We start from the raw sequence: 144,179 nt of genomic DNA, 5'->3' as shown, positions 1-144,179 counted from the left end.
CTCCTCTTTCTACACTCAACTCTAAATATTGAGGGGCTCTATTGGCTTGGTTTGGAACTCTCCTTCTCTCCCTCTAGGCAACTATAGTCTCATTTTTAAATCCCATCTTTATATTAGTGGATTTCTAATTTATCATGCCAAAGGAACTCTTTTCTAAACTCTCATTCTATAAAATCAGTTGACTTCATGGTCTCCTCATTTTATCATCTCACAAGATCTCAAATTTCCCAAGCTTGAGATAACTTTGATTATGTTCTCTCCAGAGTTAAAGTAGAAGGTGAAGGAGATGGAGGTGGTGGAGGAGAAGGGGGAGGAGGAGAGAGAATAGAGAAGAGAGGCAAGAGATGTGAGAAGAGAGAAGAGACCAGGTTTAGTCACTGACCCATGGATTTAGCCCTGCCTGGAGCCACCTTCACCCAGTGAACTCCACAGCTGGCTGAGGTGATAAATGGCCTCTTCTGGTAAAGTCTGTTTGTGTTTGGTTTCTCTTACCACGAATGAAGACAACCTCCCAAGCTTTAATTATCACCTCTGAGCACATTATTCCATAATCAGATATTTGCAACTTGGCCTCTCTCTTGCACCCCAGATTCACATGTCCAGAGTCTCCTGGATGTTTCCAACCAGCTGCCCTGCCAGCACCTAAATTCCAACAAGCCTCAAAACAAATTAATCATCCTGCCCCCAATTCCAACTCCTCCTGCCAACTTCTCTCTTCTTTTGATGGCTTCATCATTTTTACAGCCTAGGTCGAATCCTTTGAACTGATTTTGGCCAGCCTATCTTCCATACTGTCCTCATTGCCTCTTTTTCCAGACAACATTTTCCTTACAAAAGTTGTGTTCTGGGTCCAGCCCCATGGCCAATTGGTTAAGTTAGTGCTCTGCTTTGACCAGGGGTTCGAGGGTTCAGATCCTGGGCATGGACCTATGCGCCACTCATCAAGTCACGCTGTGGCAGCATCCCACATAGAAGAACTAGAATGACTTGCAACTAGGATATGCAACTATGTACTGGGGCTTTGGGGAGAAAAAAAAGAAGTTGTGTCCTATTGTTCCCTTGGATTTTAGCATTTTCCTGGCATTGAATATGTTCTCAGTAATTTTCTCAAAGGAAAAATGAAATCCCTTTATTTTTTTCTCATGCAATGAACCTCATAATCATCATATATTTTTATCTTTAGTGTTATACTATTTTAACAACACCCTAACTAATGTTTTTACCTTTCCCTCCTCAGTTTAATCTAAATGAAAATTTCCAAATAACAAGCAAATCCCATTCCTGATGTTTTCTTCTTCTTCTTTCTTGCCTGTCTCCTCCTCCGCTTCCCCCTCTCTTGTTGGTTCCTCACTTCTCTCTCCTTCTCCTTCCTTCTGCTCCTCTTTTCTCCTCTTATTACTCTCCTCCTCCTTCTGGTCCTCCAACTCCTTCTACATTACCTCTTCCTCTTCCTCCCACTTTCTTTCTTCCCCTTTCCTTCCCTGTGTCCTCCTCTCCTTTCTCATCTTCTACATCCTCCTTCTTCCCCACCTGGTGGGGCCTCTCCATCTCCTTCTCCTCTTCCTCCTCCTCTGGAGCTTTATTTTTCTTTCCTTTAACCATCTCCTCCTCTTTCTCATCTTCTTCCTCCTCTTGCTCCATCACTGCTCTCATTTTGAAGACACATCTGTGCTTGGCTCTGTGTGTGATGCTTCCTCTATTTTCTCTGATCTTCTCAAAGACCCTCCAACATGGACGTCATTATTCTTACTTTGTCAACAAGGACACAGTGGACTCTAGAGGTAAAATAACTCGCTGAAGCTCACACAGTTGTCAAGTGGCTGAACATTTTCAGCCCCAAAGTAGTGACCCCAAACATTCAGCTACATTCTTGATTATTCCCACCAGAAGATATACAAACAATATCTCTCACTTTAAAATAGTTTTAAAATAATTTTAGATCATATTCACCACCTTTCCCTGCAACCCATCTCAGAAAAATTCCTCCATAAGTTGTTGAAAAATTCCTCCATATTCACTATCTTGTTTCCTTTCCTTCATTCTCTGTCAAGTCCATTCCTACCAGACTATAGTCCTCATGACTCCACTGAGCATTTTTGATGATTTCTCCAATGATCTCCTTGTGGCCAAACCCATCTGTCATCTCTCAGTCTTCCTTGCTCTCCTTATCAGCAGTGATGGACCCCATTCTCCTCCAGTCTCCCTAGAAGCCCCGACAACCTCATCTGCTCTTATTATCTAAACTAAAAAACGCTTATTCCCTCTTTGCACTGCTTCCACCCACCAGAACAAGTGTCCTTTCTCTTGCCAATGAACATGTATAGAAGCTTGTATATAATGGATGCTCTACATCAAGCTTATTGTTTATTGGCTGTTTTATCTTTTCCACAGAATTTCTATTCTCTTGGGGGACCAAAGCATAAGAATTTTTCGATTTCTCATGACATATTGAAGACTCTTCATAAATATTTGTTAAGTGAATAAAAGAGGGAATGAGTTTTATCATTTCTTACCACATAAATTGAACTTCTCTATTTAGCTGAATAAAATTCACAATAGAATGGGTTGTCATTTTCACAGTTAGTTTTTATCTTCGAGATAACAGTAGATGCATAATTCAGATTCTGCTGAACAGTCATCATTTTTTTATCGTTTCTCATGTTATTTAAGTTTCTCTAATGAGTTTGAAAATTCCATTTCGGGTTGCAAATGAAAAATTTAATCATCGCTCTCCAGTTTGGAGTATCTCAGCAGATGTCCCCAATTCACTCTATATAAATGCATTCTTCTGATTCTCTGATGCGGGGAGTTAGCACGTCCTCTTCACTCTGCTTAGGGAACTCAGGCTCCCTAAGTGAGATGTATTGTAATTGTGTCTGCCACCTTTGCAGAAACATGTACTTGTTGCTTATGTTGCCTACAGAGTAAAACTCCAAATGTTTAAACCTGCTCCTTGAGGCCTTTCATTTCTGGACAAAATCTCCTCTCAATTATTTTTAACTACATCTAAACAGGATTCACACCGTCTGCTCAAACTCAATCTTCAGATTATACAATTTTCACTCACATACCGCTATGTCAAGAAGCCTAGAGTTTGGGAGTCCTGTGTTTACGGCCTTTAATTTACTAGAAATGGCCCCCGCATGTCTATGTACTGAAATCCAACTTGCTCTTCAAGGCCAACTCAAACACCCACATTTCTGGTAAAGTCATATTCCCACTGAAATCGATCACTTTGGCCCATTGATTGCTACTTCCATGCATCTGAGGACACCCATTCCCACTGCCCAAGAAAACTTGGAGGGTTCATGCTATGCTACATTTGTGTGTAGAAGGGCATGAATGTTTTCCTTTGGTATTTTTGTTTGTTTTTGAGTGCCTGGGCTAATTATTCATAATTTTGGTTTCAATCTCATTAACACACATTCCCTTTGCCTTTAAAAGACTTCAGCGTTATCCCATTGGGTTGCCGTATTTATGAAAAAATTTGAGATGTGGAGTCAGGATCCAGGCACATGGTCAGGGCTCCAGCAATCTGTAACTCCTAAGTATACTTTGCCCCCACCCAAGCCCGCTCCAAAGTGTTAGTTGTCCTTTCTTTGATTTCCAGATAGCTCTTCACAAACACAAGCATCTCAACGCTAACAGTTACCATCAACAGAGCTCTTGCTGAACGTAATTTAATCTCAGGGGTTTTTTTTGTACATTATATGTTTAATTTGTCTGTAGCTCCATGATATCTGTGTTTTTATTTTCATTTTTCAGATGAAGGACTAGAAGTGAATTGAAGGAAGAACTGGCTTTCCCAAAGTTTCACAGCCATTTAGAAATGAAACCAAGATTCAATACCAGATCTGGCTCCCAGCCTGATTAAAATGTACGAAACTGACACAAACTGAAGTTACTGTGATATTTCTATAATTGTGATGCAAAATGAAAATACTGGATTTACACAATATGGGAAATCAAACATTTCTATAAAATAGTTTGTTTACTTTTTTAAATGTCCTTCAAAATATTCTTCATCATGAAAACAAAACGAAATTGCATTACAGCCATTTAGGCAAATGTGAATGAATGAATCTGCTTTTTACACAGCTATATTTCAGGAGCCTTTTTCCGTGCCAGGCACATAGTAGAAGACACATAATCACATTTGTTACTGTTACATGCAAAGGGACCAGTATGTGCATATACATGTGTGGGTATATACACATAATATATATGTATGTGTCACAATTACTTAAATTACATCATAATTTAACTTAGTTAACTTAAAATGTTTGCTATTGTTACATGCAAAGACCTAATTGTGTATATATACAATACATATATATATCATAATTGTTTAAATTACATCATAATTTGTTAGTTAATTTAAATATGTTTGTTGTTACATGCAAGGTTATAATTATAAGATACAATATTTATACTTTTGCATTTAGCAATAAAAAATGTATTTATGTATATTATATGTATGTATTTATGTATACACACATATGTGTGCTTCATATTTTTAGAACCATGTTACAATTGCAAATTGCTGAGGCTATGATCATATCATAATTTAAGATAAATAAATTATATCTATAAATTACAAATATATATGAATATATATAATGCACATATAGTATTTTATTTCCTATCTCCTCAAATCCTTTAATATTAGTTAACACAAACATAAACAATACAGAACAGGACGAGTTTAACCATATTAAAGAAATACCACTTGAAATACAACCAAGTCTATGTGTAAATTTTTCCAGCCATTAAATCCATGCTCTCTTTAGGATTGTGCTTTATACCTACCCGCAGGCGAAAGCACCCTCGCCTCCTTGTCTTGTTCTGTAATCCTTCCCCTTAGTCTGTTGTGTCTTAAGATGGTGAGGTTTGATTGTTTGGGAGTCAGGTAGGCACTGCTCTGAGAATCCATTGACAGCTAGGGAGCAACCCTCCAGGCAAAATAACTTGCTCATAGGCACCTGATAGCTTGGTGACAATTTCTATGGGATCACGGGTCTCTAGGATTTCATGAATCATGGTATAAAAATTCTTATGCTAAGGCAGTGTGGTTTGTAGGTAAGAGGGTACTTGGCTGAATTTTGTCTAATTGATCTAGGTACGTCCAAGTCTTGACCACAAGGCAACTGTGCTGTGAATGCCGACACCCAAGAGGGACACAGGTTAATGGGGTGAAGGTGGAACGACACGTCAAGCTCACAGCAAGCTGCCGGACCTACTCAACAAGCAAGTCCGTGGACAGACTGAAGCTAATAAAAAAGCAACAGGACTCCCTCCGTGGTGGGGGACGCTGCTGAGGGCAGGAGGAAAAGAAGGTGTGAGAGGGAGGGTAAGAGGTACCGAAAAAAGAGTAGCCTAAGCAGCAGCATACGTAGTACCCATATGCGCGGTTTCGCTATCCGCGGTTTCAGTTACCTGAGGTCCAAAGGCAGATGACTCTCATTCCCACTTACGTCACAAGGTCAGTTGTAGCCTAAGGCTACCTCAGGATCCCTACGTCATTCACCTCACCTCCTCTCATCAGGTGGGCACTGTATCATCTCACATCATCGCAAGAAGGGTGAGTACAGTACAAGAAGATATTTTGAGAGAGAGACCACGTTCTCATAACTTTTATTACAGCATATTGCTAAAATTGTTCTATTTTATTATTATTGTTATTAATCTTTTACTGTGCTTAATTTATAAAATAACTTTATCATAGGTGTATTGTGTATAGGAAAAAAACATAGTATATGTAGGGTTCAGTACTACCCGCGGTTTTAGGCATCCACTGGGGGTCTTGGAACGCATCCTCCGTGGCTATGGGGGCACTACTGTACATTGTCTAACGTCAAACCCGATACCAAAATGTTTGCCTCTTGGACATGCAAATAGAGGCCTGTTTAGGGAAATATTCCCTTCATCTCCTTCCAGCTCCTAACAAAATCCCTGGCATATATGAACATCATTTTTATGAACTTAATAAATTAATTAATAACCAATTCTTCTCAGAATTAGATCAATGTAGGCTTGATTTAACCTGTGTGGCCTCTTTGTTTTTTTAAATAAATAAATGGAACAGACCCAAATATGCATTAGTCTGGATGAAATTGCCAACATTCAACCATTATTGCTCTACAAAATGACAGTTTCCTGGCTGGCCAAGATAGGTTAGTTTATGACAGAGGGAAATGAGGACCTGGTTTGAAGTGAAATTAGTGAGTTAAGAAAAAAGGCAAAGATCTGGTTTCCTTATTTCTCTCTTGCTCATAGGAGCCTGAGTGCTGTATTAATCACACTGACATCAGACATCAAAAAGTCATAACTAAAAATGCACTTAGAGACCACTATTCAGAAAATGAGAAGCTAAATACATACGTGCATTGATCTAATAATGATTCTCTCAGCATTTAGCATAGGAAAGCCTCGCTTTCATATCTCACCTGGTAAAAGTACTGGATCTGGGCCTCACACTCTCCCCTTCCTCATGCACATTCTCGTCCTGTCTGCCAGATTACAAATGCATGGGTTAACTGCAGATGGGAGAAACCCTCCAGCAATTTAACCACATGCCCACGTTCCTCTATGGTTCTGCAGGAAGACAACTTTTTAAGAGCTCAGTAAAGTGTAGCTAAGGTGAACCAGATGGGTTACAAGCTACGAAATAACGGTTTCAATATCAACAAAAGTTGGAGTTGCTTTAAAGTTCTATTTAATTTTCCTTCCAGAAAAATAGAAGATACAGATAGAGTGTGTGCGTGTGTGTGTCTGTCCTTGAGTGTTTGGATTTTTGTTGTCTTTAGGATGTTTAGGTAAGTCGGTGTTCCTGGAACTGTATCTGTAGAAATTCTCCGAGCGTTGCATTTGCAGTGCGTTCCTCTAGGGAAAATGTCTGTTTCCACAGGGCCCCAGGAGGCACAACCAATTTAGAACTATTTTTAAACTATGGTTTCAACTGGATTTTTATGCAAACAAATGGATTGAATTCCAGTTGCAAAGACACATGGGTAAAGGATTCTGTTGAAAGTATACAGGGGAGACTGTTTTTCCTGTTTCATTCATTCATTCATGTGACTTCATCCACAGCCAGTGCTCAGATTGTCAAATATTCTCAACAACTTACTCTATGAACCAGATTTCTGGTTCATTTCCTGCAAATGCCACTTGTGGGGATCCTAGTCTTTGGGGGCTTGTTCTTGAACTCCCAACCTTCTTGGACCACAGAACATTTTCCATCTCCTTCTCCCATCCCCATATACAAACCAGCATTTATATGGCTGGGGTTGGCAGATGTAGGTGCACACGGAGTAAATTTCCACTTCAGAACTCCATAATTTCTCTGGAGTTTTCCTTCTTTTCATTACTCATCTCTGAGGAACACTGTTTCCACCTGCTCCGTGATATTTTATTTCCTTCTTTTAAAAACGTCGCTGCAGTGTGTTGACTTTGAGGGTTTATATAAACATCCTTTCTGCCGTGTTTAAGTCTCATATTCTCTTTGTATTCTCGCTATTTTGTCTGGCTTTTGGATTGCTTTCTTAGTATTCAGCGCTATTAAGAATTTAATCCTTTTTATAGAAAGCATATTTTCTGTCAATTAACCATTTGGAAAGGGCAGGAAAGGAAGTAAATGTTTATGCTGAGTCCTCCAGCATGATTTCTTTCATTTTACCTGCTGCAATGTGCTATCCTCGCATCTCACATGAAGGACGAAAATACGACTTGGGATGTTATGTTAGCTGTTGCAGCTTAAACTTGCCTCAAGTACGAGTTCTGCTGCTGCACCAGAAAAGATGCTTCCTGAATGCTGTTTCTACATCTTGTGGGTACAATTCTGTACTACTAACATTCTTATGAGTGATCCCACTTTAATTCGTTAACCTTGGTCATTCCAGGATTACTAACCAACACTGGGACAATGTACGTTTCCCCCTGGGGGCCACAGATGCATAGCTGAGGAAGGGACTTCATAAAGATCCTTATGATCACATATCTCTATTTGTACCTCATCCCTCTCCTTACCTCTGGGCTGCCCTCTGTAATTTTCATGTATCATCTTTTTTTAACATGTATTTTAAGACCTTTATTGAGATATAATTCACATACCCATTTAAAGTGTACAGTTCAATGGTTTTTAGCATATTCACAGCTTTGTACAACTATCACCATAATCCATTTCAGAATATTTTCATGTGGGTTTCAAAAAGAAAACCACAGTCCTTAGCAATCACCTCCCAATCGCCTATCACCGCCAAGCCCTAGGCAACCACTAAGTTACTTTCTGTCTTTATATATCTGCCTGTTCTGCACCTTTCATATAGAAGGAATTCTGTATTATGTGATCTTTTGTAGTAGCTTATTGTACTTTGCATCAATCAGGTTCATCTGTGTTGTGGCTTTTTTTTTAATTGTTGAACAGTATTTAACCATATTGATAGACCACATTTTATTTATGCATTTATCTGTTGATGAACATTTGGGTTGTTTCCACTTTTTAGCCATTATGAGTTAAGCTGCTATGAACATTTGGTACAAGTTTTTGTGCAAGCATATATTTTCATTTCTCTCGGGTAGACACCTAGGAGTGGAATTGTTGATGTGGTCACTCTGTGTTTAACTGTTGGAGGACCTGCCAGGTTGTTTGCAAAGCAGCGACAGCAGGTCACATTCCCATCAGCAGGTGCAAACAGTCCACTTTCTCCTCATCCTCACCAACATTTGTTGTTTTCTGGTTTTGTTTTGTAGTCATCCTGGTGAGTGTGAAGTGACTTCTCATTGTAGTTTGATTTGTGTGTCCCTGATTGCTCACATCTATCGTCTCGATGGGGCATATTCCAGATATTTTAAAATCTTGTTTTTATCAAGCTGCCTGCAGTGCTTCCACTAATTTATTTACTTTTTTATTTTTTATTTTTATAGTCTTGATAGAAGTTTCTGGACGATAAAGTCCATCTCATCATTCCCTTCTCTCAATTTTAAGTGGATATAAAATTTTTGGTCAAATTTTAGTAAGGACAGTCTTTAAATAAAAATTATATTATCAATATATGGGAGAAAATCCCCACATTGATGAGAAATAAAAAAGAATATCTACTCTCATAAAAATATAATAAGTTGATGATGATGATGATTAAGATGAAGACGATGATGATTTCTTCTGCTTCCACAGGTATCAAATATATCTGTTGCCCATCGTATCTTCTTTAAGGTGACTTGAGGTTATTTTTCCTTTTTTATCAAAGTTTACAGTAGTAATTTAGATTGGAGAACGTTGGGTTTTCCGACCAGTGGCTGTTCTTGCGTCTCCCTGTAATTTTCAGACTTTCGAATGTGCACAACCATTTGGGAGCTCTGGTCATCCAAGCAGAGAGAAGGAACTGCCAATCACACTCGCAACGAATGCTGGGGAATGCAAAGAGAAAGCTCAAAGGCAAATGATCGATTTTATTGCAATTTATACTTTCATTCTAGAAAATAACAAATTGTAATATATCTTCTATCTCAATCAACAGACACAGTATTATTCTAAAATGTATTTTAAAATAGAAAGGAAAGTATTAAACTTTGCCAAAATTGATATACCATCAGCCACTGGGCATTAAAAAAAAAACTAATTCCTGAACACCCTTTATTTGATTCTCCTAGGCTGGGCATAAGCAATTTCTCTATGGATGAGATAAGGCCATCGATCTACTGAATTCGGTTAAAGTGTTTTATTCTAATGCCTGTGAAATTCGAGATATATCCTATTCTTTTTCCATGGAGTGAAGCCCTATCTCTTATTTTTTAATAACATCAAATTACCTTGGCCACAAGATCAACACTCATGAAACTATAAGCAGGTTGCCAAAATATTATTATTTTTCCTGATTTTTGAGTGCAGAGGAGATTTAGAATATTCATAGGCTAATTGAGAACTACATTCAAATAAGCTTCAATGAAGGCTAGCCACCTAAGAAGTCCTCTAAAGGCAGTTTTCCTAAGCCTTCAGATTGTCTGACTACAGGAGTATCTTCGCCTCTCATAAAAACTCTCCCAAAGGCAATGGAAGAGGATTAACCCACAATGGTGACATGTGTCCTCATCTTTTATGGTCAGGACATACGGAATTGCAGATTTTTACAAATAAAGGTGCACTCTTTTTCCTTATTATAAACAAAATTGCGTCTCTTATTGTCCGTTTCTGAAAGGGAGGCATACAGATGAAAGGACAATATTCGGTGAGTTTACTGGAGACTGAAAAATTAACATGACACTTCAGATTGCATTTCTTCCCTCCTTTTTTGTCATTTACACTTGACACGCGGCAAAGAAAATGACATTGAATATTATTTATCTTCAGGGCCAGTCTTCCTCAGCAAAAAGAGGAGGATTGGCAGTAGTTAGCTCAGGGCTAGTCTTCCTCAAAAAAAAAAAAAAAATTTAGTTACAAATGCACACGTAAATTTAGCTTTTGAAATCCATCTCACCATGAACCCTGAGGATTTCCTGAGAGACACTCAATAGTTACATGTCCAGAGGGAATCAGGGACTTTCAAAAGGGCATGGATTTTTCCAGTTAGGCATTTAAGTTGTTGGTACAATTTTAGAAGCTCCAAATCTCAGAATTTATAGTATTCATTTATGATAATATCTTTGCAGTTAACCAGCACCTTCATTTCTAGAGAATGGTGCAAGTTTTCACAGAATGACCCAACTTCTTTGGAGAAGTGTCCCAAGGAGTCAGATAATTTAACTTGACGGCACGATAACTGAAATTGAAACTCTCTCTCAAATTCTTGGGAAATGTAGTAAAGAGCGCTATGTGTCTTAGCAGAGACACGACGAGGAAAGAAGGAGGTATTTGGGATATGCTGAGTCATTGAGTTCCTTGAGACACACACAATGCTCCTGTTCCTATTCTAGATTGATTAGAAAACCCCTAATGAAATATTGATAAGGAAAATCCTTAAATCAAGATGATCATTTCAATACATGGAGGAAATCTCCACAATGATATGAAAGGAAGAGATCTTTTCTTGTTAGAAAAAGACGGTTGTTATTAATTATTATGATTTATTTCTTTATTTTTTTGCCTAAAATTTCCATCGTTAACAAAGATATTTCTAGTGCTCACATTCTTGGGCATGTGTTCTTTTGCCAGATGCATTTCCTGGAGTGTCACAATACCTGGAAGGGTTCTTTAAATATGATGGTAAAAAGATGTGTCAAGAATCAGAGAAGTTACACCCTATATAAGAGTTCTATACATTTTGTATATGTTTAGAATCCAAAAGTATAAAGACAGACTATTTTCTGAAATCAATTTCCATTTCTAATTAATGGTGTATCTGTTGACTAGACGCATGCATAGTTTAGGTTAACTATTATGGCTCAGATATTCTGTGGTGCTCTCTGATCTTGATTCTTAACCTCATCCATTCTGAAACTTCCCTTTTGTGTGTTTCTGATTCTCGAGTTCCATGGCCTTTTAACACATGGTCTGATTTTTCTTTATTACTAGTCACAAAATGTTATTAGTGTTTATATGGCTCAATGGAGCCAACAAGAGTGGATTGACCAAGATAGAGCTTCCATTTCTGACACAGAGACGTACAAGCTGATGGAAGTTTGAGGAGAATGGAAGCTCTGTTCTCTGATTATCCAGAATTGTCCAGGATGATCCTGTCCTCTTGCTCCACCATCTCCTTGAAAGGAATTGTTTTCCAGAATGACACGGTTTGCCACCATGACATCCATATTCTAGCACATAGAAGGGGATTAATTAAGTGGAGGAAGGGGCTTTTTGAAAGATGAGTGAGGTAGAATTGCACCCATGCTTTCCCTCTATATTCCACAAGCTAAAACACTTCCATAATGAAGAGTCGACTGTGAAGTGGGCTGGCGCTGGCTCAGGTCCGCAGGTGCTGTAAGGAGAAGAGAGGCGGAGTTCCCTGATTCCAGCAAGACTCTTTGTTGAGCATTAGGATATTCCAGAATTGTATGAATATTAAAATATGGATGAGGATATTAGATTCAATATTTTGAAAGCGGGCATCAATTTTCCTTTGTGTTTCATTTTCCAGTTCTCCCAATAAAACTGGATGTGGCGAAGAGGGGCAGGCATATTAGAAGGTAGGTTGGAATCGAGGAACCATCTAAGATAAAGGCTGCCCCTCAGAATGCTCAAAAATCTAATAGAAATAAAATGGAAATTAAAAGTTTGCTGAATTACCTCAAAGGGAAATAGAAAAATGTCTTTGTGTCAGGCTGTTTAAAATATTCTTCTCTCTGGAATGCAAGCCTTGGAAGATGGAAAGAAAGTTTTCTAATATTTCCATTTTCTATGAGCTATCATTTAATGTTATTAATATTCCCTTATAATCTCTGTGTATATGACCACATTTGGTCTTTTGAGATAATTCTACTTTATTCTGTTTTGTCAATTTCTGAAATCAGGAAAGTTGTCAGTATATTGCTAACAATTACCGCCTGCTTTCTATGTGTCTCGGTGTCTTGAGGCTGCTATAACAAAATCCCACAGACTCGGGGGCTTAGAAACAGCAGTCATTTATTTCTCACAGTTCTGGAAGCCGGACGTCCAAGATCAAGGCGCTGGCAGATTCAGAGTCTGGCGAGTGTCCTCTTCCTGGTTCATACATGGCCATCTTCTCCCCGTGTCCTCATGGTGTAAGGGGCGAGGGAACTCTCTGGGGTTCTTTTATAAGGGCACTAATCCCATTCATAATATGAAGGATCTACTCTCGTGACCTGATCACCTCCCAAAGGCCCCACCGCCTCATACCATCACATTGGGGGTTAGGATTCCTAGATATGAATTTTGGGAGGGGCAAAAACATCTTATATATTTATATCCATATATATATATACTCTTAACCTAATCTGTTCTGAAACTATGCTTTTGTGAGTTTCTGATTCATGGAGCCCCATGTCCTCTTAACGCATCATCTGGGTTTTTTTTGTCTCATATATATATAATAACTATATTATTTTATCTTAATTATTTATTATAAATGTAATTAATTTATTATTATATGTTATATACTATTTATATATAAGTATATAATTTGTTATATATATGGATAATAATAAATATGTGTGTATTTTTTCTTTAATCCAACCAACATCCATTTATTGTGTACCCACTACTTACCAGGGGTTACACAGTTGAACAGGTCTCTGCAGTCATTGAGTTTATATTCAAGGTCAGAGTCTGACAATAAATAAGAAGAAAAACACACAAATGAGACCATTTGAGATCCCCATGAACACCATGAAGTTAATAAGCATTGTGAGAAGACATAGGAACTGGGAGGAGAAGGTATTATATGTGGGGGTCAGTGGTAATGGTTGATCTTTACCACATGAACCCACTTTCACCCCCCCAGCCATAGATAAAGGTGCGTACACCGAGCAAGGGCAAGGTTAATTTGCATCTCTTTCCTACTATGAGCATTTGAGCCAAGAATGCAAATGTCACAAATCACTATAAAAGAAACTCAATTAAATCACATGAACTTGTCAGTGTTTTTCCATAGATATCGCCAGGCAAATTAATATTTATTCCCTCACCCTATGGGTATCCATGAGAGAAACCACCAGACACAGCCCAGCTGTTAAAAATATTCCATCATGGCTTGCAGAGAAAAATCATATTCAGGGGAAATATTTCAAGGCAGATCCAAATAAGCCAATCTTTCTAAAGCATTCAGGAGACGAATGTGCTCACACGTCGTTGTGGCTGCAGGGGTAGACATTTGAGCCACAACAAAGTACAGTGCTCTTTATGAGCCAGTGCTAAGGACACAGTCAGTCAGAAATCAATCTGTACCTACAGTCCCAGCTCTGAACCCGAAAATGACGATTATCACCCTCATTTCCAGAGCCCGTACATCACTGGGGTTTGGGCTGTTTGGATAATGCCTATGTGAATGGTGGACCTGAGCTTCACGCAGGGAAAAGGTTGTGGGGTCTAGACCACAGCGTGCAAGGAATGACATTGAAGAATGGTGTGTGTTGCCATATTAGGAAATGGGCCTACAACTTGCTCACTGCAGATTGCAAAAGGGGCATGTTTTCGTCAGTGAAGAAATCCATTATTCTCTCTGGGAGAAAAGAGCTCAGTGAACAAGTGATTGATTCAAAGTTTATTAAATGGCACTACTTATATAATTTCTTGGGAAAAAAAGAGAAAGAATGATGTAGACAATCTCCTTGGATTTCTTTCTTTTTTTTTTACTTTTATGATTTTTATTTTAAAAGTCATTTTGAAGACATCCCCGTAAGTAAAATAGGATGTTCTTTATTTTATTACAAGCAAAAGAATCAACTTTAATTCACTTCTCTAGAGGTTTTCCAACTTCCATAAAGATGATAATATAGACAATAAAATTTAACTGACTTCTAGAAAATCTTCAGTTAGGAATTTCACTTGAGATTGTCTTGAACTTTTAAATGGATTTTTTTTAAGTTTAGTCAGATGCTCCTCCTTCCTTAGAAGTCTGTAATTTACACTTGTGTCCTCAAGATGATGTGACAAATGTTCCAGAATGTTTTTTAATTGGGTGCTTCAGGCTTTGATCATGAAAACTAAAACATGACTTGAAACAGAGGATTTTATTTTGATTTTGTTGACGCTAAAATTTTTAAATAACAATGATTTGATTGTAAATTTTAACATGGCTATTAAGACAATACGATACCTATTATTGATCAACAGGAAAATTGAGGTCAAAATTTAGAGCTTCCAAATCTTTATAAGGATTCTTCAGAACTACTTTATGGGATTATTGCAACAGGACAATAGTAGATTACCAATGGAATTTTCCAGGGTGTGGCCCGAGAAAGTTTATTTATAGTAAGTGTGCTAAAGCATAAACTACTCAATTAACTAGGAATGAAAGGCAATTTTGGGGAAAAAAATGTCAGGATGACTAGCATTGGGCATATAAATTTATTCCAATGTCTAAAATCAATGCCCTTAATATTTTTGTAAAGCATTTAATTTTATTGTACTTTTAAAAAGATTTTATTTTTTTAGAGCAGTTTTAGTTTCATAGCAAAATTTAGGGGAAGGTACAGAGATTTCCTATATATTCCTGCTGCCACATATGCACAGCCTCGCCCATCATCAACATCCCGCACCAGAGGGGTATATTTGCTACAATTGACGAGCCTACATTGACACACCTTCATCATCTAAAGACTCACATTAAAGTTCACTCTTGGTGCTGTACATTCTGAGTTTGGACAAGTGTATAATGACACGTATCCACCATTATGATATCATACAGAATAGTTTCACTGCCCTAAAAATTCTCTGTGCTCTGCCTACTCATCCCTTCTTCCTCCCCAATCCCACAGTAAGTATATTGGTTCTGTTTCTCTGAAGAACCCTGACTAATATAACGGTTTATTCTTTTCTCCTAATTATCGAGGATCACTGTTAGATAAATCTATGAATTCAGTTTGACTAAGATCAGAGATTTCAGCCATAGAGAAAAGAAAAGGAAGAAAGAAAAAGGCTTCCCCTCTCCTGGGATCAGTAAGAGGAACAAATATGGCTAATTTGCTGTGCAAATGCCCAGTATCCATCACCATTTGAGCAAAAGTATCTGGCTGATTTGTTAGGGACTCAGCAGGAGCTGATAGCTGAAAAGTTTCTTGTAAAGAGGTGGGACTTTTGGCACCACATGCCATCCTCTATCTGTGGGTAGACCAGTTGTACAATGGAGTTCCATGGAGTATTTCAGTCTCCCAATGAGCTGGAAGCAGAAAAAACCAAGAAGAAGCCAAGAATAGGATAATAAGGTGGATCATCTGTGTCTCCCTGGGTCAGTGGTTACCTGGAGATCACATCCGGCATTCAGATGAGCAAGCCCGTGGCCTTATGATGAGCTCTAGACTCCATAAGCTGGGATGCTAGAGCTGCTCCTTATCAGAAATCTCCCTTCAACCAGGCAAGTCAAATCCACCGTTTTGTAAAAATCAGTGACTCCTTTTAGGGGCACATAGAAAGAAGAGATTTAATCAGATGACATCTGGCCACTCTTTTCAGGGGATAAACAATATGAAGATGTTCTGAGGCTCAGTAGGCTGAATAATGGTAGATTGGTTTCAGCAAGATCATTTATATGACTTAGGAAAAGTGAAAAACTTAAGCTACTTCTTTTATGCTTTGCAACTTGTTTGACACTGCTCCATAAATATCTCCTCTCTTCCTTCCCCCTTCCCTCCTCCTGCCCTATCTCCCCCTTCCATCTCTTCCGTCTTTCCTTCATGTATTCAGTGTGTATTAAGTTCATTCTTCCTATAAGGCTTTCTGTTGAAAATGGAATTAGAGAAATGAGCAGTAAAGGATCTTGCCCTTGAGGAGTTCATAGTCTATTGCAAAAGGCTGACAGGAAAAGTGGAATTACGATGGGGTTCCTTGATTGCTCTTCTCCAGCAGCAGTGGGAACACAGGAAAGAGAGCACTTATTCCATAATATACTCACGTTCTTAAGTAAAAGCTACTACCACCATATAGTTTGTAATGTTTAACATGAAGTGACCCTAATCAGAGTGTGAATATTAAACACATTTCAAAACTAGAGCTGGCATTGAAAAGTATTCCTTGCGTGACCCTGTTGGATTTGTTTAACTCATTAGAAATGTGGCTGCATATGGTAATCAGCAAGAGCGAGATCTCAAATAGAATTTCTAAACGTTAGATCAAAGGAGGGTGAATTAAGAAACAAAAAAAGATCCAGTGACTTGATTTGTAAGACATCTGCAGAATGTCGTGATGCTCCACCCTAGCTGGATGTGGGATGTAGCAAGAAGGAGACATCAAATCTCAGAGATCCTTTCCCCAGCAGAAGCTCAGTGCCTCGGTCTCTCCACCAGCCATTGGGCAATGCACACCGCATACCCATAGCAATGCACAAACTATTGTGGGGGGAAGCACAACCGCAGAGATCCAGTTACTCTTCGCGGAATAGATAATTGAACTAGCAAGACCAGATAGCAAGCACTCATGACTGAAACCAGAATGCTTATAAAGAAGCATGATAAACGTCAAATTAGTATTGTATTGGGAGTAGCTATATACAAAAGAGCTGATGTTGGTTTTAAAGCTCTTTGGAGATTTTAGGGTAAAATTTAGAAAATTGTATGACTAATGCCCATCTTTATTCCAGAATTGGAGTGAATGTATTTCAATGGGCATATATTCCTAAAATACAAGAGCACTTTCAGTTGCAGAAATGAGTCACTTTATACATCTGTAGATGGTTTGTAAGGCAGGATGCTTTACTGATGTCCTAATCTTTGTGTTGTTTCCCATCCTACCCTCCCTCCACCCAAGCTTTTCATGGCTGTGCTTTCCAGGAGCCAGACCCTTTGTCCTCAGCTTTATTAGGGGAAGCTTTGTTTTGTTTTTGTTTTTTGGGTAGCAATGCTCACTCAGGTGTTCCAAGTTGAGATTTGCCTTTCCTGCCTAAAACTTCCTTAAAATCCTAAATTTCAAACAGTATTTCAGTTCCTCAAAAAGTTAAGCACTGGGGACGGCCGGGTGGTGCAGTGGTTAAGTGCACACATTCAGCTTTGGCGGCCGGGGTCCACCGGTTCGGATCCCGGGTGCGGACATGGCACCGCTTGGAAAGCCATGGTGTGGTAGGCGTCCCACATATAAAGTGGAGGGAGATAGGCACGAATGTTAGCTCAGGGCCACTCTTCCTCAGTGAAAAGAGGATTGGCGGCACATGTTAGCTCAGAGCTAATGTTAAGCATTGAATTTCCATGAGACCAAGCAATTCTTCTTTGGTATATACCCAAAAGAATTGAAAGCTGGGACTCTAAGAGACATTTATACACTAAAGTTCATAGCAGCCTTATTCACAGCAGCCAAAAGGTAGAAGGAACCCAATGAATGGATGAACGGATAAACAGATTGTGGTGTATCCATGCAATGTGGTATATACCTACAATTCAGCCTTAAAAAGGCAGGGAATCCTGACATGCTACAACATGGATCAACCTTGAGGACATTATGCAAAGTGAATTTGGCCAATCACAATAAGACGGAAAGACAAATACTGTATGATTCCGCATATACGGAACTGAGGGTAGTCAAATTCATAGAGACAGAAAATAGAATGGTGTCATGTCGCAAAAAGTGTGCGTGTGTGGAGAGAGAATTGGAAGACTTTCACATTTTCCTTTATTGTCTGTATATTTAGATTTTTCAACAAATATGTTAAACTTGTATTTTTACAGGAAGACCCTTGATGTTTTTGTCTGGATTCATGTTTAAAATGGAAGACATTATGTCCCTCATATTGATCTGTCTATTCTCTGACTCTAGCCCATGCTATGCTCTCAATAAGTATTTCTGACAGCATGAATGAATGAAGTGTCAACATCATACACACTACTTCCTATTTTATAAAATCACTTGTATCTTCCTGAACATTTGTGTTTTCTCAATATTTTGATGCACTATGAATATAAGCTTATTATATTTGGGAATGAGTAAACTGATGCTTGTTAAAAAATAGAGTTTATAAAGATAATGTATGCAAGACCTGGTTCATAAAGCCAATTGTGCAAGTGCAAATAGTAAGAGTAAATGGATTAAGTAGTGTCAGAGGAAAAGCTTAGAATGAAGGAATTTGGGTCCATGCTGAGAAAGGTAACTAAGTGAATTGTTCCAGCTCTAAGAAAGGGTGGCATGGGATAATAATTTTATATGCAGCACTAAGATTTTTTCATTCTGTTTAAGTTATTTTTCTCTTTTGCAAAGCTGACGTGGATAGCTATAAAAGCTAAATGCCATATAGCATGCAAACACCATGAAGATGAGCAATAAACCTTAGAGAAAATAAATTGTAAGATGGTAATTCATAATGCAAATTAACAAACATACAGAAACAAGGCTGTGTCAGAGTCTAGTTTTAGCACGAGAAGCAGGAACATTTTCAAAATGAACACAGTGTCTTTGTCTGAAGTGTTTTCCACAAAGAAACAATAAATTCAGTATGAAGTAGTCTGTTAACAAAATACGAGTCATCTTCAGGTCACAATATAATTTATGGAATGTTTTCTATACACCTTAGTTTCTTGATCAAAACTCTTTTTGAATGAAGGAGGGCCGTGGGCACTATCTCTATCCTGCAGAAGCCTAATGGAGACTCATAAATACTGAACTTGTCAAATTCATACACAGACACAGAAGATAGAAACCACGAACATGTCCTAGAATTGTTTGACTTCTGTTGAAGTACGCGGTTGTGCTTTTGCAGCCTCTAAATTTGATAATGTGCATTCAGGCATGTTTCAGTTTTAGGGGTTAGTCTTTCACTTAACACTTTTTCTTACAATTGTGTTTCAAGATGCATATTTCTAACAGCAGACGTGTGGTTACACATGCTGCTATATGGAGGACATGACATTTTTATGGAAAAGTGGCACTGATTGCATTGCAAGACTGATTTTGTTACTCACTCAGTCATTTTATTGCCCATCTCCACCTCCAAACTGAGTTGAGCTATGACCTAGAGCTTGCACAACTGAGTGGCCTGGCATCTTAAAGCAAAAGACAGGGTGTGCCATTCATCTAGTTCAAAGGTTTATCTAAAACAAATGAGTTCTGATTGGAAGAAAATAATCCAACAAAATGACTCCTGGTTGGCATGGGTGTCTCTCGGTGCTTTGTGAACATCAACGTGAAGGTGCACACCACCCCCTTGCGATCTTGCTAAAATGAAGATACTTACTGAGCGCCTGAAAGCGTGCAATGAAATTCATTCCCAGGAAATGCTGATGTTACTGACTCAAGAGCCATACTCTGAGGGGCAAGGACCTAGGTTGCTGGCTTTTGAAGGTTTTGCAGTCACAGCCAGGCACTACTGTCGCTTTCCACAAGTCAAGATGGAGCCTTTTGAACACAGTGACATCATAGGGAAGGCACTAGATAAAAAGCTTATCATGTTTTTATCAGCTTTATTGGCATGTAACTCACATCATAAAATGCACTCTTTAAAGTGGACAATTCAGTGTTTTTTATAGGATACTCAGAGTTGTAGAACCCCCACCAGTATCTATTCCAGAACATTTTCATCACCTTGAAAAGACATCTTTTACCCATTCTTAGTCCCTCCTCATTTCTACCTCTCCCAGCTTGCAACCATTCATCTACTTTCTGTCTCTATAGATTTGCATATTCAGGGCATTTCATGTAAATGGAATCATACACTGTGTCTTTTGTGACTGGCTTCTTTCACCTAGTGTAATGCTTTCTCTATCATGTTTTAAATGTGTGTGATTATGAACAATTCCAGTGAGATACTAGAAAAAAATCACTGCTAAAACAGAATATAGATATAATTTCCGGACAGAGAGTGTGTGTGTAATGGAAACAGGTATTCCTCACATTGAGCTGATACAGTTAGAATTGTGCTCACTCAAACCTAAGAGTTGATAGATGTTCGTGTACATTGTAGTAGACCTATGCAGTTTCAAACACAACCTCGAAGAATGCTATGTTTTAGCTTGTATGTAAGAATGAATCACCAGATCTCAGACAAAAATACGTTCCAAAGTTTGCAATCTAATTGCAGATGTCTATTTTCAGCCTTTCCCATATTTCCAAATTTTCTCTGTATTTTTCTATTAAGTGTAACTTCTACCACAAGAGCATTCTGTGCTTATTTCCCCAGAATTGCTTAATAATCCAATAACAACGAGGAATATTATGAATTAGTTTGGTCGGTACAGTCTGGCCTGTCCTCCCAATTTGTGGTTGGAAAGAGCAAGATCATTTTAACAATTGCAACCAATTATTTTAATCAGACCTATTGAAATATTCTATAACAAGGTATCAATTGGGTAATGGGTTTTTCTGAGTCATACTATCACCTTTTTAACAACGTGGAATTTTCTTTCAACATTATACCAATCATGAACTACTATTTTGTCTAAAAATGACTTGATAAAAGAAAAAAGTCCTGACTTCATTAACACTGAGTGCAGGGAATTGGGCGAAGTAATTCTCTCTATAACTAAGCTTGACAGCCCAGTGCAAAATGCAAAACCAACAATTTTCCTTTAAAGATCAATACTTTATCAAGGTTTATTACAGTGAGGAAATACTCTGTCTTCGATGCCTTTCAATCCTCTTTCCATCAATAACACCATTCTCCGTTTCTGGTAATAGCTTGCAATGGATCATTAGATAAATGCGTTTTTAATAAAGAGAATCCAGGTGTACTGGTAAAATACTATGATTGAGTATCTTTAATCTCTCAGCTTCATTAGGCAGGGACAGGCTATTCATGCGCCTCTCTTACTTATTCTGGTTGAGCTGCCAACCCTTTCCTGTGGCTATTAATGATGACAGCTCATTCATTACTTTATGAGAATACAGAAACATTTCCATCTCCATCTTACATATTTCTCCCTCCCCAAAGATTGGCAATTTAGAAAGCCACTTCCACGCGACAGGAGCTAACTGACTCCATTTCCTTCCCTAGCACGCATTTCCAGAATTGCCACACAAACCCAGAATTAATAATCGTGGGTTCAGTTGGTTCTGATGTTTTTTTTTTCCCCTTCTTTACCAGTTTACTTAGGAGGCATGCACAGAATCAGGACATCGAGTATGATTTGTAAAGCATTAGACGATAATAATAACACCTAACATTTCCATTTTCAAAAACGCATGATAAAGATAATTTTCATGCTTAAAGGGAGATTCCAATATGCTGAGCAGCAGGCCCTCGATAGTAACTGAGAAATTGCTCAGGTCCAGAATCACAGTTGACTCACATATAATAAAACACTCATTTTTAGGATGACTGAAAACAACCTCTTTTTAAACCTAATTTAGCTAGAGCTGAGGCAGAGAGAAGAGTCTCATAGTTTTATTCATTTCTAAGAGAGAGAAAGGTCCCTCCTCTCCTTTAGCCACATGGAGAAGGAGGCGCGGTTTGGGAATGTTATTTTTAGCTATTATTGGGAAGATTGTAATTATTCTACTCTGATTCTACAACTCAGATTTATACGTTTCTAATGAGAAAGGAAAAGACAGGATAATTATGAGCTTGGAATTTTTCTAGGATGCCAGATAAGGAAGGAAGGAGTAAGAATGCGGACAGAAGCTGCAGGGGGGTTATCTAGTAAAAGTTTTACCTACCTTAAGATGGAATTTACAACCATGATGCCCTTCAACAGGTGAATGATAAGCACACTGTGGTCCATCCAGACAATGGAATATTATTCAGTGATACAAAGAAAAGAGCTATCAAGCCATGGACATGGAGGAACCTGGACTGCACATTGCTAAGTGAAAAGCCAGTCCAAAAAGCTACGCACTCTGTGATTCCAACTCTATGACATTCTGGAAAATGCAAAACTGTGGAGACAGTAAAAAGGTCAATGATTGCCAGGGCTTATGGGGAGGAGAGATGAATAAATGGGGTACAGAGGATTTTTAGGGTAGTGAAATTATTTTGTATGATACTGTAATGGCAGATACATGTCATTATGCATTTGTCCAAACCCATAAAAAGCACAAAGCAAAGAGGAAACCTTAGTTAATAATACAGCATCAATATTTGTTTATCAATTATAACAAATGTACCACACAAGATGTTATTAATAGGGGAGATTATGTAGGGAGAGGGGGTATGTGGGAACTCCAGTTTTTTCTCAGTATTTCTGACACTAAAATTGCTCTAAAAAATAAAGTCTATGAATTTTTAATGGAATTAGTTGTCCTGAGCATTGTGGGGTTTACCAGTATATCAGAATGGGCTGTTGCCTCAGGATGTAGGTTAGATAAAATCAGTTTGTTCATTTCCCACGTGAAAATTAGCATGGTGATGTGTGACACTTTGTTTGTCTTCCCATAGGATCTGGACCACCATCTAAAGAACATCTACAAAGTAAGTTAAACATAGATTTTATTCAGGATGGAGAGAAAAAAACGTGTGGGCTTTGGAATGAAGAAAATAATATATGATATGCTTCACAAATAAACACAGAATGGTATTGTTCACACAACATTGAATACAATCCAGATGAACACACACACCCGTACCTACAAGAAAGATGGCACATCTCAGAACGGGTCGGGACCTGTGCTGGTTTTGCCACTGTAGGCGTTTTCTTGGGGTTCTGAATATTATTTGAATCACAATGGAGTTAAGGAACTATCAGTCCTTGACTCCTCTCTAATGTCCATCTTACAGAAAGTGAGAGACTCAAACTACTGATTACTAGAAATCTTCCATGGAATGCCTTCTCTGCTGTTAAGAGACATATATACTATTCTGCTTGCTTATCCAAAATTTTCTTATGATTATGAAGAATCAATATCCCCAAGAGTTGTTGCAACACTGGTGGAATGATACGATTTTGTCTGTGTGGGTAAATATGACAAAAGTTTACTCAATGCCGTGAAGTCCAGAAATAAATGATATATTAAAGTACAGTGGAAAAAGAAGAAGAAATAGAAAACATGTAGCTATCATGTGCAGATAATATATATGCTTTTTCAATAGATTTCCTTGGAAAATATAAAAATATATCATTTTAGAAAGTGATTGTTAAAATATAGAAGACGAATGTATCTTTTCTATGGTCCAATAAAAAGAAGTGATAAGAAAACTGTGGAGAGCTAAGCAATTTTCCAGCTTTGCCAAAGGCTTTCTGACCCATAAAATTGGGATGGTATAATTCTTCTACCTAGGCCAGTGTGTGCAGAAGATGATTCTGTAAGATGTTCTATGTGAAAGAATTTTAAAACTTTAGAACATTGGATTTATTGTAAATTTTTATGTATTTAAGCTATTATATATTATAATATTTATATATACACATATCACATACCTACTAGTATAATATATATTAAATATATATTATCACGTTATAACAATTAATTAATTTAATTGTATGTAATACATATTTATTATTTATTATATATAAGCATAATGTATTATTATATTATATTAATATAATTATATATTGTATTATACATATAATATTTTTATCATATGTATGTAATAGATATATACATACTACAATTGTACATGGATTTATATATATGTGTGTAATATGTATATACACACATGCTATATATTATATACACATATTTTATATATATGTTAGTAAATAAGTTAATTGAAATATATATATATATCTTCATTCAAACTCATAAATTGCAGTTTCCTTGAAATTTTATCCTTGAGAAAGATAATGGAAAATGCAGAGCCTTTTTCTGCATCCTAATAAACTTGGAAGCTTCCTGGAAAATACTATTTATTCATCCAGCCACTCTTCATGGGAGCGTTTCTATGATAAGCAGTGATGTATTCTAACTATGTTATCACACTGATTTCAGCTTCCACACGTTCCACCGAGATATGGGAACTTTCAAAGCTTTGTTAGCCAGATACACTGTGCTTATGGAATTCCTTTGATTTTCCTCTCTACTAATCTTATAAAGAAATAGCATCAGCATATGAAAAAGGCTTTCTCTTTTTTTTGTAAAAGCAACCACAGAGCTGCATAATCATCGGACTATCAGTTGTTGACTTGGTGATTATTTAAATGAGAGAGTGAGCAGTTACAGGAGACTTAGAGAAATGTTGGCACCATTCAGAGGGACAATAGGAAGAGAACATACTATGAGGGGGATGTGAAAGTGATTTCAGGGTTTCTCATCTTTTGGGTGAGGGATATAAGCAAATTTAACCAACAAACAAGCTCAAGGTAGGGGAAACATATGGATATGGGGGTCATCGTGATGCTTGAGGTGGGCCAATCCCAGGGGCTTTGATTGGGATTGTTGCAGAGAAGCTTCTAGAATAAATGAAGAGGTGAGTCAAACCTAGAACCTTAGGAAATACTGACATTTGAAAAGTGCTAAGGGATAAATGTCGAGCACCATGATGGACTATTTACCTAATGTTGTGTAAGTATGTGTAAGAGTCACTGTGGTAGAAGAAGCAGGAAATATTAATGTTTAAGGGGCAAGCAACTTCAGTTTCTGGAAAGAATGAAGGGATGGTTGATGTGGGTGGGCACAGTCATCTCTCACTCATCTCTTCTCTGAAAACAAACCCAAGAATGTGCGTGGGCCACAGTAGTAGAAATCTTGGCCTCGGTAGAACTAGTAAGCAATTCCTCTAGCAACTCACCATATTTCCAGAAAGTGCAGTGGAAATCACATGAACGGGAAAGCTTACGTTCCGGGATTTGGCTTCACATAATGAGGGTGCAGGGAAATATGAAGTTCTAAAACGATTTTAAAGAGATTAAAAATAACTATGCGCAGTGATTGCCAGGAAGGAATCAAGTTGTCAGAGAGTGATCCCCAACACTCCCAAAGCTCTGTGGGTTTGAGGTTGACTTCTGCTGGGCCTTAAAAAGACTGACGATCTCAATGCTATTTTAACTCATTCTAGGATACAGAGAGTGGAGAAAAGTTTGTCACTTTTTATAAAATTCCAGATACAAAGATTTGTGAAAGTTTTATAAAGAAAGCTGTACAGACATCTTTCTTACAAATAGCACTGTCTAAGTAAAACATTAAAAAAGTATAATCTAGCAATATGTTAAAAGAACTATACCAAATTAGGTGTGGTTCATACTGGGAATAAAGAATAATTATCAAATAGGCATTTACAAATTCAATTTTCTCTATTAGTAATTCATAGAGAAAAAATTATGAATATCATCATAGTTCTGAAAAAACATTTATAAATTTCATCATTATTTTATAATCAAATAAAACTGGGAAAATATATATTTTCTTAATGTTATATATACATATACATGAAGGCAGAAATGAATGTCATGTTTAATGGTAAATCTCTTAGGCATTCTCATAAAATCATGACTTACTGAAAAATGTTCCTCACCACACTATGAAGATTGCTATGGGGATAGCAACCAAAGCAATTTTACATGAGACGCATAAGAGATATGAAATTGGAAAGTGGGAGGCAAGTTTACTATTATGTATATATTTGTGTAAATGAAAAATTTCATAACTATCAGAAAAAACTTTTATCAATAGTAAAAGAATTCAGTAAAGTTTCTAACTACAAATTAATACATTATTCTGCATTAATATATTCTACCTTTCTATATGATCTTAAATACAAATGGCAACCAGGCAGAATTTAATAATAAAAGGATCCGATTATAATGCTAACAAAAAAGATAAAAATACCAATTATTTAACATGTTACTAAGGAAAATAACTAGAGGTATCATGCTACTCATGATATAACCATTTCAGTTTCAAAGTACATAATGGGTTATAAATTTAAATGAAGTTTTCTTGATTTTTCTAAAGGGCAAAAGTGTTTGGATTGAGAACTCTTGCCCTTGGCAGTGAGATAAAGAACACCCAACCCCATAATGACTTTTCGTACCTTAGGCGCTGTCTTAGTCAGCTCAGGCTGCCATAACAAAATACCAGAGACTGGGTGACTTAAGCAACAGACATAGATTTCTCACAGTTCTGGAGGCTACAAGTCCAAGATTAAGGTGAGGTCCTTTGGTTCCCAGTGTGAGCTTTTTTCTTGGCTTGCAGACACCGACCGTCTTCTCGCTATGTCCTCACACGGTAGAGAGAGCCTTAGTGTCTCTTCTTATAAGGGCGCTAAACCCACCGTGAGGGCTCCACGTTCATGACCTCGTCTAACCACAATCACCTCCAAATACCATCCCATTGGGGGTTAGAGCTTCAAAATACAAATTTTGGAGGGACACAAACGTTCCGTGCTTAAAAAACTCTTCTTCACTGTCATCTCAATGATCATCTCACGCCTGTATCTGAGGATGTAGAGTGGGGAAGAAACCTGGAGCGGCATCACCACGGACCCCAGAGGACTGGATTACAGTCCCTGCCGGTATAAACTTCCAATTCCACACCTTTTGAACAATGTCCAAGCGATCCTCACGTTTCATTTTTCTTCTCTAGACAAGCAGGTCGTGTCTCTTTTCACAGCCAACACCATCGTCTGAGATTCTTGTTTCATTGCCACAGATATTTTAAGGTCCTTAAGACATTTTACTGCTAAATTGGAGACACTGTCTTTATTAAAAATGTTTCCTCTTTTGTTCACCTCTGTCTCCTTCTCTTTCACTTATCATAAACATTAGCTTCTGAATGCAAATAAGGATTTACTGATATGCATTTATATCTCAAAGAAATACCAATATTTAGGCTACCATGAGTGCCAGGCTACATAGGGGGAGAGAGAAATTCAGCAGAGAGATTTAACAGAATGGTGAGAACTGGGCTCGGGGTTGGGATCATTGCCAATGAGTCTTGCACCTAAAATCAAGGCACCCTTTGAGGAATGTGGCAAATCACCCCCTTTCCCATTTCACTGTGATAGAATGATGAAAATAAAAGATGGCAAACCATTGTGTTGTGTTAGGTGTGGGCAACACAAAGTATACTTGTGACAGAGGATCTCTGCTTGTCTTACAATGGCCCATGTCTCCTATTTCTTCTCACCCACTGGAATTCCAACTCCAGCTTCTTGCCTCTACAGGAAGCCACGGGATTAGTTCTCATCAGTGGGATTTGTGCAAGAGCAATGAGTGCCACTTGCATGTTATGTATACTGGCCTGGTCCATCCTCTTCCCTCTGTGTCATCCTGTCTAATGGAAAAATGCCAGTGCCCAAGGTGACCTCTACCTGCTTGGAACAGGCCAAGCCTTTTTCAGTCTTTGAAGGAGCAGCCAGAAGGGATACCCATGTCTTCCCAGTGTAGGTAACAACCCATGGTTGCCTGTGATGTTAGCAAGAAAAGAACTCTCGTTGGGTGAAGCCGCTGGGATTTGGGGCTTGTTCCTATAATCGGTAGCATCTCCTGGCAAATACAATGGCCAGACACAGGTTTATAACTCAAGATTTTAGGAAAGTCACCATCACACGGAATCTCAGTTTACCCATTGTTTCAAAAGGAGTGAAGGACATCTAGCCTCTCGTGGATAGAGTGGAAAGCAATGGAGGCAGTCTATGAAAGGGATATGATGACCATTGTTTTAAGAATCCTTACTTTGCTAAGAAAGAATTGGTTGTGGTGTAGACGCAACATGGTTTCCTCCATAATGCTCCTGGTCAATCCATGTCAACATCAGACTCTATCTGCTGATTGTGTTATGTTAAAATTTAAAACCCCTTCTTTTTTCCTCTGCATTTGGTATTTCCACTTGCATGCCTAGAAAGCAGGAAAGCCATAAAAAGTTTAAATGAGCATTAAGGTGACCACTTTATATAATAGAATAACTTGATTTACTGAAAATAACCTCAACTGAGTTTTTTTTTCTTTTGGCTGCATAGATTAGTACTCAATAAAAACTCAATTTGATTTTTTTTGTCTAGATTACTTTTTTCCTGTGTCTCCAAACACTTGGTGCTTGGTTAAATGAAAGTAAAAGACAAGCTCACCACTCAATGGTTTTGCTCATCTCTACATATAAAGTTAAACATTCCAGATGGTCCATTTCTCAAAGAAGGTTTACATCTTCAAAATCATGCCACCGTTGCTGTCGTCCAGTGAAAATCTTCTTTGCTCTGTGTGTTTGTATACTAAACACCACTGGTGTGGTTTGTTCCTTTTTTTTCAAACCTGGCAAGTCCTAACAGAACCCAAGAGACACCTGCATGACTCAGGTCACCGAGAAACAGAAGGTTACTGGTATGACAACATGCAATACAGCTTTCCTCCAAATAAATTACCTTCTTTAAAGAATACATCTTTTCTCAGTCCTTACAATTCAAAGTAAACCAAAGGAAGCAGACGTCAATTCAGGAGAGTTATAGTTCTACAGAAAAAAAATAACACAAGTATCTACTAAGGTGAGAATCAAAAAGTAAAGGAAGGAAGAACTGGTTGTGTCAATTCTCCTACCCTGAGACTTTGACATCCAATAATTTTCAAACATGGGAGGCAATGGTATGGTATAGATCATTCAGACTGATGAAAATACAAATGGAGAGCTGAGTTATGACATCTGATCAATTACTGAGCATACAGACAATTTTCATTAACCACATGTTGTTTCTCTATTTCTGTCTACAGCTGTTGAAACCTCTCATCCATCCTCTTCACTTTGGAATGCAGTTACAGGCACAATGGCTTGCCTTCCTTGATCTTTCACAGAACTATCATGTTAAAACAAACACACCATTCTGTTTATATGAAATGTCCAGAATATACACATCCGTAGAGAGAGAAAGCAGATTAGTGGTTGCGAGGGGCCAAGGGAGGGAGAATGGGGTGTGACTGTTAATGAATATGGATGAGGTTTCCTTTGGGGTTGATGAAAATATTCTGGCGCTACATTATGGTGGCGGTTTCACACCATTGTGAATCTACTAAATGTCACTGAATTGCACACTTTCAAAGGTTAATTTTCTGTCATGTGAATTTTACTTCAAATTAAAAAAAAATGTGCTGATGTATCATAGGTTCTGAGGCAGCCAGTTCTGTGAAGGCCAGACTCAAAGCTCTAACACCAGGATGAAGATGGCAAGACCTGCACGTGTTGCAGCTCTCAGTTTACTGCATCTGTCCCAGCACAGATCTGAAGTTTGGATAGACCCATGATTGCTGCAAGAGAAAAGGGATACTTCTTTGGTCCATTGGGAGTTGGGGAAAGTAGGAGCTGCTCTTAGTGACGCCAAGAAATGCCAGTCTCAGCATTGCATGGAGACCTGTGTCACAGAGCAATGCAGTTATAAGGTCCATAATGAAAGTGACACAGCAAGCTATGGGATCATGATTTGGGGTAGGCATTTAACCACCTGAAGGCGAGAACATTGTACAAAAGGCTTCCCTGGGAGGGTCATAAATTTAGTGAGCCTTGAAGGATGAGCTATCAGGGGAGAGAAATGGAGGAAAGTGGACATTTCAAAGACTCTGGTCAATATGAGAGGGCAACAAACCCCATGTGCAGGAATAGACAGTGCAGGCGGAGCAGTGGTGTAAAATGCTACCTCTTGCAGTGACAAGGTGATCAATAGTGCAAGACTAACGCGCAAAGACGTGAGTCCATTTTCATCCTCTCAGTAGGCACAGCCCTTTGAGTTGTGTGTGCATTTATCACCTGAATGAGCAGAAAGGAAAGTCTGCTAAGTTTTATGTTGCTGTACTGGTTGGGGGTTCTTCCTATTTTCAGAGCTCAGCATTTCAGACCCACACTCCCACCAAGCTCTGGCCAGTCTTGAAAAAGACAAATGCAGACAGGGCAGCGTGCAACTCATCACAGACACTGTGTGCAAGCACTGCTGTTGCTCCCTTTCCAAATGCAATTTGAAGTGTGACTTTGATTGACAGAGCCCTTTGGTTTAGTGGTCCTGGGTGTCCAGTGGCTCCTTCTTTGACATCCATTGCATTTGGTCGAGGCGCCTGAGCCATTTCCACTGAGATTTTGACATTTAATCTTGGAAGTGCTGCTGCAATCCAGGGCATCTCTTGCATAATGTTGTTCACTGGGGAAAGCCCTGGTCAGACAGACCTCTGCTATTTTAAGGTTCAGTGGAGGTCCCTCTGTTTCATCAAGCCTCTCTCTAGAGAGATGATCAATGTGACTAAGAGCTAAGTTCCAAAAGCAATCTTAAGGCAATGACCACAGGCTGCCGTTGGCTGCCAATTCAGATACAGTGTCTTCCTGCTTTGATAAAGGTGCCTCAGATTATTGCAGCAAATATATTTTTTGAACATAAAACAAGAAAAATTCTTCAGGGCCATCTGTTTAAAATGATTGAATGGATTTTATTTATAATGTTGGACACTTGGGTGTCTAATTGAACATTCTCTTTTATTAGTTGGGTCTAGGCGAAAGTATAAATTGTCACGTGGAAGAGTGATGCACCTATTAAATTCGAAGACTCCTAATTGATTCCTAGGATTGGGTTGGATATGAAAACGTATTTTGCAATCAGAAGCCCTTGCTAATTTTGTCATAACGTGGGTTGAAATCCCAAATGACTTTTTGACACCAAGGCAACAGTCAAGGCTACTACATTGTTTTGAAAGAGACAATAATGTCTATGAATCCCATGATCAAATGTTAAATTGATGCTCATCCTGGAGGAGAGTAACCATCGAGTCATTCACTTTAGGTTTCTCATGAACCAAACTAAACTCTGCATTTATGCATAAACCTCTATGAAGGGACTAATTAAAAATTATAATGTCCATGATGACCAGGAGGAATGAATCCAACAAATTAGAAACTCAAGTTGGAAAGCCAATGGCAAAAGGGTATATCCTAATGTATTTGAATGACCTGTTCTTGAATATTTCATTTTTCCCATCATAAAGAACAAGCTTCTATTTAAAGCAGAGGTCACATAGATTCTCTATGATAGTGCATACTTCTTTATAAATGTGTGGAACATTGAAATATTTTACAATTGACATACCATTTAGCCATATAGTATTTTATCGTTTATATATTAGACAACTAAAATATGCCAGACACTGTGCTAGACACTGTGGATATGAAAACTTTTTTTAAATGCCTGTCTTCTGGCATTTACTGATCCTGTCTCTGATCACCTCCAGTTTTTCGTCCTTTTCTCTCTTTTTAAAATTAAGAATATGGGGAGACAAATTCCCTGTATGGATTTAGTGAAAGACGGGATAAGAAATGACGGCAACTCAATAAATAAACTGGCTATGATACGTCAAAGATACAATATGATATGATATGTCCTGCACATAGATGTCTATAGGAATTTTATTCAGAATTGCCAAAATTTGGAAGCAGCCAACATGTCCATCAGTAGGTGAATAGATAAAGGAACCATTGTCCATACAGACAATGGAATATTATTCAGCACTAAAAAGAAATGAGCTATCAAGCCATGAAAATACATGGAGGATCCTTAAATGCATATAACTAAGTTCAAGAAGCCAATCTGAGAAGGCTACATAGTATATAATTCCAAATCTATTACATTCTGGAAAAGGTAAAAACTATGGAGACAGTGAAAAGATCATTGGCCCCCGGGGGCAGGGGGATGAATTGGTGGAGCGAAGAGGATTTCTAGCGCAGAGAAAATACTTTGTATGATATTGTAATGATGAAACATGTCGTTATACATTTGTCCAAACCCATAGAACATACAACATCAAGAGTGAACCCTAACATAAACTCCAGACTTTGGGTAATTATGATGGCTCGATTTAGGTTCATCAATTATAATAAATGTACCGTCTGGTGGGGGATGTTGATAATAGAGGAGGCTGTGCGTGTGTGGGGACAGGGAGTACATGGAAAGTGTCTGTACCTTCCTTTCAATTTTGCTGTAAACCTAAAACTGCTCTAAAAAACTATAGTCAAAAAAACACACACACAAACAAGGAGGAAAGCTTTAATTTTAAAAAAATTTGGAATCTTACTTGGACAATAACAAAGAAAGAAGCCAGTGTAAGAACACAGGGCAGCGACCACTGTCAGATTTTTGCTGCTGCATCCCATATACACATAACAGAAGCAGTTCTTCAACCCATATTTGCTGATTGAAAAAGAACTCAGACCACCAACACCAGGGATTCCCACCCTCTCAAAGGGTGGATGATATGAGGGCCTTTGGCTAGACGTGTATATACTGATGGGCGATAAAAGTAAAGGAGGCTCTTTATTGCTTTTAAGGTTTTTTTTTTTAAGTTCACATATTGTAAAGTAGAGGGTTTATCTTGGTTTTTCTTGGTGTTGTCATCATTTCCAGGTGAAATGGTCTGGACATCTAGAGTATGAAAAGATAAAAGCTGAGGTTCCACACGCCTGGGCATTCTGGAGGGAAACCTCTTTGGCCCTTATCTCAGGGACCCCAAAGACAATTCTGGGTGTTTCTGGAACACCATTTGGATGACGGCTCATGGATCAGACTTCCAGGACCGCACTGTCTGAGAGCCCGGAGCCCAGGTCCTGCTCATCTCCATCTGCGGTAAGTGTCCCTGCTCTAAGGGCTCATCTCAGTAACAGAAGGCAGTGCAAAACTGGATAGGAAATAACTCAGGAGGACATCACAGATGTTTACAAAGAAAGGTGACAGCCATGCATATGACTGCATCTTTTTATAGGTTTTCCCGTATTAGGATTATATACGAGAAAAAAAAGAAAAGAAATTATATACGTATAGGAACAGGTCGATGATGCGCACTGCATTTGGAACTGTATCGACAACTGATTTCACAGCCTGGTATGATCTGGTGATCATTCTCCCAAAGAATTAAATTGCATTTTTAACCTGAAAGTGTTTAAATATTTTAAAACACAACTGAATTTGCAACCATATTAAAGAAGCACTTCTCTTGTGTTGTTAGATATAAATATCTATGTGTGTATATACATATATATAAAGTTAATGTGGAGCTATGTATATATATATATATCTCCAGATTAACCTCATGGAAAACCTCCTAAATCACCTGTGAAAATACTGAATTCACAGTGTCACAAACTCTGAAAGATCAATAGTACATTTATGCAACAGAAAAAAAATTTTGTATAGTTATTTAATGAGACAAAACAGAAGAATAAATAGCTTAAGTAAGAAGCGATTCATAAAATCCCTAGACTCTACTAACAATTTTGTTGCTATTTCTAATCAGTTTGATATATTTGGGACCGGGATTGTCCTTTTATTTTCTCTATAAAATTAGTATCCACAACATTACATTTTTGGGCAGCTTCCCAGTATAAAAAGCACTTTCACATACATTATGTAACCCAATCCAGACTATAATTTTGTAGCAATATTAAGTAGCTAATATTGCCTTCACCTCATGTGGGAAGAAATTGAGAAAAGTTGCAATAGATTGAAGATTCTGATAGCAACATGGAAATATCTTAAAATCGTATGTGTCTGGGGTTGGGGGGAAACAGGTCATAGATATAGAAAGTAAAAGGGTGGTTACCAGGGGCTGAGGGAAAGGACCAACAGTGAGTTGTTCAATCTGTATAGAATTTCAGTTCTGCAAGACGAAAAGGTTCTGGAGACCTGTTTCACAACAATGCAAATATACTTAACACTACTGAACCGTACATTTAAAAATTATTGGGGCCGTCCCAGTGACGCAGTGGTTAAGTTCGTATGCTCCGCTCCCACGGCCTGGGGCTCGAGGGTTCAAATCCTGGGTGCAGACTTACTCACCCCTCATAAAGCCATGCTGTGGCAACATCCCATATATGAAGCAGAGGAAAATTGGGACAGTTGTTAGCTCAGGGAGAATCTTCCTCAAGCAAACAGGAAGATTGGCAACAGATGTGAGCTCAGAGCCAATCACAAAAAAAAAAAAAAAATGATTAAGATGGCAAATTTTATCATTTTTTTGCAATTTATATCAATTAAAAATAAACATAAAATATTGGGGTATATTTTGGGGCAAAAGTTTTTAAAAATCCAATTTAAAAGGTAAGTTGAGCATGTTGAGGCTGGGTGAATAACAGTAATAAAGTCTGCATTTGCTATTTTTCTGTTCCCACTGCTAATCTACTATTCAGGTCAATTTTAATATTGCCAAAGAATAATTTATACCCTTTACACAATTAACACCCTTTTCAAAGTCAACAACATTAATAATAAAATCAATAATAATACAAGTCCAATTGTACACCATGATGCTTACTTAGCATTTGCCCATCCACAGAGAGACAGTCGAGAGCCATGTTTGTGGTCAGCATTACCCACAGAATGCCTCCTTCTTTATTTTTATGGAAGCCTTCTCTTTGTACAGGAGTACACAGCAGCCAATGATCTAACAGCAATGAGGTCTGGTTTTCCTGGAATATTTTCTGAATATTCTAATGGGACCTCCCCACTGTAGGCTCAGTTGAGTTACATCGGGTAAAGGCACCAACAGAGTAAGTGTCTGACGCACAGGTCCACTCTATGTCCAAATTGTCTGTAGTCCTCAGTGATTGGCTGAGTGCCCCCCAAATACAAGTGAAAACAGCCACAATTTTTGGTAATTTCAGATACAGGCCAAATTCATGACAAAATGCAGGATTTGCATGCATGGTGGCTCTCTCTCATTAAACACATTTGAAGTTTCAATCAATTTATGAGACTAACATCACAAATTAGTTATTCTAACACCAGAAGGAGATTCGTAACCTTTGTAGAGGCAACTCAAATTCACAAGCTGAACTCAGCCTCGGAATAGAAACCCTCTGGCCTCAGGCAGAGGATCTTTTACTTGTGCTGTGAGTTTACAAAGTAGCAAAGAGGTTACCATGCTTTCCCCAATATGCTCACTGTTGACATCAGTGAAAGATGACTGTGTTCCGGGTGAGTTCAAATGATGTGCGTGCCATCTTCATGAGGTGATCTCTCTGGGGTCTTCAGGTTCCCCTTTTTGGGGACATCTTCTCTCATGACAGTGGGAGTCTCAGATATGCTAAGACCATCAGCACAGAGGGAAAAAGAGAGGGAAAGCAAAGCAAGAAGGTAGCCTCACAGTGGTATGGATCACAGACGGGTAAACCAGTTGTCATCCTAAGCTAGTCCAACCAGGTGGCCCATACTTACTCCAGGCAAGGGAAGCTTCACTGCCTAGAAGCTTGAACAATGGGCTGGGCTCAGTAGCAAGGGATTCCAGAAGGGAGCGATATGAGGGAAGAATTTGGGTTATGCCACAATCCCAGAATGTGCAGCCAATGGCTAGATTGGAAGTCAAAAGAGCAGAACCCAACACTTGGAAAAGAGCAAGGCATGAGTCCAGCTGACAATGATTCCAGAAGCAAGCAGACTTACAAAGCAGACCAACTGATGTGACACAGAGTAGCTTCAAGGCTGGATACTGTCCTTGGAATGAGCTGACACAGATGCAGAGAATGTTGTCATTCTTGGTCTATCCAGGTACATGATTTGCCTGTAGCTTCCTCCTGGGTCTGAGGCCACAGGTGCAACCAGAATATGGAGCCTTGCAGGAGAAACGAAGCAGGTGCTGATATTGTCTTTGGGGGTGCTGCTCATTAGGTCATGGCTGGCTTGCCTCCAGCCTTTGGTAGAACCATTTCCAAACTTACGAGGTAATCTGGGATCACTATCTATTCATCTCATTTTTTTCTAAGCCAAGTTCAACCTACAGAACTCATAGTCTTATGAACTGCCAGCAATGTGAGGTGCATTTGGCAGCAGAAAAAGTACTGGCAAATTCATCAGTGTCAAAAGAGACCAATTGCTTCTGCTTGGTGCCAGATATCAAGAGGATGTATTCCTGGAATTAGGGCTGAATCAGAAGCTTCCTCCAGCCTCACCACCCAGTGGCAGCCAAACTTGAACTTCAACTTCAGTCTTGGTGAGCAATGAGTTTACAAATGTTTCTCACAAGGAATCTTTACTAATCTTGACCATCTAACTCCTCAATGAATTCAGAAAAGCAATCAATAATAATAACATATTATAGTAGCTATTAAAGTGTCTAAAGCACATTCCTATAATTTATCTGCTTTTTACAGCCAAGAAAGCTGAAATTTGGTGATATGAAACGGCTTGCCATAAGGCAGAGAATGCAGGGATTCAGAGTCAGTTCCTACACTGGGTCTTCCTTGTAAACTGAGCTTATGTCTGTGTTGGGGCCCAGGGCAGGCCACACCAAAATATCGCACAATAGCATATTGATTATTTTGAATTAAAGTTACATAAGAAGCAGAAAGGAAATTCTGACCAGAGACCAGAGGGTCTCTGTTCCCCTGAGAGCAGGAAATCGATCTCCCCTGTGAAAGGCGCTCTCCCGGCATCCTCATCACCAGAGCTGGGGATTCCGGGCTGAGAAACCTGAATAAATGAACCTTGTAATTTACTACCTCAAGACTAGACTCTGGTTAAACTCCTCACTATTACATATCCCAAACCTAAGTTTCTCTGTCCTGTCAGCTCTTCACAAATTTCTCCTTCTTAGTGTAAGGCTATATATCCTGCCTGCTTTGTTCACTCTCCGAGCATCATTTCTCCATGATCTCCAATATGTACATATTAAACTGGATTTTTCTCCTGTTAATCTAGTCTCGTGTCAATTTTATTATTACTCCAGCCATAAGAACACTGGAAGGGAAGAAAGGGGATTTCCCCCACCCTGACAGCTGTTTCTGCAGATGGTAATTTTTATTTTCCTCAGGGAAATGTATGTAAGTTCAAAGAATATTGCCTCTTAAAACTCTGAAAGCTATGTCCTTTAGATATGAAACTGCTCCTTTATTCTTACTCAAAGCTTGAATGCCGCATATGTTTCTCAACATATTTCAAACCTTAATTAAAATATTCACTTTAATTGGTAAGTTGGGTATTTTTAAGAAAACAGAGGGAAGGGATTGCTATATGAAGTTAGAGAAATCTTTTTCCTACAGCAAATTATTCCCCTCGCCTCTCCCAGGGAAAGCAGTTATCCATTTACACATATGTTAATGGATACCTTTAAGAAAGGAACCACCGAATTGAATTTCACTTTGTACCGTAGAGACGAACACACCAGCCTTTCAGGGCATCAGTGGACTAATGGTTGTATTCTGATAACCTGCCAACGAAGACGGAATGCTCACAGGTGAACACCAACTCCTTTTAGATTGAAATAAACCGATTACCATTTATATTTGACGAGTTTGGAATAATTTGGGAACCATTAAAAAAAATCCTTGCCCTCAATTCACAAACGAAAATTTAAATTTGTTGAAAGATCAGTCTTGATTCAGATTGGAGCCGGAGAGCTACATGGCAGAAAACCCAAACACACTCGTGCAAATGAGGACAGGATTACAAAAGCTGCTAAAATATCATCACATCCCCACCACAGCCGCATCCCACCCCAGGACGCTGCCTGAAAAACTCCCATTTATAGTTTCATTTTCCAATCTCCTGGCTGAGATGGAAATGATTTCCCACTGCAAATTGCCTGCTGGAGCAAAAATGAATGTTTTTTCAGGCAAACTCGCTAACATCCCCACCTGAAGACTTGCTTTTAAAAGGTTATATTTTTCCTCTTCGCTTTAAAGATTAAAATATCCAGTTGAGCACAGAGTGGGTTTGAATTATGCAGTGGTGGGGAATGTGGAAATAAGTTCAGTGTAAACAATCTCTTAGATTTCAGACATTTTGCTGCCTTTTGGGGGATAAGGCTGACTTTTTTCTTCACATTACAGATCAAGGAAGCATTCCTTTCTGCGTTCTGATTAGATTAAGACTTGTGCACAGATTACAGTTTAATTCTAATGAATGCTGACAGAAATGGAGAACTACTTAGGAATGTGACTCCCAAGTCTTAATTATCAGTTCATTAGCATGTTTTCCTTTTTTTTTTTTTAGATTTCATTGGCTTTTGGCACATTCCAAAAGTTCTACAATTTAAAGAACACACAATAATTTTCTCCTAAAATTCACCTAAGCCCTAATGACATTTTTGTCCAAAATGTGTCTTTATGTCTAAAATTCCCTGTTTTATAAGTCATATTGGATTAGAGTCAACCCTAATGACATCAGCTTAACTTGATTATATCTGTAAATACTTTATTTCCAAATAAAGTTGCATTCATAAGTACTGGGGGCTTAGGACATCAACATATCTTTTTAGGGAGGACACAATTCAACCTACAACACCACCCCAATATTAGCATCTCTTGTAACACTCTTCCCATTTAAAAAATATATATTCATCCATTTGGGATTGGACAAACTTAGATATAATAATTTTATACATAAAATCTTAAAAATATCCATCAGCATGGTTACATGTTGAAAAAAACACCTGTTTAAACAAATGCTTATATAGTAGTTGGTACAGCGTACAAATGCAAATAACATTTTAAAATTAAAATGATAAAATCAGGAACAGGAACAGTGAACCCCACCCTCACCAGAGTGGTTGCCTTCAGGTACAAAGTGGATCAAAGATAGGGGCTGAGGGCAAAGGAATATGCAACAGTGTTTACAAAGTCTTAAAATTAACAGCAACAACAAAACAACACAAAAAATGTAAAGAGCCTAAACCTACTAACACTTGTTCATTCTGGATTGTAGGCTCATATGTGTTTGTTTTATGGGTTTGCATTTTGGGTAACTTTGAGATTCACCTAATGAAAGCAATAAACATGGTGAAATTGAGTGACAAAATGATGAATAAGATCATAATAGGAAATGCTAAATGAACTGACAATTTATCCAATTTGTGTTTCGGATTCCTTGCCAGAACTTAGGAATGCTTCCTAATTAAATTCTAATGGAATCACATGGACTTGTGTAACCTTAAATGTAATGTGTATTCGAAACCCATCCTGCCTGTTTTCATTGCTGCCATCTCCTCTCATCCCTTGCCTTCCATTTCTGGTAATAGCCATGGTTTTGGAGAAGTCTGATTTATATCTTGTATATCTTTCAAACTTTAGATGTAGCTATAACTCACGTGTATGAAAGAGTGGGGCCGTGGTTTATGTTCTTAGAGACAGTATAAATCTTTAGCATGGCCTCCTCTCCTGCTATTTAAGACTTTATATTTTAAGCATCCGTTTAAACTAAAACCAGAAGGAGAAATTGTAACTTTAAGAAAGTAAGCCTCTGTTGGTAGAAGAACCTTGCTAAATTTAGTAGTGTTTTTAAACTTCAGCCACTTTATAGAATTAGAATTTGATGGAGTGCCTGTTCACCAAACTCAATTCAAATTATTTCTCCCTCTCTTCTCTTCCCCCTCATGATAGCAAAGGCACAAAGTTCTAAGATCTTTTGAGAGAGTCGTCTCCATGCTCCCATGGAGCATCTCTTTAGGAAGTTGGCAAGCATCTCCTTTAAATGCATTTAATATAATACCTTTTCCAGAGAGAGTTAAGACAGCAGTGCCTTTGATGGCTTGTGTGGCAAAACTGACTCTACCCAGCCGTGGACTGGAGCCAAGAGAACCTCGGAGACAAATGACTCCTTTAGAGCCCAGTTTTACACAGGCTGTCTTGGCTGAAAAGCAATGTGCTATAAAATTGGAAGGCTAGGGATCCCCACTTCCCAACAGGGCATGGTAATCGTCTCTCTCTCTTGAGTGTTCAGAGCAACTTGGATCATTAAATAGAAAAGTCAGAAAAGAATCACCTGCAGCTTGAAAGTTGTGACCTACACAAACAATATTATTTCTAATACATTTCCTTGACCATTCAGGTTTTCATTACTTCTCCTCTTTATGGTGTTCATGCCTTTGCACTGCTGGATGCTGATTCCGGAAGTGCACCAGTCTCCTCTCCTTCCACAAGAGACAGCATGGCAGTCGAAGTGTGCATCATGGACCTAGATACTTAATGTTGGATAAGGAAACTATTCTGCACCCACCTCACCTCTGAGTGATTCTATCTCAGCTTCTTCCTACAAAACATCATGAAATGATATGCACAAACACTTGGAGCAAGGATTCAATGGGGTATCAACAAAAACGCACAGATCGTCAATATTTCTATTCAAACCAACTATTGATTTAAAAATAATTAATACCATCAAATGGTATTAAATTCCAAAGTTCAAAGTAATATTCAGTACTCCTCCCAAAATTTCTAGCATCATGTATTTCCATCTCAGAACATTGTGGAAATGTATAAGCAAGACTACGTTGTACTTTCCACATACATCTTATTTTTACACCCATGTTAATAGACTCTACACATCATCATGCATGTTGCTTTTGCCACACACCAAAGCACCTTGGAGATGTTTCCATACCAGCACATAAAGCAGCGTCGCATTGTCTTCCTGTGGCTGGATAGTGCAATAACCACTTGATGGAAGAGATAAGACTGTTATTTTGACTGGATTGCAAAGTGCTCTTGAGTTCTCCTAAGTCCAAGTCTCTGTTGCAAATTTTTCTTAAATAATCCTCAGACGCTATTAACCCAATGGGTTCAACACATAAGGCTCTGCTGACATTCTCCATTTCACTTAAGATCAAGGTCATCTAGATTCCAATGTAGAGACTTTGGCACCATTTGTGATTTCCCAAAATTGGCTCGGTTTTCATGCCACATTTACCAAGACGTGTGGCTTGTGCCCTTCCCCTTTGTTATGCTCTGAATTGTGCCTCCCTCCAAAAACATACATTGAAGTCCTGACCCTCAGTACTTCAGAATGTGACCTTATTTGTGCATAGGGTCTTTGCAGATGTAATTAGTTAAAATGAAGTCCTACTGGAGTAGGGTGGGCCCCTAATCCAAGATGGCAGGTGTCCTTATAGGAAGAGGAGGTTGGGCCATAGACACACAGGGAAGGAGGCTAAATGAAGACAGAGGCAGAGATTGGAGTGATGATGCCACAAGCCAAGGCACATCTAGGGCTACCAGAGCTGGAAGAGGAAAGAAAGAGTCATTTGCCTACAGTTTCAGAGGGAACATGGCCCTGCGGATGCCTTGATTTCAGACTCTGGTCTCTAGAACTGTAAGAGAATACACTTCTGTTATTTGAAGCCACGTGGTTTATGGTACTTTGTTAAGGCAGCGGTAGGAAGTTAATACCCCATTAAAGCGCCCTTTAATCTGCCCCTTCCTCTCCATCTTGCAAGCAGGGCCGAATTCAGAGCTTTACGACTTCTCTCCAAGGCTACTGCACAATTTCCTTCCAGGCACCAGTTCATGCCACCAAAATTATGCTCCTAAAATATACATACTTTTTTTTTTCTGCTTGAATCATTCATGTAACTCTATGCTTACTTGTAGGATTAGATTCTAGTGTCTTATCTATTCATGCATTGATTGACTGATTGATTGATTCAGAAAGCATTCACTGAGTACTTGCTGGGTGCCAGGAATTGCATCTGAGAACCTGCCCCTCAAGTTACGTTCCTCTCCCATCTCAGGATATTTCCCTCAATCTCACTTAAGAATAGAAAGTCTGACTTTCCCCACAAATCCACTACTTTGTTGATGCTGCTTCCTTTGTCTGAAACCCTTGATATTCTCAATCTCCAAAATGCGGGTTAAGTTGTGTCTCCTCTGTGAAGACTTCTTTTATTCCTCAGGAACCAAGAAAATGCACTGCTGTTTGTTCCTTCACTCCTCAAAGCTCCTGGGAGGGAGTTGTATGGCATTTTAGAAATTGTTTTTTTAAAAATGAGTGATGAAGAAACTTAGACACAATTACAGAGTCAGAGAACAGTGACACAAGAGTATTTTTACCTGTGGTTTATACTTCTAAATCTCTTTATGCAATACAGTCCACACACCTGGACGGGAGAGGTTCCTAAGCTGGGGCCCATGCCTTCGAGGGTCTCCTGAATCACAAACACAAGTCAGCAAATAAATCTATGGGGTTAATACGGGACACATGGGCACGTCTGTCCCATGGGATCTAGGGCTCCCATCTAGCTGAGTGTAACTGAAGCCCTAAATGTCTGTTCTCATGACTGACACCTTTCTCATCCCCGAAAACCTCCCCAAGTATTGACGTATATATTCCTGAAGACAAAGGTGGCTTGTCCCAGTGCCCGGAAGGCCTATGTGTTATAGCCTTGCTGTTTATGAGATGGACGCTGCTTGAGCTGTGGAAGAGTTTGAGCTGCAGAAGAGCTGAGGTGAGAGAAAAATGTATTAACTTCTCAAACCCTTACTCTCAGAGGGAATGCAGAATAAGAGTCTGCGAGCTATGGCGAAGAATGGCTTTTACACGTATAGGGGGTTATGCTGTAAATGCTTGTATAAGTACCTACATAATGTCCTGGCTTTTACCTCCTAGACCGTGAAGCCTGTAATATTTACTCTTAGGCTCTTTACAGAAAAACCTTGCCAACCCTTGATGCAGAAGATTGTGGAATAAAAAAATATCATTTCCCAGCACTGCCAAGCATGCATTTACTCTCTTCTTTTCATTTTCCAAATTGTGGCTCCAGATGTCATTGCAAATTAGCATGGTGTTCACAAAAGCTTCACATAGCCGCTGAGAAACATGTTACAGTATTAAACAAGATTTTTAAAAGTCACATAATATAAATAGTTGTATACGTGCATATATATATGTATATGATTTTAAAATATTGCTTAATATACTACATATAGTATATATTTAATATATATTATATATCCCTAAATAGTGTGTTATATATTATATATTATAATCTATGTGTAGTGTACATAAATACATAATGTACATATTTAATATACTATATATATATGTAGTTCTATATATTACATTGGAATTTTGATTATCATTCCTATTTTAGCCACCAGGTGAATGTGAAATGGTAGATTAAACTGTATTTTTAAAACATAAATTAAAAGTTCCAAATTTACTTAAATAATTTAATAAGATTTAATATCTATCAACTAGAATTTGTTATATCTTTTACTTTTCATAGATTTTTATGTATTTTGAAAAAACGAACTTTGAAAATATTAAGCATTTCTTAGTAATGTGATATTTGCTAGGTATTTTAATATTATGAACTTTCATACAATTACATTTATTTTTTTAAACCTTTAGAAGAGGGCCAAATCCAGCCCATGGCCTGTTTTTGTTTTTTTTTTTTAAATAAAATGTAATTGGAGTATAGCCATACTCATTCTTTCCACACTGTCTATGGCTGTTTTCACAAGACAATACCAATTGCTTATTGTTCTTAATAGTAAAAAATTCACAAGACTTTTTGGAGACATCGATATGAACATTTACAATGGGCAGAGAACAGCATTAAGTTGATTTTTTTAATTCATATAATGTGTCGGTGACTTACAAAATACCCCACCCGAAAGCATCACCGCCCTGTCAGTCATCTCAAGTATCAATCAAGAGTCAAGTGACCTGACTCCTGATCAGATCCTGTTCATCTGCATTGAGTCATGGATGACTCATAGGAGTGGGTCCTCGACCCTGCTCCTGAATTAGGAGCTGGGAGAAACCAACTTTGGAACTGGCCACCTGTCCAGATGTGTGAAGCAAAAGAGAAATTTCACCAACTAAAAAGCTAATGAAAACACTATCTGATTATTACTTAAATACAATTTTGAGGGTTTTTTTCTTTTACTGTTTTTTTTTGAGGAAGATTAGCCCTGAGCTAACTACTGCCAATCCTCCTCTTTTTGCTGAGGAAGACTGGCCCTGAGCTAACGTCCATGCCCATCTTCCTCTACTTTATACATGGCCGCCTATCACAGCATGGCTTTTGCCAAGTGTGCCAAGTCCGCACCTGGGATCCGAACCGGTGAACCCCGGGGCCGCCAAAGCAGAACATGCAAACTTAACTGCTGGGCCACCGGGCTGACCCCAATTTTGCATTCTAAAAAACTAAAGTTTTTCTTTTTGTTAAAAATATAAATTTCTCTGGAACTAGATAGTGGTGACAGTTGCACAGCATTGTGAATGTACTTAATGCCACTAAATTGTACACTCTCAAATGAGTATTTTACCACATTAATAAATAAAGTAAATAATACTTTAATTATTAAATTAATTATATATAAAAAGCACTAACATTTTATAAGATCTAGAATATTTTATAAAATATGCAATATTTTAATTAATAGAATTGCTATAAAATTAATAAAACTAAATACTATTAAGATTAAATTAAATATTAAGATTAAATGATTGATATCATTAAATAGTTAAATAATTGATATTAAATAAAATTTACATTGATTGGAATATTACTGACTGTGTTAATTAATTGATTTATGTGTTTCTGCCTTCTTTCTGCCTTTTGGATTTCTGACTTGGTCACCCAGTACCATCCAAACAGAAACCATGAATGTAGTCAAGCTAAGAAAAAGCAGAGTTCCTAACTCTCTACAGAGCTCTAAAGGACCAAGTAAATATTTCTCAACTAATAAAAACGTCCCCTCAAGTGACAATTTGGTATGTTTTTGTAGAAAATAAACAGGACTTAATGGAGAGCCCTCAGCCTGGCTTTGCAGGCTTAATTCCACACTCATTGTGTTTAGAGCACCATGCCTGTCTCTGTCTGGGGTCCCTGCACAGAGCTGGTTATGATTTCTAGGAAACACACTCCGCAACACGTGTTTGCTGGCCCTCCTCCTGAATCTACCTCCAAAACCACCAGAGAGATTTTAACAGGAGAAAACATGCATCAGGGCTTGGATCTAAAAAGCTACCCACTGCATGGCAGATATTTGGGGCAATTTCCTAATCTATGAAGAAGCCAGATGGAAACAACTCAAGGATGTCCATGGTGCCTCCTCCTTGGAAAGTGGCTTTCTGTTGTAAGAGGAACAGAGAGAAGATTCTGAAACTTATTTAAAAAAACAGTAACCAGTGGTGTTTCTGGGCATGTGCATTATGTGCCTTATCTCATTTAATTCTCTCCAAGGTCCTGCCATTAGTGTCTCCATTGTTACGGGGAGAATCTGAGAACTATTGGAGAATGTGATTGCTCAAAGTTGCTCAGCTGTTGAGGGACAGAGCTGAAGTGGGGAATCCTAGCCTGTCTTATGCCTTTCTGAGAACTTATTTGTGAAGCCAGACTGCTGGTGAGGGAGGGGTGGAGAATTGGTGGTAGAAATATATACTAGAAATATCTCTTACCAATTTGCAGAGAAGGCATATGGAGGAAGCTTATCTAAAGATCCCAGGTGAACTCACACCTCCAGTGGATGCAGAAGTGGGACACCTGAGCCCACATGGTAAGGATCTTCCCCCTTAGTACAGATGACCATTCTTAAAATAGCGTCCAGATGACCACTCTTAAAATAGTGGCATGATGTCACAAAAGGCTGTTGAACATGTGATGTACAAATAGGATCTCTCAGTGTAGTTTGCCTTTTCACATTCATAACAGGTTATTTTGAAAGTAAAATTTAAAAAATTGTAATGAAGTCCTATGTATCATTTTTTTTCTTTTATAGGTCATGCTTTGGTGTCATATCTAAGAAATCTTTGCCTAAATGAAGGTCACAAAGGTTTTCTGTTTGCTTACAGAAGTGGTGTAATTTGGGACTTTACAGGTAGACCTTGTGATCCATTTTAAGTTAGTTCTCCTATATGGTCATAGTTCATTTTTGGTTTTTTGCATGTAGATGTCTAACTGTTCCAGCGTCATTTGTCATGAAGAGTGAGGGAGAGAAAGGAGTCAAGAATGAGCCCTTGAGTTTTGACTTGTGAAACTAGAGAGCAAGTGGCATCTGTCAATAAAGCATGAAATTATGAAGAATCCCAGGTTAAGGACTTGATGTAGCCAGATAGCCTTGAGAAATCTAAATGGAAATGGGCTAGATTGTCAGCCACTGGTGACTGGACTTTAGAGGAGAAGTTGGAGTTGTATTTATAAATATTGAGTCATTGGTGTGAATGAAAGAAGAGAAGATATCCTAGAATAGATGAGCCGCAAGGATTTATGATATGAAGTAGGCAGTAGAGTGGGAGAAATCTGCAAAGAAAGTGGCTAGAACGCTTGGAGGAAGTGAGGAGATGGCTTTTTGTAGGAGATCCGAGAGAAATATTCATTCCAAGAACAAAATAGTCATCCACAGATTTGGTGCTGCTGAAAGACCAAGTAAGAAGCTGCTTGACAAACAACCACGCGTTTTCACAATTTTGAGGTCATTTTTGACTTCATTAGTTGTAAGCTTAGTAAGTTGGTCATGTGCCAAAGCCACCTCTGTTTCTAGGAAGCTTGTTAAAAATGCATAAAAATATAATATATTATAAGGACGATTTATGCAAAAAAACAAAATCCAAACTAAATTCCAAGTAGCAAGAAGCCCAAGGAAAATGCATCCAGCCCTTTCAAAAAGATAATGTGTTTGTGTTTTAGGTTAAATTAAAATGATTATGATATGTTTATCAATTTTTAATGATTTCCTGTCCTTTAACTTAACTACCTTTCTCAACTAGCTGATTGATTTCAGAGTCTAGAGCATCTCCCTATAACATCACTTACCACCACCCAGATAAACAACATGCCCCACACGTGCCTCGCCGTTTCCTAGTGCTTTTCTCTCAATACCACCCTGTGCTTCTTTCCCTTCTGGAGGTGAAGCTGTGGCTCTTTCTGGAGGACACTACAGCCTCTTCACATGACCCCTTGTTCTACAGGGACTACATGGACGGGATGGGATATGTGCCCTTCTCATCACTCCTGCTCCCTCCCTACCCCATTGAATCATATGAGCCCCCCATTTCTACAGTCAGCTACCCACTCTCTGGAGGTTCTACTTCACTCCTTCATGCTGTCAGCACTGGATTTATTGCCATTTTCTCTAGCGCAGTGCATGTTCTCATTCCTACAGAAAGGCGGGGCAGGGCTTCAATATCCATGTAAATGATTTTCAAAAACTCTGGCCCCAGGACTCCCTGATTCTTCTCCAAATTAAATTGTGACCCCATTACTTGACCAAGACTTCTTTTGTTCCTTCACCAATGACTTCTACATTGCCAAGTACGTTCTCCCTTATGAATCCTTAATTGTCCCAATCATAGCTAAATATGGTGTTCGGTTTGTGCCCAATTTGACTTAAAGGCTTCCTTTATATGTTGCTATGTCTGCCTGAAATTACATTGACTCTAGGATGGGAATGTTGAGCCAGTTTGGAATCTAAAGTCCTGCCGTGTAGCTCTCAGATTCCTGGGAGAGGAAGCATTGCCTGAGTCTCAATGATTTCTCTCTCAGGTAGCAATTGATCAGCATGTTGATTATCATTCCTCTAAAATGATTCTTGGATCAAATGCGATGGAAACTACTGGAAGAATGGTGGAGAAAAAAGAACATTCCTCCTCATTCTGTGGATTTAATTCAAATCCTCTGACCTTCTCTACAGAGGGCAGGAAAATGAAAGGCTTGAGCAAATTTTACAATCTAAATATGCAGACATCCTCTTTTAAAATATTGTAAGTTTGTTACAGAGGACACATGCCTTTCTGCAGAACTTAATTATAAATGAAAACTTGAGATGCTTAAAGGTATCGTTATATATTCTACATTTGCAAAGATAAAGGAATCTCATGTCATTAATAATTTTATATCACCATATAAGATAGACCACCAGTCAAAAGTTTCCAATATAACAACTATCTAATGATACTGAAACACCTCACTTCTGTATCAGGGGAAGATAATCTTTTCCCTGTAGCATAATAATCAGCTGTCCTCTGAGGCTCTGTAAGTCTTGGCTCTGCTGCAAGCACACTGCTGCACTATTAAGCAAAACTCTTAATAGTAACTGGTCACAAATGTTGCTTTATTTCATATAAAATAAATAAGAAGAATATTATTTTATATAAGCACATGTTTACATTAATTCACAAATATATAAATGTGGCCAATACCTTTTATTATAATGGCCTATTTATTTAACTAAATATTTAATATTTATTTACTTATTTATTTACGGAATGCCTTGCATTTTTCTTTGGTTCCCATTCTCATCTTCTTTATTCTCTGTAACCTCCCTCATCAGTTAAACTGTGTTTAATCCTGATGTGTAGCATTCCATGTTTTCAGATGCTTACATATATATTCAAATATATGTTCACACACATATATATACCTACATATATATGTATATATTCACAAATGTACATATATGGGACTATCTATATCTATATGTTTGTGTATATATACACTCATATATTCAAATAAGCATATACTTATATACACACAGAGATGCACACATGTATTTACACACATTTGCATTATACATATGTAACCTTATAACAATATACATATATGGGAATTGTCATTCCTTTATAAAATCAGGATCAGATATGCAATGTTTTCTTTTTCTTTTTTGGCTGTTGCTTGCTCCATACCTTAACACATATGGAAATCCTTCCAAGTCACCTGACAAAGCTCTAATACACTCTGGTTAATGTTGCATCATATTCCATTGAGTAGCTAGACCGCCATTCATTCAACCCTTCCTTTACTAATTATGATCACTCATTCTCAGTATTTGCCACACACCACACCACAACATCACTGATTTTCTTCACACATATTTTCTTGCCATTTGGGTTTGAATTCCTATGAATTTCTTATTTAGGCTTCTTATCATTTCACTTTGTCATTCCATTTCGTGTACTCGGTAAGAGCTCTGTGTATGTCAGAGATGCTCAGTCTGTTCCCCCCAAAGCTACCATTATGCTCACGTGCTCTTTTGCTGCACGTTGTTATAGTGAGCACATCCATCTCTTGTTTCGGAACTACTTCTTTAAAAAATAATAATAAAAATTCAATTTTGGATGTCCCTGTCCCTAAATTAGCTATGATTTTTTTCTTTAACGTCTTTAATGTTTTAAATCTGTCTTAATTCTTACCTGCAAGTTAAGTATGCATATGGCGCAAAATGAAGGTACAATTCAATTTTCTTGCAAAGTCAGTTGTGCAGCCCCGTGTGCTAAATAACGCAGTTTCACCTCACCGCACTGACCTGCACACGGCGTCGTAGGTTCCATTCTGACGTGTTTTAGAATCTAGTTTTTAACTTCCTTTTTTCACTTTTATTGATCTCTTTGTCCGTCCCTACATGAATACCGTATTGGCGTTAGCACAGTGACTGCATAGTACACATTGATATGGGATAAGGAAAGTTTATCCAAGTCCAATCAAAGAAGAAAAACAAAGGAGTGAAAGGCCCGAGTAGATAAGTTGGAATAGGCAACAACAATGAAGTAGACAGCACATAAGTTTCCAATTTTCCAGAATTCCTTTGCCAGGGAACAAAGTTGACCGCATGTCTTTGGGGACGGAGGAGCATCAGACCATCTGTAAGATGTAGTGAAAAAGTAGACGTTGCACTTCTTCAGTTTACTTACAATTGAAAGAAAAAATGATCTCTAATCCTACTTCCTACACGCATGGACAGTAATAAATGTACGCAGAGAGGCAAACAAGGTAATTGAGACAAAGAAAATTTTCGTTTCACATTGATATTCACTGACTCCTTTAAAAGGAATCCATAGTCCTTCCCATCCATAGTGATAGAAATTGATAAACCTGGCCCCTTCTTCCATTTTTCAATCCCCACATCTTATTATGAAAATAAGCAGTGGGGAAGTTTATCTAATCAGAATGGAAGATGCCTAGAAGGAAATACAGTGCACGGGCTCTCTAAATCACACATCCTATGGAAGCGCAATCTGCGGGCAACACACAGACCTGGAGGGCGAACCAGCAGATGAAGATCTCAAGTTGCCATAAAGAAAAATCCAAGTTACACATATTTTGCTTGTGTACGTTAGAAAGTTAACCATACTTTTAAATTCATTGAGTTACCTCATCTCTTTCAATACTTTTATTTAATATATTTTAAAACCTGCAATAATTGTGTGTTATCTCCAAGAAATATATTTTGGTCAATAGAATATCGACTTGGCTATTTTGTTCCTATCCCTGCTTCCAAATGAAAGTGCCCATGTAATTAGTTCATTAATAAAATCCTCACCAAAACATTGCCGAGCAGAGCAATAGCCAGAGTCAGTTTGTAGCCATTAGTTGTGGAGGAATTGCTGAGTAATCCAAACTCCATAGCTGCACGAATCTCTTTGAAAATGACTTAAAGGTACAATTATTTAATCTTAGCAATTTGATAAGTAATTTCTACAATCTCATGTTAAATGATAACCACATAATAATAGAAGAAAGTAGATTTTCATAGGGAATGACCATGTATATTTACAACATACATATAAAGCAGGAAATCAGTGTGAATTCCTACAATGTGAATGTTGACCATCTGAGTTTTCAAGGTAGACTTTCCCTACAGAATCATGCCTGATAGGGTAAAGGTATAAGGAAAATAATAATTTATAAGAATCTGACTGCAGATGTTTGCTGTTCTAATGGCAAGAATATATGCTATAGAACAACTAAACTGATTAAATCTAGGAAAAGTCTTCTGCAGAACTTTTGGGCTATTCCCGTGGAAACAAAGTCTGGGATTGGTGTTCTACTATATCTTCCACGTCTCTGAAACCAAAAGGTGAGAATCCAAGAGCTATTGTTCTGATTTCTAGCTGTTAGGGCCTCTAAAGCTTCTATAAGGCAAGGGAGCTGATCTGAGTGATTATGATGCTCTGGCTTCCCAGAGGTGCCCTGGATTGCAGTCCTGTTCAGTGTCTCCATGGAAGGGATGTTGGTGTGATGCCACTAAGAGGAAGCAGATTGGAGGCCAGCCCCAGTGGCCTAGTGGTTGAGTTGGGCGTCCTCCACTTCAGCAGCCTGGGTTCAGTTCCTGGGTGCAGACCTACACCAGTTGTCTGTCAGCGGCCATGCTGTGGCAGCAGTTCGCATACAAAAACAGGAAGACTGGCAACAGATGTTAGCTCAGGAAGAATCTTTCTCAGCGAAAAGAAAAGAAAGAAAGGAAATTAGAGAGCCCAGCCCACAGAGAGAAATTAACTTGAGAGAAACCATGGCTTCAGGAAGGCACTGGACTCAGAACATTGTTTTGTAAATGTCTAAGCTTGTCGTTTATATTGATTCACGTATTTAGTGCATTTCCTGCAATCACCATGTATGGGAGATTTAGTCATGAGGAGGAAAATAGGCTTTTTGTTGCTGCAATATGAATCAAGTCAGCGATTCCTGAAAATGTCCATGGGTGGCATATTACAGCGAGGTTTTACCAAATCCTGCTCAAGTCATTCCATTGACAGCGTTGCAAGCCAAACCTTCAGGCGGGTGGAAACTCAGAATGAGAAAAACAAACTTCACTTGTAAGAATGTTTCTTTTCTGCTAAGTTGTTTACACAACCAGATCACAGGGCAATTTTACTCTCTGCCGCTTCCATTTCCGTTTTACCAGGTAACCTTGGCTTCTGGGAGGTTAATTGTAGATTGTGAAATCTCTCTGTAGAGATTATGATCAGACGAAACAAATCACCAGCAACTTTCTCTATATGTTGCACTTCTCAAAACAGAAAATATGATGGTTAGAAGAAATGGCAAATGTTTCTGATTCGCAGGTGAAAAAGTTAGTGTAACATCTTTGGAATAGCAAAACAGACATTTCATGTTTCAACATAATAGGAGTTTGAATCTTTAGTAATAGCTTTAATATATAAATATTAAATTAACCTACCATGATACTCCATGAGTGATAGAGGGAATGAACATGAAAATCATCTGAAAATATATCCAGCAAGTTATTGTTCTGATGAATTGGGTTAAATTAGAGATTGATGTAGGCGCTGAAATTGATAATTTTCTAAAGATAAAGCTCTTTCTTTGAACTGTATTTATAACTTGTGGCATTCCCGCATCTTAACTTTCTTTTCTGCGCTAGGACTGGATCACTGGTTTGTGGGGACACATCCCTCTATGTAAAGATTTCAGACACAGTCGACTGCACTGAGGCAACATGTCCAGTGTGAACGAACTAAGCATTTCCATCTGCTATTTATACAAAAAGTTTGGGAGCAAACAGAGCCAACGCCGGGGAAATCTGCCAATGAGTCATTGCATTGACAGGCAGGGCTATGGTGTTATTGGGTTCACATCTCGAGCGGGCAAATCCTCAGCACTGAGTTATTTTCCACCATGAATTTTATTGGAATTCACATCAGAGCCATCCTGCTGGTCATCCATAACACACCACAGGCTAGGGCTAGTGTGCCGGTGGTGTGGTGACATCAATAGTTTTTACACGAGCCCTCTTTGTTGACGCTCTCTGCAAGCAGGAAAATGAGAAATGGGGGGCGAATTCTAACAGCAATGCCAGGCCTCTCTGGATGGGTGTCCCAGGGTATTGACTTCTCATTAATCCTGCTATCACTGGCTATTCCTCTGTGTTTCAACTCCGAAGGTGAAATCTGGGATTCTCCTTCATCATAGCTGACAGCTACACCAACGCCTTCCTGTGACAACAACCGGTCCTTCTTTCTGAGTTTAAAGTGATTTTAGCCCAAACAATATTTTTCTGACCTGTAGCCAAGTGCTTCTGTTCACTTAAAAATATCAACTTTATTGTTCATAAAGAGTTCTCTGTTTTTCCTTGTATTTTTTCTGCCACTGGCAGACAATTCGATATTACCTGAGTTCACTCTTACTTAGACTTAGCTGCACTTAGTTACACTGCCCCCTTAGGAAGAGAGAGAGAAGAGTAAAATAATCAAAGGTGTTTTGCATTACATATTTTTAAAGTAGATTTTAGTACCTTCACAATGTTGTGCAACCAACATCTCGATTAGTTCCAAAATGTTTTCACCACCCCAAAAGGCCAACTCGTACTCATTAGCAGTCACTCCCCAATCCCCCTCTCCCAGCCCCTGGCAACCACTGATCAACTTGCTGTCTCTATCGATTTGCCATTTCTGGACATTTCGTATGTATGGAATCATACAGTATGCGGCCCTGGGTGTCTGCGCACAATAATTTCAGTGTCTATCCACATTGTAGCATGTGTCAGTGCATCTTTCCTTTTTGTGACTAAATGGTATTCCATTGTATGGATGAACCTCGTTTTCCTCATTCATTCATTCCTGGATGTACACTTGAGTTGTTTCTCCCTTTTGGCTGCTGTGAATAATGGTGCTATGCATGTTGCTGTCCAAGTTTTGGTGAAGCACTTGGATCAGTTCTCTTGGGCATGTACATAGGAGGGGAATTGCTGGGTTATATGGCCATTTTATGTTTGACTTTTTGTGGAACAACTAAACTGTTTTCCACAGCAGCTGACCCATTTTGCACCTCCACCAGCTGTCTCCAAGAGTTCCAATTTCTCCACACCTGGAAACGCTTGCAACTTTCCATTTAATTGATTGCAACCATCCTAATGGGTGTGGTTACATTTTAATTGAAATACTTTTCATTTTAATGCTCTACAATATACTTGATATAAAATATTTTAATATACCAAATTTACAATCTTTACATTTTTCTTCTATTTTATTTTATTTTTTTGGTGAGGAAGATTGTCCCTGAGCTAACATCTGTGGCAATCTTCCTCTACTCTTTATGTGAGATGCTTCCACAGCATGGCTTGATGAGCACTGTGTAGGTCTGCACCTGGGATCTGAACCTGCGAACCCTGGGCTGCTGAATGGGAGTGCACAAACTTAACCACTACACCACTGGGCTGGGCCCTTGGAGTTCATTTTTTAAAATTGCAATAAATAGCCTTAAATGATATGAGCCATCTAGTTTTAGAAAAAGCCATTGCTCTCTAAATGATCATGAAAAAACTAGAATAAGAAACACAGGGACCTGCATTATCTGAGGGGCTGTGATAGGAAGCAGCGGGGACCTTATCCGGACGTACAGATGATCCTTCATGAGGCCTGGAAGTTCGCAGATTTAACGGACAGTAGACAGAGCTCAAGAATTAGTAGCAGCTGGCTTTCTTTTTCTTCTCATACGCTTATGATGTTTTGATTGCTTCCTTTACAAGTAAAAATTAAACCCTCCAGGAAAAACACTCTATGACTAAATTCTCATCTTTCTTTATGCTGACTAACTAGTTCATCTACAGGCAAAGACAAGACAAATTAAAGCTTAAACCTTGCTTTTTGAAGAGGGGATTTGAAGCGACTGCATCTTCTACTGGCCAATCTGGGAATAAGGATTCTTCCATTTTAATTTGTTTTATTTGACATTGGGTTTGTATATATGACATAATATTTCACATAATGCATTTCCCTTCCATATGTATTTCACTCTAGTACAAATTACTGTTTTTATAAACAAATAAAGTATTACCGTCTTGCTCACTAGAAAGCTGAGTGAATGTTGGAACTCCTAGATAGCACGGAGCTCGAGGACAGGAGCCCAGTGAGAAAGGGGCAGTGAGGGTAGCTGAGGACTAGAGAGCAAAGTCAGAGGGGGGGCCTTGGTCTGCTCAGGGTAGCAGCCACTCCACTCCAAGACCCAGCATCCCACGCAACCCGCTCGACGCTGGAAAGCAGGGCAGGCAAGCAGATTGTGGAGGTCCTACCAGAAACGCAAACATGAGCACAGCTCTTCCAAGACTAATTTGCAAGGGCTGTTGCTCACATTTCCCTCATGTGTTTTGAGGCATCATGCCCACTATGTGACCCCAGGAAAAACCTGTGGGGGCTTTTCCAATTACGATAAGCATCAACAATTTATTTTATTTTGCAGCATAGGATCACTTTGTAAAAATTTGTTTTCAACAAAAATACAACTTTTTCTTAAAGTAGAAATGGGCCAGAATGACTTAAGTGTGTATTACTTGCAGTTATTTGACTATTAGATATTATTTGATTCTTCTATGTGCATGTGATGATCTCCATCAATTTTTAATTTTTTTTGTTACCTTAAACCCTTTTTGGAAGTAGATAGGCAAAACGGTAAAATACTGACCACAAAGTTTTGTTGAGTATGAAACCTTACATGGTTTATTTATAGAACTTATTTCCTGAGATATGTTCACATGACCACACTGAAAACAAAAGTCATAAAGAGGTCATTTAATTCACACCTTAAAGCAACCTACAAGCTGGAGATGTGTTTTGCACTACTCCTGGGCACGCTGGAGGAGAGAAAACGCACTTTTTCTTTACCCCTGGGTTGGAGGTGATAGCCTTTGGCAGATAATATCTTAAGCCTGTTTCCTTCTATTAATTCCCACTGTAAAAATGTAGGGCCACGTTCACCAAGGCCTTTACGCCTCCTCTTAAATCACGCTCAGCTCCCTTCTCCAGGCTTTATAATTTCCATTTCTCCTCTTCACTATATACGACTTGTCGCATGCTGTTCAACCCGAGAGATTTCCAGGCTTGAAAGGAAATCATCTTTATTTGGGCATCTAACGCCCTGAGGATGTCTCACAGACCTGTAAAAGAATGCCGGCATTAAAGAATATTACTTCTGAAAATCGTGATATAATAATATTTGCCCCTCATCGACCTCTTGCCATGCTTCAGCTGTTCTATGTGTTTGAGACAGGCCTCAATGTATCATAAGTTTGTGCCTCGGTGCTGGTAGTAGGCCAGGAATGTCAAATCATGTCCCCATCTAAGGGGTGGTGAAGCTGGCATTTAAGTACATGCAACCTACTCCAGACCCCATGCGTGTAGCCCGGACACAACTTGCTCCAGTGTTGCATCTGTATCAGCAAGAAAACTGTCACTGTAAGTCATGCGTATCTGGCCACTGTGACAGAATGGAAGCACAATTCTGTCAGCATCTCAATTTTAGAGGAATTAGTTGGTTGGAGGGGAGAAATTAAAACCCTTTGCTAAAGGTTCAAACAACCACGTTCTCATTTTCTTCTTTTATTTGTATAGATCTCTCCTATTTTCTTTGGCTTTATTTTTTTTTTTCCCACTGGTTACTAGTTTTCCAATTCCATTGGATTTCATTCTTTCTTGATTCCCAATACATGTGTTAAGCTGTGGATATTTCCCAGAATACCACATTAGCCCTATTATAGAGGGTTTCATATGCGTTTGTCTTTACCTGAAAATTATTTATAAGACTGCTATTAATTTCCCAAGCACAGAGGGTTTTGGTTTTTATTTTTTCCTCTATGTTGAAAATGTATAATTTTATTGCATTATAATTGGTGACATGTACTTACTTTTTTTTGTAGGGTGATTAGGAATATGTTGCGGTCCCTTTTGGCTTAGTGCGTGGCTACAACGCAGACATAGAACAAGTGAGGAGAGCTTGTTCAATGCCTGTCTCTCATCGCCTTTTCTTCAGGACTGCAAAGATCAAGAGGAACACCCAATATTTCCTGTGGTCAGTCTTAACGGCTCTAATCACAAGACAGTAATAAGGCTTCATTCTTTCTCAGTTTCAGGTAACTTCTTATTCAACAATAGATAAGGAGTACACATGGATCCCCAACACTTCCAAACTGTCAATGTCCCTCTTCTCCTTTGACTGTGTTAACATAAATTTATACCAGAAGTCTGCCTTTTGATCACATTTTTAATTAATTGATGCTTAGTAGAGGTTAAACTTGAGGAAGATTTTGAATAGAAACACCCAAGTGTACTGACATTTCAATTCAGAGACTGCCAACTTAGTAAGAACACTGTGAGTCTATCTCCCTCCAAATTCTAGGTAGAACGTTCGCCCCTAACTTTCTCCAAGAGATACGCTGTTTTGACTCTGGTTTCTGCAGAGTAAAACATTGGCCTTTAATTGCGGGCTGATACCAATCCAGAGAAAAGGTCTCTTCCGTCCCTTTAGACCCAAATTCCACTTTTTCTTGAAATGTTACAGTGGTGTCCTGATCCACCTCCCAGAGTTCAGGCTACACCCCGTCTCCCACCTCTGCCCCTCGTAGAAGCACTGCTGAGGGCCCGGGTTACCAGCAACGGCTCAGGGCGTGCCCTCCTGGTGGAACACTGCTACAAAAATCAGAAGCTTCAAGGTGTGACATATTCGAAACCAGGTTTCCCTGACTGGTCACTTCTTCCTTTATCTTTGTTTCATTCATCAAAAGGAAAATTTTTCATATCGAAAATTTTCAGATTTTTTAAGATATAATGCCCATGCTGTAAAATGTATCCTTTTGAGTGTGCAGTTCTCTGTCTTTTGACAAATGCATACAGTCATGTAACCACGTCCACAATCAAGGTATACAATATTTTCATCCCTGTCCCCCAAATTTCCATCTTCACCCTTTCGTAGTCAGACCCGCCCCTCCCCTCCAGTCCCGGCAACAACTGCTCTGGGTACCCTCCCTACAGATTGGCCTTTCCAGAATGGCGTATCCATGGGTTTGTGTGGTATGTAGCTTTTGAGTCTGGCTTCTTTGACTTAACTTGATGCATCTGAGATTCATCCATACTGTTGCCTGTATCCACAGCTTATTCATTTTTATGGCTGAGTCCGGTTGCATTGTAGGAATGCACCACAGTTCCTTTATCCATTCTCTAGGTGAGGGGCATTCGAGTTGTTTCCAGCTTCTGGGGATTCCAAATAAAGCCACAATAAACATTGCATAAAGATACTTTCATTTCGCTTGGATAGATACTTAACAATCAGGTTACGAGTTCACATATCTAACTTTCCGATTTCTATCAACTCTACTTTTAATTTGTTGGAAATTTTGCTGCATATACATTAGCGTGCAGTGTAGTTTGGAATACCAAGATCTCTAAATATATAACAACAACAAACACCTCTGCTCAGAAGTCATCACAGAGGAACAATGGAAATAGGATGGCAATTATCAGTATTTTACTTAATTATTCCTTTCTAAATGTTTTCTACTCTCTAAAGTATTGGACAGAATGGAAAATAAAAATGTTCCCAAGTAGCAAAGTATATTTCTTATTAATATTCAAATGAAAGAATTAATTCCTACACAATCATAGTTTTAGTGCACAGGTAGTTTTGTTAAACTATTTAATAGGTTTTAAAAAGAGGAATAATGATTATAATGTGAACTATATATACTATATATGCATTATGCTATGCATACATATTACATAATATTGTATTATACATATTATACTATAGTGCATATATGCATATATAGTATAAATATATATGTATAGTGTACATATAGTATACAAATGCATAGTATATGTAGAGGATAGAACATATGTATATACACATATAGCATGCAAAATGAATATACTACTAGATAGAAACATTCTTGCAAGCACTTGCTAAATATAAAATAAACGTTAACTGGCCTCGCTATCCTGAGTGAACTGTGGCAGCCGCGTTTCCATGTCCAGTTTCCAGAAAGCGTGCGTCTTTCTTTTACAGCTACCAGAGTCTTTTAGGAGAACACCTAAAAATTACAAAAATATTTCAGTGGTGATATTAGTTCCCCGTTTTCTTTAGCAACTTGGTAGAATGAGGATCCGTATATTCAGTGGCAGACTTTAACCCCAAGGTCAGCCCAAGACCTCTGCAAATCTATGGATAATGCGATTCTTTAAGAAGACCAATTGGGTTCAGAGAAGGTCAGCCACAGCTAAATAGAAACCAACCGTACAGCTCACTGCAGTTTAAATTAGACACAGAAATAGGGCCGAAGTGTTTTCTGGAAATTTGAGCTGTTTAAAACACACAAAATATTTGCAAATCATGGATCGGACCAGGGACTTGTATCCAGAATATAGAATGAACTCTTACAACTTAACAGCAAAAAGACAATCCAATTAAAAATGGAAAACAAAAGCTACCCAAAATTCCTAGTATCATGTGTGGTAAAATTTACATAAGACATTTTTTATTTTTCTCTTTACGTCTATTTTTGTTAAATGAATATGACATAGTGGAATACATTTTTTTAATCTAATGTATAAACATAGAAGCGCCTTTATTAGAGAAATTTTATATATTGGTGAACATTGTCAATGTTGGCATTTATGGATTAATTCTTCAAAAATTAGAACAAATAGTTAGGATATAGTCTATGCTCTTCATTACATTGTGAAGCGTCTCGTAGTAATTTCCTGGGACTATCATAACAAAACACTTCAGACTGAGGGGCTTAAACAGACATTTATTTCTCACAGTGCTGGAGGCTGGAAATCCCAGATCGAGGTGCTAGGAGCGTTGATGTCTCCTTGGCTTGTAAATGACCGTCTTCTCCCTGTGTCCTCACATGGTCGGCCCTCCGTGCGTGTCCATGTCCTAATCTCCTCTTCTCATAAGGTCACCGGCCACGTTGGATTAGGGCTCACGCTACTGGCCTTTTTTACCTTGATCGCCTCTTTAAAGACCCCGTCTCCAAATACAGTCACAGTCTGAGGTCCTGGGCGTCAGGACGTCGACACATGAATTTTGGGGAAGACACAATTTACCCTATAGCATTTGTGTAGTCATATTCTATTGTTGCAGTGAGTTTTGGTACAAATTTTAAGAAAAAAGAAGACATGGAGAAATGGAGGTAAACACTGATAGTCTTTCTAATAAAACCATACTCATAAAAACACTAAATATATGAATCATGTCTCACATTCAGGAACAACACTACACGTTTATAAGGGCTTCATTTTAAATACAAAAATCAGGCATGGATAGCATACCTTGATAAATCTGAAAAAGCTTCTCCCGCTTCTTCATGTCCTTTGGCATCATCCTCATTTCATCTCGAGTACCGCCATTTACACCAACTGGTAGGCTCCTTGTTTGTTCCTGATGCGTTGACCAAGAAGGGGGATTTATTTCAGAGGATGCACATGAAAATAAGAAAGCAGGCACCTGTGCTCGTGGAAATACACATGCCACTGCTGCTTACACAGGCACGTAAAGACCCTTCTGGCACTAATTCCATAAAGGCACGACCATGTATTTATCCACGCATGACTATTTACTTTCTATGAAGATATTGTCCAGTCCTTGCTATTTTGTTCTCAGGTCTTCCAGTTAAATTCACAAACATGTCATCTATGAGCTCCAGATCAGTAATCCCATCCAAATTTCTGAATGGAATGCTCATCTGCCTTCCAAAGAGGCAGCATTTCTCACCCCAGGCCTTACGTTGAGGTCCCATGTTTTCTTACAGGATTTTCTCATGTGGTCACCGCCTGCAGCCTCCTACACCGGGCTACTTAAGAATTCGAGCTCATCCGCTTGCACGGACTTCCCAGCCCAGCTGCCCCTGGCAGAATTTCAACTCTGACAGCAGGATATCTTCCAGATCTCATTTAGGTGTTTCTGCTTAGTAACACCTGTTAAAGATTTCACTCCAGGTCACAAGGGAAACTGAGAAAGGATGGAGACAGGATGATATCTCTTGCTTTCAAAGGCATTTGAGATTCAGGTCTTCTAAAAAGGTCACTTGAAAGATTAGGGGAAAAAACCCAGCAGTGAAAAGGACATCTCTTGTGGCATTTAGGAGACAAGATCTGTCATTTGAGTGACTGTTTAACCTTGACAAAATCCTGGCCCCAAATTTCTCACTTGTTAGAGAAGAATGATCGAAACAGGTCTGGATATCTCACAGGCTTGTTGTGACAGTCAAATGGGAATAGGAGAGTAGTGAACATTTTAAAGTGTTATATAGACGTAAGTTACTGTGAAGTGATTTAGGCACATGATGCAGAATTTCATAATTCGTATAATGATCCAGAATGCTGAAATATGCTATAAAATTAAGAGGAACTGCCTAATGTATTTCAAAACAATTTATATATTATTTAAGAACATATTCTTATACATTATAATATATTGTTATATTAATATATTACATTATATTATACTATATACAATTCTCATTCCTCCTGAAAGGACTAAGACCCTCCTCTCTTTGGAATATATTTTCTAATTGAATGAAAACTTAAGCCTTTAAGGAAAAATAACACAAAATCTAGCTCATTAATTAAATATTCTGAGGTCCATATTTCTATTTTATTAAATTTTATTAAATAATCCACACAAGAATGTAAATAGTACTTTTTAACTACACCATACTAATGAGTTCAATGTTTGGGAATACAAAGAAAACCAGGGGGTGTTCCCTGTACTTTTAATCTGGGGTAAAGTGAACTCAGACATACATTACTGACTCTGGCATAATTTTCTGGAAAGTTCTGGAGTATTCCACCTCTGCTCGAGTGGCAGCAAAAACACAGCATTTACAACACTGATGACTTTTCAGTGGAAGTGAAAATATCTTAAGAATAACTAAACAAATTGATTGAACAGTTAAATAAGTAGGTTAGTCAAAAATAAATGAATCCATTAAAATAACACCCCCACTTCCCAGCATGTCAAAAGATATTTTAAAGATAGAATGCTGGTTCTAGAAAATTCTGGGCCAAGTAAGGTGAAGTCATCCTCAGACACAGTTTTGAAGGGTTCCAGTTCCATGTTGTAATTTAATAGCTTGAAAACTCATTTGATTATTTCTGGATTTTATCTTTCTCCCCGCAGTCATTGGGGAGGCAACTGGGTGGAGGGTGCTAATGTGTCCATTTACCCATTTCTCCACCTTCCTTTTAGAAGACCTTCTCCCAGGGATGTTTCTGGGTACAGGGCAGTCCACTGAAGCTCTTCCTCAGCCTCCTTTGGTTCTAGGTGTGACTAGAACCAACACTCCTTTCTGAACAGTTGCATGTAAGAGAGATGCTGAAGGCAAATTCTGGGTCCTTCCCAAGGAAATCTCCTTGCCCTCTACTTTCTCATTCATAGCTCCCCCTCTCAGGAGCATGGAAATCACTTTCAACCAGCCAAGAAGGAACCCCCTTTTCCACATCTCTGTACAGTAGTGTTATGGATGGAATGATGTCCCCCTCACAAAAACTATGTTGAAGTCCTAACCCACAGCACCTCAAAATGTGACTTTATTTGGAAATAGGATCTATGCAGGTGTGATTAAGGGAAGGATCAGAGATGAGAGCATCCTGGATCAGGGTGGCCCTAAATCCAATGACAAGTGTCCGTATAGGAGACACAAGAGGAGAGACACAGGCACAGAGGAGAAGCCTCGTGAAGACAGAGGCAGAGATGAGAGGGATTCAGCCACCAGCCAAGGGATGCATGGAGCCCCCAGAAGCTGGAAGAGACAGGCAGGACCCTCCCCTTGAGCCTCCGGTGGGAGTGTGACACTGTGACACCTTCATCTCAGACTTCTGGTCTCCAGGACTGAGAGAGGATGAATTCCTGTTTTAAGCCTCCGAGTTTGTGGTCCTTTGTTATGGCGGCATAGGAAACTCACACCAACAGTTTAGCCTGTGTTATAACTAACAAAATGGTGCTGATGGGGGCCGGTCTGGTGGCGCAGCAGTTAAGTGTGCACGTTCCACTTCGGCGGCCTGGGGTTCGCTGGTTCGGATCCCGGATGCGGACATGGCACCGCTTGGACAGCCATGCTGTGGTAGGCGTCCCACATAGAAAGTAGAGGAAGATGGGCATGGGTGTTAGCTCAGGGCCAGTCTTCCTCAGCAAAAAGAGGAGGATTGGCAGCAGATTTTAGCTCAGGGCTAATCTTCCTCAAAAAAAAAAATCCATAAAAAAAGGGTGCTGATGGTTAATACATGCAAGGTCACAGAAGCTCATATTTTACAGCTAAAAATGGTCTAGTTCAACAACCTCACTTTACAGAAAAGACATCTGAAGTCTAGTGATATTAAAAAACCTTCCTGAGCAGTGATTGTCCATTTTTGAAAAATAGACTTTATCAGGTTAAAGGTTTGTTTTTTTCTTGATTTTGCTTTTTTTTAAATTTTGAGTTTCCTAAAAGTTTTTTTATCATGAATTATTGTTAACATTTGTTGAACGCTTTTTAAAAAGTGCATATTATGTCCTTTATTCTGTTAATGGATTGTGTCATGTTCGTGTATTTTCTGCTAATCAACCACTCTTGAACTCCAGGATAAACACAGTTTGGTCATAATGGATAGTTGAGAGAATAGGTGCACAAATCATACAACACCTCCAAAGTATGTGCCATGCATTCTATCCAGCAATCACACTCATGGCAATGATTTTAAGAATGTCCCAGACGAGATTGAGAATATCCACCTACAAATAGACTTGGTTTTGCTTTGTTATTAGCAGGGTTTAAATAAAAAGCTAGAATGAAAATCAGCTAAATCTGACACACCAGAGAGTAATTAGCTAAATCATGGTGCAATCATTCAATTAAATGAATAACACAATGTATTTAAATTTAAATTGAATTTACAATGCACTTTGTATACCATCACTGTATGAGTCACTCTAGATAGTAATTCGTGATGATTTTTTTCCTTTGCATATATAGCATTTACATTTTTTAAATAAAGTGATACTAAAACTAGTGGAAATGAATTTTAATATATGTTAAAAATCTCCCTTTCCCTTCTCCCCAGCTTTAAAAATAATAACTAAATAATAGTGTTTGCAGTAGCGTCATTCAAAACAATCGAGACAGGGAATGGAGTGTTATTGTTTGGTGGTGAAGAAAAAGATGTACTATCTAGTACCCCTCAAAAAGACGCAAATATATCAGCATGTCAAGAGGAAGCCAAATAAACAAAGTCAGAGGTGGGTCTTCCTGGCTGTGGACGGTCATTTGGATCGTCAGGATTTTAGGTGCTGATAAGCAACTTCACTGATGCTCCAGTTATGTATCTCAAGAAGCACATTAGGTGTGTGTATGTGGTGTATCTCAGGTGTGTGATTGTCCATAACTGTTTGTTCCCTGTCGTCCTCTGATGTACCACAAGGACTTGTGTAGACAAAATGAAAATGGACCTGACAGTGCTTGCCTCAGGCATGGGAATGCTGAGCCCACACGTGTGTTACTGAGCCATCCTGAAGCCTCCTTCACCCTCTCACATCCTATTACTCTGTAGGCAAGCCCATCAGTGGATAAACAGCCTCCAACATGGGCCCTATTTTATCCTTGGCCTTCAGGAACCCACAGACTCTAAGCATTTAAAAACTATTCAATAAGTGTTATTAGAAGCATGCTACTCTTTCCATTAACTTTGCCACTTGCCCAAAATATTTTGCCTTAGAATTATTGTGCAACTTACCTATTTCACCACGTGAATCTTCTGCCTGACCAGAAGTCCAAAGCTTATAATTTGTTTGACTTTTGTTTAAAAATAAATTGGTTTGCCTATCACAAGATAAAGGTGATACGCAGGAAAATAATGAGTGAGACTGTCATCCTGACAAAGTAAAAAGAAAGATAGAAATTGGCTGAAAAACCACTGAACCATGAAAGATCTCAAAGCTTTCCTTGACATTCATTTAACTCATAAAAAACCGTTTAATGCTGTTTGTTCTCTGCCAACCCCCTCCCCCCCCACCCCCCCCCCCCCCCCGCAAAAAACAAGGCTGGAATGCTTGGAAGAACGGTGTTCTGTGGCTGAAAAAGAAATGACAATATTCAATACTCTGATCGTAATAAAGTCTCAAATCTGGTTTTCTCCCTTTTTTTACTCCTTCACATCCAAGATATGCAAAATCCTTCAGAAGTGTTCGGGTTCCTAGGAAATCGAAATGTAGCAAGAATCGTGATGCAAGTGAGCATTGCCAGTCTTTACCTGCAATGTTTGGCCTCTTCATCTATTCGAACCCTACCAAAAACTTTACCAAGTCTATTACTGACTGTGTTTTCTAGAGAATGTCCAATGATTTCAGGATATATCATGGAAATCAAAAGGAAACTGGTCCATCCTACTTGCAGTGTTAGCCACTAATGAAAATGCACCGATCCCATCAAATGAATGAAAGTAATCTGATCACCAATCACAGTGCTCATGCTTTCTATATCTGAAGTCTCATTAAGTCATCCCCTCGCCACGGCTCCCCTAGCTCAGTGCCTATAGGTCATATTTGACTTTCCCAAGAACCTCAGCAAAGACATTTATATTCACAACCTTATGTTCCATGTCACAACTTAGTCTTAAAATATTTAAGTATAAATGGATTTTCTTATTCCCTTCTTGAATTCCCTGTGTCTATATCTCATTGATCTCAGTAGATATCTACTTTCTTCAACACCACTTTTCCAAACTAATGTAGAATAAAAATTGGGCAAAGCTTATCTGTGCTTGCCCCTGTCAGTTTATGTAATTCCAGTATGACTTCACATATTGCTTTGGTAAAGGTTATCTCTTGACTTAATGGATGTCACTTCATATTTCGTTTTTCTGAGCCTTCCTTTACAGTGTCAATTTTCCCTTTTCTCTGAATAACATTGAAGGGAAAAACTCTCCCATTAATGCTAATTTTCTCTGGTCTGTTCTGAACTTGTTCAATTCTATTCTTCAAAACCTTGACATCTTTCCCTGATTCCGTCTCCTGTTACACATAAAGTTATCTCTTGCTTGCAGCCTTACATTTCTTCATCCATTGCAAGAAAATACCTGTGTTTCCTTATAATGTCATAAATGAAAGTGTTTCCTCTTCCCTCAACATGATTTTCTTGCAAAAAAAGCTTTTCCGGTGCTTGGCTCAGAAGCTATATGAACCTTTGAATCTGCATTGTTCATTGCTCTTCTTATTTCTTCTGCTGGGTCCATTTCCACCTTTCCTCAACTACTTCATAGCAACATATATGCTCCTTCAAATAATTTTTTATATGCATACCATAAAGAGCGTTACATAACATACACCATATGATATAACACATATTACATATGAAAGCAACATGCATAATGTAACCCACATCACATAGCGTGTTCCATAACAAATATTACATAATATAGGGTAGCATAGTTAATATCACGTACAACATACTGAAGAAATTCTTTCTATTCCTTTTTAAGTCCATTATCTTCTTCTTCCTTATACCTTTTCAATACCATGTCTATTCTGTTCCAGGAAATTCTGAGACGTATGTAAGATTGAATGAAAACACAGAGACCTTGGATTTGCGGGGGTCTTGAACCCAGATTTTAATCAGACCTGCCCTTTATTTTCATAAAACCCAGGACAACAGCCCTAAGAAAAATCAATGAACTGATGTCTAGATGATTTAAAGTTAAGTCAAGCCAATTGGTTTAAAAAAAATTCTATTTTAACAAAACATACTGTTATAATGACCTGGAGGGACAGGTTCAAACATGGCAGTATGTATGGGATGGGGAAGTAATGAGGGGTGGGGCCCATTCCCAAGACCTGTCTCTCTCTGCCCATCCTTAATTCTGTCTCCTGAGTTCTTCAACACCCACAGCTGCACTTCCTGCACTTCCATATTCCATCTGCCTCCCCAATATTTATCCTTCCTCTGTCCACTTCTCCCAACATGCACCCATATTCCATCTCCCTCCTCAATGCACATATTCCATCTGCCTCCTCCGTGCACATCCATGTTCCATCTGCCTTCTCAATGCACATTCATATTCCCTCAAACTCCTTAACACACATCCATATTCCAGCTATCCCCTCAATGGGAATCCATATTCCATCCCAAGCATGTCCATATTCCATCTAACCCCCAACAACGGCCACATGATCCTCACAAGAACAGCAGGGCCTTTGAGGATATGGCTCACGGAACAAGATACAAAGGCCTTGGAAGTGGAAGCATGCAAAGTCATTTGGGTGGAGATTTTCACTGTCCCGGATATGCAAATTAGCATCTAAAATGGGGTGCAGGTCCTTGATCTCTTGGACTCCTTGCAGGGAGAAATGTGGCTGGAGGAGGATCAGAACTGGGTCAGGAAAAGCAGGTCTCAGGACAGAAGCCCTTCTAGCCTCAGTTTAAGGCTGATACTAATGTTTGCCCTCCCACCACTGGTTATCCCCCAGGGTTATCACGTAATCAGTTCATCTCACAGCATCCGACCTTGGTTATTCTAACTCTGGATTGTCAATCACCAGGGTGAGGATTGCCCAGTGTCAGGAACTACTTGCAAATAGCCAAGAAAGGAAAAACTACTTCTTCTCTGCATGTTCCTCAGTGACTACAAGTGTGGACTTGAATTTGGTGCCAAGGCTAGGTTTGGAAAGACTGCCTGAGCCATAGGTATTCTAACTGACCCCTGCAGAGGGGACCAGATTTCTTCCTGAATGCCATGTGCACGTTGGCACTCAGATTCTATCAGGTCCACTTGGGCTGGGGGAATGGAGAATTCCAGCAACTTCACTGCCTGACTGGTAGACTGAGGAAATCACATCTTGCCACTGGATCAGCCACCTCTTTCCCCTGGGGCTCCCACATCCTACAGTCATCTTCGTGTTCAGCACAAAGCCCCATACGTGCCAGGTGGCTATTTCTGGAGAGATTAGCCTAGATCTCAGCCACAATTCACTGAGAATGTGTTCACATTTCTATAAGTATGTTATACTTGAATAGTTCCTTTAGGAAAAGCTCTCTTTGAGTTGGAGAATTTTCCTTTATCTTCTCTGTGAACAGCAGGGTCTGTCTGGACTCTTGCTCTCATTTCACTTCTCCTAGTATCCCTGCCCCTCTTGTTTCCATTATATGCGTTGCTAGCAAAGAAGTTGTTTCTTTGACTTGCCTCCTTCCTCTTCTTATGAACAAACTCTCTGGCATTTGCTATCTATTAAGAGGGAAGACGTGTTTATCTCTGCTTCCTTACCAAAAGCCTCTTGGCACTTTACTTTTTGTGTGGAAGCTTGTTTTGTTTATCTTTTCTATTGCACAGCCCAGGTCTCCCTAAGCATTCGCTTAGGCTCTCTCTAACCCTTAATTCCTGTCCTCTCAGTGTGCACTCGGAGTTTCTGTGGGGAGATTATGTCTAACCTTTTCCCTTTCAATGCTGCCTGCACCACGGAACTATTTGCTTGCTTCTCTGCTGCTTTTCTTTTTAACTCATGCTTACATCCTAACCAGGGAGTGCTTATTCTTATCTGCTATTTCTTTGTAGATTGATTCGCCACTATCCCTCTTGCTTCCATCACACTCCCTATCTCTTACCTTCTTCATCATTATTCTTTGAGACATTTCTCAGGCAACTTCAGCTGCGGAATGCTCATCTAGATCTTTCTTGCTTTCCAATGCCGTTTATGAAATCAGTAGAAATTCGTGCTCATTTACCTTAGAGTCTCCTTTCTCTCTGGCATATCACAGGAGCAGTGGCTTAAGCTAATTGGCTCCACTGGTACATCTTTATGGATCCAATAACGTCAGTTACACTCTAACAAGAAGTATCAGACAAGCCACTAGAAATTTATATATCCATGTTCTGCTTTGTCCTATGAGTAATTTTACAAAATGACTCTCACATGGTAATAGGCATCTTACTGAATGTCTGAGAAGGTAGAAGAACCACACAATAAGGTTACGTAGAATATATCAAGCCAGAGGAAATACCTAACCATCCCTTAGGGCAATTCCCACTAAGACACTTTTAGACACAAAGAAGAACATTTGTGTCAGGTTCACAAGAAGAAACAAACATGTCAACCCAAGATCTAATGTCTTCATGCTTCTTCCATTTCATGTTGCTCAAATCCACCTTCCAAGTCGCATGTGGGTGCCTCTGCTGTGTGGGGTGTGGTGCAATTGGGGAAAACTAGCCACAAGAGAAGCGAGATCTCCAGACTCTATAGGAGAATAAAGTCGCCCAGAAAGGGATTGGGCTTGATGAAGAATGAGCCAGTTGTCAACATCCGTCTCAGAACCTTCCTTGAGCTACTTTACTTTATTACAAACCCTCTCTCCCACAGTTGAACCCCAAACAGCAAAAACCAAACCCGCACTCATCTAACTAAGATAGTAGTCTCCCCCAACTTGAGCATAATAAAATCTCATTGTTAAATGAAATGTCTCTGAGTTTTGTCTGTTCCTTGTCTCAAGTCACAACCTCATATTTATATTCCAAATGGGGTAAATGGTGAGGTTACCCTATCAACACTCTATGCAAACTTGGAGGGGAAATGGAAAGAGGGATATTAAGTAAAATTAGTATATCCATCATTGTAGATCCATCATTGTAGCCAACTCTCTTTCTCAGTAAAAGGACTCCAAGTGGTACTACCTGAAATTCTATTCACTGGCAAGATTACCTTTCTACTTGAGGTATCCCTTTTTTAGGCACCAGAAAGCCACCAAGGGGTCATAAGTGTGCACCTGTCTCTTTCTAACAGGAGCCAACACATCCTGGAGAGTCATCAGTAAACCAGAGAGGAATTCTGCCCCCACAGTCAAAGGGAATGGGAACTCCTCCTGAGGCCATTATTAGGTGCAGGTTTAGGAAGAACAGGCAGTGCCGCAGAACAAGGAGCGTGGAGACTGTCAGACCGGGGCTCCTTCAGATGTCGGTCCTACTCCCGCCTCAGGAACTGCTGAAGCCCAATCCCAATTGTGCCACTTCCACAAGATGATAGAGTACTGCTGCCCATACCAACTTTATGGCTTTGTGGATGTGGCAGTTCCCTTTGGGCCACATGGTCACTAAATCCTTCGTGATCCGCTCTCTATATCTTCCAGGGCTCAGAAAGCAAACCTAAGGCTGGTTTTCACCAGATTGGCTCTGTGCTGAGGGGCTAGACTTTTTTCTGTAACTTTGAGGACTTCCCTCCGGTCCTCTTGTGGGAGTTTCTATTAGATTCTAATTAGGCAAACTTTGCAGGTGCTATTGGGTCATCAATACCAAGTAGCCTTGCTGTTTACACTGCCTCCTGGAGCTACTAAAATTCTTTTCCTTTAATGTGGGTCTCTTTCAAAGCAGTGAGTACCTCCGACAACTTAATTAACTGTGTAAGAGCAGCACATTCCAATGAAATATATGTGGCCTCGAAAATCCAATGCAGGAGTGAAAGTGTAGCCAGTTTTCTTTCAATTTGAATGAAATTCTTTGACAAGTCTCAGCCAACAGACCCCACAAAAATTTCAAAAAATGGTAAATCTCTTAATTTTTTCAGGTATTCATTTGCTACCTTGGTTAACATTTCTCTCCAAGGCTTCTAAAATACTTATTTCTTCTTGCTCAGCAAGTCCTATCAGCACGACGTAATCGAAACTTGGGACAAGTATGAGTTTTCTGAGACAGTGTAGAGATCAGATACTCTTCAGATTAAGACAGCTCCCTGAGGCAAGTCAGTGCATACACTGCCGCTCCTGCCAGATCTCTGGTTATTGAACTATTGTGCTCAAACGATTGTTCTCTGCTGATTAGAATAGCAAGACAAAAGCATTTTCCAGATCCATAGCCGCTTCCCAGGTTCCAGGGTCTACATTAACCGCTTAAGGAACAGCAAAGAAATTAGGATCATCACATGACTACGCTCACCATGATCAAAGAAATCTTCACAAGTAAGAAGTCCTTGGCACAGCCCAAGAGGTTCATTGAATGGGCATTGAATTAGGTTCCTAGGGCTGTCATAACAAAATACCCCAGACTGGGCAACGTAAACAACAGACATTTACGGTCTACCCATCCTGGAGGTTGGAAGTCTGAGATCCAGGTGTGGGCAGGCCTAGTTCCTCCTGAGGCCTCTCTCCTTGGCTTGGAGATGGCCATCTTCTCCCTGTGTCCTCACATGGTTGTTCCTCTGTGTGTGTCTGTGTCCTCATCTCCTCTTCTTATAAGGATTAAGGTCCATTCTAATGACTTCGTTTTACCTTAATCATCTCTTTAAAGGCCTTACCTCCTAATACAATCACATTCTGGGGTTCTAGATGTTAAGACTTGAACATATGAATTTTGAGGAGACACAATTCAGTCCATAACAGGCATGCATTAAGGACCACCATCCCTACATATTGCAAGACTGATGATGGCACCAAAAACTGTCATTTCCCGGGGACATCTTGTTGGTATGCTATTTTGGTAAGAAGAGGAGACCTGACATGTCCTACCATTATAATCCTCACTTTAAGATCATGAAGCCAATGTTTGTGTTCCTGGCAAGTGTATATTCCAAATATATATTCGGGGGATATAGTGAGAGAGTGACTTGGACCTACTATGCCCAAGGTAGGATGGATTTTCACCACAACTCCAGTTAACAGATCCCTGTCCCTCAAAAGTCCCCACTCTGACTCAGTTACAAGAGAAGCATTCTGAATCACTGGGAACTTCGCTAGCTCAGTGCCAGTGAGTGACTCATAAATTCTGAAAGTTATGGGTATTTTTTGTTGTTTGTTTAAAAGTTACCTTTGTAAATGGCATCAGATCACTTTGAGAAAGTGCTGCAGATGTTACCATGGGTTCCTCTTTAGGGACCACATTCAAAGGACTCTCAGCCTGGAAATAACTCAGATCTGGGTACAGTTAAGCACTGTGACTCTGCACCATGGTGCCACAAGAGAAACGCCCACTCACCAAAGCTATTTATTTTCCCGATGTTGAACTTCTACTTCTATGTTTGCTCCCTAGAGATGACATGACAAATTAGCCTTCAACAAAGACCTCTGTGAATGGAACTTACTGATTCCTGCACTGCTCTCCGATGCCTATTCATCAACCACATCTAATAATGTTGGGTGGTTAAACACTCTCCCTTGGCTATTACCCAATTCCTCTTTCCCCAATGATTCAATGAGCACATTTCAGATGCCAAACAATACAACTTTCATCTCCTGTGTATTAGTGTGCAAAGCCTATGATTAAAAAAAAAAAAGTACTCTAGACTGAGGGGCTTAAACACTAGTCATTTCTCACAGTTCTGGAGCCTGGAAGTCAAAGATCAGGGGCCAGCATGGTCTGGTTCTGGTGAGGACTCTCTTCCTGGCTTGCAGACAGCTGCCTTCTCTCCATGGCCTTTCCTTGATGTGTGTGAGTGGAGCAAGAGAGAGATCCCTTACTCTTCTTATAAGGCTGCCAATCCTATTGGATTGGAACTATACCCTTTTGACCTCATGTAACCTTAGTTAACTCATAAAAGCCCTATCTCCAAATACAGTCCCATTAGGAGTTAGAGCTTCAGTGTATACACTTGAGGAGAACACCACTCATCCCATAGAACCCTGCATACATATAACACAGCACCTCTGACAGGGGCTGGTTTCCCTTTATCCACATACTTCTCAGTGGTCTTATAAAGGGAGAGAGCATTGAGCCCTCATGGAGAACTTAAGAGGCCACACGTGCTGGATCGACTCAAGCTTTCCTTTCACCCAAACTCTTCACATTTCTTCCTTCATATCACACCAGAGGCTTTCTGACATCTAACTTTGTTTAGAATTCAATCACCAACAGATCAGTCAACAGCTCTCCCAGCTGCTCTTGTAGATGCAGCCATAGAAAAAAATTCAAACTGATTTATAACTACTTTCCTCCTTCCTGGACTAGCACTTTAAGAATCTAGTTCTATTTCCACACATATTCCCCTAGACTTGCAGATTAGAAAATAGTAAAATATTACCTTTATTTTAGCGTATACTTCTCTCCCTCCTGGATTCATTTATGCAAATGACCACAAGGACGGCTGGCTGGGATCTGAGTTACGTTGTAGTTCTGGAGACCACAGGACAAGAAAAGGGTGGGTCATGGAAAGACCTGACATTCCCTTGAGAGGTAACATCTCAGGTGAGGTAATATCTCAGGTAAGGATATTACTAGGTGTTAAAATCAGGCAGGGACAGGCTCATTCAAATATCCTGAGTATTTATGAGCACGTGAACACCGAAATCAGGATAGCTTGAAGTGTTTCCCTTACAATCCCTGCCCTCACACATCCTCCCCACCAACCTCACTAGAGACTTAGAAAAGTTATAATGAATCCTTTGCTGAAACCATGGTATTGTATTCCTCATCTAAATTTCAGATGTGTCAACTCTTATATCCCATAAAAAAAAATCAGAGCCTCTTTTTAAGGTAATGGTAGGAAAATTGTTTCTTTTCTGGCAATTCCCTAAGCTGAGAAATAACATTTTAAACCTGCGATTTTCTTTCTTTAAGAGTTTACAGCACAGCAAGAAGTAACCATCACACATCACAGTCCTTGCCTTCCTTCAGCCTATTAAAATGGTCTATTGCAGCTGTGACATGGATTCCAACCCACTGCCTTCTCTAAGCACTGTGTTGCTGTTAATAATTTAAGTCCCTTTTACCATAGCATCCAAGGAGCAGTTCAAATAAAAGCAACCCACCAAGAATTCCCTGATTTTGATGGGCTATTACCTACAACCACTTCAGCAACCTATTGGTGAGTGTTCTCCTTTGACCGTGGAATATATTGAATGTACTTGAAGTAGAAAGGTATAAATTATGAATGATTTTGTAGCTTACTTTTTTTGTAAGAGAGCAGCCCAATTTCAAACCATCCCTTGAAAGAAATATTGCACTGTCCAACCAGACAAGCCCTCTGCCAGCTGCAGAGCCCCAGAACAGCACAGTAGGATTGGGTCCCAGGGCTCCAAAAGGTATCTGGTCTACCTCACACATGCAGTAAAGCGATTGTGGATGCCTCAAGGCAAAAAAACTGGGACCTAACCTGTGACCCCTTCAGCTTCGGGGATTTGTAGGATAACTACGACTTTGTCACCCAGCCTACAAAGTTCTAAGAAGAACATCAAGGACAAAACTTGGAAAGATATTGGAAAATTCAGAAGGATGTTTGGGGTTTTAGTATGCTGTTCTCATAATGTATTTACCTGACATTTAGATTTGCAAAGAGAAAGTTAGATTGAGCACATCTAATTAGATGTACAATGTATATATGTGTGAGTAATTGTGTGCATGGGCATGTGCGTAAATGTTGAATCCAATTAACATAAAACTAGAGAGTTAATAGAACACTGAATATATACGTATCTATATGCATGTATATATATATATGTGATACACACGCATATGGTACATGTATTTATCATGTTAAAGTAGTGCCATTGGGAAGTGTCCAAGAAAATCAATGTTCAGAATTTGTGAATAAACCTTTGGCTTAAAGGTTTTTACCTCTATGATTCTGTAATTCTCTCTGGCATGCTTTCAAGGGCTTGAGTCTGGAGTAATTTCACATTTATGATACATATTCATGAAAGCAATAAAATACAGTTTTAGCAGAAATTCACCAACTAATTTTTAGAAACGTACTGTATCTATTTTATCTACTTTCAAAAATATACTTTGATAAATATCGTTTTGATTAATAATCAGGAATTTCATGCAAGAGTATCCTTAGGCTTTTGGTCAATTTTTCGTGATTAATTCAATACTAAGTGAATAATAACAGTGATGATCGATTCTCAATTTTGTTAATTTTATTTATGATAGTTTATGTTTAATATCTCATCCCTAATAATGTAAATCTTGGTTTGGAAGCATTTTCTAAGACTACTTTTTTTACATTGCAAATTTCACATTATATTTTGCCTTATCTAACTAATGCTGTTTAAAAGCATTTTATAGTAAGATATGTGAAATGGAAGAGGAATAATAGCAATTTTTCTGATAAAATGCTTTTAGTTGAGTTTTTAAGGATTGATTAATTCACTGGAATCTCAGAAAAGCCAACATGGAATGTGAGGTTGTCAGATTGCAAACGTTAGTGTAGATATCTGAGACCAAATCCTTCTGACAGGAAGCTTAAAAATCAGGAGGATTTGATGAATTCCAAGAGGGTCCTTTGTTAATGGACTACATCTAATGTGGGTCTCGAGAGCTTGCTCTCACTTTATATTCTGATTGGAAGAAAGAAAAGAACATTCTGTATTCAGCATTGCTCTTCCTCCAAATGTAACTGTGCTTCCAAAATGTGAGTGAGGCTTTGGGCCTGTAAAATGTGGTGTGCATGAAAATGAGCATTTAGTGCAACTGGACATGGTGTAGTTTCAATACAAATTTGCGAATTTGTCTTAAATATCCTCCCCATTTTTTTCAGGCTCTCTAACCTTGTGCTTCTTCTATTTGGCTAATGTTGAACAGTGTATTATGCAAACATATAAAAACAGTAAAGAACTTACTTGCATAAATTTACAAATGAATGCAATGGCTTCCTGTAGCTAGTTATCTCCTTGTGTTTTGTGTGTGTGTGTGTGTGTGTGTGTGTGTGTAGGAAGTTAGCCCTGAGCTAACATCCACCACCAATCCTCCTCTTTTTGCTGAGGAAGATCAGCCCAAGCCAACATCTGTGCCCATCCTCCCCCACTTCACATGTGGGATGCCTGCCACAGCATGGCTTGATAAGCAGTGTGTAGGTCCACGCCTGGGAACCGAACCCATGAACCCTAGGCTGCTGAAGTGGAGTGTGCAAGACCAACTACTATGCTACTAGGCCAGCTCCTCTCTTTGTTTTTTTATGAGGAAAGTAGATAAATTCCATGGATTATATTTACTTCCACAAAAAATTATATAATTTATATAATTATTCTATTTATGCAAATATATAACATGTGTATATACACAATATACATGTGACATATGTATGTACATATATTTACTTTTCAAAGATATATAGTATGCATGTATGTCCATACATATTATATACATAGATATACAATCTTATCTGTTCATGTATAGAAAGTACAGGTGTGTATGGGTGTCTGAAATAAAAAATTAGAGACATATACCATATTGGAGTGTTACAAATATACTGATAATTTTATGATCTTTCGTTTGCAACATTTCTACCCTACATTTTTTATGTCTAAACAAGATTTGTAAGGTTAGCATCTGCCTTTTGTTAAATATGACCATTTCAAAAGTTGGCTAAAAGCCATTTTTTCAATTAAATGGTCAAGTTAAAACAGGGATTTGAATATAATTTTTTTGAGGAAGATTAGCCCTCAGCTAACATCTGCTGCCAGTCCTCCTCTTTTTTGTTGAGGAAGATTTGCCCTGAGCTAACATCCGTGCGCATCTTCCTCTATTTTATATATGGGATGCCTGCCACACAGCATGGCTTGACAAATGCTGCGTAGGTCAGTACCCAGGATCTGAACCCGCAAACCCCAGGCTGCCGAATCGGAGTGCACGAACCTAACTGCTGCGCTGTGGGGCTGGCCTCTGAATGTTTCTGAGTCTTTGATGTCTGGCCCTGCTTACCAGTTGAACAGAGCATGTTAGAAACCTAGTCTCAAAGATTAGAACCATCAGCCTTTTAATTAGATATTTTGGGCACCTGTCATCACATCCCTGGGAACACTTACATTAAAAACACACAGTAAATCAGACATTAAAAATCAGGCAGGGCTTTCAGCCTGTAGTGCTATTAGAAAAGACTCAAAGTCCTTGATAGTTGGCCAACAAATAGAATAATAATCATCTCTCAACCCCATTTCTTCATCTTGGGATGGTCATTCGCTCCTTTCTCTGTTGTTATTTACTCACTCCAAAGTCATTCCTTAACTTGATTTAATCTGGATTTCACATGGTCAAAGCATAGAAAGCGCATTTCCCAAGCTTTCTGATTACCTAATTTTCAAACTCAATGAACAGCAAATTATTGCTGATACTGTTCCACCTTCTTGGAATATCTTTCCCATCTCAGCCATCAATATTCCGGGCATCTTCAAATGAAAGCTGAAATGCTATTATGGGGCATATTGCTTCTTTTCCCCATTCCTTTGCTAAAAGTCATGCTTTCCTTCAATATCATACTGTATCGAGAAGGACTTGATTAATTAGAGATAGAAAGAATTAAGAAAAGCTCCCTTATTATCCATTTTGATAGGATTATTCATGTCTAATGAAGATTATTTTGGGTTTTTAAATTGAGAGTGGAAGTTATATAAAACACATTATGCCTGTTGTGTTTGAAGATTGCAAACTGAACAATACCATTTGTCTCAATATGCCTTATAATAGAGCTATTTGGGTGCATGTCTTTCTCCCCTACCTTATAAAGAATTCCAGAGAACAGAGACTATTTTTATTCATCATTTTATTTCTGACAGTCTCTAGCATAATTCAGTTGTAGGTACTTAATAAATGTTGCATTGAATTTCCTTCCTTTCAGAGCAAACGTTCCCTTATCTGAGAAGGTATTCAATGTACGTACAAAATGTATGTTCCTTGTCTCATATCTCCATACTTCAGACAACCACCTAAGAACAATACATGAGAGTACTTTGCATTTAGAATCAACTTTTCTTAATGTATTGTGAGTTCTCCCACCTATCACCAATATGTGCCTAGAACTGGACACAGAAGCAAAAGTCCCAATGGCTGGTAAGGAGAGACTCCACACTCCACTGCGTTGGGAAGACAGAGAAGGTGGCTTAGATGATGGTGAATCCAGGGCCACCACAAACTCTCCCCTCTCCAGGAAGGCCAAACCAATGCTTTTTGTTGAGCCATTTTACATATTCAAGATTTGCGTATTGTTGGTTTGAAAACATGGCTGCATGTATAACAGTGTGTCTGCACCACTGTCAGAGGCCAGAATATTACTGAACAGGTGATTATGGCTCACTGGTCTGTTTAGCTACATGACATTCTGCAGACAGAGGTTTCGAGCTGTGAGATAAAATACAAGATGTCCAGTTAAATTTGAATCTTTGATAAACAGCACATACTATTTTTAGAAAAAAATATTTCCCATGTATTGCATGGACATACTTATATTAAAACTTATTCACTGTGGATCTGAAATTCGAATTTAACTGGCCACTTTGTACTTTCATTTGCTGAAACTGACAATTGTACAAAGACCACTCCTTAAAATGTTTGTTGACTGACTGGATAAATGGACAGTGTATTCAAGAGCTGAAGGCTTTAGAACCATTCTAATGGGACGATCCAATAACCACCAAGCAAGCACATCCTTTAAAAAAAACACAATGCACTCTATTAAAATTTCTAAAATGTATAAGTCTCCTCCCACACCTTAGCTCGTTTCCAATTCTAGTGTCTTTAAAGAATTTGAAAATAGTCGTGCTCTGCATGATTTTTGAAAGTTCAATCATTCCTCAGGTTTTATTTCTTCAGGCTTAATTATCTCAATTCTTTGATCATTCTCTTCACTATCTGTTAAATATATCAAAATAACGGTTTTCATTAATATACAAGATTGATGCTAAAGAAAAGTTAGAGGAAGACCTCCTGGCTTAATGACTCTTCAGAAAGTAAAGGCTCTTTCTCTGCTGTTTAATGACAACAATGCATGTAAGCTTCTAATCAGAAGAGCTTCTGTGAATAATGTGAAGAAGTTAGCATATTAATCAACCCAGCCCATGTGCTTAAAGTTATGGAAGTCCATACTAGCTTTTTATGTAAAATAATGGTCTCTGAAGATAAATATGTTTGGCAGGCTTTTGATAACACAGTCACTGGTTTTTATTAATCTTAGAACTGTGCCATTCAGATAGCATCAATTTGGATAGGTTTAGACATCTCAAAGAAAATACCACTTCAGTTTCTTTATTGAAAGAAAGTGGAAGTCAGATAAAAGACATTATAGCTATAAAATCTCAGGAGTTTGGCAGAATTACACAACAGCTTTGGAATGCTTAATGCTGCACCACAAATAACACTTGAAGGTAATCCTACTCAGAGGGCTGGGAGCAAAAACGGAACACTCTAATTAGTCCAGCTAATGGGAATGATTAAAGAAAGGCTTCTCTGGAGTTAATTCTAAAACCAGTATTTTTTTCTGGCAAAAAAAGTAAAGATAGCAAAGGATAAAAGTCTGAAATATTGTCTATGGTATGCGAATGAAAGAATAAATTTGACGGCTCTCACATTTCTCTGAGTTAATCTAGTAGAAAGACTATTTTAGATAGTGATGTCAAAAGATGTGTAAACTGATAATTGTTCCTAGAACTATGATGAATTGTTGCTCATATCATCAGCTACATGGAGGGATAGCTCTTTCCACAATATTACTGGTGATGTCTAACTGTGATTAATGATGGAATAAAGCAAGAAGTCAGCGTCTAACACATTTGAATGCACTTCCCACAAAGCACAAAAACATCAGATCCCAAAAAAGGAGATAGTGGACACAAGTCGAACAATCACCATTCCCAGATATATGTTCTTCTTTGATAATAAATATGTTCAATAAAATCCCATAAAAATATGCACAGACTACATGCATGGAGCTTGGGAAGGTGATACTAAAGTTCTTATGGAAAATGTGTAATACTAACTAGAAATACATTGAAAAAGAAAACCAGCTGTGAGAGAAGACTAGCCCTACCAGACATTAAAAAAGCAGTATAGGGTCTCTATTTTTAAAAGTGGCATGGATTTATTTATAACAAATGAGCAAATAAGTGGACTAAAAGAGATAGTTCATAGCTAGACTCAAGTACATATGGGAATGTGCATAAAAAAGATGCCATCTCGGGGCCAGCCCTGGTGGCCTAGTTGTCAAGTTTCACTTGCTCTGCTTCAGTGGCCCAGGTTGAGTTCCCAGGTCCAAACCTACACCACTCATCTGTCAGTGGCCATGTGGTGGCAGCAGCTCATGTACAAAAAGAGGAAGATTGGCAATGGATATTAACTCAGGGCGAATCTTCCTCAGCAAAAAAAGAAAGAAAGAAAAAAGACGCTATCTCAAATTATTGGGCAGACATTTACTTTTTACTAAGTAGTGTTGGGACAACTGGTTAGACACTTGGAAAAAAATTGCATTAGATAGGTATTTCACACCAAGGGAGAGAATAAACTCCAAATGGGAAATTGTGTTAAAAAAATACTAGTACTAAAAGATAACGAGTGAAATACTCTTCACAACTATGACTAAAAATCCTGATGCATAGAAATATTTTTAAAAATTCTGACTACATTAAAAAAAACTTGAAAGACAAAAAAACTCCCTATAAACAGAATCAAAAGGCAACTGAGAAAAATAGACTATTCCTATCATACATTTCAGATTAAGGACTAAATAAACATAATATATAAAAATTTTTCTTTAGATTGAGAAGAAAGAACTAAAAACATCTAAACATCTTTTAAGACAGGCAAAAATTTATTAATACACAATATATATAAAATACGGTCCTAAAAGGCATGAAAAATGTGCTGAGCCACACTCAGGGAAATGGAAAATAAAACTAGAACTTGCTGGGGCCCCAGTTCTTCCCTATCAAGTTTACAACATTTGGTGTGGCTGTGAGAAAGCATCACTTCTCATAGTTCTCCAGTGGAATCGAAGTTTTTATACTCTTTTTGGAAGGGAACTTGGCACTATTTTGAAATGGTAAAGCAAACAAAATAGCATGCAAAGAAAAAAAATCACTAAGAACTCACTTCCTTTTTAAGCCGTCAATATCACTGCTCAGAATTTGCCCTGAAGTTACACCTGCTGCAACATGAAAACACACGCACATGGCTCTTCATTACAACATTGTTTAACATTACAAAATATTGGAAAAATAACTAGATGCTTACATAGGAGGGTGTTTGAATAAACTATGGTGAATACACACAATGGCATAGTAAGGATCTGTAAAAAAAGGGAAAATAAAAAAATTCTTTTGAACTGTCGTGGAGGTTTTTCAGAAATGCTGTTAAAAGGGAAAGCAAAATACAAAACAGTATTTATGCTAGTGTATCTATTGTGCAAAAAAACCCAAAACAACTAAAAGGAAAAATGAGAAGGCTGTCTGAAAAGTAACACAATAAGAACGAAGCAGAAACTATTGATATTTGTCATGTACGGGGTGAATATAAATAGGATGGAGAGATTGGGGAGGTGGAACAAATAATAAGGAACAAGAAAGAGTGACAATTCTCTGAGTATGCCTTTTTGAATAATTTTGACTTTTAATACTATATGGTGCTTCACATACTCAGAAATAGACACATAATCAAAAGGATGGCGAGGAAAAAAACCCATAAAAGTTAGTACAACAAACAAAAACAAATTAGCATAACTATATTTCAAATGGATAGCACAACCACATTGAACCAGAAGGGGGAACAAAGAGAAACTCTTGGACACAGGATTTTAACTGTACACCTCAGGCGGAAGACAAAAGGAAATGTAAAGACACTGGCTTCTCCTTGGCGGAGTTGTTTTTCAATGGTTTGGGTTAGCAGTTCTCTAATGGCTCTCTGCGTATTCTAAGGTAGAACGAATAAGTACATATCTCCTGGATAATGGACATCAGGGTGCTCCTTATTGGAGAAGAGAGTTATAAACATGCAAAGCAAAAAAGCTAGAAGGAACCCATGAATTTGATTTCATAGATATGGGTGAGATATATGTATGTATATGTAGAGATATATCTATATCTATCAATATATATTTAGATATCTATACATATGTATCAATAATTATATCTATGTATAGATAGATACATATAGATAAATGATCAAACTAGATATACAGATATCTAGAGATAGATACAGATATATGATGCCCAGTGGAGGACCTAGAAGAAATGACATCCCAAGACATCCCACTAGCCCACTAGCAATGAGCACACCTATCGCCTAAACCATATTTTCTTTCTTTTTTTTTTAGGATTGATACCTGAGCTAACATCTGTTGCCAATCTTTTTCTTCCTCTTCTTCTTTTCCCCAAAACTCCCCAGTACATAGTTGTATATTCTAATTGTAGGTCCTTTTGGTTGTGCTATGTGGGACACCGCCTCAGTATGGCTTGATGAGTAGTGCCATGTCTGTGCCTGGGATCCGAACCGCTGAAACCCTGGGCCAGCAAAGCAGAGCATGGGAACTTAACCACTGGGCCATGGAGCCGGTCCCTAAACCATGGTTTCTAACTACCATTCTCCACTAAAGGAACTAGTGCACACGGCTGACTCCAGGGCTGGAACTGTGAAAGAACCAGATGCTCAAGGAATATCTTGTGCCGGAAAGTAAGAAAGTGCTCAAAGAATGATGGGGACAAGACTGGAAGCACATAAGGGACACCTTTCTGAGACATTCACGAACCAAATTGGGGACAATATGAGCATGGAAATGAATAATAACCTAAATATTCTGTTATAAGTAAATGAATGAATGAATGAGGGAAATGGAAAACATTGTCTTGCAAAAGAACGCCAATTTAATAAATTTAGAATAAATGATGTAGTTTAAAAACTATCATTTGTCAACCATTATAAAAATAATCCTTTTAGAAAAGAATCATCGCTGGATGTACAAATTGGTGGGTAAAAGGTTGGTGAGAAGCACCATATTTGCCTAGTCTCAGAGCATCTCCCCACAGGGTATTTATTCATGAGAAAGGGAAAATTGGTACCGCTACAGTGGAGAAAACTGCAGAAATCCTTGAGCCAACCGATCAAAGTGAATGTCACCAGTAATGGGGTAAACAGATGCCAGGTGCCTGTGTTTGCGGACATGATGTACTGAACAGATCATAATATCACTTTGGGGGTATTCCTGCCAAAAATGCACAACCTCACCTGACCATGAAACAGCTGGCAAATCCAAGTCAAGGGAAAGTCTAAAAATAAATCAATCAGTGTCATGAGAGACAAAGAAAATTCAGTAACCATTCTAGATCAAAGAAGAACAAAGAGCTATAATAAACAAATATGAAGTGGGAACCTGGATGAAAAAATGTATTATCTTTTGGGTTTTAATTTGAATAATGATAGTCTTGAAGCACTGTTCGTTTATGGATTTTGATCATTGTACTCATGATAGCTAGGAAAATGTCTATGTTTTTTAAAGATATATACACTGAAGTATTTATTGGTAAATGAGGATTATGTCTGCAACTTACTATCTGACTGTTAGAAAATAAAAGTAGACACACATATGCACTTAGAGGAAAAGACGTAATACCAAGAAGAGAGATGACACTCTCTCTCAATATCTCTCTTTCTCTGTCAAGACTTGCCATCAAGAAAGAGGGAGAGAGAATAGTCCAGACAGGAAACAAGAAAAAAGTTCCTATAAATAAGTGGGACGATGAGATGGGTGTGTGTGTGTGTAGTATAACACATATACATCAAGAGTAATATATATTTATATTAACATATAAACATATATTTATATAGACATATATACAGTAAAATAGTTTTCCCCTGAACTACAGAAAGTTTTCAAATATAAAAATGAATGGTCCAACAAATGCTAAGTAGGATGAAAACAAAAGTCTCACTCTCTGGTTAAAAATTGTAAAAGCTTCTAGAAAGAAAAGATCTAAGAACTTGTGAAGATAAATTTGACATCATACTTTTCCTCAACAACACTGGAAGCGAGAAGACAATAAGTCAATATCTTCAGTCAGTTGAGCAAGGAAAAATGTATTTTTTTAACCCATAAATTTTGTAAGAAGCCAAATGCTCAAGGATTAGAGCAAAATAAATATTTTTTTCAAAATATTAGAATCTATAATTTTTGCCTTATCTCCTCCATGCATGCTTTTTAAATTTGAAAAGTGATGATTAAGGAAAACTTTCATCTGAATGAAAAGAAATAGAAGAAATATTTGGCCAGGTCACCGAGAAATAGCACCAAATGAGAAGAGATGAGAGCCGCAAAAAAATTAACAGAGAATCCATCAGACCTTGACCCTGAGAAGTGTGTTTGTTTAGCAACAGTTTCAATGAGGCAGGCATACATGTCCATCCCTATGAATCCAATTAACATGTATAAAAGAATAATATTTACATAATATTCGAATGCTTTCTTTTATGGAGTTAGACCTTTGTTAGAATTCAGGCGACCATGAAGCCCAAAAGACTTAATTACATTACAGAAACTTGAAAATGTAAAAATTTCATTATAAAAACAAAAATTAGAAGGAAGTGTACTAATTTCCCCACACTTTAGGGGAAAAAATATCATTAAAAATGGATTCTGATGCATCCGAACTATTTAAGATTATTTAAGGTTGAAATATTAATGACCGAAATGTTTAATTAACTTTACCTCTGGAGAGTGAGATATACTCTTCGGGTTTTTTTAAAGGAGAGGATTTTAATGAGTTTCCATGGATATTTGAAACAGCAAGGGGTATAAATAAATTATGCATTCACATGTGTAATATTCATAACCCGAAAACACCTGTAATTAATTGGCAAGCAGAGTCTCCTGCTGAGAATGGATACTAGTATACAATTAAGAATGCTGACTGGACTAGATAAATCTCTTCTTAGCTAAGTGGCAGTGGGCAAGTTACCCAACCTTTCTGGGCCCCAGCTTCACAGCTTGCAAAATCTGGATACTGCTTACCTCAGCAGGAGGCTGGGAGGATGAAATGGTGTAACACAGACAGAGCAATCAGCTGAAACCTAGCATATACAGAGCACAGTACTCAATTAGCTATTTTTATTGGTATCAATTGCAAGTTATTGACTAGAAGAAGAGATTCAGCCATAAGATAGTACCATTTTAATTTGTAGGTGGGAGTGTAACCTTTAAGAATAAATTTGACTCTTCCTGGGCAAGTTTAAGATTCAAAGCTAGTGAATAGAAATAGTGTAATACAAAGGAATCAGTAAAAGCCATTCTGACAGATCAGGATATTTTAGAGCAGTGGTTCTCAACCCCGCAGGGTCTCTTTATGCTCTTAAAATCTTTGCACACTCCAAGAACTTTGTTTATATAGATTTACCTATATACATTTACCATTGTAGAAATTAAGACTGAGGATTTAAAGAGAGCTTATTAATTTATTTTAAAATGACGAGAACAAATATGTTACAAGTTAACCAATAACATATATTAATGAAAAAGACTATCTCTCAAGACAAAAAAATTACTGAAAAGAATGGCATTCGTTTACATTTTTGCAAATCTTTTTAGCGTCTGGCTTCATAGAAGACACATAGATTCTCTTGTCTTCTGCATCCAATCTGTTGCAGTATGCTATTTTGATTGACAGATGAAGAAAATCTGTCCTCACAGAGATAAGTAATTAGAACGGGGAGGAGTATTTTAATAGATTTTGCAGGTAGTTGCCATCTGACACTATACCAAAATCCTACAAGTGGTAGTTTCTTAAAAGTCAGTTGCCATATGGAATCTGAGATCATTATCAATATATCATTATCATCTTTTGTTACTCTGCGTGTATTAAAATCAGTAATTAACTGCATTAAATGTCAATTGCATTTTAGGGGGTCTTTTAACCATGCATGATTTTGTAACATCACACATTGTTCGTTTGGAAAATATCAGTTCCCTAAATTTCGCAGATCTTGCAAATTTTGACATATTTCATCATAAAGTATCAAAAAAACACATGTGTTAATAATCACCACTAATTTGGTCAGAAACAATCTTTAAATATTAGGAAGCTATCTAGCTTACAGCACCGGATACAAGTTTTCCAAAATTCTATTGTTCTCTTGCAAGCCCAAATTTATCATTGTCAGCAAATACTGTTAGTTGCTTTCCTTGAAGCGACAGTCTCACTTCATTCATTTTTGAGAAAAGACCTGTTAAACAACCAAAATCTGAAGAACCATAAGTTTGTCTCTCATTGCGTTCATTCTAGTAAAAAACAGTGTTCCTTTTTAAAAAGATGTGTACCCAAGAGTTGAGATAAAGCACTAAAGGGAATAATGTTGTTTCACGAAGGACATCCTTAAGTGAAACTTTTTTTTAATTGTTAGTGCATGACAGTAAATAATATAATGGTGACCAGTATGGCTTAGTGTCACTATCTTGTTTTTTTTTTCTCATTTTTATTGTGGTAAGAACACTTAACATGAGATCGATCCTCTTAAAAAATATTTAAGTGCATAGGATATCACCTCACATCTGTTAGAATGGATATTACCCAAAAAAACACAAGAAAAGAAAGAAAGATAGCAAGCATTGATGAGGATGTGGAGAAAACCCTTGTGCACTGTCAGTGGGAATGTAAATTGGTGCGGCCACTACAGGAAACTGTGGAAGTTCCTCAAAAAATCAAAAACAGAGCTACCATTTCATCCAGTGCCATGACTTCATCCCTGCTTTAATGAGGTGTAGTTGACAGATAAAATTGTATTTATTTAATGTATACAATGTGATGATTTGATATATTGTATACATTGTAAAATCATTACCACAATCAGGTGAATTAACACACCCATCACCTCACATCCAGTGACGTTAACTTTATTTGTACTGTCACTATCTTTTGACGCATCTGTGTAAATGTGAACCCAATGAAAAAAGAAAATAACTTCTGAGTATTGTTATGAAAATAATTCTGACCTCATAGGCTCCATGAATGGATCTTGGTGATCCCCAAGACTCTACATATGGACCACACTCTGGGAACCACTGTTCTGCAGGAAAGCCTATTTGGGAAGAAAATAAGCTTGAAATCCTTCTGCAAAAATGAATACAGGAATAAAGAAACTTCGCTGGCAATTTAATGAACATTTTCTTGACATAAGAAAAGTACATTCTATTTTTCTGGATTTGCTGTCTAGTTGAGAAATGCATCTCATTCATCCAACAAATATCATTCAGTGCTAAATATGTACTGGAGTCACGTCTTCTGAGGTTATCCAGCAAGTAAACAAGACACCTGAGGGAATTGGGCAATGCTGATAACAAGAAGGGACTCTTCACAGGAAAGCACAGCAACATGCTTTTGCTGGAAGGGAACAGGCTGGTAAGTCGGTATAAACTTAGAATTTACGTTCTGACATGCAAGCAAAACTGTTTCTGCAGGTAAAGCCATAATCACGTATAATCCTCAAAGACATTTTCATGGATCACCTGGGGATTTCTAATCATGGCCCAGATTATGTTTCCAAAGTTCTTTCTTTGGAAACTTCCAAAGAAATGTCATGTTTAATTGAGGGGAATTGTGCTCATAGTCTCTATTTATGCAGGAGACGGGGTAGGGGACGGCTTAGAGCCCAGTGGATGTTATTATTGGTGCAGTTGCTATGCTGTTTTTGTTATTTTCATTTTAGTTTGAACTTAGAGTGTGGTTCTTATTTAAGCTGAATAAGGATGAGCTAATTTGGAGATAAATTTCTACCATTTCCTATCAAAGAAATTCTCCAAATTTGTTCAACAGAGAAGGTGTTTTCCAGAATCCATTCTTTTTCTCTTTTCTTCTGTTTTCTTTGCCCAATGTGAAGTAAGTATTCTAATGGCGAGCTGACCTGCTGTCGCTCTCCCTGACTAGCAGACATTTTTCCACTGCTGCTCAAAGCCAAGCATTTCTAAATTGGATCTTGTACCACGACATGTCCCTCTGATTGTCGGCAGATAGGCAAATCCCTGCGAACCTCCATAGAATTGCAGCCAGGATCCCAAGACAGTGTGATTATCAGCGGACACTGGCTCCTGGTAATGTGTCTTGAGCAACCAGGTAGAATTCCTTAAAAATCACACCTACATTTCCACTCAATGTAAAGGGGATTGAGGTATTTTCAAAAACAGTGCATTAATGAGTCTCATTTAACAAATGAAAAAGTTTGCTCTGCCTGTAGCTAAACATGAAGTCTCTGACTTAAGACATAGCCAGCAACTAGGGACATCTAGCAGTTTTCTAGATGGGATGACCCAGTGGGCCTGGAAAACTCTATGCCAGGGGCCTCAATGAACCCCAGAGTGCAAATTCTCCTAAATAGCAAGAGAAATAGGGCCAGAGTCAGTACCATGAAAAAATAGCCTTCAAGCCTCAGTCATCATGGGATTTGACCTGCAGTCACTCTCAGTAAACAAATGCAATAAATCAAAATTATATACTTAATAGTGAGCACATTCACCCGCTACATTTGCTATAAATTTTCTTAAATATGGGATTTTTTTTCTTGGCAGGCATAAACCTATCTACACACCAATAACTAAAATGACTGTGTGCACTTTTCTTAACTAGAAATGAACTCTCTTTGCACATCCCCCATTACAGGTCCCTCATCTACTTTTCTCCCTGGACTGAGGCTATCAGGGCCCTCCATCTTGGGCATGGATTGCTTTCCCTGGACTGAAGTGATCGGCGTTCACCATTTCAGTCATCAGTTGTGTTCCTTGGACTGACATGTTCATGGTCTTCCACCTTGGTCATCAATTGATATTGCCTGGATGGAGATGATTATGGTGGCCTATCTCTGTCATCTACTGGTTTCCCTGAATTAAGGTGATCATAGCAGCCCCCATCTCAGTCATCAATTGTTTTCCCTGGACTGAAGCAATCATGGAAGGCAATCTTGGTCATTTGAGAGGTTTCCCTGACTGAGATGTTCTCAGCCCAACATCTATGTCATATTTCCTGGACTGTTTATCCTAGAGGCTTATCTCTATCACTGACTATTTTCCCTGGACTGAGAAGATCCTGGACTCCCATGGGCTATCTCAGGCATCAACTACTTCCCCTGGACTGAGGACATCATTGCTTCATCTCTGGCATTGATTGATTTCCCTGGACTGAGAAGATCATGGCTACTCATCAGCTATCTCAGTCATGACTACTTCCCCAAGACCTGGAAGATCACGGCCACCCATCAATTGTTTCCATCACCAACTTGTTTCCCTGGGCCGAGGAGATCAGGATCTCTAAGTCTGTTGATGACTATTTCCCCTGGATTGAGGACATCATGGCCACCCATCACCCATCTCGGTCATCAACTACTTCCCCTGGACATGAAAGATTATGGCCTTCCATCAGCCCACTCAGTCATTGACTATTTCCCCTGAACATGGAAGATCATGGCTTCCCATCAGTAGTCTCAGTCATTGGCTACTTCCCTTAGACATGGAAGATCACAGCTGCCCATCAGCAATCTTAGTCATTAACAGGTTTCCTTGGATGAGATCAAAGCCTCCAACTATATCATTGACTATTTCCCCTGGACTGAGGAGATCATAGCCACTCATCAGCCATCTCAGTCATCAACTACTTCCCCTGGACATGACAGGCCATGGCCACACATTGGTCATCTTTGTCATCAACTACTTCCCCTGGACTTGAAACACTATGACTGCACATTGGCCCTCTCAGTCATTGATCACTTCCACTAGACATGGAAGATGTGACTACCCATCAGCAGTCTTGGTCGTTGACTAGTTACCCTACACATGGAAGATCACTGCTGCTCATCAGTTGTCCGAGTCACCAACTGATTTCCTTGAACATGGGCCATAAAGGGTGCCCAGTGGCTGTCTCAGTCATTGACAGGTTTCCCTGATGAGGAGATCACAGTCTCCAACTCTGTCATTGACTATTTCCTGTGGCCTGAGATCACAGCTGCCCATCAGCCATCTCAGTCATCAACTACTTCCCCTGGACTGAGAAGATCTTGGCCACTCATCAGTTACCTCACTCATCGACTACTTACCCTGAACAGGGAAGATCATGGCTGCCCATCAGCTATCCCAGTCGTCAACTGTTTTCCCTGGATGAGGAGATCAGGGTCTCCAACTCTGTCATTAAATATTTCCCCTGGCCTGTGATTATGGCTGCCCATGAGCCATCTCAGTCATATTCCCCTGGACATGGAGGATCATGGGTGCCAACAGCCAACTCAGTCATCAACTATTTCCCCTGGACTGAGGAGATAATGGCCACCCATAAGTTATCTCAGTCAAGGACTACTTCCCCTGGACATGGAAGATCATGGCTGCCCATTGATTGCCTCAGTAATAGACTAGTTTTCCTGATGAGGAGATCATGGTCAACAACTCTGTTATTGACTATTGCCCCTGCCCTGAGATCATGACTGCCCATTGGCCATCCCTGTCATTGACCACTTGCCCTGGACATGAATGATCATGGTCGCCACCAGCCAACTCAGTCATCAACTGCTTCCCCTGGACATGGAGGATCATGGTCACCATCTGCCAACTAAGTCATCAGCTATTTGCCCTGGACATGGAGGATCATGGTCGCCACCAGCCAATTCAGTCATCCACTGCTTTCCCTGGACATGGAAGATCATGGCTACCTATCAGTTGTGTCAGTAATAGACTGGTTTCCCTGATGAGGAGATCAGGGTCTCCAACTCGCTCATTGACTATTCCTGCTGGGCTGAGACCCTGGCTGCCCATCAGCAATCTCAGTCATCACCTACTTCCCCTGGACATGGAGGATCATGGTCGTCATCACCCAAATAAGTCATTGACAACTTCCCCTGGACTGAAGAGATCATGGCCACCAATCGACCATCTCTGTCATCAACTAATTGCCCTGGACCGAGGAGGTCATGGCCTCCCATCGGTTGTCTCAGTCATCAACTATGTCCCCTGGACATGGAAATCATGGCTGCCAATCTGTTGTCTCAGTAATAGACTGGTTTCCCTGATGAGGAGATCAGGGTCTCACATTCTGTCATTCATGATTTCCCCTGGGCTGAGACCATGACTGCCCATCAGCCAGTTAAGCCATCAACTACTTCCCCTAGACATGGAGGATCATGGTTGCCATCAGCCAACTCAGTCATTGAATATGTCCCAGGGACTGAGAAGATCACGGTCGCCCATCAGTTATCTCAGACATCCACCACTTTCACCAACTATGGAAGATCATGACTACCCATTGGTTGTCTCAGTAATAGACTGGTTTCCCTGATGAGGAGATCACGGTCTCCAACTCTATCATTGACTATTTCCCCTGGCCTGAGATCATGGCTGCCCAGCAGCCAGTTCAGTCATCAACTACTTCTCCTGGACATGGAGGATCATTATCACCATCTGCCAACTCATTCATTGACAACTTGCCTTAACCTGAGGTGATCATGGCTGTCCATCGGTTATCTCTGTCACCTACTACTTCCCCTGGACATGGAGGATCATGGCTGCCCATCAGGTGTCTCAGTAGTAGACTGGTTTCCCTGATGTGGAGATCAGGGTCTCCCACTCTGTTATTGATTATTTCCCCTAGCCTGAGATCATGGCTGCCCATCAGCCATCTCAATCATCGACTACTTCCCCTGGACATGGAGGATCATGGTTGCCATCAGTCAACTCAGTCATAGACTACTTCTCATGGACTAAGGAGAACGTGGCTGCCCATCAGTTATTTCAGTCATCGACTAGGACCCCTAGACATATAAGATCATGGCTGCCCATCAACTGTCTCAGTAATAGACTGGTTCCCCTAATGAGGAGATCAGGTTCTCCCACTCTGTCATTGCCTATTTCGCCTGGCCTGAGATCATGGCTCCCCATCAGCCATTGCTCTCATCAACTACTTGCCCTGGACATGGAGGATCATGATCGCCATCAGCCAAATCAGTCATCCACTACTTCCCCTCCACTGAGGAGATCATGGCCACCCATCGGTTATCTCGGTCATCGACTAAGTCCCCTGGACATGAAAATCATGGCTGCCCATTGGTTGTCTCAGTAATAGACTGTTTTCCATGATGAGGAGATCAGGGTCTGGCACTCTGTGATTGACTATTTCCCCAGCCTGAGATCATAGCTGCCCTTCAGACAGCTCAGTCATCAACTACTTCCCCTTGACATGGAGAATCATGGTCTCTATCTGCCAAACCACTCAGCGACTTTTTTCCCTGGCCTGAGGTCTTGGCTTTCCATCAGCCATCTTTGTCAGTGAATACGTGCCCTTGACATGGAGGCTCATGGTTGGCATGAGCCAAATCAGTCATCGACTACTTCCCCTGGACTAAGGAGATCATGGCCACTCATCAGTTATCTCACACATAGATAACCTTCACTGGATATGGAAGATCATGGCTATCCTTCAGTTGTCTCCATAATAGACTGGATTCCCTGATGAGGAGATCATGGTCAAAAACTCTGTTATTGACTATTTCTCCTGGCCTGAGATCATGGCTGCCCATTGGCCATCTCTGTCATCAACTACTTGAGCTGAACATGAACATCTTGGCTGCCCACTGAATGTCTCATTAATAGACTGGTTTCCCTGATGAGGAGTTCAGAGTCTCCCACTCTGTCATTGACTATTTCCCTTGGGCTGGGGTCATAGCTGCCCATTAGCCAGTTCAGTAATCAACTACTTCCCCTGGACATCAAAGTTCATGGGTGCCCATCAGTTGTCTCAGTAATAGACTGGTTTCCCTATCAGGAGATCAATGTCTCCAACTCTGTCATTGAATATTTCCCTTGGCCTGAGAACATGGTTGTCCATCAGCCAGTTCAGTCATCAACTACCTCCCCTGGACGTGGAGCATTATGGTTGCCATCAACCAACTCAGTCATCGACTACCCACCCTGGAAATGGAGGATTATGGTTGTGATCAACCAAATCAGTCATCAACTACTTCCCCATGACTGAGGAGATCATGGCCACCCATCGGTTATCTTAGTCATTGACTACTTCCCCTGGACATGGATATCATGGCTGCCCATCAGTTGTCTCATTAATAGACTGGTTTCCCTGATGAGGAGATCCCAGTTTCCAACTCTGTCATTGACTATTTCCCCTGGCTTGAGATCATGGTTGCCCATCAACCATCTCAGTCATCAACTACTTCTCCTGCACATGGAGGATCATGGTTGCCATCAGCCAACTCAGTCATCCTCTCTTGCCCCCAGGACTGAGGAGATCATGGCCACCCTTATTTTATCTCAGTCATCAACTACTTCCCCTGGACATGGAAATATGGCTGCCCATCAGTTGTCTCAGTAATAGACTGGCTTCCCTGATGTGCAGATAAGGGTATCCCATACTGTTATTGACTATTTCCCCTGCCCTGAGATCATGGCAGCCCATCTGCCATCCCTGTGGTCGACTACTTGCACTGGACATGGAAGATCATGGCTGCCCATCAGTTGTCTCAGTAATAGACTGCTTTCCCTAATGCAGAGAGATCATAGTCTCCAAATCTGTCATTGACTATTTCCCCAGGCCTGAGATCAGCTGCCCATCAGCCAGTTCACTCATTGACTACCTCCTCTGGACATGGAGCATCACGGTCGCCATCAGCCAACTCAGTCATCGACTACTTCCCCTCGACTGAGGAGATCATGGCCATCCATCAGTTACCTCAGTCATCAACTACTTCCCCAGGACATAGAAATATGGCTGCACATCGGTTGTGTCAGTTATTGACTGGTTTCCCTGACACGGAGATCATAGTCTCCAACTCTGCTATTGACTATTTCCCCGTGCCTGAGAACATGGCTGCCCATCAGCCCTCTCTGTCATTGACTGCCTCCCCTGGACATGCAGAGTCACGGTCACCATCAGCCAACTCAGTCATCGACTACTTCCCCTCGACTGAGGAGATCATGGCCGCCCATCAGTTACCTCAGTCATCAACTACTTCCCCAGGACATGGCAATATGGCTGCCCATCGGTTGTATCGGTTATTGACTGGTTTCCCTGATGCGGAGATCATGGTCTCCAACTCTGCTATTGACTATTTCCCCTTGCCTGAGAACATGGCTGCCCATCAGCCCTCTCTGTCATTGACTACTTCCCCTGAACATGCAGAATCATGGTCGCCATCAGCCAACTCAGTCATCCACTCTTTCCCCCAGGACTGAGGAGATCATGGCCGCCCTTCAGTTATCTCAGTCATCAACTACTTCCCCAGGACATGGAAACATGGCTGCCCATTGGTTGTCTCAGTTATTACTGGTTTCCCTGATGCGGAGATCAGGGTCTCCAACTCTGTCATTGACTATTTCCCCTGGCCTGAGATCATGGCTGCCCATCAGCCATCTCTGTCATTGATTTCTCTCCCTGGACATGGAGGATCACGGTTGCCATCAGCCAACTCAGTCATTGACTACCTCCCCTCGACTGAGGAGATCATGGCCGCCCATCAGTTACCTCAGTCATCAACTACCTCCCCTCGACTGAGGAGATCATGGCCGCCCATCAGTTACCTCAGTCATCAACTACTTCCCCAGGACTTGGCAATATGGCTGCCCATCGGTTGTATCAGTTATCGACTGGTTTCCCTGATGCGGAGATCATGGTCTCCAACTCTGTCATTGACTATTTCCCCTGGCCTGAGATCATGGCTGCCCATCAGCCATCTCTGTCATTGATTTCTCACCCTGAACATGGAGGATCATGGTCGCCATCAGCCAAATCAGTCATCGACTACCTCCCCTCGACTGAGGAGATCATGGCCATCCATCAGTTACCTCAGTCATCAACTACTTCCCCAGGACATGGAAATATGGCTGCCCATCGGTTGTGTCAGTTATTGACTGGTTTCCCTGACGCGGAGATCATGGTCTCCAACTCTGCTATTGACTATTTCCCCTTGCCTGAGAACATGGCTGCCCATCAGCCATCTCTGTCATTGACTGCCTCCCCTGGACATGCAGAGTCACGGTCACCATCAGCCAACTCAGTCATCGACTACTTCCCCTCGACTGAGGAGATCATGGCCGCCCATCAGTTACCTCAGTCATCAACTACTTCCCCAGGACATGGCAATATGGCTGCCCATCGGTTGTATCAGTTATCGACTGGTTTCCCTGATGCGGAGATCATGGTCTCCAACTCTGCTATTGACTATTTCCCCTTGCCTGAGAACATGGCTGCCCATCAGCCCTCTCTGTCATTGACTGCCTCCCCTGGACATGCAGAGTCACGGTCACCATCAGCCAACTCAGTCATCGACTACTTCCCCTCGACTGAGGAGATCATGGCCGCCCTTCAGTTATCTCAGTCATCAACTACTTCCCCAGGACATGGAAACATGGCTGCCCATTGGTTGTCTCAGTTATTACTGGTTTCCCTGATGCGGAGATCAGGGTCTCCAACTCTGTCATTGACTATTTCCCCTGGCCTGAGATCATGGCTGCCCATCAGCCATCTCTGTCATTGATTTCTCACCCTGGACATGGAGGATCATGGTCGCCATCAGCCAACTCAGTCATCGACTACCTCCCCTCGACTGAGGAGATCATGGCCGCCCATCAGTTACCTCAGTCATCAACTACTTCCCCAGGACATGGCAATATGGCTGCCCATCAGTTGTAACAGTAATAGATTGGATTCCCTAATGAGGAGATCACAACGCCAACTCTGTCATTGACTACTTCCCTTTGACTGAGGAGATCATGGCCGCCCATCGGTTATCTCAGTCATCGACTACTTCACCTGGACATAGAGCATCATGGTCACAATCAGCCAACTCAGTCATCAACTACTTCCCCTCGACTGAGGAAATCATGGCTGCTCATCAGTTATCTTAGTCATCAACTACTTCCCCTGGACATGGAAATCATGGCTGCCCATCAGTTGTCTCAGTAATAGACTGGTTTCCCTGATGAGGAGATCAGGGTCTCTCTATCATTCACTATTTCTTCTGGACTGAGGTGATCATGGCAATCGATTTGTCCACTCAGTCATCCACTACTTCCTGGCTGTCTCTGTCATCAACTGTTTTCCCTAGATTAGGAGATCAGAGTCTCCAACTCTGTCATTGACTGTTTCTCCTTGACTGAGATCATGGCTGCCCATCAGCCACCTCAGTCATTGATTCATTCCCATGGACTGAGGAGATCATGGCTGTTCATCAATTATCTATGTCAGTGACTATTTCAATTGGACTGATGACATCAAAGGTGCATATTGGTTGTCTCAGTCATTGACTACTTCCCCTGAACATGGAAATTCATGGCTGTCCATCTGCTATCTCAGTAATAGATTGATTTCCCTGAAGAGGAGATCAGGATCTCCAGCTCTGTCATTGCCTATTTCTCCTGAACTGATATCATGGCTGCTCAGCACCCCTCTCAGTCATTGACTGCTTCTCCTGGACTGGGGAGATCATTGCCACCCATCTGTTGTCTCAGTCATTGACTACTTCCCCTGGACCTCAAGATTATGGCTGCCCATCAGCCCTCTCTGTCATTGACTATTTCTCCTGGACTGAGTTCAGGGCTGCCCATCAGCCATCTCACTCATTGACTAATTTCCCTGGATTGAGGACATCATACGCACTCATCAGCCAACTCAGTCATCAACTACTTCCCCTGGACAAAGAAGATCATGGCTGCCCATCAGCTGTCTCAGTAATAGACTGGTTTCCCTGATGAGGAGCTCACCATCTCCAATTCTGTCAATGACTATTTTCCTTGGACCGAGATGATGGCTGCCCATTGCCTGTCTCAGTGATCAACTACTTCCCCTGTCCTGAGGAGATCATGGCTGTCCATCAGTTATCTCAGTCATCGACTACTTCCCCTGAACATGGAAGATGACGGTTGCCCATTGGTTATCTTGGTCATCAACATTTTTTCCTGGAAGAAGAGATCAAAGTCATTGACTCTGCCATGAGCCAACTGTTATTGACTACTCTGTCATTCACTATTTCTCCTGGATTGAGATGATGTCTGCTTATCGATCGTGTTGGTAATTGACTACTTCCCCTGGACATGGAAGATCATGGCTGCCTATCAACTGTCTCAGTCATTGACTTGTTTTCCTGATGAGGAGATCAGGGTCTCTAACACTGTCATTGACTATTTCCTCTGGACTGAGGAGATCATAGCCATCCATTTGTCCACTCAGTCATCCACTACTTTCCCTGGAAATGGGAGAACATGGTCTCTCTTCAGCTTTCTAGGTCATCAACTACCTCTCCTGAACTGGGGTCCCAGCCACCCTGCTGTGTCCTCTTCCCACACGTGGATTACTGTATCTGTGTCAAGTGCTTTGGTCCATATTCACTTCCCTGTCTTCCATTTGCAAATGAAAGAGAAGATTCCAAAATCCATTTCTCCCCCCAGTCCCCATCTCTCCCCTCCTGCAGGGCCACCTCCTGGGCACCTGCCTGGCTCTTAGTGGACAAACCAGGAAAAGGTCAAGATACCTTTCTTGGTGGACCTACAGGGCCTGAGGAAGGGGCACACCAGGGAGAGGTGTCTGACAGGCAGTGCTGCCCATTGGGTCCAACCTGAGTCTATAATCCTAAAATATGTTCCTCTGGGGGTCACAAAAAGAAGAAAACATGGAATTTCTTTCTCTGGACTGGAACCAGCCAGTGTTTTACCATCAGGAGCACACTTGGGCCCTGAAGTAGGGGCAGCTGTTAGGTGATTGTTTCCTTCCTTTTCTGTCCATCCAAGACTTGTCTCATCCAGGATCCTGATTTGTCTACTTTCTCTTATTAGAGATATCCTGGTTCTTGGTTCCTACTTAAACTCTCACTATAGATGGATGTTTGTGTTCCCCTAAATTTGTATGTGGAATCCCTAGCCCCTAGTAGGATGATATTTCAAGATAGGCCTTTGGGAGGTAATTAGGTTTAGATGAGGTCATGAGGGTGGAGCCCTCATGTTGGGATTAGTGTCCTTTTACAAGAAGAGAAAGAACACACCACAGTTCTCTCTCTCTCTTCCATGTGAGGACACAGCTATCTGCAAGCCATGAAGAGAGACCTCACCAGAGCCGAAACATGTGGGCACCTTAATCTTGGACTCCCAAATTCCAGAACTATGAGAAAATAAATGTCTGTTTTTTAAGCCACCCAGTCTATGATATTTTGTTATTGGCAGCCCAAGCTGGCTAACTCAACTTCAAGCAAGTCAATATGTTATACGTTTAGGGACTATGTGGACCCCAGACTTTGTTCTTGTACGATTGCCTAGCAGATTGGATACCAGTGGAGCATAATCTTGAACAGTTGCAAACAGTAGGACCGGCTCAAGTTCTGGGACTCATGAAGCCCTTTTGCCTCTCTGTAGTCCATCCCTATACTCACTTTCATGAAACTGGGTGACCCCAAGGCCATGGGGGCTTATACTTAGAGACCTCTATAATGCCAACCAAGGGCACAAAGTACCCAAATACAGTTATTTCTATTAGCATAACAGTCATTATTACTTCAATGTCTTTCTCTACTATGAATTCCATCACAAGCAGCATCAAATAAGGCCAGGTGAATGGGCATGGGATCTGTGCAGTCACACAGGAGCCCCTACTAATTAAGGCACTGTGCTTGGTTCAATGCTCACTGCCACCATCTTGAAATCTCAATAATTTGTGAACAAGAAGGTCTGAACTTTGATTTTTCACTGGGTTCCACAACTGTTACAGCTAGTCTTGCCACAGGATTTTAAGGGGTCATTGTGAAGAAGACAAAATTTAGTTATTGTACTAATTTGTTCAGAATCTTGATATAGTTTCTGTTTAATACATTTTTTCACTTTGAAAAATACCAGGATTTTTTTGCTTTCGTTTTTTGAACAAAATGCAATATATTCATGGAACAATAGATAAGCATGGCTGGTATGCTTCCATTAAAATGATTGGGAATATTCTCTGTATGAAATAGTCTGCTCACTCATTAGTCAACATTAGTATGTACCAAGCTATGTTTTGTGATGGAGCCGGATTTACTAAAGGCTGGTAGCAGGCCATGACTATCAACTTCAGACCTTGAATCCTTTGATCACATCCTGCAATTTTCTCCCAAAGCCTTCCCCAACTCATCTTCCAAAGGACATGGCAACATATGTTTAGCCTCATGAAAATGACAGCTTTTAAATCCTTCTAAATCACACAATCCTTTATCCTCCAATTAGTTAAGGAAGAATGGGAAATTGGGATGACTATAGCAGTTATAAAGGTTAAATATTATGGTAGAAATATTAGTCAGTAGCTGCACAGACCACTGAATAGTGTGTGTGGGTAGAGGGAGCATTCACTGGTGGAGTTGCATCATCATTTCTTTAATGCAAGAACTAGAAAATACACATAAAGTCTAAAATAGGTGCTGAAAGTGTTCATTAGTAACCAGAGACAATAAAGAATGGTTAATCCAAGCTACCCCCATTTAGTTTCCCTTACATTGCAGAGGAATGAGATCGAAGGATGCTTGGAATTATAAGACTCAGACACTCCTTCTTATCTGAAAAGATGGTTATTCAGGAAATGTCCACATCTATACCTACATTCAAAGCAGAGTAAAACTAGAAATCTTTGCATAGCAGAGGAGTTTGTTTGTAATTAAAAGCATTTTATATTTTAGTAGGGTTTCCATAATAGTGTGTATGATGAGGTAAAAATCCAGGTGTTGATTTTTGTTTCAAATATTCAACCAACTGTGCGTACCTATTATCCTGTGCTTAAGTATTCATTCATCCCTTTCTTTAAAAATGCATGAATTACCATACATAATGCTGAGTTTGGAGGCTGTAAAATGAATAGGACACAGCTCCTGTATAATAAGGATGATCCCAAAGACTGAGGAGACACAGTTATTATTATTTTTTCCTTTGTCACCTCTTTCCAGTATTACTGCTTAATATAGAAAGGGAAGTTATACTAAATTTTATTTTATCAAGTCAAATGTATATTCAGTTTCAACAGAGTTTTATAGAGCATATAACAAAGGAAGCAGGCACTTTTAAAAGTAGGACACAATAGTTTTGGTGGAGTGGGGAGCAGAACACCCAGCCTGCTTTCCCCGATCCTCAAGAACCTGAAGGAGGCTTCTGTTTGTCAACACAAAGGGACAGATCAGACTTCCTACAAGCCCTATAGGACCAACCCTTATTTTCACAAGTTATGGATTATTGAAATGGTGTTCAATATTGATTCAATATGAAATGATTTCGATATTGAAAGTATGCTTCAAATTTGAACATTGAAACTGCTTGAAATTTAAATACTTGAAAGTTATCTGTGAGACTTACCTGCAAAGAACTAACAATATTTTAAAATTCCTACTTGTGGTTTTACAGGCATTCATTTTCTGGAAGCCTTTTCAGGCTCTCTGGGCACAGGCCTGGGGTAGGGTGGAGAGATCCTATATCTTTTCCAAGTGCACTGCTTATCATAGATGCTCAGTTAGAGTTGGTGGGAAGATGAGTCTTTCAAATACAAAACAATCCTAGAGACTGGACGCCCTTGACCTTGAACCCCATGACCTTTACCTTAATCGGTATAACACTTACCAATCATCCAGGGCCATTTTCTTCCTTCCTTCACGGAAAGAACATTTGTGAGTGTTAAATATTTATACAGTAGCTCCCCCTTATCCTGATTTCTCTTTCCACAGTTTCAGTTACTCACGGTTAACGTTGTTCTGAAGATATTAAATAGAAAATTCAAGAAATAAACAATGTATAAGTTTTAAGTTGTGCCCTGTTCTGAGTAGTGTGATGAAATCTCTCACCATCTGGCTCCATCCCTCATCAGAATGTGACCCATCCTTTTGTCCAGCAGATCCATGCTGTAGACACCACTGGCCCATGAGTCACTTGGTAGCCATCTTGGTTATCAGATCGACTGTCGAGGTATCACAGTGCTTGTCTTCAAGTCACCCTTATTTTACTTAATAATGGGCCCAAAGCACAAGAGTAGTGATGCTGGTGATTCAGATATGCCAAAGAGAAGCCCTAGAGTGCCTCCTTTAAGTGTAAAGATGAAAGTTCTCTATTTAATAAAGAAAGAAAAATAATCATATGCTGAGTTTGCTAAGATTTACAGTAACTTTTATTATAGTATATTGTTATAATTGTTCTATTTTATACTTAGTTATTGTTAATCTCTTACTGTGCCTAATTTATAAATTAATCTTTATCATAGGTCTGTGTGTATAGGAAGAAACATACTATACATAGGGTTCGGAACTATCTGTGGTTTCAGGCATCCCCTGGGGGTCTTGGAACATGCCCCCTGCAGTTAAGGCGGGACTACGGTATGCTGATTTTTAAAAAAATTATCTAAAAGCTCCATGTCATTGAAGATAAAAGAAAGGCATAGTGAACAATTAGGTATAATTTACATTCTGTATGGGAATTTTCTGGTTCATTGATCTTGTCATTTTTAATTTATATATTATGTGGATAACGAGACAAAGTAAATTAGGAAGCATGAAGAAGTGTGTAATTCCCAGTCTACAGAAATAAACAAAATTCATGGTTCAAAACTAAAATAGACTAGATAATGCACCATCATATTGTATTAGTGAGTCAGTGGTAAACACAGAAAGAGGCACAAATATGACCTCACCTAGAAAGCAGCATCTCAAATTACATACATTTTAGACAAACACCAATGTGAATTTTTATCTTCCATTATTACCAATGTGTTCCTATGAAAGCTTGATTAGTATTGCCTGATATGACATATTCAATCTCACGCAAAAGGCAAATATCCAAATGGGGTACAGAAAAATCATCAGGAGCTGAAATTTAATAACTTCCCTCAAAGGTTTGTGCTATAGTGATTCAGAGCAAGTCTTTCACACATTAAAAGTGGGGAAATGCATAAGATGTTTAAGACATAATTGATATAGAAAGAAAAATAACTGAGATGTATAAATTAGTTGAATTTTCAGCAGTTAGACAGACACACAATAACTATGACTGAGACATTTCTTTGCAATATATTTGATGTTTTGATGTGTAGGGCACCCATGGCTTTGAAGCGTCTACTTCCAAACCCAGTAACTGTTTGTTATCCACTATTAAAAATTCACATGTAACTTCTCCACACATTATAGGGGCATATTAATCATGGCTCTGTAGGGGAGGAAGACATTTCCTCTACCCGCTGTGGGTTCTTCGGGCCAGAGAATGAATTAAACTCGCATGAGACAGAATAACAGGAGAAAATTAAACAAAGGTTTATAACATGTATACATGAGAGAGGCTCAGGTAACCTGAGCAAATCACCAAAATGGCTGAAGCCACCACCTGAAATATCATCTTCAGCTAAAGACAAAGGAGGATGTTGGGGGTAGGGGAGTCAGTTACAGAAGGTTACCAGAAAAGCACAGTAAACAAGAGTAAGATTATTATGCAGATTTAAGTCCTTACCTTCTGCATTGATTAAGAGTTTTTAGAGATAAGGTCATCCCCCCTTCTTCCTGGTATGGAGAGGGAGACACCTTTAGAGATGGCGATTTCCCCTACAAATGTAAATGTCTCTTAACAAAGGGTAAGTAAATTCTACTTTTCAGAGTTTCTTTCCTTTATGCAGTTTTTAAGTTACCAGCCCAAAATAATCCTCATGCCAAAGAGACATATCTTGTGGCGGCCAATTCCAGTCCTCCACAGCTACTAATATTGAAAGTACTTTTACTCTATTACCATTTTGTTGGGGTCTGTCTTGTAGTCATCCCAATTAATACAGCATGACAAATTTACTCTTGATTTTTTATTTATCTGCTAACTCTGTGCTCTAAAACCTGAATTTATAAAAGTGTACCATAACCCTGTTTTTAACTAATCACATGTTGTTTCTAAACCCCAAAGAGATACATCCCTTGAGCCCCATTACATTCCAGACTGCCAGATTTTACTTTACCAGCTTCAGAAATGAAAAATCAGAAATCACTGGTGGAATCCCCCACCCCAAGAAAGATCTGAACTGAATCTCTCTCCGTTGGGTCTTGAATCTTCCTGTCTTCTTTCTATACCCATCATAATTTAATTCTTTCTCTTAATTTTGTTTAATTAAATAGGTATAGTTTGTATCTCTTAAATGTAACCTTCTAGAGATCCAGGAGTGCTGTTCTGAGTTTATTTAACTTACATAGAATTTCATGAAAACAAACGTCCTATTTTATCTTATAAACAGAGGTAAAAATGGGGAAGGAAAAGTGCTTGGTGCTTCCCAAAGCATAGGCAAAGGATATAAACTTTTAAAGTAATACAATGCCTTCAGATAAGAATTTAAAGACTAATAATTGATTACAATATGTACATGTAACACACATAATCAGTGGTTATATATATATGATATATATGTATATATACTTGCATACATGTATACACGTACATGCATACGTGCACATAAGTAGACATATATTTTATACGTATTACAGGCATGTTATTAATTTTATATATATACATATGTGTGTTTATGTACCTAAGTCAAAGTATTCTAAAATCAACTATTTTACCTATCTAGAGAGATAGATACAGATATAAATGATATAGATATAGATAAAGAAATGTAATCAATGATTAGCCTTAAATCTTGATGGAAAGTCATCAAACTTTATCAAGCATGGAACTGGGGGTCAAAAGGAGCAAGGAATTTTTAAGGAACCATAGTTCTGAAAATGTCTATGTATATCCAAATTTCATGTATTTATACATATGAAAATTGGAGCTACATTGGCATTTCCAAGATCTATGGCTCCTTAAAAATTCTTATTCCCTTTGACCCCCCAAGTTCCTCCCTTGAGAACATTTTTATGCCTCAGTTTTTCTTTGAGAGAGCCTTGCCATGATGAAAGAGCCGACACATTTTCGAAGGTGCCCTTGTACTCTGCATGCCGCCGTAGCAATTGGTGTGATGACCCAAATCGAAGTTCAAAGAGATAATAAATCGTAAGAACAAAGTGGGTGATGCTCGGTGCTGGATTCCAAGTCCCTCAGGGATGAGCTGCTGACCCAAGAAGAACAGAGCGAGTATCAGGAAAAGTCACAGAGAGAACCCAACTAATGAGCCAGCCCGGGGAAGTTCAGGGCAAGGTTCAAAAACTTAATGGGGCTGCCCTGAAGTGCTATTGTTATGTAATACAAACCCTACTGGGGCTCTCAGAATGCATGCTGCATGGAGCTTTCATTGGGGCAAGTGGGAAACATCTTAACACATGACAAGCAAATCTCTGGAACAGGGATAAAATGGGGCATTGAGCAAACTCCAGGGTATGGAAGCTGCTAGGATAGAGGAGTCAATTTGAGGTGGCCTCAGTGTTTGAGTAATGTCAGTGAGGGCAAAACATCTGCACTTAATAAAAGGGCCTTTCTGCAAGTAAGATTGCTTTATACATTTAAATTTAATAGCTTGGCAATACATTTATGTGATGCCTCAGAATGATGGAGATTGAAAAGTTTTATCTGAATGTTCATACTATGATAGTGATAATCAATTACTCTTGCATCATCATGTATAATCATGAAAGCACTTTCATATTTATATTAGTTGACCTAGATATTTGCTTTGAGAGGTAAGCAGGTGGTTGATACCAACTCCGTTTTAGAATGGAAAACCATGTTCAGATATTTTATGTAATCTGTTCAAGTTCACAGGCAGCAACCAAGCGGTGACTTCAGGACTAATGCACAGATCACTTTTGTGATTGTAGATAGACGCTTCATATTTTCAAGTGAGAAATGGATGCAGAAATCTTCACATGTACCTCAACTTTGCTATCATTCAAATAATTTTGTCCTAAAGAATTTGAGTGATGATCCCCAAATCACAAAGCTAGTTATAGACACTAGAACTTTTACTATATCACTTTGTTGTTTTGAGGAATGGTGGTGGAATTGAAAAAAATTCAAAAATGGCATTTTGATCATGTCATACAATCTGAATTCAGCCCTTTACCAATTCCCACTTCTCATGAGATCTCCACTGACTCCACACAATGACCTACAGAACAAAGTGAAACACAGCTATTGTCATCTGGGGGTTTGACCCCAATCTTAACAAAGATGAGACCCACGTGGGGGACATCATTTTTCAATGCCAGACTGATCCAACAAGCCTCGACCAACAACAAGCCAAGAGACTGCTCCTTCGATGTCACTGCTCAAAGAGAAAACCCGTGGTTAGGTCTAACCACTTTCTTGCATAAAAGAATGTCCAACAACACCAGTGATAACAGATTCAAGGAACCCAGTACTGGCTTAGTTACATCTGCATGTTTTCAATTACACACAATGTGACTCCACTATGCCCAGAAACCCATTCAATCATTATAAAGTAAGAGAAGAAGAAAAAACTTTGAAGACACACATCTCCACCAAGGACCCAGATAACAGGTCACTTATGTGGAGAGATGCAAAAGGAGCTCCTACAAAAAGACCTGTATCAATTGTCACCACTTCTGGAGCAGATGCTTGGGACACTTTGATGTAAAACATAGGCTAGGTGGCTGACAAATTAGGGCCACTGTGGAGTGTCCTGAAAGGGGATAATCCTTCGATTAAATAAGCAGTCACGCTCAAGAGCACTTCAAGCGATGTGCATCAAGCATCACCAGAGCTCTCAAGATAAGCATCTTGTAGTAGATGGTGCTAATGACTCATCCAGGTCCCCTAGGACTCTACTTACCAGTTGAAGGATCCCATCCTCCAATTTCAGAGTTCTCTGCTCTGACAGCTTACCCTATTGATCTTTTTCACAAAAAAGCCATTGGACCCATGGAGACATTTTGCCATGACTTTAAGAGAACATATAAATACCTGAGTGGTGCTGTCCCCATGAGCTCCTATATCCAGTGAACGGCTGACAGAAGGTTCTCTGACCTTGACATGGACAAGCATGGAGGTGTCATCCATGCTGCAGTGTTCCCCTGAAGGATCAGGCTGAGGCTAGTCTCTATCTGGAGTCCTATCCTTGTTGGGCTTCTTCCACTTCTCATTTTCTCTCTGCTCTTACTAGTTTATCCTGGGATCAATTTCCTACTAAAAACACCTCCCAGTGAAGTCTCATTTCTCATTGAAACCTGAAGGTTTTGCTTCTGGGGAAATCATACCTATTGAGGTGAGATGCACACAGAAAATATAAATCCTAGATTTCCACTTGTGGTTTAGGACGTAAGAAGAAATGCGGGACCTTTATTCCCATGCCAAGAAAAACCAAGAATAACACAAGATTCACACATTCTTATGGAGCTATTGATGGGAAATGGACACAATGAAGTTCTAATAAACTGATCTACAGAGAGAAGAGCCCTTCACAGCTGAGATGGGACCTGTAAGAGGTTCCAGGGAAAAGAAGGGGAAAGAAAGGAAATATAGTATTCTATATGCAGTGAAAATAGTCATTTGAAAATGAAGTTGCTATTTTCTTAATATCTAAAGCTTAGAGAAATTTGGCACCAGTAAACAGTTACCTGGAATAAGTCATGCACTGGGCAGCTCTCACCTCAAGAACGGACTCTCAGAGTGACTTTGGTGACATTGGTCTCTGATCTGGAAATTACCTCATGATTAGTTGCTCCCTCTTTGTTCAGAATGAACACACGGCTTAGAGAAGTAATTAGGAATTATCCAATTAATAAAAATCACCCTGCACATGTTCTCTTGCCTATTTAATTCCTCATATAATCTAAATTTAAAACAAAGCAACTCAGCCATGTCTGAGCTGCATCATTATGCTTTATTTCAATGTGAAGATCCAAAAAGAAATGATCGATTTGCTTTTGGGAAAGGCAAATGACCGTACGTAATGCATATTTTAAATCCTAAGTTAGGTAGCCCAGTCAGTCCACCACTTAGAGTAAAATCAAAGGAAGAAAAGGAAAATTTCAGGGTTCTTTTTGTTAATGAAGTAAAGTATTTGAGTGTATTTTATAAATACCATCAATTATTAATGTCTCTAGTATGGTATATATAGCATTATATATATGATGTGTTTTATAGACACTGTCAACGTTATTAATGTTTCTAGCAATATGTGAATCTTTTAAAATATCTAACGTGCTCTAACCATTGAGACATTTCACACAATACTACCTGTTTTGATTACTATTCAGGGGTTTTAATAAATGTGTGGTTTCTGAATATAGAGTGTCTTCTTTAAGTATATCTAATGTAATTGCTAATTTAAGACTCTTACTTGATGTTACATTACACTGCATTTTATAAGTAAGTTTTGCACACAGAAGAAAGCTGCCACATTCTCTGCTAAAGGTTCCAGACTCCTCCACTAGTTTTTCCAGTTGGCCTAAATACAGGGTCAAGGAAGGTCAAGGTCAACTGGAATGTGTTGCCCAAAGCCACATACCCTCATTTTCATAATGTATTTCGTAATGCACTACTCACCTTGCTCTTTCTTGATCTCAGCTCAGAGAGAGAAGATGATTATCAGTCCAGGGGGAAAGTGAGATGGATACATACTTTTATTTACATATGGAAACCCAGGTGATATTTTAAAAATAATTATGTAAATATCCATCTCTGTTTCTATAACATTTTCAGGCACATGGTTATATTCAATCTTCAAGTTTCTAGAGAAAACGTGGACTTGTTTCTTCACTCAAATGTGCAGTAATAAAAGTCGAATTCCTGCGACCATATCCCTTTTTGTTTTCTTGAAAAAATTGCCCATTATTTACACAGGAAAACCTTGTTCCATGAGTCACAATCTATTTAGTTTCTTAGATCATCAAATATTTAAACAGCAAACCTTTCTTGTTCATCAGGAAATGAGAATATAAGACATTTATTACTTAGCCAAAAGCACCGAACCCTTTGTATACACAGATTTAGTCTGAGTTTCAACTGCAGCATCAAGGGCCACATGATTTTTCCAGGCATCTGTTTCCTGCATCATTTTGAACGTGGAGACTAACATCCAGGTGTATTCTGTGGACAATTTCTTTATCTGGCTGGTAAAAAAAATCAGATTTAAATTGGAAACACTTTCCCAGATATTTTGTCCAGGGAGGACAGAGCAGGAGGCAAAAAATATTGCTTAATGACTTGTAAGTACAATACTATCCTCTTTTTTTCTTTTGAGATCTCAGAATCAAGTTAATTTGTTTCATAGACAGAAGGTTGGGGTAATTGCTGCAGGGAAATGGATTTTCAGTTCCCAGAGGCTCTTTAAACAACTCCATTAGATTTTTGTGACCATTTATGCTCACATTTACTGACTTTTTACCATGTGCCAGTCCATACTCAGAGACCGTGTTATACAGAGAAATGTACCCATCCATGCACAACATAATTTGTATACATAATTGATGTACAGTTATGCATCACTTAATGACAGGGATACATTCTGAGAAATGCGTTGTTAGGTGATTTTGTCATTGTGCAAACATCGTAGAGTGGACTTGCACAAAACTGGATGGTATAGCCCACCACACCCCTAGGCTATATGGTACTAATCTTATGGGACCACTGTCGTATATGTGGTCCGTTGTGGACCAAAAATTCATGATGTGTATTTGACTACATAAATTAATATACACTGACTTGTTGTGAGAAGTGTTCTGAAGGTAAAATGCAAAGTGAGATGAAAGAGAATTAAAGGAGAATTGAAATCTGCCTGTGGAAGTCTTGTGAACCTGAGCAAGAAGAGACAGGCATTAACAAGGCAACCCCTAGAGAGAAGAGAAGGGCTCTTCTCTTTCTCGAACAAGACTCTGAGAAGAGAACACGCTTAGCTTCCCCCAGAAATTTAAAGAAGGCTGAATCCAAGAGAGTCAAGAGACCAAGAACGGGAAAAGAAGTAGCCAATGGAGGTGGAACCAGATTAGGTGGGATATTACCAGCTACATTAAGATCTTTAGAACTTCAAGTACAATAGAAGTGGGGAAATGTCAAGGTCTTATTTGTGATTTGAGAATCCTCCATGGCTGCTTTCTAGATAATACATTGAAAAGAGACCCAATGAAATCGAACAAGCCTGCCCTCTGTCCCACCACACATTTGCATGATGACTTCCTAGGGCAGAGAGAGAAAATTACTCTGATTTTTGTGGTTTCCCTACAGACAAAGTCATAAAAGCATCTAGGATGGTGCTTTTTCATAAAATATATCTATATGTGGCATAGAAAAAAAGAGAGAAAAAGCTAATGAATCTTTAAAAAACACCTGAGGGTCAGTGACTTGAACAGTTAATGAGGTTGTGTTGTTGTTCTCATGTCACAACAAGGAGTTCAGGAGTGTCATGTGTTGCATAGAGTCCCCCAAAATTCATGTCCACCTGGAATCTGTTTAGAAATAAGATCTTCACAAATGTAATCAGATAAAATGAGGCAATTTGGGTGAGGGGGGTCCCTAAATCCAAAGATTGGTGTCCTTACTAGAAGAGGAAAATTTCAACACAGGGACACAGAAAGATAACATGAGGAGATAACACCATATGACAACAGAGGCAGAGGTTGGAATGATGCAGCTGCAAGCCAAGGAATGCCAAGAATTGATGTCTGCCACCCAAACCTGGAATCAGCAAAGGAGGATTCTACTCAGAGCCTCAGAGGGAGCCTGGCTCTGCTCACACTTTAATTTCAGACTTCTGGCCTCCAGAACTGTGAAAGACTGCATTCCTGTTGTTTTAAGCTGCCCAGTTTGTAGTAACTTGTTACAGCAGCTCCAGGAAACTATTACACAGTGGTTGAGTGATCCAGGAGCCTCTCTCTTTCTTCTCCACCATTCTCAGTAAATATTTTTTGTCCCCATGGTCTCAAGGAAGCTGCTGGACTTCCAGATAAGGCATCTACATTCCAGGCAGGACGAAAGAGGAGGAAGTGCAAGGAGCAAAGTGTGTGAGCAAACTGAGATGGCCCCTCTTCACAAGCCAAATCACAGCTTTTCAAAAGCACTATGTACCAGTACAGTCATCCAGGTTTATTTCATTGGCCAGAAAACGCCAAATACCTTCTCCTAGTTGAAAGGGTGACTGAGAAATTGAGAGTTTTGCATTTCTGTGTGTGTGGAGTGGAGGATTTTGGCTCACTACACTGTCACTTGAACAGAATTGTAGTTCAGTTAGTGAGGAAGAATGGGGGAACCAAAACTGATAAGGCAGGTGGCAGTGTTTACTATAAGATATGATAATTCATTCAAATCCAGATGTCCTCCTGCATCTTAATCATGCTAATAATGCATGCTAAGTTTCTTGCCTTTTTATATCTAAAAAAGATAGCAAAATCTATATGAAGATTCACCACCCTCTGGATTATCCTATAGCATCCTTGCCCCAACTGTGTTTAAAAGATAGTGTTTCTAGAAATATACATTTTTTTTAAGTGAACAAGAAATCTATCACAACAGATCAGTCATTATATTTAGTTATTTCAAGTAAATATTTACCTTTCCCAAGAGTTCCTTCTGTCTACTGGGTGTAAATGAGGGGAGCAAGAAAAAGACAGAGGTGATGGAAATGTACGTACCACATGGTTCACACTGGTCATTCTAGGTTGATGCGCTTATAAATGATGTGTGGTTTTTATTACATCATGGTTTTCCTCATAAATGTTTCCTCAAGAAGTTGATTTATTTTGAAATATGGAAGGTTACTTATGAAAAAATGACAAATATATAAACACAATTATTTTAGATGGAAAAAAAGAATTATGCATGCTTAAATAAATCTTTCTCTTACCCTCATTAGGTACCACACACACATCTCATGTCGATGAATGTGCTTCACTCTGTTTTCTTCCACTAAGGAGGTAAGAGAGAAATTATATTTTCTTAAGGCTAATGGAATGAAGTGAACAAGCTGAGATGATATATTTGTCTCCACAACATTCTTAGCAGGAAACACTGTCCCTAACACAAGATTTTTACAAGTTGGAGGATAGAATAATAGAAGTTGAGAGCCTTTATAAATCAATGTAATGGGAGACTCAAGAATAAGAAACAGCTCTTAAAGGAAATGCTTGCTACTAGAGCATAGAGCATAATGATTAAAGAAAAGTTTTGAGGGTTCATGGAGGTGGCTTCATTACTCAAGGCTATTTCTCTTAAAAGAAATGGGATGCATGTGAAAGACACAAACGTAGAACCCCAGTGCCTTAGGAAGGCTGTTTACCCAAGAAGTTCATTGAGACTCTTGTTAGATCCAAGAAGTGTGAGGCATTCCTTAAGAAATTTAGTTGAGAGACATTTGGGAAATATAAATAACCTTGAATCCATTTCTGATTTAAGAAATTTATTGAGTGCATGCTCAATCAATGTAAACCAGGGGTCTTTGTGGGGGTAATGCAAAGAGATGAGGTTCCCTAGAATCTCAGGGCTATCGACATTGTTGGTAACATACACACCATTTTCCTCCCTTTCTCCTTGAAAACACAACCCAATTTTATACATGGATAAAGCACAAGTGTTTCAAAGAAGTGGAAGCCATTGCCATCCTCCAGGGGGAAAAGTACGGACAGGGTGGATGCAGTTTTATCTAAGCCAATCTTGGTGCTACAGCCATGGTTCAGATTAGGAATGGGATTGGGACTGAATTCTATCCAACAAGACAGGACAAGAAGGATGCTGGGCTGATTCTATGAAAGATTTTCCACAATCCTACGGAAGGGAGCAACAACAGACACCTTTATTTTGTCCCTCTGGATAGTGACAGAGAAAGTGTTTGCCACATCCAATTGTGCCCGCCTTCTTGGTAAGAGTCTGTTGTGGAAACCAAGACCCAGGATGGCAGCGAGGAGAGGTTGTAACAACTGTCAACACTAAAGGAGGTATCACTGAGCCTGAGATGCTTCTAGTTATGTGGAGTCATTCAGGTTTTAAATTATTGATGACAATGGAATTAGGGTTTCTGAGTATTGCAACTGAAAGGGATTGAAGCCTTCCTCATGACCATTGGTATTTCAACAGTTCATGATTTTATTCATTGTCCAACATGGTTGGCCAAGAAAAGTGAATGTAAGATGGTGAGAGAGTAAAAGAGTGTCTGGAATACAGGATTGCTCAGGAAAACATTGAAATAGCATGCCTGAGGTTACTGTCTTCAGAAGGACCTGCTTGTGGGACTGGCCCTTGGCTGGCATCTGGGAATCTGACACTCATAATAGTCCCCACACTACTAAGTAATAAAGTTCTTTTATGATGGGTTTCCTGGGATTGCCATAACATAGTGTAATAAACCAGGTCTCTTAAAACAACAGATATTTATTTGCACAGCTCTGGAGACCAGACGTTTGAAATCAACATGTGGGCAGGGCCGCGCCCCCTTCACAGGCTCTAGGGCAAGATCCTTTCTGTCTCTTCCAGCTTCTTGGGGCTCCAAGCATCTCTTGGCTCATAGCCACATCCCTCTCATTTTGGCCTCCATCTTCACAAGGCTGTTTTCTTTCTGTATCTACACATGTCCAGATTTCTCTCTTCTTGTAAGGACACTCGTCATACCGCATTAGAGCACATCCTAATGACCTCATCTTAAGTTGGTTATCCCCTAAAACTCTATTTCAAAAAAAGTCTCATCCACAGATACCAGGGATTAGGACTTGAGCATACCTTTTGGAGGACCACAATTCAATCCGTTAACATACACACACACACAGACACACACACACACACAAGTTTAAGAATGCGGCGTTCTGAGAAAGAAGCTTGAGGAGGTTAAGTGAAAGTGGACAAGTTAGAGGAACATGGGGCTGGTCACAGCTTTGTGAAACAACATCTGTATAAGTGCCCATACGCAAGCAGTTAACAGTCCTCTGTTAGCATTTGCAAAAAAGCTCTTAACAGTCACTCATCTTTTCATGACAATATGTCCTCTCTTCTGTACTCTGAGTTCACTGAGGGTAAAGTTGAATAAATAAACCCTTTGGCTGAGAGCACAGTCAGTCAAATAGGTTTGAAGTACTCTGTTCTTTAATTTAAAAAAATATATTTTACCATGTTCACAATTTTGCTGATTATTTCCACAACATATTTGTTTGAAGTGCACTCTCTTTCCTCCCATGAAAAGTATGCCCAGTTCAAAGAAGTATAAAACATAAAAGGATGCTCGTTGTCAAATCTCGAGGGTGCACATGATCAATGGGAAAAATGCGGCAGACTGCGCCCCTCCCCACCCCCGGAAAGGATTAATGCTGCCAAGAGGCAGGGAGTTCAGGCTGCAGGTCTTGATACTAGTAGAACAATTACCTGCTGATTTTGATGGAGTGGTAATATGGGGAGAGCAAAATGTGGCAGGAGAGAAAGACTTTGCTCGATGAGACAGGGCCTCTAGGTAAAGTAAGAGAAGAAAATCTAAACAGAGCAATGAGGCAGGCATCTTGCATCTGTGCTCATCCATTTTCCTAGCTCCACAGCTTTCTCCAAAAACCTAAGCAAAATGCTGAACTTTCCAGGACCTCAGTGCACAGGAAACTTTCAGAAGAAGGCTACATACATCAATATAAGTGTTCACCGTGTCACACGCTCAAACCAATGCGTTCAATGCTCTACTGAGTGCTGCTTGAAAATGAAGAGGACCTATGCAATAAAATAACCACAGCTAGACAGACAGGAAGCTACTCTATTATTTAGGTGAGACAATAAAGGAAGTCAGAAGCACAGACCTCAAACATGCTTAGTTTACCCAGCAAAACAAACAAACAAAACATATATATACATATCTGCATTAACATTTTTCCAAACCAAGCATTTGAAAATACCTTTATAAACCCTGATGGAGTTCAAATACATCCTGGACTTTGTGCATTCCTGAAGATTCTGGCCATTCTTGCATTTAATGTTGAGTGACTGACTTCCCTAACTGAGCTGCTTTCAATCTTGTCTCCACTTAAGGTGATGTCTCTTTTCTTTTCTTTATGGATATTTAAAGCCTGGGTGGACAGCAGGTAAGTTTTTGAGAAAAAGAAGGAGAGAGAAGTTTTCTTCTTAGTCTTTTTATATCATTTCTCTCATCCTGGCCGTGGAAATGAGGGATCGGTTGATTCTCAGTCACTGATAGGCAAGGAAATTTGGGAGGACTCTTCTAGGTGGATCAGCCTATCAGCCTAGAGTGTCCTGGCTCAAAGCATAAGCAAAGAATAATAAACCAAATCGTAGGAAGACTGAGTCGCAAGAGCACCATTGATTGGCATTGATAGACAAATTGTGAGAACCCTGTTGCTTGCAAGAACCTAATAGCATAGTGTCATGGGTTGAATTGTGTCCCCAAAAAGATATGTCAAAGTCCTGACCCATGAATCTGTGAATGCAACTTTATTTGGAAATAGGGTCTTTGCAGATGTAATTAGGTTAAGATGAGGTCATACTGGGTGCCGGCTCCATGGTCAAGTGGTTAAGTTTGCACACTCTGCTTCAGCAGCCAAGGGTTTGCCGGGTCGGATCCTGAGGGCAGACCTACACACCACACATCAAGCCATGCTTTGTTGGCATCCCACATAGAAGAACTAGAAGTACCTACGACTAGGATATACAACTATATAGTAGGGGTTTGGGGAGGAAGATTGGCAACAGAGGTTAGCTCAGGGCCAGTCTTCCTCACTAAACAGCAAAACAGAAACAAAAGCAAAAAGCAGTGTTACTATTAAAAAAGAAAAAGATGAGTTCATACTGGAATAGAGTGGACCCCTAGTCCAATATGACTGGTGTCCTTATAGGACAGGAAATTTGGACACAGACAGGGACACTGGGAGAACGCCATGTTAAGATGAAGTCAGAGATGGAGACGATGCATCTACAAGCCAAGCAACATCAAGTATTACCAGCAAATTGATCATCTCTAGTCTGTGTACACCTGAGAAGACCTCCCAGGGACACGTCTGCATACCTGCAGCTGCCATAGATCTATTTTCCCCTTCATTCTGAAAGAGACAACAATAAGAACAAAGAGAAAACTGCTTAAGTTGAGTGGGGTGGTATTGTAAAGAAAATACCCCAATTCACACTCTCTAACAAAACAGAAGCAAGTCTGAAAATAAGGTGCTCAGCATGCTCTGGAGAAGTCTGCATTCTTAAAGGGGATCACCCAGCTTCATTCTAATATTGTTAGGTCATTTAAGACAAGGGTTGCAATTTGGGGAGTGTCTCTCTGTTAGTGAAAGGCCAGCCATGCTTATCTTTGCTCACACAAAACCAATTTGAGCGCAGAGGACTCACAAAATAGAGCTCTCTCTGTATGGATTTGTTTTCACAGGGGATTACTTTCCCTCTTAAATGGATGTTACTGCTATTTGATCAGCTGGATGACTTCTCTTCAACATATTATTAAAATACGGCAATGACCTTCAAATCAATTATGCTGTGGCGAATTCTCCATACCAGCATCAAAACGAACACTTTAAAAATGCAGAAGGAAGCCTCTCGAAACTAATTTATCAGGTTGGAAAACATTGTCAATCCTCTCTCTCTCTGTGTAAATATATTTATGTGTATAAATGGATGGATGGATGGATGGATGGACGGATAAGTATGTATGTGTGATTATATTTCACTTCTCAAGATGCTAAATCATTCAGTGTAAAAGACAGCACATTATAACTAAGAATCAGAAGCATCCATTAACAGCTGTGATGAAATACTCCAAACAGAAAACGCAGCCTATTGAAAAACCAATAGGATATTTTTATCTCCAAGCACAGGAGTGCCCAAGGAATGGAAGCCATAACCATTTCTGCTTGCTTTGAACATAGTCAGGAAAGTAGAAGGGTGGCTGTCAGGGGCTGGGGGAGCGAGAATGGGGAGTTAGTGTTTAATGAGGACAGAGTTTCCATTTGGAAAGATGAAAAGAGTTCTGGATATGGATGCTGGTGATGGTTGCACAACATATGAATGTACTCAATGCCACTGAATTTTACGCTTAAGATGGTAAGTTTGATATTATGAATATTTTCCACAATTTTAAAAAATTAAAAATTTAATTCTTCTGTTGCATTGGCCGCATGTTAAGAGCTTAATAGCCACAGGTAGCTAGCAGTACCACATCAGAGAGTCCAGATGTAGAACATTTCGACCATCACAGAAAGTCCAACTGCACAGCATTGCTGTATGCAGTCAGAGATCAAAAAGAGAAAAAAATTAAATTAGACCATTGTCCCATTAAGGACAAGTTTGCTAGTGAGATCAAAATGGACAGATGAACAGCTTGGTGGCTGCCTTTGGGTCATCACCATTTGTAAGGTTACTTCCTCCTAATTGGAATCATTTTCCTCCTTTCTGTGAGGACAGCTGTGTGATACTGGTGGAAGCAACTGTGGCTAGCAAGACCTCAATTATAAATTATTCATAATGTGAAGATATACTGCAAGATAAAACATTATATGGGGAGAAAATTAGCGTCTCTAGAGTAAATTTCATTTTGAAGAAAATAATTACTAGATTTTTAGCATTTAGTGCTTAAAAAATATATACCTTTGTGACTTCTCAAAACAGGAAGCTGGGATATCAGAATAGCAAATATATTAACAGGAGCAGCACAATTTTCAATAAAATGAAAGTTAAACTATTTTCTTGACTCAAGTTGGTTGAATCAGCATCTGTATTCCAAGTGTGTTCCAAGGCATATAAAAAATGTAACGATTCTCATTTCAGCCAAGAAACTAGAGATGCGTGTTAGAGACGAGTCTTGCCAGAAAAACACTTTCCTCCAAAATGACATTCTTACCGTGTTCCATATTATTATAGGAAAACACAATGGTTGAGAACCACCAGTCTCTTTGTCGTAGACTACGCTGACATTGACTGAAAACAACTGCCCAGAATATCACTGTAGAAATAAGATGTAATGATACCCATTAGATAAGAGGGCCAATGGGTTCAAAAAACAAAATAGTGTTTTTCTTTTTGTATATGAAGAGAATAGATGTAACTGGAGAATGAAAAATAGTTTATAAGGAAGAGTCTCAAGCCAAGCAAGAAAGAAAGGGAGGAGGGTGTCGTAATTAAAAAGAACAGATTGCAGTTGTGACCTATTCCTTGTTGAGTAGATAAGTGATATATAGCTAGATGATAGATAGATAGACAGATAGATGATAAATAGAGATAGATGATAGATGATAGAAACAGATAGATGATAGGTAGATAGATAGACGATAGATAGATAGATGATAGATAGAAACAGATAGATGATAGATTGATTGATAGAGATAAATGATAGATAGGCAGGATAGATGGATACATAGATTAGATAGACAGATGACAGGTGACAGATAAGTAGACTAATAGTATATATAATGCATATAATAGATCTATATCCATCTCATAATATGTTGGATATACATACATATGTGTGCAATGTGTATGTAATAGATATAATGCATATATGTTCTTCAAAATATATTGTGATATACACATGTATGCATGCGTGTATATCTCTATCATATACCGTATCATCACTATAATCACACTGAGCAGCCTTATCAATATCTGAGAGTCAAAGCAGTGACTTAGATTGGGAAAGGACAGAGACAGCATGAGAACTGCTACATGGTTAAGCAAGGATTGAAGGCAGGGCTGTCCATAGATCATCTGATCTGGAGACGAGAACCCTGCAGTGTACAATGAGGGGGGTTAACAGTGATTCACACGCCCAGTGTGGGCTTTGCATGGGCAGCACCAGCATCCCTAACAGCTTCTGAAAAACACTCTCTGGCCCCTACCTGTGCTGAATTGAGATCTGCATTTAAACAAAATGACCGTTTGATTTTCATGTACACTAAAGGTTAAGTTGCTGCAATGGAGGAAGCCTAATTTTCCTAGACTGTAAACTTGTATGGTTCTCTAGAAACTACAAAATTAAGTGCAGCCTCCCAGCTTGGCGGTCACTACGACTCCACAATATCAGTTGTGCTTTGGCACTTGATGCTAAGTCAGGGATGCCCCAGGGATGGTGATCCCAACAGCCAGGGGAAGCTATCAGCCCTTCTAAGCTCCAGCCCTACTAATGAAAACTATTGTATTTTGATCTCACTTGATATTAGAAATCTCCAATTGCGTAATTAATTTGCAATTTGTACACAATAGTGGAAAGAAAGTCTTTGATTAAAAAGTTCTTTTTTTTTTAAAGATTTTATTTTTTTCCTTTTTCTCCCAAAGCCCCCCGGTACACAGTTGTATATTCTCTGTTGTGGGTCCTTCTAGCTGCGGCATGTGGGATGTGGCCCGATGAACAGTGCCATGTCCGCACCCAGGATTCAAACCAACGAAACGCTGGGCCGCCTGCAGCGGAGCGCGGGAACTTAACCACTCGGCCACGGGGCCAGCCCCTAAAAAGCTCTTTTTAATTAGAACTTTACAGATAGAAGAGAAAAAACTATTCCAGTGACAATCTTTGAGCGTGAGAAGAGAAACTGTATATAAGTCAACATAAAACCAACAAAAATATCACAAGGAATTCCTTTACTGCAATGAGTTAATAATACCCTTTGTGGTGTGATGAAACTAACCCTGGTTATTGATCTCTACATTACCATTCAGTATTTCTTAAACTTTAGGTGAGTAAAATAAATTTAAAACACCACAATTTCCCAATCTAAAATTCTGACAACATTTTGCTGCTTACCTCACAAAACTGTTATGAGAAAATATTATGATATATATGAAGGTACTTTGTAAAGCACTTATATTGTAAGTTCTTATTATTTTTTAAGAGAAATGAGTTTATCCATACCTTTTGTTCTATGGGAAGGTTTTTAAAATCCATGCAGGCACTGTGGGTCAAACAGCATTTGGAGCTACATTTTTCAAAGGTGCAGGGTACACAATCCATCATGTTTTAATAAACGGTGGGAGACCTGTGTACTGATGCTCACATCTTGCACCTCTCAAGACATACCTTGAAATATTAATGCACCTAAATTGAATCTTCTGGGAGGCATTGAATCTGGATTTCCTTTCTTTCACTTTGAAGTTTGTGTGTCAGTAATGGGAACTTTGCATCAAGGGGCTTTCAACCTTTCAACTTCTTCACTGTGCACTTTTTAGATTTATTTGAATTCCCTTTCACCTTTATCTTCTGCCAAAAAAAAAGAAAGAAAGAAAGCAGGAGGAAGAAGGCACTAGGGGAGGGAGGGAAGAAGGAGGGACGGAAGGAGGAAGGAAGCAGCACATTTCCAGATAGAATTTCTTTCAATGAAATTTCATGATTTATTTGCTTGAACATGAAATTACTTTACTCTGAAATAATAATGCCAAGATTTTAGAGTAATAAATGAAAGGCAATCATAAGAATGCCATATTTCCTTCCGTGGTGAATATGATCCCGATTTTTTCTTGGGACTAGGGAAAGAATTGGACACACCTTTGCCCCATCTGATTCTAAAACACTATTTTGATAACGTCAGCTCCCTCCCTGCCCAACAGCCTTGAATGATTCCCTCTTACCTATGTTCTCTGTCTCACACCCCTTCACAGCTCTTGGCCAAGTAGCCATCTCCCTTCATCTGCTGGCTCCAGTCCATCTCCCCAGTCTTATGCCCCCTAGCGCCCTCAGTGGAGAATTTAAAGTATGTATCCCTACTTTAGCCAGACTTTAAATGTCCCCGTTGCAACTAGAGATCTAAATAAAAATAGCACTCAAATTGTCTGCATTTTAAAATGGAGGATTAAGCAATTTCAAGGAGAGATTCTAAGAGCATGCTGCTATGCATCCATAAACAGTGACAGAGGAAAATTGCTAAACTGATTAGGCTAAAATGGGAATTAGACATGGAACTGTAAGAAAAACAAAGTCGTGGTTTTCTCTTTATATATTTCTTCAGGTAGCTGCTCTGGGCAAACATCATTGATGTCCATTTCCTTCAAGATTGGTCCTCAAATAGGATGCCTCTCCATGCTCAGTTAAGGGCAAGGCATTTTTGAGGTTTCTCTGACCAAAGATGCTATCTTCCTTTGTTCCTAAATTAGCCTACCCCGTGGACAGTGTATCTAGAAATTAAGGACTTTCTTAACCTCAAGTTCCTTCCATGTTGTCCCAAATGGCAGGACTTCATTCTTTCTCATGGCTGAATAATGTTCCATTGTGTATACGTGTGTGTGTTTGTGTGTGTGTTACACACACATATATATACGACATCTTCTTTGTCCACTACTCCATTTATTAACACTTAAACTTAAACATAAGACCTGAAACCATAAAGAAAACATAGAGGAAAAGTATCTTGACATTGGTCTTGGCAACAATTTTTTGGAGATGACACAAAAAGCACAAGCGACAAAAGCAAGAATTAAACAGTAGGACTACATCAGTCATTAAAATTCTAAGCAAACAGAATTAGTTGTGAAGTGTAGCTGACAGATTTTTGTTTGAAGATTACATAGTAATCCTATATGTTAAGCCTGGGTTTTGTCCTGTGTGTCATGAAGGACATTTAGAAGTTGTTACCACAACATAGCTAAACGATTAGCCCCCTCTATCTGTCTCCTAATCTAGAGCCAAGAAAAGCCCAGGACCACACAGATCAATGGAACAGAACTGAAAGCCTAGCAATAAAACCACACATCTACAGACAGCTAATCTTTGACAAAGGTTCCAAGAACATACAATGGAGAAAAGAGAATCTCCTCAATAAATGCTGTTAGGAAAACTGGACAGCCACATGCAAAAGAATGAAGGTAGACCACTACCTTACACCATACACACAAATAAACTCAAAACGGACCAAAGAATTGAAGATACATCCAGAAACTGTAAAACTCCTGGAAGATAATATAGGCAGTACACTCTTTGACATTGAACTAAAAAGGATCTTTTCAAATACCATGTCCTCTCAGACAAGGGAAACAAAAGAAAAAATAAACAAGTGGGAATTCATCAGACTAAAGAGCTTCTGCAATGCAAAAGAAACTAGGATCAAAACAAAGAGACAACCCACCAACTGGGAGAAAATATTTCCAAATCATATATCTGACAAGGGGTTAATCTCCATAATATATAAGGAACTCACACAGCTGAACAATAAGAAATCAAACAACCCAATCAAAAAGTGGGCAGAGGAGATGAATAGACATTTTTCCATAGAAGATATACAGATGGCCTATAAACACATAAGGTGTTCAACATCACTAATCATCAGAGAAATGCAAATCAACACTACGCTAAGATACCACCTTACACCTGTTAAAATGGTGATAATCACTAAGACTAAAAATAACAAATATTGGAGAGGGTGTGGAGAGAAGGGAACCCTCACATGCTACTGGTGTGAATGCAAACTGCTGCAACTACTATGGAAAACAGTATGGAGATTCCTCAAAAAACTAAAAATAGAACTACCATATGACCCAGCTATCCCACTACTGGGTATCTACCCAAACAATTTGAAATCAACAATCCAAAGTAACATATGCATCCCTATGTTCATTGCAGCACTATTCACAATAGCCAAGACATGGAAGCAAGCCAAGTGCCCATTGACCAATGATTGGATGAAGAATATGTGGTATATACATACAGTGGAATACCACTCAGCTAGAAAAAAGACAAATTCATCCCATTTGCAATAACATGGAAGGACCTAGAGGGAATTATGCTAAGTGAAATAAGGCAGTCTGAGAAAGATAAATACTAGATGATTTCACTCATATGTGGAATATAAACAAGTACATGGACAAAGAAAACAGTTCAGTGGTTACCAGGGGAAGGGAGGTCGGGGGGGCACAGGGGGTGAAGGGGAGCACTTATGTGGTGACAGTCAAGAAATAATGTACAACTGAAATCTCACATTGATGTAAACTATTATGAACTCAATAATAATAATAAAAAGAACAGAAAAGCCCAGGACACGGGGTCCACTCTCTGATGTGCATTTTTGTTCCATGGAGACACTTCACCCTTTTTCTTTTTTTTAATTTTTTGATCCTGGCTAAATCTTGTCATATATTCTATATTTTAATGGCCTTGTTTTGTGTCTGGCATGGTGGTGAGCAGTAAGTCAGTGCTTGAGCTTCCTAAGCCATCTTATCCAGATTGCCCTCTGTGTATCATTTTCAGCTGACAAAGTAGCAGAATATCTCCTAATAGGAAAGCTCAAGTACGCTGTGAATCCGTAAAAGTCAAACACACATGTGTCTGTTCATCTCTGTATCCCTTGCACTCAGCACAGGATCCAGCATCTACCAGCTTCAACAAGAACTCCTCATGGACAAATGCATTTCAAGGAAACAATCCAAAATTTCTCCTAGGGACACAGAGACTTGTAGATGGTCCTATTTCGCATTAGGACACCCCATACTCACCAGCACTCCCAAATTTCTTCATCCCACTCTTCTTTTCTCTTTTCTACAACAACTATCAATTTCTAGCATACTCTACCATTCAATCATTTAATATATCTATTGCTTCTTGGGTCTTATCTCAATAAGAAGTTAATGTTGAGTGTTGGGATTTCTGTCTTTTTAGTTTATTGTTTTATCTTCAGTACCTAGATAATTGCCTAGCAAAAAGTAGGCATTAAACAATATGGTTGAATTTATATTATATTATGGTATGTTATCATTATGTTATATTATGTCATTGTGTTAAACTATAGTGTGTTATATTATATATTGCACTATCCTATATTATATTGTACTACACTATCATATTTTATTCAAACCTACCCATTTGTGATCACTCTGTTCTACATTTCAGAGTACAAATACACATTCTTATATTATCCCACATTTTTGTACATCCTCTTTCCCATAAAGGTTTCCAGAACCTCTTTGTTTTTAACTTGCAAAGTCATTTACAGCAAGTTTATTTCTTCATTTTATTGTAATGTTTTCAGTCTAAACATTAATTAAGTTGTTGGCTGTGCACCAGAAGGTAAAACCCAGAGTCCCTTAAGTGGTATCTTAAACAGTGATGCCAGTTGTTGTTTAACTTCTCTATAACCTTCCGCAGTGTCCAGGCCATCATGTCAAGGTACGATCCAAAGTTTGCAGCCTAGCTATCAGCCTCGTTGGGGACAGAAACTGAGCCAGAGGAGAATGTGCCTGACATTTCTCCGGGTCTTGGGTTGAAGGGTCACCAGATTCAGATTTTACAAGTCGTCATTCTCCATAAAGTGCTCTCCTTCCACCTCTGAAATTATCACTCAGCTCCCATCATGACACTTCTATGAACTCAGGAAGGCCGATAAGTACAATGAAATGAATATAGGCCTCTGGTCTCAGCTCACGCATCACACATTGTGAAGTCTTCAGTCCAGTTCACACTTCTTCTGCTTTGGGATCTTCCTAAATCAGAATGACATGGGCAGACTTGGCTTCTCAGACAGATAAGTGATAAGTGACAGCTTTACTTCTTGCCATGCATAAAAATACAGAGATTTGAGTTGTCAAATGCTGTAACTATGATGGAAGTATTGTTTGTGTTTGGAATATTTAGGTTCAAGACTATTCCTCCCATACCAGACTATTGGTCCTTGGTTACCTGTGGCTATTTGTCTTCCCAATCATGGCCTGATCAACGGTCCCCCAATATATATCTACCCAAGAAGAGTATGAATCAGTAAATGAATACATGACTCAATACTATTGCCTGTATCACTCTTAACAATTCTCAACACCTCTATGGTCAAAAGACTCATTTCATTCATATTTATAAAATCTACTGTGTTCTTAGAATTTCAATTTTAAAAGAGTCTCTGGGCCAGCCCCACAGCCAAGTGGATAAAGTTCCACGTGCTCTGCTTTGGTGGCCCAGATTTGTGGGTTCGGATGCCAGGTGTGGACCTACTCCACTCCTCAGCCATGCTGTGGAGGCATCCTGCATGCAAATTAGATGAAGATTGGCACAGATGTTAGCTCAGGGTTAATCTTCCTCAAGCGAAAAAAGAAGATTGACAACAGATATTAAGTCAGGGTGAATCTTCCTCACACACAAAAATCTCACCTTTAGTTTGCAATATAATTCTGTTTCTCTTCTTACTGCCCCATTGAAACTCCTACTGTTCTTCTACTGGTCACATATGATGAGACTTACTCAAAGATATGTTCCTTGAATGTAGATAATAATATTTCTTAAATCACAAAGCTGGAATGAATATGTAAATACAAGGCAGACAAGACCACAGCAGAGCCAGAGTCTCTGCTTCGAGGCTGCACCTGTCTCTTATTTAACATTGCTGGTGCCCGTCTCGTCTCGTTTAAATTCACCAGAGCCCAAGAACTAAGTAATAAACTCACATGCCAGTAGCAGACTTTCAGCCGCAGTCTACAAACTCACCCTGAAATAGGGGGTGAAGGATAATGCGTTCACCTCTCTGGTGTGTCTTCTGATAAACAGCTTTTTTGGAAGAAAGGCCTTATCTTGTTGACACAGACTGGAAATAAATAGAAGGAACAGGTGACGGAGCTACCAGGCAAATCCTTTCTCACCCTGGCTCACGCCATATCAGTGGCAGACTCCCTCTAGTAACTGGACTGAAAATCCCAAAATGATAGACAAAAGCATAGGCAGATGCATAGCAACATCTTGAGTCAGCACCTGACCCACCATTCTTACTAATGCACCACATGGAAGCAGATACTCTTTTCTGAAAATGCAGGTTGTGATGCAGGCAGCATGTGGCCACCCTCCAATCAACAGAGGGAACGCTTGGCAGACTCGAGAATCCCCATTGTCTGTTGCAGATGTGTGTACACTTGATTATATTCAACAGAAGACCAATTGATACTCCCTGGCCTCACTGTTCATGGGTTCCGTTGTCAGTTTGTAAAACATTGCATTCGGCAGAGCACTCAGAATCATGATCCACACACAAAAGTATGGATGGTTAAATGATCTACCCATGATTCCTCCCTCAGTAAATACTGGTGTCTATCTGGATCTGAACTCAATCTTCTTTCTGACTTTTACCATAGCATGATGCTATGTTCCCCATCCTCCCTGTCCCCCAAGATGCCAACTCCTTGATAACACAGATCAGAGCATAAATATAGGTGTTGTTCACTGTGGTTATTCCAGTGGTAGATATTTGTCAGCTGCACAATAAGCAATTGTCAAACTAGAAACAAGAAAAAACATTGACTTCCTAAGCTCAGCGGAAATGCAAAGTATCAGCTTTCCCTCTGAATGCACCAGTTGAGGCCAGAATTCTTGTCTTCCCATGGAATGATGACTAGACTCTGAGGATGAACGAGAGGCAAGCAGATGTTCAGGCAACACTATTGCTGAAGAAGCCACTTTGAGCATGGAGACGTCGAAAGCAGAACAGCAGGAAGAAGAAATATTAGCACCGTCCCTGTTTGAGATTCGTCCTATGGAGTGTCCACTGCGGACTTGAGAAAAAAAGCTGGTCATTTAACAAATAAAACTGCACATGAGATACAAGGGAAAGCAACCCCCTCATCTCACAAGAGGGACCATCACTGAATATATCAAGGGATATCGCCTTGTGTTTTCTGCAGCACGCAGCAGGCTGTGTGATTGTTCAACCTACAATTCCTTAAAAACTCAGGGCTTTTTAGGATTTAGGGGGATATAAAACTCCTATAAAATATCATTTCCTTTTTAAGAAGTTTACATTCTATATCAAAGAATAAAACAAACAAGCAGGAAATGATTAGAGATTAACCAGATGTTAAGTGGTGTGGGTACTTCCGAGAAGAGAGTAGTGAAAATGAGATTAAGTATTTGGGGAAGACAGTACAGGGATACTGACCTGAAAGCTTCAAAAATTGATGAAATTTGAGGCCAGCCCGGTGGTGCAGTCGTTAAGTTCGCACGTTCGACTTTGGAAGCCAGGGGTTCAGCCAGTTCAGATCCCAGGTGTGGACCTACACACTGCTTATCAAGCCATGCTGTGGCAGGCGTCCCACATATAAAAGAGGGGAAGATGGGCACGGATGTTAGCCCAGGGCTAATCTTCCTCAAAAAAAAAAAGATGAAATTTTACCAGATCATTTTACATAGAAGGTGCTGTGGGTTGGATTGTGTCCCCTAAAAAGGTATGTTGAAGTCTTAATGCGCCCCCCAACCCCGTATCTCAGAATACGAACTTATTTGGAAATAGGGTCTTTGCAGATGTGGTTAGTTAAGTTAGGATGAGGTCATACTGGAATAGGGTGAGCTCTTAATTCAATATACCTGGTGTCCTTATAAGAAGAGGGTCATGTGGAGAGACACACACAGGAGAGAAATCCATGTGAAGATGGAGGCAGAGATAGGAGTGATGTATCAGGAGTGATAGGAGTCAAAGGAACACCAAGGATTAACAGACATCAGCAAAAACCAGGAAGAGCAAGGAAGGATTCTACGCAGAGTTTCAGAGGGACCGCAGGCTGCTGACACCTTGATTTCAGACTTCTAGCCTCCAGAAGTGTGCTACAATACATCTCTAGTGCAGTAAGCCACCCAGTTTGTGGTGCTTTGTTTTGGCAGCCCTAGGAAACTGATATGGAGGGTGACTATAAAAAGGCAATTGAGTCAACAGACCCAGCTGACTGTGAATTTGAGCCTTAGGACCCTCAGAATCAGACTTCCTGAATCCTGCATTCAACAGATCTCACTTTTCCTCTTGATCAAGCCTGGATTTGCTTAATTGAATTGAACTCCAAAGTCCTGTGAGAAGTTAGGTTCTTTCCACACTTAGACTCCCTCCAAATATATCAGAGAGTCTGATCAACAACCGTGTATTCCATCGCATTTTGTGGATGTTGATAAAAAAAAAAATGCCAATTCTCAGTGGCGTTTCTCTTCAGCATCTCAATCGGATTCCTGAGTGTACGGTAAGAGTTGTAGAAGTTATTCTGTGTGTCTCAGCCTCGCGATTCAATGTGACACCCTTGATTAAAGCATCCATTCACCATCTAAAGCTATCAAATGGTCCTTCAGAACAGATACTTGAATTTTATGACTGTTTTGACCGAATCCATCCTCTCTCAAATTGCAATTGGGCACAGGCTGGGGGTGGAGGGGAGTCATTTTAATGCCCACAAGTACCTTTCAGAATCGGGAGCCCAACAATACTTGCACCTCTGGAGGACACAGCTAGATATTTCTTTCAGGGCATGAGCATAGGCGTCCAACGCTTCTAGCCTTGCAATAGAGAAAGTGGGCTGCTGGGAGAAGCTGAGTGTCTGTTTTGAATTGTTCCAATTCCTTAGATTCCACAATCATTACAAATTTATGCTCACTCTCCAATTTACAATAAACTTTTCGGGGCTGGCCTGGTGGCACAGCGGTTAAGTGTGCACGTTCTGCTTCGGCGGCCCAGAGTTAGCCAGTTCTGATCCCAGGTGCAGACATGGGGACATGGCACCACTTGGCACGCCATGCTGTGGTAGGCGTCCCACTTATAAAGTAGAGGAAGATGGGCACGGATGTTAGCTCAGGGCCAGTCTTCCTCAGCAAAAAGAGGAGGATTGGCAGCAGTTAGCTCAGGGCTAATCTTCCTCAAAAATAAAATAAACTTTTCCCACATTCTACGCAAACGGTTTTGCACTTATTTCCTGGGGTGACATCCTGGGGCAAACCGGAGTGATAAAAGTTTTTCCCAGAAACAGTGGAAAGAAGGAAAAGTTGAGGAATATTTTTATGAATTGAATCGTGTTCCCCCAAAAGATATGTATAAATCCTAAACCTCAGTACCTCAGAATGTGACCTCATTTGGAAATAGGTCTTTGCAGACATAATTGAGTTAAGGTGATGTCATACAGGATGAGGGTGGACCCCAATCAAATGACTAGTGTCCCTATAAGGAGAGGGAAATTGGGATGCAGAGGTACGAAGGGAAGATGATCACGTGATGATGGAAGCAGAATGGAGGGATGTAGCCACAAGCTGTGGAAAGCCAAAGATTGCTGGGAGCCACCAGAGGCAGCTAGGGGAGACAGCTAGAACAGACGATCCCTCAGAGCCCCCAGCAGGAACTGACCATGCCCACACCTTGATCTTGGACTTCTGGCCTCCAGAGAGTGAGACAATAAAGTTCGTGACTTCTTTGAGACACCCAGGTTGTGATAATTTGTTACAGAAGGCTCAGGAAACTCACACAGGTGAGATCAACAGAGGCCGTAAATTGGAAAACAAGATCATTTAAAAAGATTTTACAATGTTAAAATGTTCGTGCAATCCACCTGCTGTCTTTAGAGGGAGTAGACATTTCACTGATTCTGTGCTTTGCTTTCCAGCATATCTGTTCCAGAGAGAAGAACACCCATCCACAAGGCACACAAACACAGAACATTCAGAAAGCTAGTATAGAGATCAAACACCATGCAATACACTGTTTGGCAGAAAACTCAACCTTTGGGACACCAAGTAGAGATTTTTAAAAGCTGTTTGGTTGCTGAATTGTGCACAAAACATTCCATTGTCTTGATCAACACTGTCGAGTAGAACTTTCTGCAATGAGAGAAATGTTCTCTAATCCGGGCTTTTCACAATGGTAGCCCTTGGCCACATGTGGCCATTAAACCCTTGAAATGTGGCTGGTGTGACTGTGGAACTGGGTTTCACATTTGATTTAATCGTATTTCATTGTAACTAGAGTAGTCACATGTGACTGTTGGCTACCATGTTGGACAGCACAGGTCTGGAACAGTTGACCAAATTGGATAGAAATGTGTTCTACAAAAATCAGCTGGTCTTCAAGTACATCCCTAGACAGCTATGCATAGCTATTAACTGAAAACACTGTAAACAAGCATTTAATAAAGTAGTTTTAGGTGGATGAAAATAAAATGCTTCTATTTCAAACTTATTGTTCACAGAGAAAAAAACCCAATGAGGGGTGTGTGTATGTAAAAAGATGAAATGGTCTGAGGAGAAAGTGATGGGATCATTTTTCTTTAGGTTCAATACAGTAATAAAATACATGTAAGTGTCTCCAAGGTAGGAAGTTGTAAAAATGTGCTCCATCGATACAGTAATAGAGAGCTCAATATTTCTGCTAAATGTCACTGTTCCTGGGAGTGAAGAGCAAGCACAAAGCTTGATCCTCTGTCCGCACATTCTGATGAGTCTCATCTATATGACCGTGGGTACGTCCCTCCCTGAAACTGCCACTCCAGACTGCTGAAGTTTCGCTTTCTTCCTTCCATACCTCTCCCCACAAAATCACTAAGAATGAACTAGCTCGCCCAGCCCTTTGGAATTATTCCAGTGCTTTCTTTCTAGAAGCAGTTTATAAAAGACCTTTCTAAGTCTTTAAAATTGGCATGAGGAAATCCTTTAAAGGATTCTTCTATGGCATAAATAAGGAATTTTAAAAGTGCTTCCATCACGTATCTAATAATAAATGTTAATGTAAGAGGACCTTTGGATTTCTGATGTTGCGCTTCATGGTAATGCAGAATCTACTTTAAAACAGACCTGAAAATGAGCCAACACAGCAGGCGTTGATGCAACTAACTATCTAATTGAAACAAAACAGAAGGCATGGTTCTGGTAAGGAAGGTTTTCTGGTAGTTTTATTTATTCTGATTAGGTGTCTAAACGGTTTCACTAATGGTAAAATAGGTCCGCTTCACTTGGTCTAGGGAAAGACCCCCTTGGGGAAGCTATATTGGCCTCTCACTGTCCACTATGCTGTTGAATTTGCAAATGAGTAATGAAATACTATAGACAAGGAGGGATTGCTGTTTCAAAATGGTCCAAATACAAGTAAAAGGAAAGTACTATTGATTATATATAGAAATATAGAGATGAAACAGAAAAATGAAGAATTAAAATACACTATAGGAAGGCAAAAACTGTGGAGTTCCCATTGAATTACACACAAACACACACATCTCAAGTGAATAATTTATTGACTTATTTATTGTGATAAATGATTGGTTTCTTACCAGAATGAGATTTATAGTGGGTTTCTAGAGAGACTTGCATTGAGACCAGAGCACTTTACCCATCCAACCTTCATGAATGGTGTATAAAGGAATTTGTGGGGATCCTGGTGATTCATCTCAATTGTCTTAACAATTAAGAAAGAAGAGAAGCCCCAGGAAAGTGAGAACGTTGGATTCCATAGGCAACATCAAATGTGCTTCAGCTAAATGAACTGGAAGAATATCTCATCTGGAGAAAAGGCAGCATACCACCCTTCAAATGTTCCTACACCAATCCAAAGAACATTCATATCTATTTAATTTACATCTCTTTAAGACGGTCTTGTCTACAAAGAAAATGAACTGTTATCAATATATTATAAAATTACATACATACACACACATACCCATATAAACAGATACACCATTTTTTGAAGAAACATAGTGACAAAGAATTCCACTGCTTTTTAAATAGAAATACAACAGAGAAACTTTTTTTTTAAATGTAACAATTTTCCAAATGTTCACGTCAATCAGATCTACTACAGCATTCTTTCCAAACCAGGCAAACTCATATGGTCCCCATCACCAATGTCACTATTGTATAAACATGGCCACTTTCTCATTTTCCCGCAATCTTCAACTTTGAAAATTTTATTTCCTATAGGAAACGTACTTTCAAATGTGGGCGGGGTGAGAATAATGTTTGAAGTGTGTTATAACGTGTGGGGCGGGACACACAGACACATACACAGCCTCTAGTTTCAAGAATATTGATGAGTCTTTGTCCCAACAGATGTCTTCAAATGCTGCTTTTTCAGTTTATTTCTATCTCCTGCACCCCTAAAAACACACAGTCCCTCACATAGCACATTTATTTTATCCTCAGAATTATAGAAAAATGAAGATATATAGGGGCCGGCCCCGTGGCCGAGTGGTTAAGTTCACGTGCTCTGCTGCAGGCGGCCCAGTGTTTCGTTGGTTCGAATCCTGGGCGCGAACATGGCACTGCTCGTCAAACCACGCTGAGGTGGCGTCCCACATGCCACAACTAGAAGGACCCACAACGAAGAATATACAACTATGTACTGGGGGGCTTTGGGGACAAAAAGGAAAAAATAAAATCTTTAAAAAAAATGAAGATATTAATTTGGGGTAGGTATATGTTTTCTGAAAATAAATCTTCTATGGAAGTCCTTCAAAAGGAGGGCTATGGAATTTCCCTCTACTTATTAAGCTCTTATTTATGTCTGTCAATAAAACTCAATGTTTTTTCCAATTGTCTGGATAACCAACAAAGCTGACCAATCCTATCTTTTGAGAAGTCTCTGTAAGTATTATCACTATAATTCTATTCAGCAGACATTTGCTGAAGACTCACAATTTTCATTAGCACCATGCAAGGTGCCATTGAGTGGATGTGCACTTGAAGAAACATTTCTAATAAAAAACGTGATGTCACATGGAAGCAACCTAAGTGTCTATCAATGGATGAATAGATAAAGAAAATGTGGTACGTATATATCATGGAACATTATTCAGCCATAAAAAAGAAATCCTGATGTTTGCAACAAAATGGATGGACCTTAAGGGCATTATTATAAGTGAAATAAGTTAGACAGAGAAAGACAAATACTGTATGATCTCACTTATTTGTGGAATGTAAAAAAAAGAAAAGAAACCAATCTCATACATACAGAAAACAGATTGTTGGTTGCCACAGGTGGTGGATAAGGAGTGGGGGAAATAGATGAAGGTGGTGAGAAGGTATACACTTCCAGTTGTAAAATAAATAAGTCCTGGGAATGTAATGTACAGCATGGTGACTATAATTAACGACACTTTATTGTATATTTGAAAGTTACTAAAAGAGTAGGTCTTAAAAGATCTCATTACAAGAAAAAAAATTGTACTTAGGTGAAGTGATAGATGGTAAGCAGACTTATTGTGGTGATCATTTCACAATGTACACAAATATCAAATCATCATATAGTACACCTGAAACCAATATAATGTTATATGTCAATTACATCTCAATTTAAAAAATGATGTCATTATATACTACATAATGCAGAGATAAACACTGAATGGAGAATTCTGGAGTTTATGAAGGAGAATATGAGATGGGCCTAGATATATGGGTAAGGCTGCAGTGAAAGAATACATATGGGTGCCATTTTTGTTCAATATTTTTTTTCTTGCACCTCAAAGATAAAGTTAATCCTTCTCTGCATTTCGCAGTACACTGTTATGTATGTATATGTTTCCATTGATGCCTGTTTGACACACCTGTCTCTTTTAGATCAGGGATTCACAAGGTAAAGCCTGTGACTCACACCCACTTCCTCATTTTGTAAATAAAGTTTTATTAGAACACACCCATGCCCATTCATCAATACACTGTTTCTGTTTTCACACAAGAGCAGAGCTGAGTAGTTCTGACAGAGACCGCATGGCTGTCAAAACCTAAAATCTTTATTATCTGACTCTTTACAGAAAGTTTGCTGACTTCTGTGTTACATTGACAAAAGCTTGGAAGCTGAAAAGTGCAATGGCTTCTTAGAGAGTATGTTGTAGCCTGAAGTCACTATTGACTTTGCCAAATTCAGCAACACAACCTCACACCTTCATCCCTTTGATGGTCCATAGTGTCTGATTTTCATCTGGTTGAACTCCACCTCCACACCCAACCCCTGAAAAAACGTTAAGACATATTTGCACATCTTTGAAAATTGGAAGAATGCAAAATAAGTATCAATCCTCTTTGAAATAGGATTTATACTTGGATTTGTGAAAAAGGCTAATCATACTTATATTAATCACCCTCCATAATATTTTCAATAAAGAACTCATCTCCATTCCCCTTTCAATGACCTCAAAATCAAAGTGTTCTTCCCTCCAACCCCCACTTTTCCCCACTTTCTCAGCAAAAACAAATCTTGAGTTTCCCCTAGAGCTGGGAGTAGAGGGATCCTAGCCGATCCAACACAAATCAGATTCCTAGTTTCTCTGATAACATTTACATATGGTCACTCACAAGTAAATTAAAGGCTCTCTCTCTCTTTTTCTCCTGACAGCATCTGTTTTCAAGGAGTTGAAGGACTGTCCCTACTTACATGACCTAAAATCAGCCTACGAAGTACGTTACCGAAAAGAGAAAACTGCACAGAGGGACTGAATTTGGTAAATAATAGTTTGAGAATTAATCCTATTTCCGTGGAAGGTCAGTGCAAGGGCAATAAACTCTGAAGCCATAGACCAAAACATATCATCATAGAACCAACGAGCAATCATGTCCCCAGCCTAGGAGTTGAAGGTGATGTTTTCACCACTTACTTAAGCATCAGTTGGTTACTGATAGAAACCAGAAGCTGATGAGAATGATTCAGAAATAAAGTCTATCTGAGCATCCTGCTTCCCTGACTCATTCTTCATTCTGGTCTCGTCCCTGGATGAGTTCCGTGAGGTGTGAATCTTCCTTGACTTGATAAGCAAACTCCAGATTTACACAAAATTTAGAACAATAGCACTACATGACATATGATCCAATGAGCCCACTCGAGTTACAATATCTCCCTGGGAACACTAACTAGCTCACCTGGAATTTCATCATAAAATACTGAACGCTAAGCTCCAAAACTGGCCAATGCATTTATATTTTACTATTTACAAAGCAAGTGATTTTATCAGATAAACTGATTATAGCATGTGTAGAAGAAAAACTAAAGATACGAAAAGTCCTCTCATTTTCCTTAATCTGTGGAAAATATTATTGTGAAATGCATCTCCAAAGGGGAGTCACTAAAAATCCAGCACAGTCTTCATCTTCCTCCCCTTACGAAAAATGCGTCAAGGAAATTCATACTCTTTGTCTCATAAGAATATACAATAAGAAGAAATATAATTGACTTTTCAAAATAAATTTTGCAGTTTCAACTCCTTATACCTTTTAAGCCAACTGTTAACGTATAACGTAGTCGAAGAATAAGCATTTCAAAATCTCAGGCACTAGAGTTTAGTTTGTGGAGCGTATGAATTTATCTTATTCTTGTTTGTATTTCTTACAACTTTTGGAACTGGCCCACTCTTTAGTAAACATATACTAATTGAACAACATGAGTAAGAATCAAAATGGAGAAAGCAAATAGTAAGTTACTTTTAAACATGCAAAGCTTGGCTGTGTTGTATTTTAAATGATGTAAACAACATTTTGATTTGCATCGCTATAAAGACATGGTTTTCCATCATTCAATCTGTTATACTGTTCTGGATATGGATGTATAACTATGTGTATACCTATTTAAATATTAAATGTAATATATATGTATTCATACACACCTGTGTACTATTCTTTTTTTAACTGAGCTAATAGTGTTCAATGAAGTTTTAGCTAGAAATAACGATGTTTAACCAAAAATGGAGACTTGCTTAGCCTTACAGACCAAAGGAAATGAGAGAAATAAGCCATTCGAAGGAGAAAAAGCCACAGTACCTTAATTTGATGACCACAAATGTTTTTATAAAAAGCTATAGTAAATATTATTTCACCAACTCTGTGCGTTTTTTTCTTTAAAGACTGATCCTGATTTGTTGCCAATCTTCTTTTTTTCCTCTTCTTCTCCCCAAAGCCTCCCAGTACATAGTTATGTACTCTAGTTGTGCTATGTGGGACACTGCCTCAGCATGGCTGGATGAGTTGTGGTTCTAGGTCTGCGCCCAGGATCCGAACCCGTGAAACCCTGGGCAGGTAAAGCGGAGTGTGTGAACTTAACCACTAGCCCACGGGGCTGGCCCTCACTCTGCGTTTTAAGGATGTGCCCAACCACTCTTGACCATTGACTGTACTCGGGCGGCATGGGGGACCCTCCATGCAATGGCAGGCACCAGTAATAATTGTGATACTCATTTACTTCTCTTATACTACGTGGTTTTCAGACTGTTTTTACATGCCCTCCTTTTCATTCCTAAAACAACGTGGTACATCAAATAGCTTGTTTCCTATTACAGACATTAGATATTGGAGAAAGGACTCAAACCCAGTATTCTGAATTCAATGACTTCACATTCTAAATAGGCTAGACTCACAATCTTGATACATTTGCAGAGGTAGAAGTGATGACCGTCTTTTAACATCACAGAGTCGGAAAACAACTATTTTTTTAGAAAAGCCTTTGCAATTGAGTTGCTTTTTCTTCCCAATCCCTGACGTCTTAAGTCAGAGGAGGTCTTAGCAGATGCTCTTTCAGTTTCTCCCTCACTGTTGCATCCCAGTCTACCTTCAGCTTCGCTGAAACCCTCCTGTCTGTGCCTCTTTTTGAGAGGACAGTTTCTCCTCTGCAATTCTTCCTCATCTCACACCAGGAGGGAAACAGCAGCATCTGTGGGAAAGGAGGTCTCTCTGCCCAATTAAGCAAAAGGACAGGGCAGAGAAGAGATCCATAATTGAAGAAGACATCAAAGTCAGCTGTCTCTCAAACTGGGAAGGAAAGTTTGCAAGGAAACCAAAAGAACCAGCATGGAAAGAAAAAACTACTTTGGCCCGCTGCGCTGTGGCACACTCTCTAGGTGATGTCAGGGCAGTAGGTAGTGGAAGGCATGTCTGTATTAAGCCGTGGGAGTCAGGAACAGGGGGAGGTGCCTTTCTGGTGACTCCCTTCATGCTCAGCTGGTTTCAGCTTGCTCCTCTCTCACAGAAATATCCTTGGAGAGACATACTCCCTTCGAGAATTATTGATCGGGGCTGGCCTGTGGCTGAGTGGTTAAGTTCGCACGTTCTGCTTCAGCAGCCCAGGGTTTCACGGATCTAGCACTGCTCATAAGCCATGCTGAGGCAGCGTCCCACATAGAAGAACTAGAAGAATCTACAATTAGAATATACAACTATGCACTGTGTGACTTTGGGGAGAAGAAAAAAAAGAAGGAGAGCATTGGCAACAGAAGTCAGCTCAGGCCCAATCTTTAAAAAAAAAGAATTATTGATTAAATTTCATTGGTACCTTTGGCTAGTGATTTCAAACAAAATTGTACTTAGGTGTTCATTATGCAGCACAGTGATATATAAATAAGTTGAATTATAAATCAATGTACAGAAAAACTATCAATTGTTTATAAAAACAATAAACAACTGTTAAGTGCACGGAAAACAGAATAAACATCTACCAAATATTTGGAAGGACAAACGTTCAAAATCAATATGTGGTGAAACAACCGAAAACTAAAAGTAAATGAAGAAATTTTTCAAAATAGAAACAAACAACAAAACTTCAAAAATTAGTAAACACTATAAAGAAAACTTTCACAGTCAGATGCAAAATTTGTCTATTAAATTGGCAGTAAATTTTTTTACAAAATATAATTTTGTTGAAGATAACTGGAGGTGGACCATGACATACACCGATATAAGGATTATAAATGAATCCAACTTTTCTGGATGGAAATACTGCATGTACACATCTAAAGCCTTTATATATAGCTACTCCTTTAATCTTTAATCCAAATATTTGACTGCATAGAAGTAGTCCTGTATAACCTGGAAGTTTTTTACAAAATGGATATTGAAAATGTTTGTTACTTTTTTTAGTGAAAAAAACACAAATCTAGAACATTTAGATACAGGCTAAATTAAGATATACACATAGAGTAGAATATTATACAACCATTAAAAGTTTGCATGGCATAGAGTTTTCCAAGTGATTTACAGAATCCTGGATGTTTCTTTCTAGGTTCACTAATTGTGTGAGCCCAGGTTTGGAGTTCGTAACTATGAGAACTTATAACTAATTTTTTCCAATTTTATTGATATATAATTGACCTGTAACACTGTATTAGCTTTTGCTGCACAACATGATGAAAATAAGTACTGTATTGCAAAGATATCCAAGGCTATGATAAGGCTCTGCTGGGGAAAGTGCCATCAGTTACTAGTGATGTCACCACAGGAGTAAGAACGAGAAGTGGAGATGTTTATGCCAAGAGTTTATCTCCTCCGGCCCAGGGAGAGTCAATCAACTTCCATAGGGCTGACTTCACAAAGCAAATCAATCGTATTTCATTTTATAACATCTGTTTTCCATCTCTGCCACCTCTTTTCTCTTGTCTTAGTGATTTTCTCTTCCCACCTGCTAATCAAAAATCTTTTCAGTGAATAACGTAGTACAATGTTCTCTTTGCTCTGAAATCCAGAGCAAGGTATGATAGTAAGGAATTATTCTGCCATACAATCTTAAAAAACCAACACTAAAAAAAATTCACAACAGCCAATATTTGTGGGTTAAATGCCTTGTACCAGACGTTCAAGTGTTAGAATTGCGTTGTCACATCTAAACTTCATTTTGGAGATGAGAAGGCTGCAGGGATTACAAAACTTAACTCACCCAAGTTCATTCAGTAACTGAAGGAGCGACCAGTGGTGAGTTGCCCTAACCATGCAGCCAGATCTCATAACCGTTACATAGCATGATCTGTCAAAGCATAATGTTCAAACGGTGAAACACCTGATTATCATTGAAATACACGAAGAGTGTGTGCCAGATATTTATTTAACTCATTAACAAGGCAAGAACTAGAAGGATAAAGTCTTTTCAAATGAGAATTCAAGGAACAGATATTTATATAAAATGGGAAAATGTGCTAAAATAATTTTATTAAATTAGGTACAAAACTAGCTTAAAGTCCGCCAGGGCAATACAACCGTAACCTTTGGGGTGATTTTTTTCCTACCCGTCATACATCATTTGCAATTTATCACACTTATACAAATTAACATGTGACTTCACATAGTCCAAGCCTTAATTCACCATTTGTAAGTCAAAGAATAGTACTGTTTTTAAAGAATTTTTTAAAAAACTTCAGTGGGCCTGGTAGGTCAACGTTCCAGTACATTGTGGAAAGGATATGCAGTCATCCATTTGCCTCATTTCCATGTTTGGGATTTTTTTCTAAGTCACTGCATTCTTTGCGATGATGATTCACTATAGAGTGGAACTTGACGCATACATGTAGAGTTCTTATTGATTTATTTTATTCTCAGAATATTGAGAACCTCACAGTTTTGGATACTGTGTATTGGGGAAAAACAGTTTGATCAGCCACACATGAGTACACAATTTGGGGTGGAAACATTTGGAAAATGCCTGACTGAGCAGTGATTGCAATGATATCATACTTACACGGACAATGCAAATTTAGTAAAAACCCCCACAAAACCCAGAAATAGGTTGCAAAGTACAACTTATGTATCCACTATTGCTGTTTCATGAAGATATCATTTTTTTTCAAAATCTATCCACCAACTGTTAGAATGGAAGCTCTCTGGATTAACAGTCCTTTTTCATAACTCCTCTTAGCATTTAGCACAGGGTTGGTTTCACACATTTGTAAATTTAATCGTTGCCGTCATCATTTTCTGTGATTCCTAGCAGGACCCGGGCATGACATATTCTGTCTAACCAGGTGGCCTGATTGCTAGAATACGACCATAGATACAGCTCTTTCGTTTCATATTTTTAAAGAAATCTGATGCATCAAAATGCCATTAACATCAAATCTTATAGAAAATAACATTTCTTGGGAGATTTCTCCTTGGAAGACAAAGTAACAGTGTAGTTAATAGAAACATCTGATCACATCAACACCAATCAAGAAATGGGTTTATCGTTTTTCATTGAAATCTTATCCACTCTCAAAAAGAAGGAACATCAATTTACTTTATTACAATTTATAATATTATAAATATAAGTACAGTAAAATTTTAATATAGTATGTATATAATATAATGTATATAAAATATGTTATGTATAATGCAATATAATGTAAATATAACATAATTATAGAAATTATAATGCAATAGTATACTGTAAATAACAAGATTTATTATAATATAATAAAATATCATAATTTTACACTATTTTGAAACTCTCAGGTGTTAACTAAACATATTTAGTCATTATTTTGCAATATATACATATATCAAATCATTATGTTGTACCCCTTAAACTAATACAGTGCTATATGTCAATTATATCTCAATAAAACTGGAAACATTTTTTAGTTAGAAAAAAAGAAATTCTGGTGGCCTTGTAACTATGGTAGGCCAATTTGTACTAGCCCTATTGTATCCTATTGTTTCAATAACAATGTTGTATCAGAAGTTGTTTTGCAGGAGCAATGAGCAAAAATTGCAGGTCATGTAGCTGGAGCATGCTCAGAAGATGGAAACCTTGTCCTCAGATGATCTCAAGCTTCTTAGAAACCAAAAGTTCCCTAACTATGGAACTCAATGTGAAGAGAAAGTGGAACCAGGAAGATAATAAGTGAGGAGTCTCTTGATTTGTAGCACATTGGACTTATAAGACTGTTACACTCCCACCCTCCAATCAGATTCCACCCAGTTAACATTTTGTATGACCACTCTACAACAGTAGGTCTGGAGAGATTGCAATTTGAAAGAGAGAAGCTCCTCAGGGTCCCAGGGTGGGGTGTGGATTACAGGTGACAACAGGAATGCAAATATTATTTCAGAGTACAATACAGGGCTACACTGGGAAGCCATGATGTTATTGGAGTAACTCCATGGAGGGGCCAATGGACATCTTTTTAAATGATTAAATCCTGTCCATTTTTAACCTCAGACATTTAGATTATTGCTCCCAGCACTAAAGTCTAAAAGCAAAGGCTGATGGAAAAAGAAATGTTGCAAATCATTCTAAAAATGATAGACCATCATTGTAGAAAAATGTGTTTACCAAGCTGTAGTCGTGTCATGTTTTGTCGTGTCATGTTTTGTCATGTCACGGGGTGACTCCTCTGTGGAGGGTTTTTTGCTCAGAAGAATGTTAGTGCCTCAGGACTGGCCAGAGGCAAGACTCTGGTTCTTATGACAGATGTCTGTTGCCTGGACATCGATGCAGCCAGGGTACTGTTAGGACCTATGAATCTTTCTATGGGACAAAACACACACAGGCATGCACACACACGTACATACATACATCTGTGCATGCGTAGTTCAATGGCTTGCAAAGAGGCAAAATTTTCCCTAATGAAGAATGAAAGATTATTGATGTCATAAGGAAATCTTAAACATCTTCAAGTTGGCATTTGAGGGAAATAAAAAAAAGAGTCCATCTTTCGTATTTGACACTGATGCTGTCCTAGGTATGAGAATGGAAAAAGATCTGAGAGATAAGAGAGCAGAGTGATGCCACTGGAAAGAAGGACATATCCTGAGGCTGTTGGCGTTTTTTTTCCTGTTTTTTAAACATACTATATCTGTATCAAATATTTCCTTTTCTCATTCTTTGGCTCTTTATCTTTAAATATCTGATCCTCCTTCTAATTGGCAACTAGTGCAGGGAACTATTTCTTTTTAGCCTAGCCTCAACCATCTTCAGAGGTCAATCTGCTAAGTATAATACTGTATTTTCAGGCTTCTCCAGAGAAACAAAACCACCAGTAGGACATATATCTATCTATATCTATAGACAGCCATGGATTATAGATATAGATATAGGTATAGATGTAGATATATAGTTATAAATATAGAAATTGTTATAGATCTATAGTTATTGATATAGATATAGTTGTAGATATAGATATATAGTTATAAATATAGCTATCACTATAGATATATAGTTATAGATAGTTGTAGATATAGAGACATAGTTATAGATATTATTTAGATGTGTAGTAATAGATATAGTTATAGATATAGATATATAGTTACAGATACGGATATAGTTATAGATACAGATATCATTATAGATATATGGTTATAGATATTGTAGATATAGATATGGTTATAGATATAGATAAAGACATAGTTATATATAGTTATAGATATAGTTACAGATACATGTATAGATAGATAAAGATATAGTTATATAGATATAGATATCATTAAAAATATAGGTATAGATATAGTTATAGATATAAAGAGGTTTTTTATGACTAATTGGCTCACGTGATTATGGAGGCTGAGAAGTGCCACAACATTTCCCCCCTACCCAAAAAGGCAAGTACACACAAAAACTCACCAACACAAGACTATATCGATGAAAGTAGGAATGGGATAGATATGGTGAGCTTGAACGATGTTTTCCGAGACTCAGTGTCATCTTTAGGATATTTACAAACAAAATCTACTGAATACACAGGGATACTAATTAAGACAGCCCAATTTAACAGTATTTGTGAACCATGTGATGCCAGAACTGGTTCTTCTGCTTCCCAACATGTGGCAGTACTTTCTGGAAATCAGTGTTGGCTTTTCCCCTGAAATAAACCTTGGTAACTCTTTGATAAGCTGTTGTCATCTCTGAATGCTTGCTGCTGACACGGGACATTCACTCAAACACTTTTTTCTCAGAACCTAGTGCAAAATTAGCCCCTCATAACATCACTAGTACTGCACGTCAACCCTCCCCATTCCCGGCCCTCATTTGCCCGGCCTCCTTTACACTGAGACAGAAGAGCTGTTCAAGAAATCGTGACCCATTGGTCTAGCTAAATACAGGTCAATCAAATATGTAGAAATTATAGTTAGATCAAAGATAATTGTCTTTGAAAGAGGTTTTGTATAGGATAATTTTACAACTTCCTGAATATACACTCCACTGGTTTCTTTGTCTTTGAATGTGATGGCATGATTTAAATTCTTTTTATTTTTTTTATAGTCTTCATATTCTTAAGGTGTAGGGAAAAAGGTTAATAATATGCTATAAGCATCTAAAGTAATGCTCTTCTATTTCATTGCTTTCATCTAGACACTTGTTAATTCAAGTTTTTATGGTTTAAGTTTAGGTGAATTTTGAATCAGTAATGATTTCAGTACACTACTTTTATCACACTGCTTATTACCACCCACTTAGGAATTTCTTGTCTTTCATACCACCTGTCAGATATAAATGGGCATAGAAACATTGGCCAATGCTGCAAGAATGCTCAATCTTGGTAAATGAGCTAATGTAGCAAGTGTATTTGCTTCAGACTATTTAGCCAATGGTGTAAAGTAAATTGGTTTAGTAGTAAAGGTGGAAATGGATAAGTTTTTCTCTTAAAATAATGTAAAACCTATTATCCAAAGAAAGGAAGAAGGCAATGATTTGTAGTATAGAAAATGCCATGCTTGGTAAGCTTATCCCCATATGTATATGAATAGGGATTTCTTTTTTTTTAAGATGAAGCAACTTTCAGTTGCTCACACCAGCAACATTCCACAGTAAATGATCAGTGTCCTTCACGAGAGGTGATATTGACAACGAAATTAAATACACGAAACTAAGACACGCATACTTCATTTTGCTAGTTTTCCTTTAAGGTTTCTGGGGCTTTCTACAAAATAAATTTTACAATATTAATATATCAGCGACTAGATCAGTTTTATAGCTAACGCAATCAATTCAGTCGTTGCAATAATTTTGATAATCTATGTAGACTGCTAAAATGTGATTTAGCCATGGTAATTGGGAAAATGATAGAGTATCATTCGCAGTGAGACTAGGCTCAAGAAATAGACTCAAATGGATGGAGTAGAAAGCTACAAGGGATGGAGGGAGAGAAGAGGGAAGATGCTGAAATGTAGGTGCCCTAATGAAGACCGGTCTGATTCATAGGAATCTTCTCCTCGCCTTTGAGGATCTCTCTTCTGAGATGACCAAGGGGCCAGGACAATGCCCTCCTCTCAGCTGGATCGGGGTGGAATGGAGAGGGGAAGAGATTTGATGAGGTGGCAGGGTTAAAAACTGGTGATCTTTTAAATCCTTAAAAGATTGAGCACCGTATATATTTCCATGTGATGGGATGTTCCTGGAAATCTTGTCCTGGTTACAGCACTGATGGCTTATACCCAACAGTCAGATGATCGGCATGGTCCTGCTGGCCAAGCCTATGCCACCTACACTTTCGCGCACAGACAAGACTCTTATGGAGTGTCTGCAGGGCCTCCCTGAGCCTGGCTGCCGGACCCTGGAAGGGACTCCAGTTCTCAGTGAAACTTCACTGACTGAATTTCCTACATTGTGATGTCACAGAAAGTCATCAAATCACCACGCTCCTTCAAAATCAGTTTTTATCATAAAAACTAGCTTTATTTTGCACTTCTCAGATTAAAAAGGAACTTTATCCATACTCATTACCTCATTTAGGGAAAGTAAGATTTAGTCTTCAAATAGAATCATCTCAGGAAACAAAACAATGTCAAATCCATGGAAGGCAAAATATGATAATGCGTCTTATTTATTTCTCTGTCTTTTTCGGGGAGGGTTAATATAATTATATATTTTACACATTGTATAATATATTACATATGGACATATATGTAATTCAATTTGACAAAGACATATTGGATAAGATAAAGGGAATAGATATAAAATGATAATCACCAAACTATAATTATCTACATGCAATAGGAATTAAAAGTGAGCCCATGTTTGTCAGCCAATTAGTCTGACTGTAGAAATTTTATTTTATGTAGGAGCTAATAATGTCCATTCTTAGAATGTAACAAACTTTACTTTTACCATATTCTAAAGGATATGTAATATTTTGATCTTTTTATTAACTAATATTTTTTATTTTGAAACAATAATATCAAAGTGAATATCTAGTGAATTGGAGTGAATTTGAAATATGCTTACAAATCATGATATACAATAGAAAGTATCAGCGATAAATGCATATAGCCATGGAAAATACCAGTTGTGGGGCTACTTCACAGGGAAGCTTCAATCATTTCCACAATCCAGATTGAGGATGTCATTGCAAATAACACTGTGCTGTGACTCAAGTCAAAGACCCTCAGATCAGATTCACCCTCAGTTCAAATCTTTGCTCTACTGCATTTAAGCTGTGTGACTGAGAAAGTCACTTAACTTCTTTGCTCAATCAAGTCAATCACGCATTTCCTAGAAATTTATATTTGCCTCTCATGTGGCTCAAAATCTCACCCTTCTTCCACCATCTTTCCCTTTCTCTCCAAATCCTTTACTCTCACATTCACTTATTTTCCCACTTCCTCAGCTCCTTTTCCATTTGTTTTCCAAGCTCACTTTCATGATATATTTTCCTCATGTTGTAATTTCTTAATTGCATTTTTGTTTCTTATTTGCAACTTTTCTGTTTCCACTTGTGTCCAATCCCATATTCTAATTTATGTCAACTTAGTTTTTTCCTAATCTTGCTGATTTACTCCTTAAATTTTTAACATGGCAAATCCAATCACTTATAAACAAAAGAGACAATTCAGCTTTTCAGAAAGCTCAATATAGAAACACCTTAACAATTATTACCCACAGGATATTAGGAAATCACATTGGATACAATGTTATTTTTCTTCCAACACAATGAACTTAGGAAAAATACTTTTTTCCATTAACATAATAGATCAAAGGCCAGCAATGAGGAGCAGAGGAGAAGTAATATCCTCAATCTCAAAGAGACAAAAGTAAGATTACTTCAATTTCTGTGTTTTTTATCTCTAAAATATACTACAATACAAAATCTTTATTAAAAAATTCCTAGGCAAAATTTATTTTGTGAAGATGTTTATTTGAGGAGGGGTGCTTTTCAGAAGGTCTGCCATCTAGTCTAGAGGAGCAAGTAGTAAACAGGAAAAGAGTGTCCACGGTTATAGAGGACAAATTTTCGTTTAGCATTGGGGGAATACATTTGAATATACTACAAATGCTAACATCTCGGCTTTTAAGACTTCTCTCTATGATGTGGTGGAGTTTAGGCTTCCGTATTAGTATTTTTTCAACTCCTCTAAGACTCAGGGACTTGGTGTTCCAACTCAGTCAGCTCGTAGATTGTGCTTAAATTTCAACATTAAATACTAGCCTTCAGTTGAAAACTCTGGATGGCCAAGAAAGAAAGAATGCCAGCTAGGATGATGGGGTGCCTCTTACAGGGGGTAGTGACTTCATATCTTAGCTGTATAAAAGTTGTACACAAAACAACACTAAAATGTGCTGGACTTCAAACTCCCAAACCTACCAAAGCACAGAACTCTTTGAAAATTGCATTTTACTCTCCAAACTGAGGTGCAATATTAATAAGTTGTGGTAGCAATTACAAACCTGATGGTCATTTTATTAAACCTAAAAATATCCAGATTATTATATCATATCACTATTCATGAGAGGGGGCCCTCC

This window comes from Equus przewalskii, chromosome X (assembly GCF_037783145.1).
Source record: "Equus przewalskii isolate Varuska chromosome X, EquPr2, whole genome shotgun sequence".
In the NCBI taxonomy this organism is placed as follows: domain Eukaryota; kingdom Metazoa; phylum Chordata; class Mammalia; order Perissodactyla; family Equidae; genus Equus; species Equus przewalskii.
Note: the sequence above shows the minus strand (reverse complement) of the source record.